Source organism: Plectrocnemia conspersa, unplaced genomic scaffold (assembly GCF_051122295.1).
Source record: "Plectrocnemia conspersa isolate PC_06_02 unplaced genomic scaffold, ASM5112229v1 ptg000004l, whole genome shotgun sequence".
Classification (NCBI taxonomy): Eukaryota; Metazoa; Arthropoda; class Insecta; order Trichoptera; family Polycentropodidae; genus Plectrocnemia; species Plectrocnemia conspersa.
Genome location: NW_028277168.1, coordinates 9,248,113 through 9,392,291, shown reverse-complemented (window position 1 = coordinate 9,392,291; position 144,179 = coordinate 9,248,113). Strand labels below are relative to the sequence as shown.

The window sequence follows — 144,179 nt, the reverse complement described above, 5'->3', positions numbered from 1 at the left end:
TTCAGACCTTATACATTTTGCCAATTCACTTAGGTACTTAAGTATATATTACACATATTGCGCACATTTACTCAGGCATCTTTTGAGCATCTATTAGATTATCATGATTCATATCAATATTATACTTTCTTATATTCAATGATAATTGTAATGCATGTAATAATTTTTGCATCTTTAATGCCGTGTATTTGCGTTAACTAGACAATTTATTATAGATTTGACTAATTTTTATTGCAGTGTTTACTAAAACCATATATTATTCAATAACAAACGCGTCGTGTACAAAAATCTACTAATATTGCAATTCATCAGTCGTTTTAGGGTTCTTATTGAAAATCGTGCAATATATACCGTAACCACGGCATAATAAGAACGAACTTGACAATAGAGTGTATAGAAAGGGATCGCACAAAAGCCCTCGATACGTCTAGAAAAAAAGGTTTAACATAAATAGCCCGTAATTACTCTCTGATGCATTAAAAGAATATTTTTTTGTTGCGAAACGGGTATGGAAATCAATATATCACCGGACGACAAAAAGCACCGTAATGCCACATTATTCCCGTTGCACCATTCGACCTTGCAAGGATGTTCAGCAAGCAAATGTCACTTTTTAGGTCGAAGAAACGAGAGCAACAATTGGCTGGATGGTCGCTGCATGGTTTTGATTCGTCAGCGACTTTGAAACCTTTGATACTTAAGGTTGGCCTCCAATGAAGAGAGATAAAAGACGATCATAACAGCAGAGAAGAACGAACCACCACTATAAGGACCATACAATAGACATCATCCCTCTTCCCGTTTCCCCACCACCGCCGGTGAGAGAATATCGATACTTGCCCACCATACTTTGTCGCATTATATGTAATATTATATAATTAATTATTACAAGTTTTCAATGGTGTCTTTCTGGCTGCGAAGTCACATCTCTTAGGGTAAGAAAACATTGAATTTTCATTAGTACATAACCACAAATATAAAGAAAATATATAAATACAACTATTTTAGTAATTTAAATATAATTTAAATTTACAGAAATTAAATAAAATAAAAATTTAGGAATATGCTATTTTTTATTTGACTAAAATACATTTGAGTGCAACTTACTAATTTATTCCTTTAGTGTTCTAAAATTGTCTTAACCGGTTTTAAAGGTTGATTCAGTATCGTTTTTGTTTGTAAAAGTATAAAATGATCTAATAGGCGATTGTTAAGATAACTAAACCAACTCGACTTCCGCTTTTGCGCCTATCCTGTATACATTACAAATTTACACACGCGCATATATTGTGTTAATGTTAATTTGTTTCAGATTCCGTAGGCCGTTGTTGCGTAGTATACATACTACGATTTGGCACACACAGTGAGTGCGTAGCTAAAGATAAATTAAACGACGCCGTAATTTGTATACACGCAACTTCGCTAAGGATTGAATTATCATTCGCACAACAATGGGCCGCCGGAAAACACACACCCATCTTTTATTTATTGTGCCGTTTCCGGTTTCCGGTTGATTTTCGTCAATGGGTTCGGGGATCGCTTTACAAGCGAGTAGCCGCCGAGTTCCGTTCGTTTTTCCTAGGCTTCTTTTCAACCGAAAGGTCTTAAGCCCAACGCAACGCAACATACCTAGACACTGTGTGTACGTGTGTGTGTTTTGGAAATAACAAGGGGCGTAAACTTCATATTTCAAAGCCGTGAAAGGGTTTTAAAGGGTTTCAACGCTGGGCTCGCCCCCAGAGGCACTCCGAGCCCGGTAATAAGTAACCATGCTTTGAAATTCATTTGCAATAAATCTTTTTAAGTGACGGCACGAGCACGGTGTGTTTCAACGCGTAATTATTATGAATCATGTCACGAGATTGCAATGTGAAAAAAATTAAAAAAAACTGCATAATGCGCCAGAAGCTCTCTCCGGCGCCGGAGCCAAAGACTGCACTTAATGCGTTGGACCGTGTGTATTAAATTAAAATCCGTTTATCTCATCCTCTGTGCTTGCTATGAAATATACGCTTGGATGTGATGTTCGTATATGCAATCTTGTACGCCCGGCAATATTATCTTGCTTGTGCAGTATGCCGGACAGATCATATTGTAGTCATATTTTAGTAAAAATTAAATTTACTGTTCTTAATTTATTTAATACCACAGTATACATATTTTGGTTCGGTGATTATTGCGGAAACGAAAATTGCGCACAGTTAAGATTTCAGACAACCAAAATTCTGATCATATATATTATCAATGTCATGTATATTTATCAAGTAAATATGTAAAAAAAATAATATCCATATATAACAAATATTATTATGATTTTTTTTTTAAATTTAATATTTAAAAATTAATTTTATTAGTAATTTACATTGATATGATACACCTACATTTCCTATATGTACAAAAAAAAATACTTAAGATAAAAAAAAATATATTTTAAAATCAAAAAATTCGCTGTGTGGAATTTTCGTGTACGCAATTTTATTTGGGCAATATTCGGGCCACCACTAATATTTATTTAATTCTTTATTATTTATTGTAAAGTTTCAAACAAAAAAAATATCTAGTTTTTATTTTTATTTTTTTCATTATCGTAAGTATTTTATTATTTTAAGGCCTCTGTGCCTGCTGCTCTATCTACTAAATGATTCACTAATTGCTTATTACCAGAAGTGGAAAGGTATATGAAGCAGAAAGCTCTCGATTTTGAACTTTTATTGATTTTCAACTATACAACACAGCATCCGCATTTAGAACATCCAAATATGCAGATAGTGTTTGCACCATACAATACAACAAGCATTATTTAGCTAACTTTAGATCAAAGCATAATTGTTCATTTTAAAGAAATTAAATGTATTGTGTATAAACTGAAAAATAATACATTAAAACTAGCGGACCTTTGAGAAATATATTCTATTTTTGGCTGTTTGAAACATGTTTTATCCGCTACCTCTAAAATAAGACCACAAAATGCTAAAAGGTAGTATGGCCTAGATGTATTATAGCCAAACTATCGAAGCATTGAAAATATCAGCAGCATTGTTAGATTTTGATTTCTTTAGCCTTAATGATATAGACGAACTAATTTCGGAAATATTAAATGTAATTCTTAAATAAAGAAAATAATTATCTATATTTACATATTAACGAAGATCCAGAAAACGATAAAGAAAGCGAAAGAAATTTCATTTCCCTTTACCGCACTTCAGTAGATTGAAAAATTATGTTATTTTTAATGGCATAAATTCTGAATGAGTCTAATAATTTGCAAGCCAAAAAATGTTGAGTCTGGCTATCAGAAGCTCCATAAAAAAATAAACATCGAATCGAAAAAATCATTACAAAGTGTGGGGATCCTATTATTGAAAAAATAATCATTCATCAATTAGGATAAGCTAGACAATAGTGCAAACACAGAAAGGCCCTTGTTTGTATGGGATCTTTTACTTGAAACTTGCGTTATTGACTGTAATTACCAATTAAAAGGTCCTCGTTATGACTTGAAAAAAGGGGTTTCCCATAAATAACATGCAAAGTCGCAAGAAACAATATATCACCGGAAGACAAAAAGCACCGTAAGCCACAATATACCCGCTGTACAATTTGACCTCGGAGATGTCAATCAAGCAAATGTCACTTTCTAAACCCGTACACATATTTCATCGTTTTAAGAAGCGAGTGAAAAGATTGGCTTGTGATTGGTTAGCAAGTCTCCAAAGAGACTCTGGCAGACACTCGAAGAGACTAGCAGATTTAACCCACCCGCGGACAACATACGGTCATGGACGCTCACATCCTGAGAGGGACTCCACCATACAAGCACCGCAGCAGAGAGGGGTCAACTGCCACACTAATCAGAACTCTGAGGATCTTTCACAAACATTATCCCTGCGCCAGTTTCTCCACCACCGCCGGAGAAGAACAACTCGCCCATTATAGTCTGTCGTCATATGTAATATAATCTAATAAAATAAGTAGTGAGCCGTGTCTTTTATCCGGTATCCTATCTATCGCATAAAAATAGTAAATTATAATCATATAAAATCTACTTAACGTTTTTAATTTTATAAAATTATTGCTCTTTAGTAGTTGAAATTATACATTTTTTCAAACTTTATTACAAAGAGTTTTAAACTCAAAGTCTTTGACCTTTTATATTGTCAATTAATTGCAGTAAAACAGAAATAGCACAGAATGCGACTTTGCACTATATTATTAATGTGTGAATTTTGTCAAGCAGTGCAGAATTATTTTCGCTGTCAGTTAGTTGCTTTTTGTATTGATGTTTGATTGTTAAGAAAATAATGTGATTCTTCTGTATATGTATTTAAGTTCAATGCATAATTCATAACAAAATATACTATTAGCAATACTGATATCTACACAGAAATTATTTATTTATTGATTGTGAATCTACCGATGGAAGAACTACTGCCAAGAGTCTATAAACCAGTGACATGAATTTTAATAATAAAAAACTATTATTGCAGCTTATAATTAATAAATGTTAGTTTGCTAATTGCCATATTTTTCTATAAAATTATATGTTACTAGATTTTATGGCGTCTATTTTGGGTACAAAGTCACACTCCTCCGCCCCCAAATTTCAAAAACCATTACTTTTATTTTGTATGTTTTTATATGAAAAAATATCAGCACTTATAAAACTCATAAAATAGCAAAAGTGTGGTCAAGATAGTCCAAAAAGTCGTTTGTGAAAATATTATTCAAACACGGATCATATGTTTACGACCACTACAAAATAAAATATTTTGAAAGGACTGAAAAAAAATTATAGCAAAAAAAAACCAATTGTTACACATCCAGCAATGTTCCAACTAGCTGTTAGTCACATAGTATGTATGCTTTTTAATCAAACTTTACATGCATATCCATTTGTTAACTGGAAAAGAGTTTCCAAAATTCTGCTTCCATAAACCAACTTTTATAATAATACGAAAATATATTTTATGATAAATCTATGTATACGTATATGAATATGCGTACACCTGAAGCTTTGTAATAAAATTTATCGTAAAATTTTGCGTTAAGGGATTCACGTTATTCCCTCCAGGGTTTCGGATGGATATTTAAGTTAGTTTACATTGTTTTGCGCATTCCGTGAAATCATTGTATAAATCGAAAAATAATAACGTTTCGCAAATTTTATTCGAAAATAAATTAAGTTGATTAAGCACCGCGATAGGCGTAATTCAAAAAGAGGCGTTTACCAATTAAAAAACTTTATACACAAAGGATTAAGCTAAACGGATTTTAATTTGACACTGTACACGGTTCAATGCACTAATATAGTTGGCGACTTTAAAAAATACGTGAAACGAATACAATCAATGCGTTGGAATTTAATATTGTGCTACAAAATTATTACTATAAATATAATATTTTAATAAATATTACATACTACATAGTTATACTTAAAATATAAATATAAAACAGTAAAGTTTTTTTGTAAAATTTTAAATTGTAGTATTGCAGTTAATTAAATAACATTAAAAAGTAAATTATACATGCATATGAAACACACTTAATACAAAATAGATTTATTGCTATGCCAATTGTATAATATTTGTCTAAGCATACAATAATAAAAGCGTCAAGTATTATTCATAAAATAATTTTCTTAGTGATTTATTTGATAAAGTTTCTATAATAACTTTGTAAATAAAATTTAAGGGTTTCTAAGATAACACTTTTTGCATTCAAAAGTGAGATAATTTTATTTATACAGACTGATATTGCTAAATTTGTATAAATAAAAACAATCTTATCAGCTATGACGATGTTTTTTTTAAATTAGTATAGTTATTGTTCCAAATATGCTAATTAAAAATACTCATAAATTCTTTAAGGTAACGCAATAATATTGATTATGAGTTACAACTGATTCTCTAAGATGTAGAGAATCTTTTGCTGTAATTTTTTTATAATGTAATATTTTATTAGGAGTATATCATACATTTTTTTCACGGTTATGAATCAGTCCTTTAAAGTAAGCCAATTTACCGCTGTCATTAGTTTTTATCGAGCGCTAGACCATTTTTTTTTTGTTTTAGACATTTTAATGAATAAGAAAAATATAGTGCTAAGACAAAATTGAATTATTCTAATATATATGTATGTATATTCACATATTAATACATATAAACATAAACATTATATTTTAAAATATTATAAAATAAATATAAGACAATCTAGATTTATTAAAATTAAAATTTAGGAAAATATTTTAAAGTATCTAAATCAGGGTTTCCCAAACTTTTTCAGCGACGGAACACTTGGCAAATCTGAAAATTTTGGCGGAACACTTAATTTATTTTTTAGGCTGGGTAATTCATAATAAAATAAAACATGTTATTAAAGAAATGTTATTAAATTTATTTAATAAACATAAAAATACAAATAAATAAAACTACTAATGACTGATGATTTTGGGTTCTTAAATAACATTTTTTTTTTATATCAGGCACAATTTTGGTTAGTTGTATTTTCATATCTGCCGTGGCGTGGAGTCTATTTCTGTATTTTGTTTTTGTTGCAATATACTTAAAAAATCCCACTTCGCATAAATACGTCGTGGAAAACGGAAGTAAACAAACCAGAACTTGTTTTGACACCTTGGGGAACTCTTCAGCCAGACTCGCCCAGAAATCATTTAATGGCTGATATTTTTGTTTCAAATCAGAGTCATTAACTAAATTCTCATAATCCCTTAAGCCCACTGGTTTTACTGTCACGGAAAATGGATTCCGAACCCAGGAATCGTCCTTACTAGTTTTCGGAAAATATTCCGAAAGAGTTATTTTCAAGTAATATAGGTGTACTAAAAAATACTTGTGAAACTTTTTTATCTACTTGAAAATTCAATTGATTTAAGCATTCATATCCAAGACAGGAAAACATTTAAAATTATTAGAGTCAACTGATAAAATCTGAAATTGTAATTTTTTATCAAAAGATTCAATTTTATCTCTCATATTAAAAATTGTAATACTTTTTTCTTGTAATAATAAGTTAACATCATTTCACTTTGTAAAAATATCCGCCAGATATGCAGATGTATCAACCAGGAAGGATTTGTTCAAAAATTTATAAAATGATGATGCAAATTATTTTGTACTTTCAAGAAGACTAATAATTCATTTCGAAGTTCATATAGTCTTAATAGTACTTTTCCTCTGGATAGCCATCTCACTTCAGTATGTAATAAAAGTGCTTTATGTTCACTGCCCATTTCATCGCACAAAATTTTAAATAATCTGGATTGAAGTGGTCTAGATTTTACATAGTTTATCATTTTCACGGCTACTTCATAACATTTTTTAAATTTGTGGAAATTTTTTTAGTCAACAGTGCATGCCTATCCAAAATACAGTGACTGCTAGTAGCATATCTAGTCACATAAATAAAATTCGTATAACAAGCACTAATATCATGTGATTGATTAACAAAAAAAATATTGTTTAAATACGATCAAATTTTAAAGTTAAAAAAAACAACACCGACTTATGAAACTTTTTCCTCCAGATTTTATAATCATCAATGTTAAATATTTAACATATATTTTCAAGCTTTTTTATCTGATTTATGAACAATTTTTATGTACTAGCAAGACTAACAATTTTTTTAATCTACTCTAAATTTTTGTGAAATATCTATTTAGGCTCCGCGGAACACCTATTTTGGATCCGCGGAACACCAGTGTTCCGCGGAACATAGTTTGGGAAACCATGATCTAAATGATATTTAAAGAAAACGTAAATATGTCAATCAAGGTCTCGTATATTTATGTATTGATGTAAATGCAATTTTATATATTTCTTTCTTATTAATTATTTAATGAAAAGGAATATTCGGTTTTAAATATAGTTAAGTTAAAACACATGAACAGAAAAGTGTTAAAATTGCTTTATGATTTATTTAGCTACAACTATTAATGACGCACAACTTTCAACCACCCTTTTTAAATAGCTCACGTTATATCCACAAACGTTTATAATTAATCATTGCACATTTTCTGCCCCCAGGTAATCATCGTATATATTCAACGTCGCATGCAAACCAAACGAAGCAAATAACGCAGGCTTTATTTCAGCAAACAAATTTCCATTCTTTAACTGGGTAATTTATGGTTAAGCTCGCATGCCTCCCATTGGGAAGATGTAAATTCAGAGATATTGTCGGTCTGGCCTGCCTTCGAGTATTTACATTTTGAGGTTTGCCATTTTCTAGCTTGCCTTTTTCCTTTTACTTTTTTTTTGAATATTCATCGATAGCTGTACTGAAAGTTGCGAAAGGACTAACGCAAATATTTTCATTGTTTTTACGAGAAATGGGTTCGCCAAAATTCAGCATTCAACGGCACCACGTAAAAGCTTCAATGATACGTGAATCGTTAATCAAATATAATAAAAAAATGTGTATTTACGCAAAAGCATAATGAAAAATACAAAAAACTCACGTAGCAGAGCAACGATTTGTTCTTTGTTCGATTTTATGTTTTATTTATTGACCGAAAAAACGGTATAAAATAAATAAACCTGCAGAAAGAATACATAATGCGCGTAAAAGAAAACTTTTGAAACGAACGCGAAAACCGATAAAAGGCTCTTAAACATTGAAAAAATTGGTACTTGAAGGGAAAAATGGAATTTGAATACGCCATCAGTTACTTTCATTAAAATTTTCGAGTGCTTGAAGGAGAATTTTGTTTTGAAATATTTTAAGAGCCAATATTCTCATTCAATTGGAAGTCCCCTTATAATATTTATGAGTTGTAAATTTAATAGAAATATTTCTCACGCACCCTCTTTAGATGCGAAATATACTTAATATAAACTCAATCTTTTAAATAAAAAAATATAATTAATTCATTACATTTATACCTAATTACATAAACGATAATCAGTTAATGTTAATTTTATAATTAAGTCATTTGACACTGCTAGGAATAAGAAAATGAATGTATTGCTTTCATATTTATTATATTGTGTTTCATTTATAATTCTGAAATGTTGAATCTACATGTCGAATATTTATTTTTTAATTGCTGCAATATTTATTTTTACAAAAAAATATGTAGCATAAAAATTTGAAGGACAACTAAACTATATTTAAGATAATGATTCATAATAATTCCTGATTTTTTTAATGGTAATTATTTATAGGGCGCATAATAAAGTAGCTTATAAAGTTTATTTAATATCTGCTATGTAAGTCATATTTAACATTTGGAGTAAATATTTTAAAAGGTACAAAAGATTAGGTAAATCAAAATATATGATTTTTTTTGTTTTGATTTAATATTCTAGGAAAAACTATATAAATCTAATATGAAAAAAGAAATCGGAATTGAAGTTTTAATATTATTATAATATAATGCTGATACAATTTTTACTCACAGGCAATGTCTTATATAATTGATCTACGTATATCGTTCTAGTAACTCAGGGTTTACAAATAGGGACAATCTCTTGGGGATAGATAGAGTACATTTTTAAAAAAGCTTTAAAACACATTTATGTATAGCCGGAAACCCGATTTTATCGCGTACTTGTATATGTCTCTTTAACTCAAGAAAAACACAAATAGTTTTTTATATTCTCATATAAACTAATTTATTATTCCCATATAAACTAGGTATTTAGAACATTTTTTTGTGCAACAATGTTACCGAATAAACTATACTATAGACTCAATTATAAGAGAAATACGATAATCTATTTTATAAAAGCAATATATTTTTTTTTGTATAAAACATATTGTGTTGCTTTTATCAAAAATAATTTTCTTGCATTTTTTAAAGAAATATATAGATATAAATAATATTATTCACCAGGAAAACTATAATAAGTATACCATTATATATAAAAAAAAGTGAGTTTATGTACTGAAAAAAATAAATTTTATAAAAATACTGTTTAACAGATTGACCATAAAATAATAAGCTTTAAATAATAATAGCGAATTAAAACAAATATTATAACCTTTCATAAGATTGATTAATCACATATAATGTAACGTTTACATTTATATTTTTTTCATTTCAGGATTTATAATTAAGTCTAATATCTAGACAACACCTAATTATTAATCTAGAGCATCTGGAGTGCAGATTTTCTAGAATCTAACTGTAGGTGATTTTACATTAGCAGTTGCAAACTAACCTTACTAAAAAATATATGATGGTTTTTTCTTTGCGATCTTTAATAATAAGAATGTTTTTATTTATAATTACCAATTTGTCAGGTTAGATTAGGAATTAATGACTTTGATAAGCATGAGCATTGCACTATCTTGATGGTTACTATTACTTTTAAAAGCGTTTAAATCTAAGGAGCGCCAAATAAATAAGGGCATAATTTTAACAAATTTTGGGACATGACAATAATAACAAAAAAATATTTATGGGGTCTTCGTATATTTTGCTCTATAAGCAAAACATGATTAAAGCATGAGTTTTTAATCCGTGGATAACGCCTAACCAGGCAAAGTCTTGTAAACTTGTAATATACTTTTTAATTGTGAATTGTTATAGCTGTGATAAAGTATCATAAGATGCTTTTTAATGTGCAAAAGCTCTTTATAACAATAACATGATACCCATTTAACTACAAATATATTTAGCCACGCATAATATGAGTCTTATTAATCATTAAAAAATATATAATTACTGCTATTCTATTTTATTAAATATCTAGTAAAATATAACGATCGTAAAAAGCCCTTTAGTAAAAAATCCCGAACGTGTTTAATAAATTGTAACCTAAAGTCAAGGTGTAACGTCAATTTATTTTTTGCTTAATTTGCATTAATTATTTTATTTACTAACGAGAGACAGTGGCGATACTTGTATATATTTTATATCGTTACTAAGAAAAGTGTAACACTAGAAAATTTAAAAAGTATTAAAAAAAGTTTACTTTCTTCTAATTAGATTTAATGTAAATAATATCGCCCACAAACATTTGTGCCCAATTTTATAGACTCGGTAAACCAGTGCGTCAATGCGCTATTTTTAGATTTTCTAATTAAGTGCCATATTACTATTATTAATATGTTTTGAGTAGGTGGGCTTTGCGATTCGATATTGTAGTAAATGTAAATTTATAAACCCCAAATCGTGCGATTTATTTATTAACTATTATACCCTGCTCGAATTTAGTGTTAAATTTCAGCTTTCGAATACATCCCGTTCCATATCTACGGTTCGCATCTAGGGTTTGTCAGTATTGTGAGCGCTAGTTCAAACAATAGTACATTATGAGAACGCTAACTAGCTCATTAAGAACAGCCATCTATCGCGGTCTATTTTTGTAGGTATACGCGTCGATTCGGGGCGCTTGATAATAAAACTTGTCAGGTGAAAGTAATTGGCCTCAAAGGGCACTTTACCTTCGGTAACGGCCCGCAATGGGGGAACATTACTTCTACTCTCTGAAACACATTTATTTGATCGGTCAGATTCAGAATCCAGATTACTCAGATTATATGCCCTTTCCCAATTTCGGCGCAAACTTTCCGAGTAATATTTCTTGTCGGCTTCCGTGCCCGGCCCCGGCGTAAGTAACCAACGACTTTTGTATGCCCTGACACTTGATTAAAATTTTACACAAGATTGTACGTGTATGGGTACATTAAAGGATCGTATAAGGATAAGTTAGTAAATTAAATTTAGAGCAAAAATTAAATTAAAAAAATATGATATAATATATCATTAGAGTTATAATACCTTGTAAGTTTGTTTAGTATTATATTAACCGTTTAATTTAGGTTTATTTATTTACTCGTAAATTAAAATATTTTTTAAAATACAAAAAAAAGTGCTTTGATGTAATATTAAATATCAACATTTTCAATATGAAAAGTATGTATTATATTTAGCAAAATCAATGCTTGTAGTAAGAATATACGTATGCGAAATTTCACAAACGCGGCACAAACCTGCCATGCTAAAATATTATATAACATGTAATACACAGTATAAATAAACGAGTTATACTTTAAAACAAATCTAGCATGTGTCGTAAACAGAACCATAAAACTTGGCTAACAAAGAAAATCGATTTTCAACATTTCAACAAATATACACGATTTTCGCATGAGAAGAGAAAAAATATTATTGCGTGCTCCCACCATGTGCAACACTGTCTAATGTTTGACAATAAAATTCAAAGACAGATATTAAAGCGTATTATAAACGATGTTAAGCTGAACTGTAAAACAACAATTGGAAACATTAAAAGCAAACCGTAAAATTATTACGCTCGCCTCCGTGCTTGGCGATAATATCGAGACTCGTTTGCATTTTGTTATAATTGAATAATTTATTCAGTGCTTATATTTGTTTGGGTATTTAAAGTAATTTATATATACATTTTATATTAATATAAATTGTAATGATTACAGACCGATCAAAACTGCCTTTTTTATTTTCGGACAAAACCATAAGTTTCGTCTAAAATACGAATTGTGTTTCGTAAAAATTTACAGAATAAAAATAAAAAAAAAACTTTAAAATTACCAAATTTTGAATCTTATACAGATTCAACGGTATTTTCATAACGTTAGCGTTATATGTATCTAAGCTTAATTTTTGTTATAAGACATTTTTTTTACGAGTAATTATTGTTCAATAAATTTATAATTAAAATAGAAAGTTCACTACCATAAATGAGATTTTTACTATTTCCATTCTGATAATTTTCAATTTATTTTCCCGTTTACGAAAATATTACCTAATTGATTGTGTAATAAATATATTTAAGGGCAGTATTTATATTTCATAAATTGTATATGCTATTGAAAAATGTTGCTACATTAAGCGTAAGTACTTTATGATTGATTTGTTGTAAGCAATATTAAAACTATATATATGTATATATCAAGGAAAATACTTTATTATAAATTTTATTTTCACAATGGTCTTAATAAATTTATAAAGTATAGCCTTAAAAGTATGTACGACCTTTAAGTTATTATATTTATTATGATTTTTTAATAAATAATAAATTTAAATTAAACTGAAGGATAAAATTTCTACTAAAATAATAAGTATTGTAAATGTATTTTTAAGTGTCAAGATAATATTTTTTTTAAACGCAATTAAATTTGGCATTTATATATAATATTTCTAGTTTTAAAATATGCACTTAAACCTTGATTAATAAAATAAACTTCTGTCTGTGTTTATCTCTTTCATAGCTTACTGGTTTGTTAAGTTTTGGATTTGTTGAGTTAATTAATTGAGCACGCCTAGTAAAACCCATATAAACCTCAATTGCTCGAATGAGTAATTCAGTGAAACGGATGGCTATCTATTTATTTATGTTTTACGAAAAAGCTTTTCTCTGATTTAACCTTCCTGACCACATTTTGATACATTTTATTTGCTCCTATCTTCATAACTATGAAAAACACAATATTCTATGAGTAGCTGATTATTTTAATTTTTATTATGTACGACCTAGCTCGATTTTAATAAATCATTACGCTATTTATCCTAAAATTAGGAAAATCTATATTAATAGTCTTTTGTGCTTTAATAACATAACTATTTATTGAATTAAGAAAAAATTAAATATAGTGTAAATTTTATTATTGTATAGGCTTTATTATATTTATAAGAGTAATTAGCGTTTAAGTAGTTTGAGCTCACTGCAATATAAATAAAAAGATCAATGTCATCTGCATACATCATTAACTATTTGCATGACTGTAAATGGTTATTTGTCTCAACACAAGTCTCAGACAGATTTAATTATTTTATTACATACATTTTTTTAGTTTTAACCCAATTTTACATTAAAATTTTGTAAAGCGTGACAATTTTCTAGATTAAAAATGAATTTTTCACGGATTTAAAATATAATATTTTCATCTCGAAACACGCGAGAGCAAAAAAATAGCACATCGCCACCGGTCGACAATTTTTCACATTTTTTATATTATATTTTTTCAACTGCTCATACAAATTATGATGCTTGATGAAATATATTTTTACACCCTCGTGCGTCTTGGTATTACGTTGTTAAATTTATTAATTATAGTCACCCCTTTGCTAATTAAATAACCGCCCCGCTAACGTGTCAGTAAAAAATAATAAACTCCAGTGCCTATACTAAAACGAGTATATTAAATCTCGTCGTAGCTCGAGCGTAAAAATCAAATGACTAAAAAACTAGCATATTTTATGTTTTTTATTTTTATCAGTGATTAAAATTAATTTAAGCCATCTAGACGTGAAACGTTATATCTCAAAATTAAATTGGAGTTATGGGTTTGTTGAAATTAAATAACATTAGAATGGCAATTGATTTGCATAATTCCTCGAGAATGTTTTAATTATTCAGGGAAGGGCTTCGAAGCAATTCTACTTATATGGAATATTAATACATTGGCAAATATCGATTCGATTAAAGGGTATGTGCGACCCTTCTTAGGAATTGTTCGCTTTGTCGCTACAATTACAAACCAATTGGGCGAATATGTTACGCGTGAAGCATTTCCAATATGTCTTTGTTTTGGAAAGTGAGAATGCGTTAAAGAGTCTTCCATATTTGTGGACTACTTGCTTTTTATTTTATTTTATAATTTACCAGAAAAAAGTTAAAATTTTAAATATAATATGATATAATTTATTGATTTACAATGTTTGAATATATATATATATATATATATATATATATATATATATATATATATATATATATATATATATATATATATATATATATATATATATATATATATATATATATAATATATCGTTACGTTTTTATGATTTATTTATTGCTGTTTACAAGTATAATTGCTAACTTTTCAATAGAAACAATATAATATTTTTAATAGAAAAACGATTTATATACATAATATATTTTAATATTATATATGTAAACTGTTATTTGTATTGATGTGTAGTATTTACTAGAGACAGTTTATTAGCCGTAATTATCAATCGGGTAATTTGTAATGCTAATTACATATAATTATCTATTTAGGGTAATTGATATAGGAAAAAGTGTTTGTGATAGTAATTTTATTGAGTTAAAAATAATACAGATAATTCTGTTTAATTATAGACATTGAAATTAGTCCCTATAGTAGTAATAAAAAAATATACAACATTTTAGTGCTGAATTTGTATATTATTATTTAAATACAATTGATAATAATTATATAATTATTTCTATGTACTACTGAATTGGGATATACATAGCAAGATAATTTACTTGTATTTCGATTTAATTACTTCACCTATTAGTCACATGATAAAGTTAAAGAATTGAACTCTGATGTATATATTTATATATCATATAAATAAATCTATAGATAGTTAATAATTTATTGAACTGAAACATTTGCTCTAAATCTATTATATTATTATATACGTATACACATCGTTGTTTCTTATTTAACTATGCATTTAATTTTACATACTCAAACACTCATAAAATGTCTCTAACACTCGTATAGTCTCTTAAACTTTAAGCAAGTAGATTATTTGGTAACTTCATTCTAAGCATATATTAGTAATATTATTACAATTTTACATAATTCCAATTCAATTAAAGTTTTTATTATTGTAAAAGGGTTTAAATGTTTTCACTCAGATGATTTTATATTTAGTGGGCGATATTAATGTATATTTTATATTAATTTCTATACTGTGAATTTGACATTGATTGTGACTAATCATAACTTGTAGTATACATATAATTTAATTATATATATAAATACTTCAGATGCTTTACTTATTTGTTAGTCTATCCAACATAATGATTATGTATATACATTATATTTTTTTCAAATATTTTTATGTCTTAACATATACAAATAATTAGCACGAGAGACTAGTGGTATAGTCGTTTAGAATTACCCTAAGAATGTGGGTTCTAATCCCATTATATGTTTGTCTGGGAGAACGGGATTAGTGATTATTATATAAATATAATTCTGATCGATCATCATAAATTAAGTTCTTATAGATTTTCCTGTTTTCACGAATGAACATCGTGATAATTAAAAAAAATCGAGCTAGGTAGTACATAATACGTAGAAAAATATTTTTATTATTGAGCTTTAGCTCATAGAAAATATCATACTCGTATTTCTAAAAATAAGATTTTTCTACTTTTTCTTAATTATTTATATTTAATAAAACCATACAGGTGCTTATGCTTATTTCGCGGACCCCAGTGGGTCCGCGTGTCATCTAATCAAAATATATAAATGTGGATGAAATGGTTAAAATAAATATTTATGTAAAGAATTTTTTTACAAATTGCAATCAATATTTATATATATATATATAAACAACTCGAAATAATTGTTAGAAAGCTTAACCATATGTTTCAGAGAACGTATGTTTATATTTTAGACAGAGCTGGGAAGTAGAAAAAGATTTTTAAAAATACAGGTTGCAATGGTAATCAAGTAGTCTAAGGCACTATTTTTTGCCAGTATGCGAATAAATTTTGCAGCAGAAAGTTTGTTATCAAGGATAAATAGTCACTTAAAATCAAAACATTTATTCATTACAAGCAAACCTATTGATTATATTAAATTGCTTATAATAATTTCTTAATAATAATCGTAAAATCATCATTATTTTATGTTATCAATTTATTTAGCCCAATAGCTAATAATGTCTATATAATTGCAAAAGATTTAATTAAACATTGTATGATGAATATGTGCACTTAGCTCTATGGATAATCTCATGTGCGAACACAATTAAAAAATTACATTATCTGGTAATACAATAATACAAAAAAATATTTGCCAGTTAATGTAACGGAGCAGTTTATAACCAAAATATATACATCACAATGGTTTACAATTCAAATGGATAAATCAATATTTTTATAAAATAATGCGATTTTGCTGGTGTATGTTAAATATGTCGATTATTCGGATAAAAATATCAAATATGTTATGCTCTTTGGATTTAAAGGATTATATCACTGTAAATGTATATGTAATGCTATGAATGTTAACGCGACTGAAAAGGGTTTAAAACAGAATCAAATTTTTACAAACAATTTGCCTTGAAAATGTTATACTATAAAATATATAACATTAAACTACGAAAAACAAATCATAAAATGACACTTATCGCGGGCATTTAAGATGTGAAAAGTTATCATTCTTTAAGAAGTCATTGCAACTATAGCAAAATATGATTTCACTAGCGGTGAGTAAAGCATCATAAGAAATTGGTTCAAAAAACCATTTAATAACACTGGGATTGCAGAGAAATGTTTTACGTAAAATATTGTTTGATAGCAATAAAAATATTATCGAAAATTAAGAAAATTAATCAACTTACTGATTTTCACCTTGATGTGTTAAGAGTAGTCTGTACCAATCAGGAACCTGAATTGTATAAAATAATATAAAAAATCACATTCATTTTTTAATAAACAAATAAATAAATATTATAATTTCAAATATTTTCAATATACTTTTTTATGTATTTTTATTTATATATTTTTATGTTTGTTGCCCATAAGCGATTAGGTGTGAAACTGTAGAGCTGAACAGGTATATGTATGTATGTATATACAATTTGCATGTGCATGTGCAAATGCAAAAATAAATTAAGATTTAATTTTACTTCATTATATTTATTATGCTGCGGCCCGTGAGACATTGCAAACGTCTGTATTTGGCCCAAAGAAAAAATAGTCAAATATTACTGTTTTACAGGATGCTTAGCAAGAATTAAGACCAAAATTCATGGTCGAAGAAGTTCTTGAAGCGAAGTAGTGGTCTAAGAATTGAGGTGTAGTAGAATCGAGTGAATTTAATCCAGTATTGGTACCGCTTTATATTAATTTAAATTAAATTAAGGCCATCATGACTGAATAAGTTAATTTAATGCATTATGATGGTTAAAAACAGTATATAATATTATTACAAAACACAAACATATATAATACAAATAATTAAAAAAAAAAAAAATACATAAAAAAAGAAGAAAATATCATGAAATATTAAAATTAAATGACACAAATCAGACCAGCTTCTCGTACTTGACATTAAACAGATCTTTTTGCAATGTCAGCGTTAAGTATTAAGGAGCTGAATAGCCATAGGCGAGTCGAACGTACTGGCTCTAACGGGCATCAAAGGAGGACGCGATTGTGCGACGCGTTCCATAATCAAAAAATGTAATTCTTTGCAAGTAATGACGCTAAAGTAAACATATCCTACAATATTTATTGTGTATTTTTTTCTCGGAAATTTTTAAAAAAAAATATGCCAAATTAAGTATTCTATTTTTCAGAATTTTTATCAAACCTAATCAGCCTTATCTTGGCTTTGGTAATTTAAGAACTACATTAATAATTAAATGTCTAATAACGACAAATTTTAATTTACTTATAAAAACAATTACTACTAGACTATTAATATGGCATTAAATACTTAAGTATAATAATTGTTTACTAAGAACAAATAATCTCAAAAACGCTTGTTTCCTCTGCCGCACAATTTACAATTATTTGAGGTATTATTTCCACAATCGATGGAAACTATGTTGGAGCACTTATTATTATTATTATTAAATTTAAATTAAGCGTGGTTGTTGTCATTATACGTTCAAATCAGATTCGGAACAAATATTTCTCCATAAATATTGAATATAATAGCCATATAGATGTGAACAGAGATGAGTTCCGCGTTGATAATTATGTTTTGTCCCTGATAGGGGTCGTCGCTTTCGAGGGCTGTATCGATCTGATAGGCTGGTGGTCGTCCTTTCGGTTCACTTGCCAACCATATACCGAAGCCTTTGCCCTGGGCCACCATTATCTGTGGTTAATCAAGCATGATGTTAACTGTTACCTAAAATTACGCCGGTCGTCTTCGTTTTAATCCGTGGCGTTGTTTTAAAACGAAACCATTTTCGTCGACGCCCCTAATCGATACACGCACGTACAGAGTGGTCTAGTAAGCAAATAAAACATAATTTAAACATGTAATTATTTGCTAGAATTAAATTATTATTATTGTTAATAATGATCTAAACACATAATGCTTAAAAATAAATTTTATTGAATAGGTACGCAATAACATGTGCAGCACACTTAACATCACGTAATTATTGTAATCACTTAAAATTTTTTTTTTGTCATTTAAAATAAAGCTATAAAAATATACAATACATTTTTTAACTTATCTCACAAAATGCATATAAATATAAATCATTAAATAACACTATCAATTTTGTAATAAAAAATAATATAAAAGTATATTGCTAAACCAAACATACCCACTAATAAAATGTATCAGTGACTACAACAAAAACAACATTAAATTTAAATACAAGTACAAAATGCCAGGGCACATATTATTTTATAAGCTAAAAGATAACATTTAACTGGTTTCAGATATTCAGTAAACTGTATTCATATTACACTTACTTTTTTTGCTAAGAATAAAAAAAGCTTTTTAGTTTTTTCTTCAAAATTTGAATCACCTACGTTTCATTTTATATTCATATTTTTCTATCAAATTATTGCTGAACAATGGGAATAATTTTAAACCAGTTACATGCATAGCATATAGAATTATTATGTTTGTAGAAGTAAATGTAATATTAAAGTAACAAAATACAGATTTTCACGTCTTAATTTATTCTAATAAATCATTTAATTATGAGCTAGTATGCAAAGAATGTGTTTATTGTTAATATATATTATATGAATTAAACGAGTGTCACCTTTTCGACACGTGTGTGTTTAGTTGATAGACAAACGATAATAGTATTTTATCACGAAAAGCTCGTAATAACGTCAACATTTAATAGTAATATAAATCAAATAAACATGTATTTAGATGTGTAATATATAAAAAACAATATTATACATATTTTTTTAATAAATTCTAAACTTTATAAGATCCGTCACGCATCACGACGAATCACTGCGTATATAATAAATGCGAAACGACAAAACTTCTTGTTTCGAGTTTGTGAAAGCCTGTGACCATTACTTCAACATGCAACTTAGGAATCAACGTCCGAAAGTCCTTCTATAAAAACGTTTACGCCTTGTTGCACAGTGGTCCGGATTTAGAGATTAGAGATACATTAAAATGTTATAAGAAACTAGTGTAATGTTTATTTTGGGTAATTTACATATAAATAATAAATGTATTTTATAAGATTTTTTGTACGAAAAACTTAAGCATTATTAAATATATTTAAGAAAATAAAATTGTATTGTTAAGCATGGTATATAACTTAGCTTTAATTGGAAAGATGATTATTTTATTTTAAATACAGAATAATTATGTCTTTTCAGCTCTAAAAATAAAACCATAAAATTAAAACTTAATTAATTAATAAATAATATTCTAGATTATTATAACAAGTAATTTTATTTTATTGTCTAAGTAATAAATACGTATCAAATAAAATGCCACATAGCAATTTCACATTATATGTATATCTTTTTTTTGTACAATATCAATTAATAACCATAAATTGTAAAAGGGCAATTTAACTTAAAAAAAGCGTTTTAAATAATGTATTGTTTATAATACGCTTTTTTGAATAAATGAAACATATAAAATATATATTATAATAATATATAAAAATAAAAATTATCTTAAAAAATTAAATTTCGATATCCATTTTGTATGCTCTTTGTCTGCCTTGATTGAACAGGCTAGAGCTCTGTGCTTTGTGTTTCTCCGTTTTACTGTCGATACCACATTATGGATCGTGAAGAAAAAAGAAAACACATCTTCAAGGTTTTAGATTTTTTTCCTAGTCGGTGTCGTGTGGCATGATAAATCATCTTGACGTCGAATAAAACATAAAAAAAAAAAAAAAACATCGCTAATTAGCGTCGAAACTTCGCCAAAGATCAATTAATCATCGACAAATTTGCTTGCGCGTCAATCAAACGGGGGAAAAAATGTAAATTGCCTTATGGGTGAATTCTAAACCTTTTGTGTCGTTCTTTGGTGAAATTTGCGGTGTTGCGTTTAAATTTTCAAAATTGATTCATCCCTTTGAGAGATGAAAGGAGAGATGCCACACAAGACAAAGACACGAGATTACCTTTATCTTATGTCGAACGGCCTTTGTGTAATATATGATTTTTTATACGTTACTCAAAACGGATATTTTCTCTGAAGGTTTTTGATCGTTTAACTTTGACATGTTTGTGTAATGACAAAATGTAAATGAAAATAAGATCGATAAAGCTATGACGTTTAAAAATATTTGTAATGGATTCTAACAATTATATGATACATACGAAGGTTGAAAATTTAGTCTTTCTGAATTCAAAAATTTAGATATGAAAATTACCACGGTAAAATGTTTTGTTATAAGTTGGATCGAATCCTTTTTTAATTTTATCCAAATTATTTTTATCTATCACCACGTAAAAATGTTTTACTGGTACCTATCATTGGAATCTTTTAAGCTAAAAAAACTGTTTTAATGCCAGAAAACCATACGAGTTTGAAATGCATTGTTTTTATCACTTTTTTTATGAAAGCAACAAGCATTGAGTGTTTGTGCTATGAGAATTCAATTAATTTTAGAAAATTTAAAAAGCAACTGGATTGATAATTATACTCATTTTTATTTTTAATATTTGTGAATTTCGTATTTTTATCATAAAAATATGTAATAATTGTTTAAGGGTTTGTCCTGCACGCTTTTGTCGGGTCACTGCTTCTACAACATAATAAAAATCATATAAACTCGAACAAAATAGTTATGGATCGACGACAAACGAAAAATATTAAGAGAGAAGCTGCTTCTTTCTTCACGTCAACCTGGTCCAGCTCAACGTCAGGAATTCAGAGTGTAATCCGCTGCGAAGATGACCGATTTCTTTAGATGCAAAGAAAAAAAGAGGAGTTTACCTATGTAAATGACAAATTATACAACTTTACGTTAACGTGCCTCTATTTTTTTCACAATATATACATTAAACTCATAGACCAGTACAAAATAATAGCAGCGTGTATTGATTTTTTAATGCCTTTCTTAGATTATAATGTTTTAAGTAAGACTTATTATTGCCTGTGACATAAAATTATTGCAGGGCTTGATTGTTGATTATACTAAACAACGCAGTGTCTTTTTTTTGTAGACCCTTGTCTCAACATTTTTGAGTAATCGTGAGCCATGGGTATTGAGTGATATTATATCAAAGTTTATAATATGTGTATGTATAGTAAAGTAATCATTTCAAAAGGATAAAAGTAGATATTTTATTTGTAACAATCTTTTGTATACATCCTAACAATATAAAGAATTTTATTCTATATTATAGCATAAAAATTTACATCCAAAGAATAGAGTTTCTTAGAAATGCAAGCTATGAAGCTGGAATCTTACATGGATGTCGTACAATTCATTTCCGTTATTCGTAATTTGTAAGAAACCTTTTACATATGAGTACAAAAGTGTATTGACTTGGCTTTACATTGAACTTTCTCCTATAAAAATGTTCTGAAAAATACGATTCTCCGTAATGCAATAATATAATATATATTGGGGCAATTAAATTTTATTGCACTATAAATGAAATATTTACAACCCGCGTCTGATCAATATTTATGAGAGCAGCACTAATTATAATTAATTTTCTATGTGCCTTACCAAGCACGAAAGGTGTGTATAAAATAGTAATAAATTCGAAGCCCATGCTTGTATTTTGTGTATATAGATAAATGTGTATTGCAATTTTTATCAAATTGCCAGCGAAGTAAAAATAAGGCACAATTTATGCGGGCATGAATATTGATGAGTCGATCCGATTTCGTTAATCGCGCGTACCCTTTTTTCAGATATTTTTGTAATTAAAAAAAGTGCTTTCGATCATATACATACGTACATGCGTAGGTATCCTTCGATTACGGCAGACCCTTTTAAGAGCGGATCGCTTTTTCGGTTTTTTGACCAATTTGCAAATTATGACCGCTATTAGCGATAACGTTCTGGACTGTTGAGTTTTAAATATTTTTTTATAATTTATTATTATTAAAAAACTCGAACAAGAATCGAAACTAACTAGATTGAACGATAATTTGGGTATCCAGGCCGCTAATCCACCAACGTGAATAAATTTCGTCAGAGAAGATCCTGGGGGAGATAAAAGTTCTGGGTACAATAAGAACGAGAGATCCTTGGGGTGATAGCTTAATACAAAATTTTGTATAAATAAAATTAATTATTGTACACAATAGAAAACGTACATGAGTTATAAAACCATTCTGGATACATCGATGGAAATTTCAGAACATGTTCACTATGCAGAACGATAAAGCATATTATATATTAAAGTTTACTTAGTCTTAATTGAAAATTAAACTATATGTATTTAATCAAGTGCTTTATATTGATATACTTTTTAATACATAATTTAGATAGCGGCTATTAGATAAATAAAGCGTGCGTTTTTATTTTTCTTGTGTACGCACTACACGCTTTGTAATTATTGTATATGATTCATTAGGTATATAGTAATAATGTATTTTTTATTTATTAGTGTTTGGGTGTTACATTACCAAAACATTTAGGTATTACACATTATTATTATATAACAAATAATATAAGTCAATATATATATATACTAGGATAGTTTTTATGCATCTTCAGCATTCCAACCGCCTCAATTAAGATCATTCGATTTTTCTTAGCCCGTCAATCTTATTTATAATTTTTTTTCATACCAGTCTATCCCCTTTCTTATATACGTTTTAAATAACGAGCCCACTTTAGTCGGAATATTTTTATATGTTGTACAACATTTAGGTTCCCAATTAATTTTTTTTTTAATGTCATTAGGTATATAATAGTATTCAATAAATATTGGATGATTTTAGTTTAATATATATATTTAAACAATCGTTTTAGTGTGATCTTAGGTTTCAGTTAAATATAAATATGTCAAGCAAATAAACACTAGAGAAAATATCCTATTTTATTACTAATTTTTTTAAGAAAAAGGTAAAAGAATAATTAAATAAAAATTCATAAGTGTTTTACAGTACATATGTAATGATCTTTATATATTATTAACATACGCACATATTAATATTATTAACATAAGCACAGACATAATTTTGTAGCCAGAATAGTTCAAATAAAAGGATTACACATTTACAGAATAAATCAAAGATTGATATTTCAGATAAAGATTATATGTTCAAATACAGGTGTCCCTAAAATAATCAATAAAACTTTAATTTTGTTTGGTAATTATATTCCGATTTGTAAACATTTGTAAGGAATTCTATGTGTAGTTATTTTCACAATTTATTTTGTTTTTAATGTAAATATTATTTATTATAATTGCATAATTATGAAAATTTACATAATCTTTTATTAAATATTACTTTAAATACAAATATTAAAACATTTGATCTTTTATCTTTCAATTATATATTTTAAGAATAATTATTATATATTATATAAAAAATAAGTAATGATTATGTTATACTTTGTATACATTGATTTTATAAAAACATCAATAAAAGCTTATCTTGAACCTTTTAAATTTATGAATAAAAACGCCAATTAAAATAAAATACTACATATTTGCTGATTGCCTTATAAACTGGCGTATTATATATTATTAAAAAAATAATTTTTAACCATTAATTAAACCTATTTTATTTATCTTTTATATAAATATTTGCCCCTTGTATAAATATATAACATATTTGTTAAAAAGAGCTTAAAGTTACGTTTATTTTGTAATAATAAAAACATCAGGCTTAGACTTAATATAAATATATTTAAACCTTATTTTACGTATAACTAAAAATAAGTCTTTGTTTCATATTTTTATTTTTTAGCATAAAGTATCTTAAAAGGAAACCATTTTTGTGGGTTTTTTTTTCTAACGGAATTTTTATCAATACTTTTAAGCATAAGAAAACAAACAACTCAAGATATATAACACATAAGAAATGTAGCAAATTATAGTTTATTGAAATGTTAAATTCATAATTATGTCTTAAAATGATTATCAGTATTTAAAAAAAATAGTGTCATTTAATTTATTTTTATTGATTTTTATTTGTACTTATTTTATTACTTATTTGATAGTAATTTAATCAGTAAAAAATATAAATATATTTATTTTTTATTAAAAGCATAGTTGTAACCATAGAGAGTTGTAAGAATATTTACCATTATTACCCCCAGTGAGAATTACACTCGTACCCATTTACCACTTTTAACATCTATAATAAAGTCGGTCCGTGTAAAGCGCTCTTGGCTTTTAAATACGCATACGTATAAAATTAAAGCTATAATTTTATTCACATATGTTAATTCACTCATCGCCCGCGATAAGATTTTCACGCTTTTCCGCGCACAGTTATGATTGAGTTATTATTGACGGTTCAGTTTATTTTTGGGCTGGATTTTTTTATTTTATTTCTCAGCTATTATATTTTTTTGCTCTATTTCTTTTCCGGAGAATTACAATAGTGGCGTTCGTTGAAAGCTGCGTGGCGTGCTTTCGGTTATTGTGAACTTATGATCGATGTGGGCGGTGTTTTGTTTGGCATCACGGCGGCCTTTGGTCGTTTTGTTGAAATTGTAATGCTCAAACCTTTAATTTGCCTAATGAAAATCAAAACAAGCCTTTGATTATTTAGTTTAGCTAACGATAAACACATTTTGTAATTTGAACAAATATTGCTGTGTACATAATACAATATTTGTACTTCAAAGAAAATACTACTAAATTACAAATATTTTAAGTGTATCGTTCTGCTTTGACTTTATTTATTAAGATATTTATCCATTCAAGATTTTATTTATTTATGAATATTTTGAGTGGTAATTATTTATTTTATTTATATAAAAACTAATATTTAACTTAAAACACATTATTTAACTTGATACAAATAATAAATAAATATAGCAATCACTAGTTAATTGCCTAAAATTAAAACTAATATAAGCCCTTAACTATAGTCGTGCTCTGGACCCTGGTCGTTTATAGCAAGCTGATAAAATCTCTATTTTAACTAATGGTGACCTAATTTTCTCAATAGCTATATAATTTTGATAAATATGTATTTATTTTCTGTTTATATATAATATTTTTTTGTAATAAAAATATCTATTCATTTTTAATCAAAAAGTGAATAAAGGCTCAAACAAACTATTTATTACGTTTTAAATTTTTTTTTGATTAAAAATAATATATGTATTTAAAAATGGATATAATGTATTTATAGAAAGTGGATATGAATATTTAAATATTACACTGACCTAATAATAAAGATATAAAAATATACAGCTATAAAAATAGTATATTGAATAATAAATAGCCTATTTTTATCCTCAGAAGCCCTAATTTTACGTAAATAGATTTTTATTATAGCATAAAAAACTTATCAAGCGCATTACGATGATATTTCGGTTAAAAAATAATGATATTTATAACCGAAATATCACTATTTTTAACCCAAAAATGATAATAATAATATTTATTTTTAATAAAATGCAAACTGTCTATTCAGACAATAAGTGAACTTATTACACTTGGTCAAATAGAAACATGTTAGAAGCCCCCCATTAAATGCTTCATTATAATAACTACCTTAAAATGTCTTATCTCTATTTTTTTATAATATCTTATTATAGGGTGGTTGGTAATATATTATTGCTTATGTAATTTAATCTAATTGTTATTGTAAACATATGTGAATGATTACGTGTACGTATAGTTATAACATTGTAAAGCAGACTACTTGCAGTATGTCACTTGTCTTTTTAATTGTTAATTCTTATAATCTCTGACACAGTTGCAGTAAATTAATATATACTTGGTAGGCACAAACCAAAAAGCACTGGTCAGCAACTTCAGGAATTTATTCTGGAATATCGTTAGTATGTTGATATTAGATATGGTGGTCACACCTTAAATTTAAGCTCCTAAGACCACGCTTTTTAATTATAGTGTTACATATAATCATTTTGTTTTCTAATGCTATGCCTGAATTTGGTCCTGTAAATCATTACAGTCTGCAAAGATAATTAAATAAACAAATAAACTTAATAATATTATGTACATGACTAAATAAACATTTTTAAATTTTTATAAATCGTGATTAGTATCAATTTATAAAAGTCTAAAGGTTTCTTTGACATTTTAAAAAAACTCTGTATTTTTACGTAAACGTGAGATTAATTTTTTCGTTCGGTTAAAATATATCTGAGGAACGCAGCGTCGAAAAGCTCTTTCGTCGCAAAAGCTCTTGCTCGGCTCAAAAGCTCGTGCATCTGGGCATAATTTGAATGCGTGAGCACGAAGATGAATACACGACGCGCAAACAAAGCGTGTCGTAATGGAAAACCACACGACTGAAAAATGATTTTCCTGTAGTTGGACACCAATACCCACTTACGGGATGTATTTGGTCAAAAATCACGAAAATTGGTCTTAAATTAAGGTGAAACACAATTTTTTTGTCAGAAGCGATAAGCTTTTCTGATTATAAATATAATAGTGACTAATTTGAGAATGCTGATATTATGTCAGTATTAAAAATCAAGTGCCAAGTAAGAGTGAAAAACAAACCTATATATAAATTGAAATATTCTAGACAGGATAATGCTCTATCGTGTTATCTGTTTAAAAAGCAACCAGAGCCGTCAAAGTAGACATACTGCAGCTTATATAACAAATCAATACAAAAATTTGAATATGCAGATGATATTGTTACAGTAGCAAGATGAAAATATGCATCTTATGCTTTATAAGTATATAAGTAAACAGCAAAAAATTAATAATTATTAAAAATTTTTTTTTTTAGTCACTAATTAAAATGCAGTTATCGATATTTTGCTATTGAATACCATATTCACAATAATGGCATTCAAAATTTATATTTTACATAGTGTGGACGTGCCATTATCATGCCATAATTGAAAACTTAATTTTACATCTCACATACATTTATTTTAAAAAGCATGTGGTTTTACAAAAAAATCGTTACATATCATACAGCACGAGCATTATTGTGAGATTATGAAAATCTATGTTAATCTAATCTGTGATGATCGATCGATGGATTGATCACATATTCCGATCTCCCAGACAAGATAAAAGAAACTGTATTTTAACTTAAGAAGTAGTCAGGAACTTCAATAGTGCTGGTTATTTTTAAAGTAGGGAATGCCACGCATAAAGTGCGTTAATTATTTGATGTAAATTATGTGGTGAATGTCCGATTGTAATTAATAATTTAAAGGTATATTTATACCTCAAGCTTATTATTAGAATTATTCAAAATTCAAGTTATTTTTATCTACCCTGTTTTCCCCAGTGAATACACGGAATTACATATTGGTGTACTCGGACATTGCCGTGAATTGTTGTGTCAAATGACCGACGGCCGTTAGCCGTCTGCGGGCAACAACGTCGAATATTTCACAGACAGGGCCCTAAAGGTCGAAGGGGGAGCTTTTTGAAAAATTTTCATCCAAATTAGAAAGACCGTAACGCGGCCGCATAATAAAAATATGAATATTACTGCTTGTACGAGAGAAAAAAGTACAGCGTTCAATTCTGGGCAGATGGTACTACGCACGTAGTACGTGTGAATTTTATAATATATTTTTTCTAGATGATTTTTTTTAAATTCATACAATATTTAGCTATATAAAAAATTCAACGATTTTATAAATTTTATAAAATGCATTGTGGGAAAAAACTAAAAAATTGCTTTTTTTTGTGGCATTGTGACGTGGACGTGAATCATATATTACATTTTTTGTTCTTGAATACTATATTAGCTCATAAAGATATTCTATATGAGCTAATATAGATAATTATAAGAGTATTAATAATACATATGAACGATCTTTAATTTTAATTATTCATTACTATATTACAACTATGAATTATGATTAAACATTAGTTTATTATCAGTATTAAACTAGTTATGGAACAGATTATGGAAGTAATATTTATATTGAATATGTCAATATTTTACTTTTTTTACATTTATAAAAATAAGCTTTACTTTACTTGCTAATTTGAACAATAATAGCTTACAAGTTGTCAATTATTATTTTTTATATATACGATTTAAATTACGGTATTTAATATATGTTTTATTAGCTTTGTACCATATTCTGCTTTTTAAATACTAAGCTTAAAATCCTTCAAAGTTTAATTATTAACAAGTAACTCTTATAAGTTAAAGTATACTATTAAATAAATTCAATAATTTAATATAATAAATTAAAATTTAAATACAATTTTAAGGTGAAAAATATTTAATATTGATTGTTCAATAAGTTAATATATACATAGAAGCTTTACTCGAATGTATCAATATATATAAACACAAATTAAATATAGTTTAAAAACAAATATTATTTATAACATACATATATAAACTATATATTTTTTTCAGCGTATTATCTCATGGCTAGAATACATTTCAGATTTATTTAAATACAAATTAACCCTGTACCAATAATCATTATAGACTTGTAATATTTATAAAAATATGATGTAGATGTAACTTATTAATAAAATGGTTACTGTTGTTTTTTTTTTAATATAATATGTAAAATATTGCGTCTTCATTTAAAAGAAATATTTTAAAGTAAAATGTTAGTTGAGCAAATAAATAAGAATATTGTTGAAAATAATTGTTATTATTATACTTTTTTAAAGCAGCTTATAAATTGCTATTCTTGTCATTTACCTAAAATAGTGCTTTTTATTTACACACTCTTTTCCCTCAATTTTATTTATAATATCGAGAACTCTTATTTTTAAGTACAGATTGAAAATATTATACTTTAAATTTAAATACGTTCTCAAGGTTTATATTATTAAATAAAGAGTAAAAATTGTAAATAATATACTAAGCCAATACAATATTGATTGTGATAATGTATCTAAAATTTGTTAAAATAGTATGTCATTCGTAACAGATTAATGGTTATTAATCTGTAACGTATGATCTTTAAATAAATTTAGTATATTTGTAGTATTTATTTTATATTTTGTGTTTTATTCTATACATGTTTGTTACAATAATCATTGTATTTACATATTAAAAAATATAGTCATACATACTTAAATATAACAGCTATATATTTACCAATTAAAATTTAAGGAATACAAATCTTAAGAAATAGTTGTTTTGAATGAATTCACATTGAATTTTATATTTACTAAAACAAGAAAAGGGTTTTACACTTAGTGAACAATAAATATTTTCTGATGTATACATAAATCACTGCAATAATGTTAACAATATTATTGCAGATATTTCAGCAAATAAAAAAATGCTTTATATTATTGTTATATATCTAAATTTATATTACAATGAGACTATATTTTAGAAAATAAATTTTTATAAACTTTTATATTTATATAGCTGATATAGTTACTTCTATACATATAAATAAACACATAGGTTCAAACGATTTTCGTTCACACAAAAAAATTATAAATAAAAATTATACTTTTATATATAAGCTGGCATAATCTTTTATAAATTAAAAAATAAAATAGGTAACGATTATTTAATACATTGTACATTAAATAAAAAAAAATCAGACTGCTAACGTGAGAATGCTATATAATATTACCCTAAAATTGATTGGCTAGTAAATATTAATTAAAATCAAATTTTAATACTAAAACACTATAAATTTATACTTAGTATTCTGAAATACATTAACATTTTATTGCCGCTACTGAAATATTTTGCTGTTAAGCAATTTCAAACATCACTCCAATTTACATACGTATATTATAAACTGGCAAATAGTTAGATTGTACATTTCTCGTACTAACGAATAAAATTACGTCAAAGTTTTAAATGCGAAAATTTAAATTTATGTTCATTGCGTCTCTCAAAATACATGTCTGGTTTTTTTATATAAGGTTAATTGCATATATTTTTTGATTTTAATTTACTATGAAAAAAATTGATGGTGCTTAAAAATTTCTTCTAAAACGTTTTAATATTATCTTAAATTACATTGTAAAGAAGAACACTCTGTGTTAATGTTTTTTTTTGTAGTTTTTATTTTATTTTATGTTTTGCATTTCATAATTTTTACGAACTTTTTATATTTTTATTATATATGTTGCATTTTAATAGTTTGTATAATTGATTCTAAAATAAGTGAATAAAGTTGTTAAATAAAATTTAGATCAAATGCGTTCATTATCATAGCAAAATATCTAAAGCCCTGAATGTTATAAAATTAGCTATAAATCAAATAAGCTCTCTTTGAAATTTATTAAAATAATGTAATATCCGTTTTGAAATCGAGTTGAGTCTGACGTAAAAATTCCCTGCCATGTGAAAACGTGGCCAGAGTACTGGTACGTGTCTATTGGCCAAAGGAGCAAGCGAAGAGGCGATAAGCTCACCTGGCGAAGCAAACGTATTTGGTTTTGCGAGCTGGGAGAATAAACCGTCCTATTCAATAGGAGCTTATCTGCGGCTGCCACTCTGCCGTAACTCAACCACTTTGAGGAGCTTTCTTTTCCGAGAGAAGCCGAAAGCCATCCGCAGTGAGTAGAGGTAGAAGAAGAAAAAAATGTGTCCTTGTCTTTATACATCTTTACGCTGGGCGTCGTACCAATAAATAAGCCGCGGAGGAAAACATCCAGTGGCCTTATCTGTCGCTAGCAGGTTATTCTGCGGAAAAGTATCATTTCAGCCAGTATAATATTACAATTATATATGTGTATATTATGCTCGTGATAAATAACAGCCTAACTTCAGATGATGAAATACGAGTGAAGATTTAAATTGCCAGAAGCGCATTTATCATGATAAAAAACATTTTGCAGGCGTCTCTAGTTACCATTTAGACTCTACCTTGCACTATTATCTACGGTCATTATTATTCATTAGATAAGGGACTAGTTTATAGATTGATTTTAATAACCAAATTTATTTATATATTCTTAGTGTCTAAATACCACTTTTTTTTTGTTTTTATATCGAATAATAATTTAAGATGTAAAGAAATACTAATACAAAGAAACCAAACCAGGACTATATGGTGGGTAAAGAGTTGTTTTTGATTCAAGCTCCTTTATTTTATTTTCAGTCATCTTTGAAATATGGGGTCAATCGGTATCCATAAGCCCTGCTTCACAATTTTGCCGATTTTTTTAGATATTCTTGCACGCTAGATTTTGAGAATTTAAGCTTGTCAGATATTTTTTTTAAAGTCAGTGTAGGATATGATTCGATTTCTATACACAATCATCAACTTTCACTACTTTTTAAAGATTGAAATCACTACTTTTGTAGTGTTTAAACTACATTTAACATTTCTAATTTGTTGCATTTTTAGTTGCAGTTGTATCATTATTGCGTATAAATCGTTTGTCAGGTACATATATAACTCACCATCTAAACCCATATTTAATTTTTTTTCCACTAAAATAACTTTTATAGATGATAACTGAAAAATAAAACAAAGACTGAAACACATTTTCACTTAGGGATTTTACACAAATATTTTTGCATTGTGAAATAAGATTTTTGGAATAGTTGTATACAAAATCACTAAGAAGTGTTCCCACTTTAAAATTATTTTTTGCTGCAATAAACATAGTTGTTTAATATTTAAAGACTTTCATTACAAACTTTAATTACTAGTACTTTAATAATGAGGATTATTCTGAAGCCAATATATTGCTTAATAATCTCTATATCGCTATATTAAATTATTATTTTTTATTTTTGCATTGGAGATCCGCAAAATATTTTTAGTGGTCCGCAGGTGTAAAAAAAGTTAACGAACACTGTTCTAGGGCATTCTAAAGTTTGCAGTTAAAAGTCGTCGGGCGTTGATTTTTAATTCTTTTAGCACTAAGAATATTTTTGTTATTGATTTGTTTCAGGTAAAAATGAAATTGGATCAAAATTGAAATTGTAAACATAAAGAATATTATTTATTATATAATTTAATCTTGTTTTTTTAAACATAATTTAATAAGAGCTAACAGATGGGGATGGAAAAGCATATGACTAAATTTTCTATAATTTTCCATGTTACATTTTTTCAGTATCCGGCACTGTCAACAACTTCCTATCGAAAAATTATAGCTTCGATTCTGACTTTGGCGTCATTTAATTCAAATTTAACATTCGCATTCGTTGTTTTCGAAAGCTCGCGGCTATTTTGTCAAAAGTGAAGGCGTCAGGGGTGGAACGGTCGGGGATCGAGATCGTTGGGGGGTGCTTTTCCACTGTTCGGGAGGTTGGAGGTTTCGAGGGTGAATTTGAGGGCGTCGCGACGCCAGCGCCAGTCTCCGGCCAACATTCGACGCGTAAAGTGTCGTCGCGAACGAACGTTGCTGTATTTTTTGGTTAACTTACAAAAACAGCAGTAAAAATAAATAGGTGGTAACAATTGGGATCGTGTGACAAACAACGAGTGATCGATAGGGATCTTTGAGTGATAAAAAATGGTTTTTAAACGTTTTATTGCTTACTTTTTCGATTATGATTAAACGTTGCGAGGACAGAGTTTACTATTATTTAAATAAAAGTGATATTTAATAAATTATATATCAAAATTAACGACTTGTTAATAGTATTGATCAGCGTACTTTTGCCAGTGTTTCTCTGAAGTTACTCTAAATAAGGTAAGTTTTTACAGTAAATAATTATTATTTCTTACGTGTAATCAATCAAAGTTTAGAGGGTGACACAAATGATTTTTTTAAATTTAATTTAATGGTGCACATGTAGTGTGATTTTTTTTTTTGCTTAGCTAATTTTTAATTAATATATATAATTCACTTCAAGAATACATATTATGTGAAATGGATCTTGATATTGTAAGTGACGTTTTCTATAGGCTAGCTTTTTTAAGTGCTCTTAATGAACAAGTGATCGAGAACAATACAAACCATTTTTTAAATGGTGCTATATCATAATCATTTATTGCTATTAAGATACCAAATATTAGGGCACAAATGTTTTTTTATTTTTGTGTCATATATGACACAAAAATAATATTTTGATATTTATTTAAATATAATCAAACGGATTTTTGTATAACTATAGCGAATTATTATCAAAGCATTTTATATTATATATGCTTTGCTAAATATTTCGTTTGAAGTTTTCTGGCTACCTGTACATTTTTTTTAGTTTAATGTGACAGAGTTCCAATTATTAATAACGTCACTTAAAATTATGTGTTAATATCAAATGAACAATAATTGAGCTCGTGATTTTTCTAACAATAATTTAATATAAATAAGTTGAAAAATATAATATTAAATTATATATTATAGAACTTCTTAATAATAAACGTTACTATTTATTTTATTTAAAGTTCATTCCACATATTTTTTAATACAGTATTTATTTTGGAAATTCTGTCCGCATGGCTATAAAATATTTTACAAATGTGATTGTCCCGTTTTACTTACAAATTTTAAACAAACATTCATTTGCAATTAAATAAATGTAATACTTATTTGTCAACACTAAATCCTTTTTTATTTTTTAAAACTAATCGCTATAAAATTTTGGGCATAATATGATTGTAATTATATCATATATGCGTCATATTTAACTACTTGGAACATGTCAGTAAAAAAAACTTTAACACTAGCTAGACTTTTTATATATTTTTGTTATTATTGCGACTATATAATTAAACGCATTTTTAAATTAGATAAGATCAAGATTTTGCCCTATATAAATAAGCTCTTAACATCGGAGTTCGGGAGAGAGATGTAGGAAAAGGCGTAACACTTAAACTCTTGTGTAGTATTATGCTGTATATGTATCATTTTACCTTTATATTTACATATTATATAAATTATACTTTACTTATCGGTATACTGAACTATGTAAGCATACTTTTGCATGTATCGAGTGAATCTAGAATGTGTATAGTATGCAGATAAATGCTATATAAATATGTCCAAGGATATTGGGTGTAATGGCTGTTTGTCCAGTTAATAGGGTTTCCTCGTGTTTACAGTTTACACCATAAATATTCTAGCGAGCAAGACACTAGGTTATCGATCAGGCTTCAATAATTTAGCAAAGTCCATTTGTTTTATCGGCGATTCCGAAGCAAACATTAAGGGTCCGGCCTCAGGTTGCGAACCCAATACTATAATACAAAGTTCGTTTATTGTGCCAGGAACACGGAGGCAACGTCATAAATATGTCTTTCATTATTTAGTATCTACAAAACCCGCCCTTGTACCGCGGCACTATATAATATACAATCACGCCATGATCTATTTACTTAGGATCTAGTTTCTCAGTGTGATATCGTAAAAATAAATTATCGACAGTACGTGCCGCCCGTACTTTACCCAGAAATGTTACTGTGTTATTAATCAATAAAATTAATAAAAATAAATTTTCGTAATGATTTAAAATTTTACTACTGTAAATAATGCAAATAAAAGAAAAAATACATACGATAAAATATGATAAATAGAATTCAATTTTTAATATATATTTACTAAGAAACTATTTTGCACACCACATTTAACTAATTATTAGTTATTTTCAACTTAAACAAGTTAAAATTCAAATGTGAAAAGTAAATTTTGGAATGAAAGGGAAACCTCGAATATAATAAAACATTTCATAGTTAAAACATTACATCATAAGTATTGTCGCAATGGCAATTAACTAAGCTAAATTCTAAGAAAATCAAGTAAATGCATCTTATTAATGAAACATATGTGGTCACTTTACTTCAAAAAATTTTGGTATACTTAATGGAAAATTGAGTAAAATCGATCAAAAAGCATTATTCAAAAATTGTAAGAAAAAAATAAAGGTCGTTACTAAAAAATATATGTATATTATCTCAGCACGATATATTAGGGGTAAAAGTCAGTAACTAATACCCGAAAGATCTAGATTTAAATCACGTATGCTCCCTAGTTTTTTAAATTTGTTACGTGTTTAGGAGATCAAAATTAGTGGTTATTATTTAATTATAATTTCGATCGATCATCAAAGATATGATTTATATATATTTTTCTAAAAATAAATATACATATCTGAGCTAGACTGTGCATCGTAACAATAATATATTTTAAACCGTAATAACAGTTAATAGCTACTTGAATATTTGTCAATGATTAAAGTCTATTGTTACAATTTTATTAGTAATTATTGATTGTGTTTACATCGTTGTACCACATTGTGTTAACGCTTGTCATATAGCAACGGAAGATTTACAATAAATTAATATTTTTTGTAGTTTGCTATTAAGAAATATGTATTTAAAGTTTATTAAATAAAGCTCTAATACAATTATTTTTAACCTTTACCGCACAGAACAATAAAACCAATAAACTAAGCCGGAACGAGGTACAACTTAACCCTAATGAGATATTCATATTAACAAAACATATTCGTCTAAATCAGGGTTTAGCAACTTACATTGAGCTGCTTTATTTTATCTGGCCATTAAGCTAAGAATGATTATTTTTAACTTTCTAAAATTTCTAAGTATGCACTATAATCGTCAAGTTGAGGAATTATCTTATTGATTCGCATTCCGCTGTGACGTTACGCAGTAATAATTTGACAGCGTCTTAAGTGACATGTGTAAAGCCTTTCGCGATATTGTATTACCCTTTAATAATAATCATGGCACTGTCAAAATCAGAAAATAAGAGAATAATGTTCTAAGAATGTCGTACTTGTAAATTATTTTGTTATAAAATTTATTAACAAAATTTATGTTTGTACTATTTTTTTTATTACAACGTATATTTTTTATGAAAAAAAGTTCTGAGCCTGTAAATAAAGTAAGTCTATTCTATTAACTAATAATTAAAATGATTGATAATTAATTAAATAAATCATTGTAACTAAATTTATGTGTCCTAGGAAAGTATATTCACTTCAATCTATCAGACAGTTATTAGAAGAGTTGAGCATATTGTGAGTAACATCAATAGACAATTAAATAACAGAGCAAATTACTATGTAGTTTTCTTTAGCCATACCCAGTGGTTCCTATTTTTTTCAATTAAATCAAGGTTGTATTATGTGCAGAGAAAATTAAGACTTCGTTAAGAAAATATATAAGGATTATGAAAATCTAAGCTGATTATTAATTGTATTATATACCAACAGGTACTTTGCAGGAAATGTCATAATTTATTATGTGTTATTAAACTAGTCGTGTCAAGGTAAACTTTATTCGCTTCTGTTGATTCAGATTCATGACTTTTTTTATTCAAAATATACGATGAATATTCTAACTTGTTTTACGATACAGCAGTTTGATGGTTCGATCATGTTATAGTTTTATAAAGAATTTTTAAACTCAGACAAGGGATCGATATTAATAACTACTGTATGACTTTAAAAATTAACATTTCTTGCAGATATCCACGAATTAAATCGAAAAAACAATGCTCTTATTAAAACAACTAAAAATAGCGGTAAAAATAATTCAACTACAAATGGCGTTAATTAAGTTACAATTTACATAAATTTTTTTTGTATTTTGAAATCGCCATTTTTACAAAAAAAATTTGCATATATTTTTTCCATGCTCGAATTGCAGTTCTAGCTGCGTTTTTGGGAGCTTGATGCAAATGCAAACTAAATTTTGATTTTAAAAATTCCATATGACTGGTAATTTATAAAGTGATGACGTATTAAAATGAAAATAAAAAAAAATAAATAAACAGTTTTTTTTTTTATTTGACTTTTAAGCATAACCCATAAAAATTCTATTATTTTTTATGTGTAACATGTGTTAGTTGCCACATTTTTTTAATTAAATAAAATAAAATTTTATCTTAGAAAAATTTTATTTATTAAAAATTAAAAAAAATATTTTGCTATGTGATATTAATTTAAGTTACTATGTAGAGTAAAAATATAAATTAACGGATAAAACCATTTTAAGATCAGGCGATTAGATGATTTTTAGATAGTTGGTAAATAAAATATTTCTCATAGATAATCCCTAATTGTTTCCAGGTCTTTCTTAATGCTATTGGATTATTTTATTTGACTTGTAATTATTGTAAGAATATTAAATTAGGGTTAGTTAATTAAGATTATATGTATGGGGATTAATATTTATTTTTAGTAGCAATATGTGAAAAGACGGGAATTATAAGATATACGTTCATCACGTGCCGTCTTTTGGTTATTAAATAAATATTTTCTGCATTTTATTAATTTTTGTATGTTTCACGTGCTGATGAACATTTTAAAAACAATCGATTAATTTAGTAATTGTAGTTAATAAAATATGTAGTAAATAAATTCCAGGTAAAAAATACAATTTTTACAAAAATATTTTTATAGTACTTTGTTATTATTCCCTTCATACTTTTTGTTAGTACCGTATTAATAATGGGTTGTGCTTTAATACAAAATTAAATGCGTTTAAAATATACATATAATGTATGCATTTCATTTCCCAAACTTATACATTTTACATATTTTGACCTATATAGTTGAACCCTGTACAAATGAATAACTTCGTTAGGCCTATGAGTCGCAACATTTGCTTGTTTGTGTATCAAAAGAGTAATATCAGTGATGCCGGAGGCTGTGTATGACATAATATAAAGACGCTACAACATCTCTGTAGACACGAGTTTTCGACAAGAGAGGAAAAAGCGATTGTCATCAGGAGACGAATGTAAAATACACTCTCTAGTCCTGACGAGTGACGAATAGATAAGGCGCGGAAGGGCACTTGGCAAATCTCTTCAGAAAACGTTTTCAAAGGGCCGAACAGCCGGGGGCGCTTTTATCCGCTTCAATGGGGGGCTACAAGGTAAATCTCGTGTACTTTCATTTTATTTCAGTTGACATTCTCTGCGAGGTGTGGGAGGAGACGAAAAAATGTAGCGAGTGGGTGGCATATCAAGGGCGGTTATATAATTTTTTATGGCCGGGCATGAATAAAGTAAATAGGGCAAAAAATTCCCTTAGGTTCCGCACTTCTTCCTTTTCGCATCGCTCCTCTTTGGTAATGTTTCCCGCGTCTTGTGCAAACACGAGAATGCGGCGAGTGCGGAAGAATGGATACATTTTCGTGTACTATTTTATTCTTCTTTTCTCAATCTTCTCTTATTCAGAAGGACAATTTTACCACTCGCCGTTACAAAGAGACTCAATGATCCGACTCACATTTAAATATTTATATTGTAATTTTGTAATAAAGCAATTACGTTTGCAATTCAGATTCCCTGCTTTCATATGAGCAGCAATTTTGAATGTCATATTTAATAACGATAATAAAGCAACGCTAAAACAAGTATTTAGAATTGCGGATAAATCTGTACATATTTCATAATACATAATAATAGATACAAAATGTTTTTTATTGCAAATTAACTATCTGAAATTAAAACTTAAAATTAAATCAATCAAAGTGTATTTTTTATGATTTAATATATATGTATTAATTTCATAAAATTATTTCAAGTTTATAAAATAATTTTCATCTTTAAGTAAAATATCTTAAAAGCGACTATATTATTGCTTCATTGATATGGGATTAGGTATAATTAGTATATTTTGAAACAATAGATTTTTTTTGATATTTTCTTTGTAGCAATTTTATACAATGGGCTTAAACGTAACGATCTCTTGAAAACGTATCATTTCAAGGAGAGCCTTTCCGGCAGATACTATTTTATTTACGTACGAATACCTAAAACTGTCAAGTTGTCAAAATAGATACGTGACATCACAAACGCTTCCAGCTGGCGCGAGAGTCCTGCGCGTGAAATGGGAAATTTCGAGCGCAGAAAGTGCCAAAAATAATTGACATTTTTCGCACACACACACATGGGGTATTACATTAATTTGTCGGAATTCGGCCGAAATGAACCGATATGCTGTATTGGGGGTGTGTTTGAAATTCCGACCGGCATTTTCCATAAGGGCACTCTAATTGATTTATCCCAAATCTCTGGGAGAGTACTTTTGCTTTGTTGATCGACAGACCTTATTGTGAACATGCTAGAGTCGGTGCCCTAATTGAGTTCGAAAGGGACGACCTTTTCAGCCTTACGCATCTCAATCGGGTCAATAAAACTACCAAAACGTATGTTCGTGACGCCAAAGGGCGAATGCGCTGCGAATATGTGGCGTAGGACGCGAAATGAAGAGTATACACATACTTTTCATGAATGTATCATTATGTAAGTAAATTCTTAATAATGACATTATTATACACAAAAAGAATGCAAATTTAAAACCTTTTAAATAAAATAAAAGAAAAATCTTCAAAATTTTTTTTATAATTATATTTTTATATATTTTTTTACTATATGCATCATTTTACTAAATCAGTGATATAATTTGATAAATATCATCCCAAAGACACAAACAAGCTTAATATTTTATATGTACTAGAAGCATTCAATTTCACATTCTTAGTTGTTTCTAATTTATTAGATGTAGAATAGTAAATATCTATCATATCTACTAAAGCTTTCAAATCTACACGTTTTTCAAATCATCATTGAAAAACGTGTTTTTCAACAATAAAAGCGAACTATGAAATCGCGTCTCAAAAACACCTTAAAATTCTCAAGGACATTTTTGTCGAAATATTGCTAAACTGTAAAGAACATGAACGCAAAAACAAAACCTAAATGTGATATAAATGTTTATAATATATATACATATATATATATATATATATATATATATATATATATATATATATATATATTTTAAATCTCGGGACTCACATACATACTCACGATTTTCACATACTTTCTTATTATATTTCGTGTGCAATTTTCCTGCCATAGTCACGAATTAAACGTAACTTACGGTACGTAAAATTTACGGATAATTCGTGACCATGGCTGGAAAATCATAGCCGAAATATAGAAAGAAAGTAAGCAAAAATCGCGATGCAAATAATCATCATCGTGATCATTGCCGGAAAATCACGGCTGAAATATAGAATACAGTAAGCAAAAATCGCTACGAATCCTGAGATTTCAAATATATATATATATATATATATATATATATATATATATATATATATATATATATATATATATATATATATATATATATATATATATATATATATATATATATATATATATATATATTTACACGACTCAAAAATTCAATAGGCGAATTCGGCAATGGCTTCGAAAGAGAAAAAAATCCGAAGCTGTTATACTATCTATTGTTCGTTTTATAGTATATCCGCCGGCGCCGGGTGTCGTTTAGAAAAATATTCAGCAGTTTTTGTCGTTTTTCGTTTATAATAATCTTTATGATATACAGTTTTAAAACCCCCACAAAAAATATTACTTTAAACAAAAAGGCTTACACTCTTTGTAACTTCGTAAAAAGCGTTTTATTGAAATAAACTTTTATTAAATGCACGTTTTTTTAAAATATTTAGATCATGTTTTTAAAAATAATATCTGATGTTTAAGAATATATTTATTATATTTAATTTACATATAAGGATATTTTTTTAAAAGTAAAATTAGGTAAGCGAGCGCAATCTCATAAGATAGCGTACTACGTAAAAGCTCTGATTGTAATTGCTATTGGTCCACATCATTTAACTATCTTAGTAAGCTTAACATAACTACTTGAGAATTTTTTGTTATGGGAAAAACAGATATAACGTTTTTTTCTCTCGTTCAAAAAATACTGTGTGGCATGAATGTATTTTAATAAAACTTTTATTATATTATAACTATATTATCGGTTATGGTTAATCATCTGTTAAATATTTAAGAGTTATTGTCGATTACAACTTTTTGTGTTTTTTACAATAATAGTAAATTTATCAATACTTCTAAATCTAATGTAACAATTCATCAAAGAATATAATATATAATATAGTATCGTCATTTCCTAAAAGTAAAGATTGAAACCACACATGCGATTTCCCATCCTATACATATACATCACAAGAATTGAAAGATAAACGTAGAAAGCTAACAAAACTCATCGTTATAAATGTAGCTGTTACATTTGGGAAAAAGCAATAAGTCAACAAAAGATATTTTCATTATTTGTATGTTTAATACAATTACTATTAAATGGCATTCCACACGCAAAATGTAAAGTATGTAATTTTATTATTTCTATTGTGTTATATTACTTTTTAAAATAATATTTATCATTTTAAACACACAGTTGTATAATTGTATATTACTCTACCTGCAATGCGTACATGTTTTTATTGCTATCCGCAAAGTATTCGTTTTTTATGGAATAATACGTCGCGAACAAAAAGTGAAAATTTCGAAATGAAAATTTTGACGAAGTGTATCGTCAAAAGTGGTTCAAAATTGTCGTTTTTGTGTTTTTTTCCCTAACCTAAAAAATCTTAAGTAGCTGTGTGTTCAACTTTTGCTAACTCGTAATTGAACTACCTTTTACTATGTATTTTATTGCTTTAATTAAGGACAAAGCTCGCCGGAGAGAGAAACTGGAAACATTTTCTTTTAGCGACAATTTCTGAACTTTGTTGATAAAGTGGGCGCAGGAAAGAACAATTACTTGCAGCTAAACAACGCGCAAACTCCTTTCATTTTTTTTGCTACAGTTAAGATAGATTGTAAATTTCAACTTTGCCAGAAAAAATATTATATTTCTGCTTCTACCCCACTTACTTATCAAACACTCAGTGCATTATAAAATCTGTACTAATTTGAGTTCATTTTTTTTCGATAAAAATTTTATTTTCTAACTTCAGTATGTCTTATCTTGCGTGTGTGTTAGCATTTACTAGTTATAAGCTATTCGAAATTGGAGGCACGAAGTAAAACCGAATCGTCACGCTACACTATAAAAAAGTTGGAAATTCTTTACCTGAAATAGTGAAAATTTGACTGAATCAAAGCAGAAAAACGAACATTGGCAATAATCAATAAAAAAGTTTTTACATGTATATATAGTTTTTTGATTGTAATATAAGTTTGTTTTGGAAAATTATTTTCAATAAAATTTCTAAACGATTGTTCAAATCATATATTATTTTATCAATTGCTTAAGAGCTCTATGCAAATTATTGATTTTTATTATTCCTTGCAAAATGAATTAATAATAACATATTTTATTGGCAAAACTAATATTTATAATTATTATACAATAGTTCAATTAAAATACATATTATATATTCATATCTAGATTTTTCTTTTCTGGTTAAGAGGTGTTTTTGTATTTCTAAACTTTTTTATTTAGCATTAAATTATACATAATAACCTTTTTGGATTTAAAACTTTTTTGCTTTTTGTATAATTGTTTTTATTTTTCTCATTATAGTAATACTAAAATTGCAAAAAAAATTATACAGCAGTAGTGTTTTGACAGTCCGATAATAATATTTTAAATGTAAGAATTATTTTTATGGTATTTTGTATAACTACTATTTATTTTTATATACTTTAAAACTCATCTATGGTTCAAACTTTTGCTTTAAGTCAATTAAAAATTAATTAGTATATTTTTAAGCGTTTTTTTTATTTAAAAAATAGCAAAATTTAAAATTGATTTCATTAATGAATATTTTACAAAGTACTTAAAAAAAATTTAAAATAATATAAATTAATAAACTAATAACGATATATTTAAAAAAAACTGTTAATAACAATTTTGTAAATAAACATTGAGACAGAGCAAAATACTTTTTTAAAATAAAAAATAAAATTATGCGAGATTAAGAAAAGGTGTTATTAATTACACATATTTTAAATTTTAAGGTACCCAAAAATAATGACGGTTTTAATGAAATGTACTTTTTGAAATAGTTAAATTTAAACTGTTAAAAATGCGCTTTTCTAAATTTTTATGTTGTTGTTTTTAGTTAATATTTGCCTAAAAAAATACATTGTTATCTGATCAAGGAAAGATAGAAAAATTTCTCGTCAAAATTAAATTCAACGAAGCTGCAAATCGTATAAATTTTATATAAAAATGCAACAGCTTTTAAGAAAAATATTTGTGCATATTATGGCGGTATATTTGACTCAGAAAATGCACGAAATAGGTTAAAAAAATTCTAGCGTTTGTTATTTTATGGATAAGCCTTGGACCACTTATCTTTAGAAGAAAATAGATGTACAATTAAAAATTAAATAATATCTAACAGTTAGCATCGAATAATTATGAAACAAGTAGCTTACTGTATTTTGTATGTTAAAAAAATATTGGCAAGAACTGAAAAGTGTGTTTTGGATTCTCCGTTAATGAATTTGAAGTGTAAAAACATGGTGAAACATTTATGTTAGAAGTGTATATAAACTTTAAACTCAATTGAGTATTACATTGGGTAAATAAAAACCATCAGTAAATAGGCAAAAAATATTCTTCAACATAACAATACACTGCTGAATTGACTCAGGATAAAATCTGCAACCTTGGTCGGGTAGTTTTATTGACCTGACATAACCCCTTCCAACTACTACTTAATAATATTTATAAGTTATCTCCCTTTGATTGTTTTTTTTAAATAGTAAAAAATGGCTAGTAATAATGCATTAAAAATTAAAAAGAATGTTATATAAAACGTTAAAAAAAATTATAATCGAGAATACTGAAAATATATCTGAATTTTAATTATAAAAGAGTCGTTATTTTTGGGTACTTCTTTATATTTGAAATATATTCTGGAATAATAAGAAAAAAATAGTATATGCAGAGTATATGCAGATAATATACATATTATTTTTGTATAGAACTGAATATATACTTTCTCATATAAATAATAACGTATTGGATTTTTTAACAAAAAAATTGACCTAAAATTGTCACCAAAATAACTACTATATGTTTAGAAATGCATACTTGAGTATTTAATATTCACTTTAATTATTTTATAATCATTTATAATACGCTAAAGACAGCCATATTAAATAGTTCTTCAATTACGAAGCCCGTCAATTTGACGGATTCATAATTTTTTTTTAAATTATATTTGTTATTTATTATTGATATAAAAACTATACTATAAATTACAATCCATTTTATTTTACTGCTTTATAATTTTTAAATATGTGTTAAAAACACATTATTTTTTACTTAAGCAGCTAACTGATTTAACAGTAACATTAAATAATAATTATTATAAAAATTTAATTGAGAGACTGTATGGGAATAACTAAAAGAAGGTATTGAGACATACTTTATTTGAAGTTAAATTAGGTTCCACTAGCTATGCTAAAATAAATATCATGATTAGTTATGTAAGAAGTACAATCGAGCTAATAAATGGTAAAGTTTTAATTAATTAAAATAAATCTTGCACTAAAATAGAGCCATTTAATGATTCCAAAAGAAATGCACGTCAATTTTCAAAACAATAGAAAGCCAGAACTTGAAAGCTTTATATTTATTGTCTAAGTTCTAAGAAATAGACATCCGCCCTCTTTGTAAGAACAATGTTATTGAACAGAAAATGAATGAAAATAGTAATATGGTAGTGCATAAATTTGGTAGAATAATAATATATTTATTTGATACAGTAATTAGTTTTGAATTAAAATTATAAAATTAATTAATGAATTTATAAACCGTTATGGTTACAACAGTAAATCGTTCCACAACATACCGCGTGGAAACATAATATACAATGTGTGTTACATAGGTACAAATACATAATTTTGTAACCTGTCAGAATTAAGATGTAAATATTACATAATTGAAACCAAAGGAATAGAAATTAAATATAACCACAGAGATAAATTACGCGCTTACTTAACAAACAGTTTGTTTTGGTGCTCTCGTTACATTATAAATTAACAATGAGAGACTCACGTGTTACGTGAGGTACCCAGCGATATTGTTTAATCCTGTTTAACCTTTTGAAACGTTACGTTTCGACCCACCCATTACGTAATAGTTAATTTTCACGTGACACGTCGCTTTGCCACAATACATTTTGTAACGTCGACGACAGATCGAGCCCTGCGGGTACTTTCATGGGACTTTACACACAAAGTTCCGCTGGATTTTAAAAATAAACCAAATTTAAAAATATACATTATATATAAAGCCGTTGTTTGATGAAACACGTCTGTAAATAATCCATTTTACACGATAAAAACAAGGGTAAATATATGCTTTTAAAACAGTCAAATTAAAAAATCTGACGACCATAATAGATGGGTATATTAAATATAAATTTATGAAAAAGCATTTAAAACTTTATAAAATATATAAAAAAAATATTAAATGAGTATGTTAAAATAATGTGAAAAAATGAAGTGTAGATACTTGATGTTTACATCGCCTTATTTTACATAATATAGTGCCTCCCTTAACGCGGGTTATTGCTTGAAATATAGTGTTTTCTTATACGCACATGTTTTATATTCTATTAGTGTGATAGTAAAAAAAAAACGCGACAAGATTTATTACTCCAGTAACGATCACTTTGCGGACGGCGCGTGAGGCTTTTTATAAAATTTTCCCTTTTGTGTCAAAAGATGATGATTCAGCCGGGGCGCGCGCAACATAAAACTGTCAGCGGATCAAAAGCACTGATAATGAACTTTTAATAAAAACGTATTTCGCACAACGTCCCCGGGTGCGATGGACCCTTATTTATGACCGGGCTGGGGCCTTTGTTGCTGTGCAGATGAATGATTGCTGGGTCAATGGATATCGCCTCGGCTAGTGCGCATGCAAAATTTTTAGTGAATAGCATGGTATAGATTAACCCTCATCGCGTGCACGAAGATCATGAAAAGATCTGTAGTGTTATGTATTTACCAAACATCTCATTGAAAAAGTGATTATACAAAAATATACTTTCAAGATACAGAAGGGTCTAAGATATTTGGTTTTAATGCGTACATCGTGAAACACACCAGCTAACGATTATATTGAAAACGTAATTCAGACTGTCGTTTATTTGCATAAAATACATAATCAAATCAGCGTACTAAAACAATCGAATTAAGTTCTATGAAACCAACTATCACAACTCTTTTTAGAGTCGTACTTTTTGCACGTATGCATTATAAAAAGGCATTCCTAAACGGTATGGATATTTATACATTTAGTTATTTACTTTAATCTGAAAATGTAGTTGCACATTGTCAAGATTAGAAAAAATATTAGAAAAAATCAGAACAAATCCAAAATAGAATTTAAAACGCACAAAGTTGAACGTCCACTCGCTAGCTGCGGTACCTCACGACAGTGTGGAACCGACAACTTTTAAATAAATGAATGGCGTCAGCTGGATGCAGTCAAAACGTATAAGTGCACTAGATCTTGGATTTAGAAGTGACTGCAATGATAGATTTATCGAGTGGCGGCTCAGTTAGGCACATCATAAGTAAACATATTGGCCGGTGGGAAATTACTTCGCTCAACAGCCGATCGTAATCTGGCCTTAGGGTTTGACTGGTTGATTTTTGGCTGATGCTTCCGACCTGCCTGCTTTATGGTTTCGTTATGATTGATGAAGAGCGCGAGCTATTAAATCCTATGTTTATATTTTTTTTCTATGCCTTATTAATATTTTAAATTGAGTCAATAATAGTAAATATTTATTTCACATAGTCATTAATCTGCCTTTAATTATCACCTTTATGTGTGTAATAAATAGGTTTATTAGAAGCAGTTTTTTGTACATATTTTGTATACGTTTTTTGTGTACATATGAATAAAATAAATATTAAAACATTAATTTTACACTGATTATTAATTGCCAGGACTATTCACATTAAAAGGTACACAAAACCAAATTAGGCACAAGGCAGAGAATTCAAACAAATGTCAAAGTTTTTCGGCTGTAGCTTACGACCGAGCATGTAATAAAGTGACACAATTAAAAGTTGTTTATTTCACTACATAGGATAATAAAATATATGTAATTGAATTAAAAATATTATCATTTTATGCTTTGGCAGAATACACATGATTTAAAATAAAATTAATTAAAATTATTATAAATATTCAAATATATTTTAATTACTGATCAGGGAGATTTTGATCATAATAGATGTTGTATATCAAATAGTAACTTGTAATACTTCGATACAAATCTGTCGGTGGATTTACACGTGAATCTCATATTATGGGAATATCTGGCTTTTGTTCCGCCGCCTTATAGAATACGTTGTATCTTGTCGAAGCTTAGGAAGCCCAGCGCAGAGCTCGAACTGGGACTCGTAAAAACATGAACCTGAGGGATTAGGGATCTGCGTAAATAACGATTCGTGAGATCTGGAACGTTGGAAATAGGAAAATGGGGATTAAGACGCAATTACATAGCAAATACCGCTGCTAAATAGAAACGTACCGGCGCTGTCCGAAATGAAGGTATTAACGGAACAAAATGGTTATTCTGGTCATTGGAGACGTAAGAAATATAAATAGAAACTATCCGAAGTATGAAAGTTGTTAACATAGATTAGATAGTCAAGCTTATGTTATCTAACCTAATTCAACACAAATTTTTGGGCAAATTATATAATGCCTTAATTTGCAAAAAATAGATTTTGTATAAATCTTTCATCGTTTTTATCATTTATACATTTAGGATCTTGGCGTGGTTAAACAAAAAATAAAGATAATAGATATATTTTTTAATATTAATATATACTTATCAAAATTTGGGCCGGCGGAAATTTATTACGTGTACCAACCGACCAAAATATGAATTCAAATCAATTGCTAAAAAACACTTAAATTATGATTCTAGTTTGGCTTGTTGATAATTACTGATTCTGGATTTGTATACATCTTTTGCATTGCGGCCCTTTAACTGTGAAGTTACAAGAGTAAAACTAGTTTATATAAATTGCAAGACACCCAAAATTAAGCTATTAAAAAAATATAATTAAAAAAAAATTATGATAGTCTGAAAATAACAAAAAAATAACTTTGCTCTTTTCATAGCAGAAAATACTATTTCACGCAACCACACTAATCCATTAATCTCATGTATCGGAGACTTTGATAAAAACAACCTTTAATCTAAATATAAGCACAAAATGCTAACACACATTGCTCAAGAAGCTCAAGAGAACACATTTCAACGGTGCCAGATATTTAGCTAAATATAATTAAATTATCATTTATTCTATTTTTTTTCCTAACGTTTTATTATATATTCTTATTTCTATTGTATCTAATATTAGGATTGTAAACTCATCAGTAAAATATATCGTATTTATTACTATGTTTGTTAAAATAATTATAGCTTTGAAAAAAACGTTTAATAAAAAATATATTGATTGCATTATTGTGCATGTTCATTTGCATAAAATTATCAAATAAAATTTATAAAATGCATAAATTAGATTTAAAAAAATAATTTGAGTAAATAAATTAGTTGAATTTTTAAAAGAACAATGCGTACAAAATATATACAGATGTATATGTATATACCGTTTGATTAAATTTTTATTATACAAAATAAATAGCATTGTTCATATATCACCAAATATAAAAAAAATATTTTTTTAAGTAGTCCCTTTGTTATGATAAATTTATTTTATACTTATAAAAAAATGGTTGTTTTTAAGCCTCTTTGCATATACTATACCAAATGCGGCTTTTGTGTATATATGTATTTGTTAAAAAAAAAGTTTTATATGATTTTTTTACTACACTTGTTCACTTTTATTAAATTTTCTACTTTGCTTTTTCCAAATAAATATGTTATGTAAAATTATTTTACGCTCTTATAAGTAACATATTACGCAATACATTTAAAATTATAATATTTAACGTATACAACATTGTAATCTAAATTTTAAAGTAACGTTGCGCGTAAAAGGGATCACTCACCTCGATATTGCTTAATATAATATTCATAAATGCACCCTAACGGGTTTGAATTTAAAACTTTCAGTCTAAAACTCTTTTAGTTGTTGATCGTAAATATAAAATAAATAACCTTAGTTATTTGTATTTGTTATTTCCGTGTAATGGGAATCGTTTTCCTTTGATTACTTTGATTAAACTAACGCAAACAACGAAATCTTATTATGGAACTGTATACTTGAACGCTCTAATTACAATCTGATAATATTCCAGTGATGCTTTTAACAGGGTCTCATCTTATACGTCTTATACATGACCTAGTTACCGCTGACGTTAAATTTTAACCAAACGCCGACAAAGCGTACTAATCGCAAAGTTTAATTATTGTTTTGATTTGATAATATACGCAATATAAGTTTAGGCGGAAACTGTGGAATAATTACATGTTTTATATATGTATGTATTAAAATTCGTACGGCTTTCGCTCCATACGCAAAATTAATTGTAAATATTGAATATTATCAGTGAATAGCTAAAACTAATTAAAAATAAATTAATTATATAAAAATTATGGTATATTAATTTAAGTGTTCAAGTATTACATAAAAAATATTCAACACATTTGGTTAGTTATATACAGCATAATTTGTGTTTAAAATAATATTATCATTAATTGCAAATGATATTTGATCTAGAAAATTATTTTTTAGGAATCTATTGAAAAAATTACCGAATAACATATTTCCCATTACCGTACAAATTATTACATTTGCAAACATTTAGACTTATTTCTTTGAAATACGAAATTCAATATTCAGAGTAAATTTGCCGACTTCATAACTTCTAAATATTGAGGTTATACCAAACATAGGATTCATCTATTAATAAATCGTTCGCAAGATGCAATTACTGTAAATAGTTATATACTTAATTAAAGTATGAGCTCTCACATTATCATGTAGCAATATCGCTTAAAGTCTGTTAACTAACATCAGATCTTTTATGGTTTAATTTTCCAGGCATGGTTTTAATTTCTTACAATAAAATTATTTCGTAATTGTTTTGCTCGATTTAAAATACACCCGATAAATTTCTAAGATCTCATTTTCTATCATGATTTTTTTTCGGGATTTTTCTATTCTAGGGCTTCCCTGCGTTTAACTATTGTCTTGATCGCAGATAACCAGAAGAGATCAAGACGATGGTTAGACAATGGCTTTCTATTGTTTTAAAAAAACAAAGAACAGACTTTTAAAAGCTGCTGTTTTTGCCTTTTGATCAATTTGTTCAGTATCTATTTGTCTATTTTTGTACTTATCCAATGGCATGCCAGGGGATGGTTCTAAGAGAAATCTATAAGTCTGCTGCAAGTGTATGAATATTGTTTATGGATATGTGTTAAAAGTGATGCTTACTTTCTTATCAACAGCAGTTGCTTTCACAGGGCTCATTTTAAAGATTAATATCGTCAGCGAAAAGTTACTATATAATTTCTCTGACTAACAGTACTCTCACTAAATCTAAAATTTTTATTTCGTATTGCTAGCTCTGCATTGTGTTTTATTTTAAAATAGTACAAACAAATTACTAATTAAAATTCTGTCAATATTAGTTTAATATTATTAAAATAGATTTTATTTAAAATATTTTAAGGCTCTAGTATACAAATGGTCTTCAAAAAATAGTACTGTAAAGTAACAATAAGAATTTGAATTTCTGTTGAAGAATTTAACAATTTTAACGCATTGAGCGATGGTTAAGCGTATCATTTTGTAAAGGTGCTGTTGCAAACTTACATTTGCTTACTTACTTAATATAATAAAAACATAGAAAACTTGATTTGGATCACTTTGTACAATAGATTGTCTAATGAATTTTATATTTACTTATCCCTAATACAAATATAACCAATATGTTTTTTTATGATAAACATGGTTTCTATTATATTTTGAAAGCGTGTTTCAGATTCCAATGCTCTAATTTTGTCCTGTATGTTGTGGTTTAGTCGTCGGAATGTCTAAACTTAGCAACACAAGCTTCTTTTAAGCAGACCTATAGATAAAAATCAGGACTTGTCAGATCTAGAAAATGAAATGTCAGCTTATGTTGCTATTCAAAAAAATTGACATGAAATGCAAATTGCTATGTGAGTTATCGCTTCGTTCTTATAGATTTTTGAAAATTTATAGCTTTGCTTCGTTCTGATTGATTTTTTAGATTTAGTTAAATTGCTGGTAGTCATACAACAATTTCGACCATAGACCGAAATTCCGAGTTCTCAACGTGATCTTCAAAAACAGCAAAGGATCACGACTGTAAATATCATCACACATTGGTTCTCAAAGTGATAATATCGCCCCCTATAAATGTAGTATTACTTAAAACCGTCCACGGTAGACAAATATCAGTGGGCAATGTTCTAAGGAAATTTTCTGATCGATGGAGGAGCCACGAAAGGCAACAGAGAAGTGGGCAAAAAGCGAAAAAAAGTATTTCATAATGCGTTTTTTATTTTTGTGAATTGCAAACGCTGTTTTTATATATAAATTCTTATTTTTATAAGTAAAAATACAGTGAAAATAAAATATAAATATTTTAATAGCAAAAAAAAATTTTTTTTATATTAGTCAATAATATTGGTGAAAATTTTATTTAAAAGTGTGCATTTTTTGTTTTAAATTATTTAATAATTTTAATTTTTAGTTATTTTATTTTCAAACCTATGTATTTAACCTATTTGAAATTTTAAAATTGCACATGCGACATTTTTATTTTTTTAATTAAAAAAATATTACTATTAAATTAGATTGAAATAGAGATTTTCTATAGTGACGTTTGTCAAAAAAAATTGTCGTTGAAAATAGGGCGACGAAAAATATTGTCGAAAAGTGAGCGATGAGGCAATCGAGTTTTAGAATTTATGTACTAGACCTTTTACTTAATTGGGGTGCAATTTTTCTTACTAAATTCCTCTAAGATTCTTTGGACCTTAAATTATGTAGCTTTATTTGTTAAGGAAGTAAATAAAATAAAAATATGCTTCAACTAACAATATCAATTTACGAACAAATTTAAATTCTACGCATCAGTGGCGTAGCTATAGGGAGGCGGAGGAGGCGAGCCGCCCCGGGCGGCACTTGCTTGGGGGCGGCATATTTGCGATGGGATCGTCTAATGTGGTTTTTATCCCTGAATGCATATAAATCTACAAATAACAAGAGATTTATAATAACCAATTTATTTTTTTAAAAATTCTAATTTTATGACCCTGCAAAAAATGTATGGGGGGAGGGCGAAAATTTTAAGGATTGCTCTGTGCGGCACATACCTTTGCTACGCATGCTAGTTTTTTTAATCTGATTGCATATAACAAGATATATTAGTAATTTTAAGACTTAAGATTTCCCCTATTGTTTTCTATATTAAAACAGGTGTATTGAATGAGTTGCTGTGCTTGGGTTCTGCAACGCAACACTCTGTCTAGCACGCTTATCTAATCTTTTTTTTCTAACCGAGCACAGCCTGCATGTTTGTAGAAGATCGGTTACTGAAATAAATTCCTTGAAACAATCAATCAAAAAATTGAATATGAATAATCCTGTACAATAAAAACACTACATGCTATTAATGATAATTAAAACCGCTTAGATATGAGATCGTAAGTATAAATAACAATCCGGTTGCTGTATATTTGTAGCAAAAATTGTTTAGTATTGTAATTATCATTTATTTTTAAATTAAACATGGCACCGTTTTCAGAGCGCTGACTCAAGGAGCGCAAACTCAACATTTTATCACACGCAATTTGAGTAACGATATGCAAATTTGCGAAAAATAAATAAAACTCAAACAAAAACGAGCGCTTCATATAACGCGTTATGCATACACACAGACCATAATGTAAATTATGTAATTTTTATGACAATGCAAATAATAAATGATAACGAGCGATGTTTACACAAAACTTCGGCGCAGCGGCAACATTAGATGCATAATTAATATCTCGCGTTTTACGCTCCTGGCGGGTGCCCCCCGGTTCGCGCGCGCCCCATTGTTATGCCGAAATCCACCCCTGTCGTAATGACCCGCCGGGGAGGCGGTAATTGCGCCCACCTATCACGGCATGGCGAGTGGCGAAATTGCAAAAAGCGATAATTCGCGATGGCGAAGCGTCCCCGTCAGCCGTCCATCTTTGTTAAACGATAAGGGCGTGTGTTATCATCGCAAATGATAACGGCTATTAACCGGACGCCAGGGGCATTAATATGTGCCACGCAAATGCACTACCGGTCATTAGTGACACTCGTGACCCTGTTTGTCACGCTCGGTTCTCCTTGTCAGCTGAAATCGTTACCAAAAAAATAATAATACGCCAGCGACGTTAGTCCATTATGCGGTTATTACAGTTATCTGTGAGAATCTGCCATAAGAGGCAAAAAGTGCGAAGATCGAGTAAACATACTATGAAAGCATAATTAAAACAAATATTGACGGCCCTAAGTGATACACTCAATAATTATCTATTTTACGGAAAAGATAAACTTTCTAGTGTATATGTCAGAGTGAATTTTTCAATAAAGGTATATATTTTCTAGTATTAACATAAATTTAATATTTAATTCAGTGAAATCATATTTAAATACATTTTTACTTTCAAATATATATATCTTTTAGCAAAAATATAATTTAACTAAGCGCTAGTATCTAAAATTATTAGAAGTTCACAATATTGTGTCAATTAAATTGTGTTGACAATGAAAAATTAAATTGCAATTTTAAAATTTAATATTATATTTTAAAAAGGCTTAGGGTTTATTGTGTTTTTTTACATACTTCATTTATAGAAACAAAAATAAGTTAAATCAATTACTTATAATATTAAACTGTTTGTCAGTTCCTCACTGTCGTTAGGTACCGTAGCTAAGAAGTGTGTGTAAATACCGGACCTTCAACTTTTTATATCTTAAAATTTATTTTTGATTCGTTCTAATCATTAATTATCTACAATTTTTATTACACAATTCGAAATAGTGCACTGAACGTACTGCTAAAGTGTTTATCGAGTTTTAAACAATACGTTATGCATATGTAATATATAAATAATGATAACTAAATAGTCATTCAAGTAATACAGTACTGTAAGAGATTTGCATACTTGTTTGATTGTTTAACAGAATATGTGTTGATAAAATCATAATTTATTGCTTTTGAAATTGTTAAAGTTCTCTTGAACAAACATAATTATAAAATATTTGTTTATGTTGATGCTGTTGCAAAAATTGTCTCAAACAAAATCTATATTTTATTTAAAGAAAAGGTATTTAAATATTTTATTTTATAATATAAATGGAAAATAATAATGAAAAATATATTTTGCCTTCATGTAGTATTTTTAAAAACATTAATGTTACGAAGACATACCATTTCTTATTTTTAATAAGTAAAATAAAAATATGATTGAATCCTTAAATATTAGCAGACGTTGAAATTAAATGCCGTTCGAGAATCTGCTTTGGACCATCTGTCAAATTGCGCGCACGTGCTTTCGTTTACGTTTGTACATTTTTTATAAAACATGTAATTTTATAATATTCCACTCCATACATATCTCCATTTAGGAGATTACACCTAAAACTATTTCATATACACATCACAATGGAATTTAACCGGTAAAGATAAAATAATAAATGCAAAAAGAAAAACAATTTCTGGATTGCATATCAATTATTATGAATACTGATTTTTCTGATCATCACTAGATATTTTATATATTAATATATAAATACTATAATTATTCTTTGAGATTACGGTCAAGTATTGAACAAACGCTTGTATTTTCTACTTATAAATGCAACATTTACATTAAGGGGCAAAATTGAATCACCACTTTAACAGATTTGTGTTTATGCATATATTATATGTACATTAGAATGTCCCTTATACAGGCTTAAAATATTTTTTCACGAAATCCGATACGCATAGTCCATTAATTTATGTTATTTGACCCTAATCATTAATTAGTGAAATGTCAGCTACCTTGGATATCGTTAACCCGTGCTGAATTGTCAAAAAAGTCAGTGCTTTGCACCTGTCCTTGGGCCTCCGCTTCCCTGGATCCCCGGGTGACATTTATTTACCGACTAAAGTATGAAACTGAGAAACATGAAACATGCATTTGGAAATTTATGATTAATAAATCATGTGTTTGTAATAATCGTGACGGATTCTCGTGTCGTTTTTAATTAATAAGGTTAAATGGTAAATTTCGTGTAATTTCAGAAAAACTAAACAATTATGTATTTAAATAATGAATCGATAAACATTTTATATTTAAACAAAGTAATTACTAAGGATATGTTCGAAAAAATTAAAGTAAAAAAATAAGGGACCCCTTAATGTACATACACATAAACTATTTAAAAAAAATTATCGCGAGTTATATATTTTATATCAATATTGTCACTCCTAACATAAAATTGGTTTCATTTCTACGTTCTTCCATTTATACATTGTCACTTACAAATTGAATTTAGTTTGATTTTGAATTAACTTAAAGCTCACTTTACTAATTTTAGTTGGTCAATGGTTTATTTAGATTTAGCATTTGTGTTTTTGGTCGTAACGTATGTTGTAAAAACTAATTACTCAATTTATCATATCATCTGGGGTAAGAAATTTTATAAGAAACCTACAAAGTTCACTTTAACTGTACGTACTAAATATGATCGTTCTCTAAGAAAAATGCTTGCATAAACAAAAAATGCTAAAAATCCTTAACGAAGATATGATATTTTGCTAGAATTAAGTTAATTATACCAATTAAAATGTATCGATGGACGATTCGAGTATTTAAGTTGTGATTTTTACAATAATCCAAATATGTATTTGTATTTGTTTTATTAATAATAAACTAAGTTTTTTTTAATGATCCTATAGAACAAAAATGAATAAAAACCGTTAACTCTTGGAATAAAACGACTGAAATGATATTTTTTGAAACTATATTGCTCTATTTTTCTTTAAACTATAGATGCGATTATTTTTATACATATGTATAATATTTTCTTTTTCTAGGGAGAATACGACATATAATAAGAAATTCAAATGTATATGTTTTAATTAACGTATGTAATGTTAGTAAGTATATTAACTGCTGTATAAAGCTATTACTATTTATAAATATTTTTTAGAAGCAATGATAATATTGATGTATTGCAATTTAAAAAACTCACTTTTTGTTCTCGAAGTCCGTCAACGGAACTGAAAATTTGAAGATTTTAATTCTAAGATTGTTTTATAAAATTGTTCATATAGTTTAATATTCGAATATTTACCCTTAGTGTGTATATATTTCAATATCATAGTTAAAAACGTAGCTCATAGCACACATGTAAAATTAACGAATATTACTCTTAATAACAACTGTCACGTCACTGCCAGCCATCTTGTTTTATATTTGAATGCTGATTTTTCATTGGTCGACCCACAAAGCCTCCAATAAAAAACAAAAGAACAATACAAATTTTATTTTGAATAATCATAATTAAATATACTTCCTTTGTTTACGTGTATAATAAAAACCGTTCATACAGTTCGATACGATTCACAGTGTAACAAATTAAAAGTAGTGTTAAAACAATTTTATATAGTATGTGTCATCTTGATCAAAGATCTTCTCCCATCTTTCTCGTTACCATGCAAGATCTTCTGAGACGTGTGAACAACAATCTGGTCCATAGTTGTTTTGGCAGAAGCTTACATCTGGTAAATTTACAATTTATATTTCACTATAGCTTTTATAGGTATTTAAACCACATGCATGTTATAATTTAGAGGGCATTTTAACGACCATTTATTATCAGAAATCAACACGTATCGAAATTAATGCCACACATAGTATTTTACACAATAATGAAAGTGATCTCGTGACCAAACATTTGCGTTAATGATTGAAAACATTGCACGGACCACCTAATAGCATATCAATTCTCAAACGTTAATCATATAAAATTATCACTAAAAATACTATTCTGTTATACCCTGCGCATAATACTATTGTTGTTGTACCCATTTGTTACCGATCGCCGGAGTGGCCATCTGAATCGTTTATTTTTTAAATCGTGAATAAATTTCGTATGTGTGTTTAAGAAGCGATGCAATTGGCTCGCAACCATCCTTATCTGCGATTCGATACAGCAATATAAAATATTACATACTTCACAACCGACAATATTACAACTCAATCGCTAGCGAACGGTTTATCATTTAATTTTATCGTCTGATAGCTGCATCTTTATTTCTCTATATATGTTTATAAAATAAACAGTTATAAGCTTTTCTGCAATGTTTTAATTTAGCCACTAAAAATTCTAAGCATTAAGCAGAAATTTGTTTAACTGAGTCCGTATCCCTCAATTACTAAGGCACCCAAGTAACGAATTTCTTAACCACCAGAAATTTGGTTATTCTTTTAAAAAAATCTCACGTGTCGGTAAATAATAGTTTTTCTTATATTCATATAGGCAGTTGAATATAACAGGAATTAACCTAACATATTAATGCATTTCTCATGAGCAAATTTCTACTGCAATGTGACAAGTGAATCATCTAGAATACAAAAAATAAATACACTTTTATTGATGCGATAAAAATATCGTATATAATTGGCCTAGGTATAAATTGACAAACTTCATTTTAAGGTAAACTATATACACATATATCACCTATAATTCTTAAACAAATATGGCTAAAAAAATGTAAATTCTAAATTGTTTAAAGAATATATGCAAAAACCCATAAAAGCAATAATTTATTTATGTAGGGTTTATAATTTAAAAGTAAAATCATTAAAAAGCCTTAAAATAATACACTAAGAAATTTAATTATACCACCCATTTAGTATTATTAGTATTATCCCACAAAATAAATCAAAATTTCCACAAAATAACCTTTTGCAATATTGGATTTATGATTGGTGGCAATAATTAATAACTGAAAATTAACGTGGGCAGTCAACGAAGTGAGGTAAAATTAACCGCAAACGACTTGGAATAATTGTGCTTCGATCGGATAATTTAATTTAGACCCAAACTTCGATTGTTTTTGATATTGATCTAAGTTGAGAGTAAAAAAAGGCAAACGTTTTGTGACTGCAAATGTGTTTTTGTATACAATATATGTTCAGTCTTCATGCAATTTAAAATTGTATGCAAACCTTCGTACATATGTCCATATATTATACCATCATAAATATAGTATGTATACTTATTGGTAGCACTGTTTCGTGTTGAAAATTACCATTTCAATACGCTTATTCGTTTTTGGAACGTTTTGCATGTGATATATCTCCGACTATGCATGTTTCAATTTTTTTTAATTCTGAATTTAGGGTTTTTTAAATTTGTTAATATACATGCAAAATTTAATATTATTATTTATCATACATAAAAATTGTAAATTTTTTTTAAAATAAAAATGAGTAATATTGTTTATTTCTTGTTCTACTCTGAATTGGTTGAAAATATATATATATATATATTTTTTGTATACTTAAAATTATAATATAAATGCTGTACTATGTTTTTACCAGTGCCCGTTTTTACAATAAATAATATGTATTTTGTAGAGATTAAGCATCATTATTTTCTCTACTGGGATTAAATATTTTTGACTAATCAGCATATTGTAAAAAAAGTTCAAGTATATAATTGCGGTGCTTCTGTCATTTAATAATAAAACAATCAGTAGTGGAGCAAGAATTGCCCCTTTCGTTACTCCAGAGTACATTTGGTACTCTCCTACGTATTGCAAATAATATCAAGTAATTAAAAAAAAATCGTTTGCTTATAGAAAAATATAATATTCGATCAACAAAAAAATTATACAATTTTGATTTTTTTATCGGTGTAACTTTATAATCAAAATGATAATACAAAATCTCAATGAAATTTAATGTTAAAACATAAATAAATGACCATATATTATATACAAAAATAATGAATTGTAAGCACAGGTTCTGGAAGTCGGAGACTCTTCGCTGGCGGGTCTAGTAGTATTATTGTCGGCTGTGATTTAAGTAGAGCGGCTGGAATTGTTGTAATGTGTTCTCGCGATGCTCTCTAGACGATCCGCTTATATGTATAATCAGTCTTAAATAATTAAAAAGCTTGGTTTTAATTTAATTAACTTGCTTAGACTTTGCGAACCAAATGATTAATATATTTAGTGTTTCTTTTATTGTTAATTTATGTAGTAATTATTCTTAAGACGTTTTCCCGTGATTAATTTTACTTATTATTTTATAACTTATTTAAAAATATGAGATTTTTCTTACATATGTTTGAAAGTAAAGTACGATTATTTAGAAAGGTATCAGCAAAACCATCGATACACTTAGCCTAATTATGAGCTGTTAAAAAAGTATAGCTATAAAAATATACACTATATATACATTATTATTTTCGCTATAACTTGTACGTTCTCTCATATGCATGCATGTATGCGTAATAAATTATATCAGCGCGTTTTATATACGCGTATAATGAATTCATAATTATATCTGCAGGCTAAATGTCACGTTTTCGTGTTAGTGCCATATAAGTTCATATGTGCAATAAAGAATTAGCATTTTATATTTTTAGGAACAAGAGTCAGCACTAAGCTGACCCAACCTTTTTTATGCGGTCATTTAGCGAAATGTTAAAGCGCCGCCACACATCCGGAAAGTGGCCAATACGGAACTTTCGGAAAAGCCTATTACAAACGTGCCACCCCCGGGGACACTTAAACTTTTCCTCCGGGAGGGGGTAGGTTTCTCTTTTTCTTCCCCAGGCAAGAAAAGAAACGAGACGGATGTGTGTGCGACAACTTTTTATATATTTTTTTTGACATTTTCGACACAAGCGACATTTGACTTGTGTGATTTATCAAGAACTTTTGCGCGTAATATTTTTTCCGATACTTATCCGTTTTGGTTATATTTATTTTGGGTTCGGTTGGGTATTCTTCATATGTGTCGCAGGGGAAAGTTTCATAACAGAATTTATCTATTTGTATGAACGGGAACACTTGGAAGCATTGACAAAACATAGTGTATAAAAAAGGAAATACAGTCATTGAGGTTACCAAAATATATTTTATACTGAAATACAAATGTGCACTTTTACATTATTAAACGAATGAGTTTTATTATAAATAACTATAAAATCAATTTTTAATTTTTATAGGCGAGAAGGTGTAGTTATTTATTTTATAAACCACCTTTAAAAATCGCATAAAATAGATAAATATTTTGCTAAAAAATTAACCTGCTCTATTTAATGTTATTATGCTTTATATGCAAGGTGCATGCATATATAAATTCCTTTTAAAAAAATATGGCTCGACAGCAAAAGCTTTCAATCAAAAAATTGAGCAAATAATAATAAAAGTAATTTAATTAACTTAATTTTCGATCCAAACTTACCATATTTTTACTTATTTAATATTCTCACATATCTTTTATTACACTATATATGTTTTTAATAAAAAAAAATATTAAAAAGGGTTTTATTTTTATTTCTTTAGTTCAATTTATTTGTTTAATTATTGTATGTCTTTCATATACTTATAAAACATTCTTTAGTTTTTTTTAATAACAATATTTGCATAAATTAGATTAAAATTTTTTTCTAAATGCCATTGGATTATATATTATTTGGCACAACAATCAGATAAAAATCTAATTAAAATAACAAGAACTTTAAAGACCGTGCTGTCATTATATATTTATATATAGGAATAATATATAATTTTATATCATCTAGGTGTTTCTAAACATATTTTTATATTTATAGCAATATATTGTATTTATAAATAAATAATAAAAAACAATATAATTACATTGCCTATATACTCAAGGTTGTATTTCTTAGAACGTTAATATAAAGTATTTATAAATATCTAAATGTAAAAGTTCAGCTACTTAGTACAAATACAAAGTATATTTGATGCCTTATTTATAATTCTAAAAATATATTTATGTTTTATAATAATGAAGGTAAAGTTACTGACCTGTAACTAAATAACTGACCCCTTTTTATTAAATTAATATTGAGATAGCTTGAATCGGGTTCAAGCATTTTCTGTGCAATAACATTCGTCGGATTCCTGGAAACACGACGCAAAATGGGAAAACGAGTTGGTCTTGCATTCCCGGAGATTTTTTGCCTTCGTTTTAACGACGCGTTGGCCGTAAACAAAATGGCGTTATAAAAGTAAGGAGAGATGCGCCGCGTTTAATGGAAAAACGCTGAAGCTGCTGCTTTGTTCGGATGAAAAATAAAACTAAAAAAAGAAAATGTACGTGTGAACTGCTACTCACTTTTTGTTTTAATTCAATTGATGGATAAAAGGTAGTGCTTTTATTCAAGATGAAAAATAAACTTACAGTCGACTTTCCTGGAATAACATTTTCTTCTAATAATATCAAAAATATGTTTTATAATATTTGCTATTCATACATATGTTTTATAAACATTTTAACTTGTATCAAAGCGTTTCTAGAATAATTTAAATCTTTGTTTTCAATAGTGTACTTATAATTTTGTAGTTAATATAATTATTTATGTATGTAAAATTACGTAAATGATACATAACATATTCATCGGTTTCGATATACCAAAATCTAACCACAGAGCTAAAACAACTCAATATAACCAAGTTGCTCCCTAACCGACAAAGTTTGTTTCAATTATGCTCTGTAGAGCTTTGCTGCTTTAATTAACAACATAAATGTATATTGAAGGTGCAATAAGCATATGTTTTTTAGGTTTTTTAATTTTAATGAAATAAATATACAGTAAAACTACATTATATTATACATGTTTATGGTTCCAAATTTTAATTTATATACAACATATTTACTAGAGATTTAAAATATAAATTTACTTTCGCTATAATGCCAACTTTTTTCATGTCAAAAATTAAAGTTAATGAATATTATTAAAAGCTAATAGCAGCCTTTCAAAATGTGAGATAATAATATTAGGATTTTTTTTGTGTATATACTTATTCTCATCCTATTATATTTTTTTATTAAATATTAATTTTTAAAATAATTAATAATTTTATTAATTTAATAATTTTTCTATTATATTTTTTTTTTGTATAATTATAATGTTCTTTAAAATTTTAATTCTATCTACAACAACTCTTTAATATTTTATATTATCAACTATTTGTATATTATCATTTAGCATATATTTATAATTATTAATATTACATTTAGCTCTATTCTCTTTTAAAGTATAATAATTTTTAAATATTTTTCTAAGATACTTATTTCGTTATTAAAGTTATCTACAACTTCTTTAACACTATCACGTATTCAATAAATTCAAGTTATCTGCAAACAGATGTATTTTATATTTTTCTCTATTATGTATTATATCAATTATTATTAAATAGATATTTTGATTTTATTCATTTTAATATATATTATAAAAAACAATGTTCCTAATTTAGAAATATCATTCGTTTTAGAATGAGCATAATTTATTTTACAATTTTCCGTTATGTCTTTCAAATATTTATCAAACCATATTAAAACTAGTTTATTTATATATATTAAATAATCTCAAATTTTTGTCTATGGTTTCGAAAGCTCTCTTAAAATCTAAGAAAAATGCATCTATGATTTTGTTCATATCCTTGGCCAACACACAATAATTTATTATTATTTGTATAGCAGTCTCTGTGAAACATGCTTCTATAAATCCCAAGTAATCTAATTTGTTTTTAAAATACACATTTTACTTTATTTGGGGTACTGGATTAAAAATAAGTGATATTGAAGTGTGCATTTCTAGAATAATGAATTCCTTATCCTCACATATCAATCAGTTTACTTTTCAACACTGCCTTTTATTTAAAAAAAAAATGAGCCACTACTAAAAATTTATATATTTTTAAGTAAAAACGTTAAAAAAAACACTAGCACTTTGTTAAAAAACACTGTACTCAAAAATAACAATCGAAAACTATCAAAAAACAGAAACGCATCCGTCACGACAAAAGAAAGAACGCATATTGGCTGAATCTATTGATTTCTCATTGACCTTCTTAAAATTAATTGCAAACACATGTGATTAAAACTATACTTATTCAATGAGGTTATTTTTCTGGCAGCAAAACGGTCTTGCGAAAACAGCAGCGCCCAAACCCCCACGGCAAATCTCCCTCTCCCAGTACAAAAGAAAATATTAATTTTTTTCTGTTTTATGTATGTTTATGTGTGCACCTAAGTCAGTCAATTATTTTTGTCTAATATAATATTGTATATATCCGTATTTTGATTTATTGAAGATTTTCACATCTCGAGAATAGAGAATCCTCGACTTCACTTCTCAGGAATTCTCGAGTAATTTTTATGAATGAAAAATTATATGTAATAGAGTAAAGTATTGCAAATACATTATTACATATTCTTCTTAAAATAATCCTTGTAAAAAAATATGTTTTTTTATGTTAAAAAAATTTTATCTGTGGAAAAATTCCTTTCGTTTTGTGTTGATGTTAGTTAAATCGACAATAAAGCACTAAATTATATGTTCTCTTGCCCGTCGATTTAAATATTTCAAATTCTTTCTTCATTGATTCGTAAGATGTTGGTTTTCTTACAATACTCTCTGTAAGTCTGAAAGATTTTTTCTTAATAGTATTTTAGTGATTGAATGGAGTCGCGAGGGTCTTTTGAATTCATCCCGAATATCAGAACACAAAAAATAAAGTGTAGGCATAAATACACCACCTTGTCGTACGTCAAATTTTGCAGTAACTTAAACAATCTTAATTAAGCTCCAAATCACTAACTAAGGTGTATTTGTTAGCTAGTCGGTGAATAATCTAGTTAATATTTTTTAACATTTGACGCTATTCCAAATTGATTTAAAATTATATTTTCTATGTAATAATTAAAATAACATAAGTGTAGATATTGCTTTCGGTGATCTCTGTTTCCATCACGTAAAATGCAAATATTTCGATGCCACACATAATTTTAAGCGTTTTAGTTAATCCTTTGTCGTTTGCGATGGTTAGCCGAAAACACATTTGACGTTAAACGCGCAGCTTTTGCCCTATACCCTATAACTTGTATATGTGTGTGTTTATGTCGTCGTTAATTGAACCGGGGCTTGAATAGAAGGCGAAATTCATTAGCGTATAATTACAAGCGCTTCGGGTCGGGCATTCCATAGAAACTGCGAAATTGTTGTTATCGCCCCAGTCCGAAATCAATAGGGGGACATTCGATAATGAAATGTTTTTTGCCGCCCCCTAACATCATTACGAGGAATCGGGGACGCTTCATAAATTTCATTAGTTTACACAACATTAGCTAATTGCAAACTTGGCAAACGAACCTGAGCTCCCATGGCGGAAGATCGAGGAATTAGCATAAATCCGTCCGGATAGAAGCCAAACAGAGAGACGGTCGAATGTTGGAGTGTGAGGCAGTTAAGGAATGAGAAGGAAAAAACTACGGGATTTCTTAATGGAGGACTCTCTACGTATACGGAGAGAATGCATAATGGCGGCTCTTTTCGTTACCGGCATTATTACCTTCCGTTATGTGCATCAAATTCATATAAAGAGTAGTTGTTTTCTTTGCAGCCATTATTTTTTGGTTTACTTCATATGTGTCAGTCTATAGTACAAAACCATTAACATACTCTGGAAGAAAACGTAATACGGCATGTTCTACGTTTACGGGTAAAAGCGAATATTTTTCAAACATCAAGCGCACGCGGTGAAACTACACGTATATGCCATCTTTTTTCGCTTATCCGCCGGCAAAACCGTATGTTTTGCGAGTATTAATGGGTCAATATCGGAAAGAACACCAAACGCGATGTTAAATGAATGCACAGTATGGCTGACGCAACGCTGCTAATCTGAAAGCTAATATTAATTATGAATGCTAATAAATTCCCATTGAAAGACTTACGCGTTAAGAAAATTCTGAGAATCGTGAAGCAGGTTTTCTTACTACCACTAAGTTTTGTTGATACAATTAATGCAAGTTCTTTTTTGTTGTTGAATTAAAATGATGTTAAGCAAGTCAAGTTAAATCGAGAAAAGTTCAACTATAGTAAATTATCCCTAATATGTTAAAAATGTTATTCCATAAGGAATTAAAGGCCACTAACGGACCATTTTAAACAGAGAAAAAGCTCTACGGGAAAATTATACATATCTATGTCATCCAAATTTTTCGAATAATTCCATTAAAGATTAAAGTAATAAAAATATTTATAAAATCTTACGTAATAATATAATAATTTTTAAGACATCAAAGGTTTTTTGTAAAATAACTTTTATGATACATATCGCGACTTGAATTTAAATATATTAGTACATACAATTTATATTATTAGGAAAGAGAGAGCGAAAAAATGTTTAACAAATTATTTAGTTTAATAAGCTTAGTAATTTTTTAATTTGGTATTCTTTTTATTTTAAAAGTAAGTTTAATATAAATTATTAAGCAGCCTGTTCAAATAATATTTTAATATTTTGCGACTTTTTTAACTTTGCAAAATATTTATTGAGTGTCTATTTTTAAGTCTGGTTGTTTATTTGAAGCATAATTATTATTTATGCTTATAAGTTTAATTTGTGAAATACCATAATGCATAAATGATATTAAAATGTTTTACTTAAAATGAACATGTCTTATAAAAATATAGTACAGAACGAACTTTTATTACAAGAATATTTTTCAAATTTATTTCTGACTCTTTATCTCTGAATAAATAATAAGTTTTGTCAAATGTAACATACATATCTTCTATCACTTTTATTTTATCAAGAAACGAGCTATTCACAATATATTATTATTATACATATTCTTAACATATATTTATTTAATATTTCACATTAAATGTGTATTTTTTTGTGAAGTTAAATTCTAACAATAATTTTTTAATTACAATGAAATCATATCCGAATATATTTCTACTAACAAAAATATAATTTGCACTGATAAATGAATTACAACCTGCTAAATAATGTTTAATAAATTCAATTGGACAGTTTCAAAAAAATTATTTGTTGTTCAAACCCAAACCTAACCTAAACGGACTAATCAAACCCAACTTGACTTTGTTTGTGTTAGAATCCAAACTATTATATATGATTGTTATTAACTATATTAAATTTTACATCGTCTAAAAAATGATTCGGCTTCATAGAGCATACATATAATATCGTTTACATATAAATTAAATAAGATCAAACCCTTAAATTTTTTTACATCACACTAGTTGCAAAAAGATTCAATATATCAAACCTTTTTAATATTGCAAGGAGTATTTCAGATTTTTAACTTTGTTTGAAATTTTACTTTAACCTAAATATATTATGTAAATATTATTTCATTTCAAGGTAATGTTTTCAAAGAAATGTTGATTAAATTACCAATTTCTTTAAAAAAACATGTATTTAATAATTTCCTATTAATAAAACACATGGAATTGTTTCATAATTAATTTTGTAGTTACAGTTGTAATACTTATGATAAAGAGATAAAATAATATTAGTTGTCACTATTTATACATTTATAATTTTAATAATTAACTTAGGATCTAAGAATTTTGCTTTTAAATCAATCTGTACAATGAAATGTTGTGTTTTTATTTAAATATATTTTTATAATTTTCTGTAGTGAAAAATAACAATAGTCTTCAAACGTTAGTACCTGTTGCTTATCAAATTTTTTTTTTGAAAATTTTTTAAAATGCTGTGACGTCATTCTTTTTTTAAAAAAAGTATTATTTTTAAATACAGTGTTACCGGTTTTATTTTACGCAATAATTTGTTGAAATAGGTATAAATAATTGTTTATTTTATTAAGGTTACGTGTATTTCATTTTAAATATCGGTCTAAGAGTCGCAATAGTGGCAAGTCTTTCAATGTTTTATTTAATTTAAGTAAAGTATATTAATAAGTATGTAGCGCTTGATATATATTGTATACTATTACCCTACTTACTCCGGAGTCGAAAATCTATTCTACTTTTTCTAAGTATGATAAATACTGTGTGATAAATATATTGTATATATTGGTAGTTCAGTTACAAATGCCCTGCTTGAGACCCTTGCGCTCCAGTTGCGTCACAAATGTGAAAGCTACTCTAGTTTAAGGTTAGGAGTGCCAACACGACACAGGTGAGCTTAATCGGCTTCCGATGAGCATGTTTATTGGTTTTATTTCTTGGGTGTACATAAACGTCCGTGCAGTGTTGAGCAGATGGCGTACCTGATGTTTACTCGCCCACCATCGGGTATTTGTCTAACACCTTAACAGTCCCACTCTGCGCTGTGGGGTGTCGGCAACCCCCCTCGTACGTATGTATGCGGTATGGTTGAATTTTGTTTGGACAACTGCCTAATGTGCTTTCAATAGAAACACATCTTGGCCGCGGCCGCATTGAATAAATTCCCGGGGAAACGTTCGGCGCCATGCGGCGGGATAACGAGCGAAACGGGATTACCCAAGTTTTACCGTAATTTAAATTACCGCCAACCGTGAATGACAAGATAAATGAAGCGAAAAACAGACAGAGCGTGGCTGCTTTGTTGCAAAAGCGTCTCCTTGTAACGGCTTTCGCACGTGAAAAATATACGTTGTCGTAAACATGTACGGCTGTGCGTAAGTGCCCATGTGAAAAATGTGCGGCTATATCTTCTATCGGTCTAGAGAAAATTTCGCGCTCACTTTGGGGAAAATTGCGTCGAAGGCGTATCGGTAATCTACCGCCGATTTATATTTATATATTTTTTTATTTTGCTCACGAGCGTCAGTCATTACATCGATGGTTTTGTATTATGTGTGATAGAAGCGATAGTTTTTTACGGTAGTTGCCATTTAAATCTTTGGACACGGTATGGCATAACGGTTTGATTTATAAACTATACAAATAAAAAAAAACCCGGCTATCTGAAATGCTTAATACTGTGATTTATTGGTTTCACTAAACAATGAACACTCGATACCGCGTGAAATTCTAGTTGGAGCTCATCAGGGAAGTTTGTTTGGGCCGTTTCTCTTTATCTAGTATTAAAACGATAGCTAAAATAAACGTGTTTATGATCATTACCAATTGGATAATGAAAATAAATTGAATTTAAACATAATCAATAATTTTGCTAGAACATAGGCACTCTGCTACCGCCTAATAAACAGAATAGTACCGTAAAATAAAAAACAAGCGTTAAACATATGGACTTACACCTTGAATTTAAACGTAAATTTATCAAACATTTTTAGAACTTCGCTTTAAAGGGCTTGCCACTATTTGCCCCTTTGACTGATATTTGCACTATTAATCAGACATATTTTAATATGTTCTTGCTCTGTGTGAAATAGAGCTAGAAATTTTTTTTTTTTTATAAATTACAAGTAATTCAAAATAAAGTTTTAAAAATATTATTTAATACACCTTTCCATATAAACGTTAAAAATGCCTTTAAATATCAACTATTTTTGTACTAAAAAATATTAAAAAAATATTTCGCTAAAATCACACTAACTAAATAATATTCTCTTATATCACTGACTTCAATAAAGGCAACCTTTAATTTATCACCTTCTTTTTTGTTTTATTTCTCTATACTTGTTTTTTACTCTCGCTTAAAATGTTTCACTACCAGACAAACTTATGTATCTTTTGATGTGGTCCGAATATTTTAACAAATTTTTCTAGACATATTATAAATGTAACAATGCATCAATTCAAGCCATTATTAAGTGGTTCTCAACATGTGGTTTGCCGAAAATAGAAATTATTTATTACATTTCCTTATTATTAGATTTTAAAATTGATTGATGAATTTAAAATTAAAAAAGCAAGTAATCTAGGAATTTAAATAAAAATAATTTAAATTGAGTTAACCAGCGGTTCTCAAACTTTTTCAAATTTCTAAAAACTTTTATCCAGCACACTTTTTTTTCGGACGGTGTAAAAAAAGAAAAAATATGATATTTTATACACAAACATATAAATATGTATATTTAAAAATAATTTATTGGGTAAATGGGTTTATTTAGAAATAAAGTCAAATTACATAAAATTAAAAAATACGATGTACATATATGAAAAGTACAAGACACTAAAAATTTATCATATCATTAACCATTAGATAGTATTGGATTACTGAGAATCTCAAGATTGTCAGATTAGTAAGATTCTATTGTATTTTTTTCTATCCTGTTATAAGGAAATTCCAACATATTTTTTGTGAGTAAATATTATCTCCCATCAGATAATACTGGCTTACTGGAAATACCGAATCTCAGTGACACATTATTTTAGAAAGTGGGAATTTTTTCGAGTTATTATTTTTGAATTATTAGCACGATACACATAAAAACTTATGGATAAGAATTAAGTTTAAGTTATACTATCGTGTGAAGTGCATCTGGTTTTCGTGTGCTCGAGTGAATATTCGAAAAATATTACGAACTGTTTATAAAACATAGTTTTTTAGTTTGATACGAGTGTAGAATCTACGTGAAAATAATTACAGTTTATGTTATTTAATATAGTGTTAAATATATATAGATATTCCAAGTGACAATGAAAATTATAGTGATAGTGATTCAGACTCCTCTGTTCATGAAAGAAATCGTCCACATGCTATGATGCTCATGAGCAATGAGGAAGATGAACAAGAAAAATATTTAGAAGACACTTTACAAAACACAAAACTTTATTGAAGATGACTTGTTTCCCGTTATTACAGAAAAAACGAATAGACACCATAATCAACACATCAACAAATACAAACTGCAAATAAAATCTAAAAAATGGGTGGATGTAACGGTACCAGAATTAAAAAAATGGTTTGAGTTGATATTGCTAATGGGCCTGGTAAAAAAAGGCTCATTACACCTGTATTAGACAATAAATCCACTAATAGGAACCTTGATATTTACAAAAACCATGAGTAGAAATAGGTTTTATCGTTACCTGCGTTTTTCCAAGCATAAAAATGTTCCTGATAATGTAGGATTACTGTTCAAAGTACAAAAAATAATTGATTATTTCTCCGAAAGATTAAAAAATATGTACAAAGCAAGCCAAAACATATCTCTGGATGAGGGTATGATCCCATGGTGTGGAAGATTAAATTTTCACGTATACAACCCCAGTAAGCTCACAAAGTACGGTATAGTGATAAGAATGGTATGTGAATTAGTGTCAGGATACATATCGAAATTTAAAATATATTCAGGACCTGGAATTTCGTTACAAGATTCAATATCACATCTAACATCAGACAATAAATACAAAAATAGAATCTGTGGTACCATAAGGAAGAATCGGGTTTTACCAGAATATCTGAAAAATTCAAAATTACGAATATTTGAAACCAAATATAAACGATATGGGGTAATATTGTTGCAATTGCGAAAAACAGTAAAAAATCGAAACACTTTAAACTTTTATTATATAACTAGTTATTGTGAAAAGTGATTTACACGTGAAAGACAATGTAAATTATCTGTGTATGTGCCTGGAAAATTTCACATTACGATGAAGTGAATTACAACGGTTAGTGAATATTTTATTGCAAATGAATTATATATCAGTAAACTCGTATTAGTAAAAATGTCACAATACAAAAGAAAAATTTGCTTGAAAAAAGTTTTTACAAATTTAAAAAAGTTTGAGAACCGCTGGGTAACTTAATTTAAATTATTTTTATTAAAATTTCTAGGTTATTCGTTTTTATAATTTTAAAATCAAGATAATCATTTTAAAAATCTAATAATAAGGAAAAGTAATAATTATTTTTTATTTCCGGTGAACTACATGTTGAGAACCATCTAATAATAACTTGAATTGATGCATTAATACATTTATAACATGTCTAGAAAAATTCAACGAAATATTCGGATAGTATCAAAAGATACATAAATTTAAATAAAAAAGGTAAAATTCGCGAAGTTTTGCGAAAAAGTGCCGGTATTTAGCGTAAGTCTGGTAGTGAAACTGCCGGTCGGTAAAGTGTTAAATATTATAGCTGTAAAAAAAATTTACAGGATAATTTTTATAAGAAATATATGTACACCATTTTTAATTGTTTTTTTGTATTTTTATTTCATTTATAATCGATAATTTAATTTAATTTATTGCCTTTTAAGTATTTAACAAAAATAACAAATATAACTGAAAATAAAAAGCGTTGTCTTAAAAATATAATATTTAATATTCTTAGTTATAATTATATATGTATTACTAGTTAAATAGTTAAATGTATTAATAGTATTTTAAATAATAGTCAATAGTATATAATATACAGTATTCTACTTGTAATATGATAATACATGCTCGCGTGTTTGCTTAATACAAAAGGTCATAGATAGGCTTTTAATAGAAATAATTGGGAGTGTATATATACTATAATCATATACTATACCTGATACATTGAATGATCATTGATACGGGAAAAGCATTATTAGTTCATTAGCGAACACAATGTAGTTAATAATGTAAATATATTTTAAACATATAAACTAATTCTAGTTCATAATAGAATTATTTATATATTTGAAAAATTAATCAGTTAGAATAATAGTGTTTAACTAATTTAGAATACTATAAAAATGCCGCCCATTTCGATTTAATTTTGTGGCTATAAATGATGAACCTTTCTCTCTATAATCTAAAATATTATAACCTGATTTTATTGTCTTATATATTTCTAACGCAATTAGCGTAAAGTTGTTTCGTTCTATGTAGCTAACATTTAACCAATGCATTTGGTTACCGGCTTACATGAATACTCAAAATACAAGTGTAGTGTAATAAAGTAGTTAAAAGAGATTTTTATCACAGCACTATAGTTAGTTTTTCTATTACATCACCGTAGTATCAACTTATACTATAGATTTAAAGAGTTGCAGTTGCAATAAAAATAGTTTAAAGGATGTTATTTTAATTTATGGTAAAAGCAAAAAAATGTGATGATAAACTAATACTTTACTGCTAAAATTTGTAATACAAATTACCTCTTCTAATTACATAATAAAATATATTTTATTACGTAGATATATTTAAAACATAATAATGGGTATTCAAATCCAATGTTGTGGTATGTAAGTTATTTTGATGTTTCATGTGTATAAACAAAAATGCTTGAATGACTGTTTTTAAAAAACATTATACTCTTTTATAAACTCACCCTTTTTTTTCTTTTATAATCCTGTTGGAAAATATCCGATAGCTGGTAAGTAAACATCAAGTACGCCATCTGCGCAACGTTGAGCGGACGTTAGCGTACAACCAAAGTATAAGCGTAACAAAACCAATAAACACACTCATCGAAAGCCGATTACACCCACCTTTGTTGTCATACTTCAAACCTGTGCTTGTCGTGAATCTCGGGAGATGTTCAAAGAGCTTATACGATGCGTTATAGATGGTGTTGTGTGAGCGCGATAAGGTAAAAATAGTCGGGCCCTTAATGTATTAAACGAGTCGATAAATCGCTTCCAAAGGGTAGATTAGGATCAAACACGGGGGTAAAGATATCCGAACGGCCCTTTGTTTACACGCAAGCTATATTTATTAGCGCTTATTATATCACGTTTATAAAATAACAACATAACAAAGCTTTTGCGTAATACATTTTAAATTAGTCGCAGGACCTTCGGCCGCCCTTATTAATGTGTTTTATGATATAAATATACGAATGTATGGAAAGCAAAACATTATCAATCAAAATCGGGTCAGTGATATAATCAAATAGTATGAAAGTATAAACGATTCCATTCAATAAATTAAATGAATTAGGTTCATGTGTAAAAGCAAAGCAAAATGTACGTAGGAGTGTATGCATATTTAACTAGAGTAGAAGCAAATAATTATTTTGTATTTGATAAAGTTTTGTAAATTATAAATTATTTATTTAATAATAGCTACCTAATATTACGTAATTTAATTAATTTTATTTTATTAAATGATTTAATTAAAGATCTCCTCCGAATAATTTTTTTAGTCGTAAATACAAAATCTGCGTTGAAGAGGAAGCAGACTTGACTGCGACCTTTTGATTCAAAATATTATTTAAGACAATATTAAATGAGTTTGCTTAAAATATAAATTAACACTTTTGCGTAGGTGTACTTATGATAAAACGGTAAATTCAATTTTAAAATAGGAATATTTCACATTATTTTTTATAATATACGAGAGAAGAAAATACGATTAAAAATTATATAATATTATCTTTTAAGTTTAATTTAAAATAGGGCGCGAATTAGTGGTCTCTGACCAATAAGTTGACCTGAATGATATATTTACAAAAAATAAATATTTTGTAGGTCAAATTTTAAAATTAGAATAAAAATAATAATGTGTTTATTTAATTATTATATTATTTAAGTTCTTTAATAGTTGTTTAGATCTTGGTGTCTAAGTAAAATGTATGTAAAATAAAAATAAATGTTATACAGTAACCAGTGGCAATTTATGGTTAGTTTTTATAAAATAATTTGTCAAAATTGTTATTGACCTTGAATAACAAATATTGTATCATAAAGCATTAAAGTTTCAAAAAACAAAACATAATCTTTTTAGAGATTGCTGTATTTGTTTAATATTATTTGTATAAAAAATACACGTATACCTTAATTAAAATTAGCACTCTCTTTAATGAATTTATTTTTCATGTACATTTATATCTATTAACGGAGATTTTTTGACAGACTTCGTATACAAAAAAATATGAAAAAACTTTTATAATTTCCCTTTTCGCAAATAGCTTACAAACGAAATGCTCCATTATATGATTACAACCAGAAATAATTTCAAAACTTCTCTTACAACACATTTTCATAACTCAAAAGAACTACGTTTATGCTTAACACAAATTTATTTTTTCGCATTATAAACTTTACGACTCTTACTTCTAATGGATTCTTTACTTCTCCCATAGTTTTGGCGATATACTGCCAGCCATTGAAGCGATATCAAAATAAAAATATTATATTTTTTTCTTGGCCGTTACAAAACGATAGCCATTTTCGTATTCATAAATCCATTCTGCGCTGGGATTGCTGAGTGGCATTTTTCCACTGATGTTTATTAATAATTCTACTAATAGCCGACCGGCACGAAGTGGTTGGGTGGTGGCACGAGTTTATTATTCGGGTTCGGAATTGGTTTACGCAGCAAAAGTTCGCTTTGAAACGATTGACCGATAAACGCGTATATTTAATAATTAATTTCCCTTCCGTGCAATAAACGACAAAAAAGAGTGACAATAAAACACTCAATAGATAATGAGTTTTTCATGAACCTTCTAATCTAATTTTTTAGGTTGCTCAAACCGACCTTAACTTTATCTGACGTGACTTTTACAATTTTAATCATATTAAATAATAAACCAGTTGTTTGCAGTAAAAATTTTGATCTTTTATTAAAATTTTAATTGGAAACAGCTATAATAAATTTTGAATAAGATTTATTTACTCAAAATATAAATTGCCTTTAGATTATATTTAAACCCTTTTTCAAATAAATGATATGTTTTAAATCTAATTATTATTAATAAATACGCAGTTAACGAAAAAATATTATACCTATGTTGTGTGGTTATAAAGATCTATTAAGATTTTATGTTTATATTTAAATATGTATTCGAAATTATTAGGGTAATTCATTTCGTGCAATATTTTTGTATTTTCGGGTATGGAAATACACCAGGCAAGCATATGTCAAAATACGTCTAATAATTTTTTATAGATTCAAATTTTATTTTTTATACTTGGCGTACTTTTCCTAATAAATATTGGTCTGAGGGCCGCAATTGCAGCCAACCCTTTAGAGTGAATTTTAAAATATTTGTATTGAATTTAAACTTAGAGTTCAGGTGTAAGTCCAGGTATTTAACGCTTGTTTTACATTTTATGTAACTACCCTAATAATTTTGCAAAGTTCGTCGACGTCTTGTAAAAATAATGACTTCGTTTTATTTTGACTGATTTGTAATTTTTCACTACCCAAAATATTCATTTTAGATTTTTAGAGATTTCTGTATTTTTTTGCGATTGGTTTAAGACCGTAAAAACTTGTTATAATAGCTGTATCGTTAGCATAAATAGATTAATGCGTATTTTTTATTGTTGTGATATCGTTCGAATACAAAACAAAAATAAACTGCACGAGATGAACCACATAAACTTGTTTGGTGATAAATTTTTGATAAATTGAAATGAATTGATAAAAAAAAGTTTGACAACATAATATAATATATAAAATTAAAAAAAAAATACTTATTAGCTGCGTAGATTGTAATATAAAAAATCGTTTATGGAAGTTGACTTAAAAATTTCGCTTATGAGTTTTTGAGGTTTGCGCCTGTTTGTTGTTAGATAAAAGTACCTATTTCCAGAAACAAATCCATATTACTAATATTATTGTTGACGTAGAGTTATTCAACATATCATGTAAAATACATAAATAGTGCTTTTAAATTTTAATGATTACTTGTTATTTTTAGGAAGTGATATTTTTATTGCATTTGTATTAAAATTGTATTAAATGGATACATATAAATACTGTGGATAATTTTAGCGAAAGATAGCTAGCCTCTCTGCCTCATATTATTGCTAAATTATTATATATTACAGATCAAATCCGTGCGTATTGAAAAATAACAATCATCTTATTTTTGTTACAGACACATGGCAGCAAGTGAAGACCATTCGCCCATAAAAATGGGAAAGGATAGTAGTTGCGCTTAGTGAATGGTGATATATGTACCCATCATGTTCGGGATTTGTCTGGGGTGAGGCACGTGGACAAAAGGGCGGCGCTATGTGGTGCAGAAGGGGTTGGCGTCACAGTTTCGCGTCCACGTGGATCGGCAAATGGACCCAGTGGATAGCCGTGGCCACGATCCTCAGCTTCGACCCAGGTAAGCTTTATTATCGGCCATTTGTTCCGGTAAATGTCTGCCTTGTGCAATAAAAAGGCCATTATCCTACTGGCTAACCATACGTATGGAAGTATATTTATGTGCTATGTGTGTGTTGTGGCATTTGATTTATGCGACAGTATATATCATTTTGCTAAAACAATACGTTACGTTTACCGTGTTATCAAAGAAATAAGACGTTTACGAAAATAATGCAGTGCTTAAGAAAATATATACGAAACACGCTATTTATAATCACTGCAATAATAAATAACTTTATACATAATTTAATTATTAGGTTGTTTTGAGCTATATGTGGCAATGCATGATTTATAATATGGATTATATTAAATCTATGACGTTTTAATTTATCTTACATGCTAGTAAATTATTATGTTGTTGAACATGATTATATATTAGTTATTATTAATAAACATACGTTTTAGTTACTTAATGAAAATTAATGGCTTATATGTAAAAGGAGATACGTAATTTAAAATTATGGTGTTTTTATTTAATATTTTTTTTAAGTGAGTACACTTACTTGAAAAAATGTTAAATAAATAACTGTATCGTTAATAATATATTTTGTATTTAAATACTACTCGATATCAAGCCGTGAATTGAAATAAATACCATTTTAATAATTCTAACTATAAAAGTATATCTTACAAAAATAGAATAAATATGTATTATTATTTCAAAGAATTGTATGGTAATAATTTAAATGTGTCATGACTAGTTCTTAATATATATATATGTATTAGTCATACAAATACATTCAAAACATATGTATATTCAAGTTTATACAATTTCAAGTTTTCGTATTAAGTTAGAAGTCTGTTATCAAAAGCAACCCTTACTAAATCCCGATTCGACTGTGAAATATATATTTTGATTTTCACCAGGTTGCGGTTACTTTAAAAGTTTCGAATAGCCAAATAAGCACAATTTTAAGTAACCGTGATTTCAATCTTAAATTTTCGATTTATATTACGAAAAAAATCGATTATATAAACTTTTGAAATTTTTTTAATTTCATTAGCATAAAATGTTAAAGGTTTTGATTCAAAATATTCTGCAAATATCCTTAACACATCGTCTACATTTTGATTTTTTTTATCTAGGAAGTTCTGGAGGATAGAGTGGATAATATATATTCTTTCAGTCAAATTCCATGATGTTATCAAGAGTCAATTTCACACATGCGATATCGTGGTGTAGAACTATTCTATTTATATTGTCAAATGTCAGCCTTTTTTACTTTCTTGTGCAAACAATCTGCTCTTAATATATGCTTTCTATCATTGCTTACCCACATATAAGAGTTATGTTATGCAAAATCCGTTAATAATCCCACCATACACACAAAATATTTTTTTTATAGTGAACCAAGCTTTGTGGTTTTGAATAAATACTGTCTTCTACGACGACTGTTATCGTACAAAACCCATTTCATCATATCTGGTTTTTAAATGATCAAAAAGCTCTGCGCTGACTTGTTTTATTTGCTCAAATCGTATGGAACTAATATTGTCTTCAAGCCTTTCCTTTCCAGTCCTCTATATGTGTCAATGGTTTAGTTAGATAGTTTGAGTAGGATTTTCTTATATATCTACAGTCTGGACATTATCGTTTATCTTTGCTGGTCTTCCTTTTATTAATGGATATCTAATGAATTACCTATCATTAAAAAAATATTTTTATTGGCGCTAGTTTTCAATTTTCTTAAGAAATTCACACAATATGGAATTTTATATAAAATGTATAAATTCTGCCATCGTAAATATTGATGCTATTTTTTTTTAATATCGATATATGAAGAATAGATACACCCACAAAAATTGCTTTATTAAAATATTTTTTTTATCTGGTCTAGTGATGATAAGGATCGCACCCTTACTAAATGTACTTGGTTGCAAAAAGAGATTTATGAGATTGCGCAGTAAAATTCAAGGACTATATTTTTACTTATTAACTTATAAGTAGCAAAAAATACATATTAAATAAACCTTTAAAAGCTTCAAGGATATAAACTAACGATTTTACTCCATTACCAAACAAATAATTTCTGTGTCTATTTGTAGTCTACACTGTGCGTAAAGGCAAATGGGGTAGTTAAGGGTGGTCATAAATTGCTGGCGTATTTTTGTTTTCCTGAATTGACCCCGTTATTGTTCCCGCTACCACTTTTGCCCCTTTTTCCGTATCCAACTTAAGCGTTTCCACTAAAAGTAAAGTTTCGTGGGAGATAAGATAGCAATAAGCGACTTTCTCCACGCTTAAATTACTTAAGTTAGCCAAGCATCCAGCGTTGGATTTCTTCTTCTTTTTTCAAGCTGTAGGATAGACAAGGGAATGCAACCGACTCCCGTCTAAGTTTTACTGCTGCGTTTCGAACGAGATAAATGAATACAGCTGTAGATAAGTTTGGAAAACAGCGGTGGAGTTCCAGCGAGTAAAAAATAATATAAAACCAAAACTTGAATTAATTTTAATAGAAGAGTAGATTGCAAGGTTTAAATGATTTGGCTTCCATGAAAAGTAATCGAATTACAAAAACTAATTAAGAATTATTTCTTGTGGGTGTGATAACTTAAACTTTATCGTACATAATATGTTATATATCTAATAAATACTTTATTATATATAATAAATTATATTCCCTATATACTATTATAAAAAAATTACTAGTATCTTACTTGTTTATTAAAGAGAGTAGACATTTTTATTTTAAATAACAGAGTACAATACAAATATGCCAAAAATATTACACCATTTTTTTATACATTGCTTTAATCAACTATATTTTTATTTCTGCTATCTAGCTACAAATAATCAAGCAATGTATATTTATATATTTTTCTTATATTTTTTATAAAAATATTTTTCATTATTTTGTCAAAATGTGTATCGTGTTATAAGTGCCATATAATTTAAAGGATAAATTTTTTTACTTAAATAACGCAACATGAGTAGGTATTTTATATATATATAACAGCTGTCGGTTTTTATAGAGCTATCACCTAGGTCTATTAGAGTTGAATTATGAAACAAGAAAGCAATCTCAAGTGTGCCAGACACTGTCTGAAACACTTTTCAGCCAAAACGCGACAGGAAAGTGGTGGGTGGTTGGGCGGTATGAGAATTTTGAAATGCTGACACCGCTGAATCGCAGTGAAACGATAAAGGGGAGTGAGTGAATGCTTACCGTCGCGAAATGTAAAAATGTCATCCCCGGTGGAAACGTTCTTTTCTCGCTGAAGGCTCTGTACGCAAGGAAAAAATGGAAAATATTTCATATGTGATGTGTTGAATAAATCAATCTTAACAGATGGCACTGTTCTTAATGCAATATGTATGAGCCAACGAATCGCTCGGGCGTCGCGCAATATTGTGGATGTGTTTGAACAAAGGGATGATTTATTTTAGATGTGTTTCTCACGTGGACTGTGTGGATAATGTGACAATAATACATTTTCGATTACTTATTGTGTGTTTTATGTGAAATAACCTTAATTTAATATAAACGCTGTTGAACCGTTTTGCAAATATAAAAGTTTTTAGAGATATATAATTTATTAGCTGACCAAGATATATTTGGAAGGCTTGGAAACAATGTGTATGTGTTGCACACAAGTTATAAGGATTTTATATATAAACTCAGATGGCTAAATTAAAATAAGAGCTATTTCTTTTTAAAAAAAGCCTCTATAAAAACATATTTGGTCTGGAAAACAATTAGATCGAAAATTGAAGTAGTGCATGTATTTATTTCTGTAATACTTCTTATTGTGAAAACATATTAAAATAATAAATTATTGCTCTCTCGAGAATATTCATAAATAACATAAATTATAATCTCCAGATATTTTTCTTTTAGTTGTTTTCAAATTACTAAAAGGTTGCTTAAAGTAATATTACCCTAAATAAAACTAGTTCTTACATCCCACATTTATAATCCTAAATATCGCTGTTACATTTTAATACAATATTTTATTAAATATTATTTAACATATATTTTAATTTTGTAGCCCTTAAAAAACTTAACTTTATTATTTTCCACATCACTTATTCAATTTATTTTTTGGGACATCTAATAAAGGTTTGATAAAAAAAGTACTTTGAAAAGGTATTATGTATAACTTTATCAGTGAAAATCGCAAATAAATTCTTGCGAAAGTACACATTTTACCTTTTTAAATTATACTTAAAATATAAGCATAATATACACGTGACTCAATAATAATGAGAACAAACGGTAAAATATATTAATATATATATATACACCAGAGACAGTTAAAAATATTAATGAAAAATATATTGTATATATATTATACTATATAAAGCAATACCGACATTAATGAAGCATTACCCAGTAAAATATTAGGACTGTTAATATAAAACTGTATTAAGACGCAAAGTACTGATTTAATAGATGGAACAGAATACGTTTTGTATGAAAAAATATAGAGATTAACCAAGTTTTAAAATTTGAGACTAAATTTGAGTGATTCTTAAACTTTTATTGTAATATTACAATCGAAAGTATATAAATCATACACCGCTTTTATTGACATGTATACTTAAACGAAAAATAAAACAGTTCTTCTACTTCAAACGTGAAACTAAAAGCAATCACAATTTTAAGCAAGCAAATGTCATATATAAGCAAAGGTTTTCGTATTTTATTGTTATTTAAAATTGGTTAGCCGTATATGTAATTTATGTACTGAAAAGTACTTGTTTAATAAAATAACAAATAATTTTATTTTAATATTTTATTAAGCCCAAGGCTGTTGGTAAGCTTTATATAAAAATAAGTAATTGATTCTTGAGCTATTTTAATCATTTGCTGTTGTCGAATATTTTTTTTATATTTCATGGTAATGTTATAAATAGATTTAAATCATAATATCGTATAGATTTTAGAAAAAATCTATCTTCATTAGATTTTATTGAAACAAATGGTTTACTGCCATTATTTCAACGATGTCTATGAATAACAAGTTAATAAATTCCGCAGCACTGTTAAATTTTTCACACACCTATCTTAATATGTCAGAAAAGTGTCCTATGTACAGCTACCGAAGTGACCCCATATAAATAAAAACAAATTGAGATCGGATAAACAACGGGGGATCGATCCGCACCCACTCTACGGTAATGTTGGAGAGGGTGGATAGAATTTTGGCTGCGACGATAAATTCCCCTTACGAGGGTAAAATTTACTCACGATCGACCGAGTGATATATCCTTGAGGACGCGGGTCTGTTCATTGATTATGCTCATATTGTGCAAAGGACCTGCCCTAGAGGCGGTAACGTATCTATCACGACGGCTGTATCTTGTTTAACGATTTGTCCTTTCCCTTTTGTATTTGTTTATTGTTGCAGCTAGTTTTGCTTATATATACAGTTTATGTGGAAAGAGAGTAAAATAAATATTTTTAATTACATGGTTAATAAACTAATTTGTTGCAATGTTTTTTTTATTCCAAATGAAGCTCCTACCTTAAAGTTTAGAAAGTAGTCGAAATCCCTCTTGCATTCAATTTAGTATTTAAAAAAAGGGTGCATCTTATATTATACATAATAAGATATTTTTAATTTTTATTAATTATATGTAGATTAATTTTTAATGTTTTTTTAATCTTTAATTCTCGATATTATATTTTTATTTGATTGGCAATTTTTAACAAACAAATTAATACAATTAAAACTTAATTTCATAAATGATATTTAAATACAAAAAAAAATTAAAATACTAAATATATATGCTCATAAAAGATAAAGTTAAATTCTCGTTTAATTATAAAACACTGCATTTATATTTTTATATATATTATATATCATATTAATAATAATTAAATACATAAATGTTTACATTTTAATCTTAAATGTAAATGTTTAAGCTTTAGTATATATGTAAAAAAGCCGTCTTGCCAACTTCATCAAGTTATTTTTTTAAAACATATAACATTCATATTAGAATACACATAATACTACTTTGTAACATAACAACATTAAACAATGTTACACAAATACACTGTGTGTATTATAAACGTATAAATTTATACGATTCGGTTCAAGCTTAGTGCTTGTGTGAAGTTGAACGTCGTAACATTATATTATAGACAATAATACTTTGTTGAAATAAGCAAATAATTCATATTAAAGTAAATGTATTATATAAATTGAACGATCCTTACCCTAATAATATTATACATATATTGCTGTTATCAATTGTGTACGACTGAATTCCACAAATCGTAGGGCTGCAACAATAAATATTTGTTGTGGCATATTTTTTCTCCGTTTTCGCCCCCATTAATTGTCAATATAACTTTGGGCATATTAAATCACAAAGTTGGAAAACTATCACGATTAGTCGCGTTTTCTGGGTAGAAGTGTAGAAACCAATTTCTTTCGGACACGCCACGGTTATATTCTACAAACAGCGCGGGCAGGCCCCGAGGAGTAATGCGATAAACGGGGTTTTATGAACTTGAAACTTCCATTTGCTAAATTACTTTATTTCTATTACAATTTCCATGAAATATTGCCTTTCGTTTCAATTTTATAGGCGCTACGTCACCGTCGCAAATATTTCGTAATAAATTACCTTCTTTTATTCGTCTTCTTTTGCCTGTGACGCAAGATTAAACGAATTCGCATGGAATTTTGACAAATGTATCGAAATACGTTTGTCACAATACATTCTATATAAAGACTGGCACTTATAATTTTTTACATAAAATATAAGGTAGAGTTGGAAATGCTAAGCGAAATTCTCGAAATCCCAAAAAAAATAATTTAATACATATTATGTATTTTAAATTAACGATAGTTTTAAATACATATTTTTTAAATTTAAAGTAATTGTTTCTACATTTTTTTTTCACAATTTTTAAAAAGGTTATCGAAGTTTCATTTTATAGCTTATCAATAATATACAAATACAAGTTTTATTAAATAAAATAAGATTAACGTCTAAAACTCTTATATAATCTATGAACTGCTCGATTTTCTTTGAAAACTGTTTACTTGTATCATTCTAAAGGACGACAGGCTGAAATTACTTTATAAGGTGTTCCTTCCATTAAACCCTCTGCCATATACTGCCTGTAATATAATCAGGAAAGGAATGTAAGTACTGCATGCATACATTGCTGTAACAATAATTATTAGATTACATTTACGTAATATGTTTATACAGATTAATATAAATATTTTGTTATACGTGTGATGACGTCACAAATTAGTTTATGCAACATTTTATTTAACTAGGTGTCGGTCTCTCACTATCGTGAGGTACCGCAGCTTTTTATTTGATTTTATATTATAAATATTTTCTTTACGACATTGTCCTTATCAATTACTTAAAAGTAATTAATATTATTTAATGATAAATACAAACGCTATTTATTTAAAAATTTTGCTCTTTTAATTTAATTTTTTATACACATTTTATTCTCACTAAAATGATTTATCACATTTCACAAATATATTATACTTGTAATTTTAAGCACGGGCAATCTTACAGAATTTGTAGCAAGTAAAAAAGTTAATTAATTTTGTGTTTTTTTTTATTAAAAAACCGTACAAATTTACAAAAAATATACAATTAAATATTTATTACTGTTAATAAAAGTAAATATTTGTACTTTTAAATAACAAATCCAAATGTTATTCAAATAAATAGAATTGTTTATCAAATTGAAAATAGAGAATGTGTTAATTAAATGTATGAATCAAGCATTTTTATAGATATTTATGTTTAACATAATATTTACCGTTCTAACAATAATATTAAACTAAAATCCAATTTATTACATATTAGGAACGTATTTCACATATAGTTTATTCCTTTTATTATTAATAAAGAAAATATGTAATTCAAAGTAAACACTAAATAAATTGTAGGCATAAGCTTATTTCCAGCAATTTAATTTGTTTCACAAAGCTTTTTAAATAAATTTACTTTTCATTATATCATAATGAATGGAAATTAATAACCAACATTTAAAGTTAAAACGTGTTCGCAATACAAATCCCATCAGGAATTAAATATATTTTTTTCATAGATTTCTGCTATCCTGTTTTACATAAATTTAAATAATACTATGTTACATTGAAGTAACAAAAATTTTAATTCACATTTTTTAATTAAAAAGTACATCGAATGCAGTAAGAAATTTTCAACTGCTGAATTATTATATTTAATAATACATATAATATAAACACAATGAAAAAGTATACATATTAATTATTTGAAATATATTAAAACCGCATATTATTTTTAATAATTTTATAAAATTTGACTCCACAAATTTATACGTTATTGTCTAGATAGCTATATTTATACCTGACACGACGTACGAATTAATGACATTCGTGGAATTGTTCCTTCTGGCTATCGTTTTTTCAGGTATATATTAAAGCTGCCAGAAAATCCAAGGAGTTACTGATGTTAACGTATGCATATCAGGAACTCTGACAGTGTTTAGTTGACTGAGTTAGAAGCAGCATCAACCTCAAACCCAGAATCGTCCATTAGCGTCGACATATCAACTTTCAGTCTCAGGAGTCTCACTTTAAAGACAGCTGTCTGATTGAGCAGAATTATGTTATATTTGATAAAGACCGAATTAGCTGATTTTGGGGTCGGTCTACAAGAAGATTTTCTCTCGTCAACAGGTCAGTTATGAATCTTTGTTTAAGTATCTATATCTGTGTCTCGCAGTCTATTTTTACAGTTTTTTACAACTATTTAGCCCAAAAAACAAGTGATTTTTCACATTAAATACGAACTCTAATACTATAGACATTCATCAATATTTTTGCCAAATTTCGTCTATTTTCTCCTGGTTTTGGTTTCTAAACAGATGTAAATTTTACGCTTATTTTTTTTAGTGCTTTCTCTATTTGGGCTTATCTTGATTAGCCAGAAAGATCAAGGTTCGAATCTTACATGGACTCTTTAATTTCTATAGTATTTGGAGATCAAAGTAAGTGATTATTGTAATATTATTTAATTATTTATAGTGATAATTAGTCATGATAAAAATAAGTTATTGATTTTTCTGTTTTTTTTTTATATATAATATCAAGGATCAATATTTAAACTAGGCCATACATCACTATGCATCTAATATTTATAAACATTAACTTTAGTTTTAAAGTAATAAGATAACTGTCACTGATTTACAGGCTGTGATTTCAGTCTGGTGTCCCACTACTTGGTAATTGATGATTGTGTTAGCACGCTTTAATGCATTGGGCTAAGGCCTGGCATGTTGTGTCGAAAAATTCACAATCAATAAATAAATAAAGCTGAAGGATTTTAAATCTCAAATTATGAATTTAATAACTCTCGACCAAATTCAAAGATCAAGACGCTTCTAGGCCATGCGCAATTTAGTAGGTGCGCACATAGACGAAAGGTCAATTTGCTATGGCAAAATGTCTTCCATATTATTTTCTTATATTAATATGATAATAAAAATAGACAAATTTTTAGAATCTTTTGTTAATCGAAAATTAACTTTTTATTATTTTGAGAAATGGTCCATTAAAATCTTTTTTTGTATGAAGCCTTTTTTCTATGTTGTATTGCACAATTTTTTAATTAAAAAAATATTGTAGCGGTGTGTGTTTTTTAATAAATACAGTTGCTGAATTTTATTTTTAAGCATATATTTTAAACTTTATATAAATACGTAGTTCTGTATTTCAATTATATTCCCAAATTCTTAATTATATTCCCAAACTAATACATAACATTTTACAGCGCCTTAAAGCTTGGCTGTTCATTTTTTTCTTACCCTTAACGCCGATTATCTTTACGGTCAAGCTTTTACTCTTAAAACAAACTATGCAGTAAGCTTTTTAGGAATATTACACCCATTTTAACATATATATTGCCGACATTAAAGTAGTTTGCACGACAAAGGGCCCGCAGGCTGTCTTAGGACAAAATCAGGTAAGCGGCGCAAGCAAAATGTGGCATAATATACAGATATATCGAGCAAATTGCCCTACTGCCGCCGACACTTATTTATCGTGTATGACTGAGTGGATAACTAAAATGTCTGCACTCGATTTACGACCGCGGTCGAAGAATTTACCCCGCAGTTACGACAGTTGCGAGAGATTTACTATCCGAGCGGAAAACATTTTTGGCATGCGTTGTGCGATATTTATGCGTTTCAATTCCACTGTGATGGTTGTGTATAAATATGTTTGCGTTTTTTTATATCTTTTTTTGCGTTTGTGTGTGTAGTGGGTAATTTATACATATGTTGTACTTCTATGTATGAAGTCTTATAAATTATTAATGATCAATTTTCCTTGTACTGAGATCAAAAGCACGCAACGCTTCAGCATTTTACTTGGTATGCATATAAGAATGTCTACCAAAAAATGAGATTTTTTCTCATCGTGTTTTTAGAAGCGAATATATGAATTTTTGTTTTATTTATAAGTAGGATTCCTATTTTCAATGTATGTATATTTCAAAAGCATTTTGACATAAATATTATTTTTAGTGTATACGTTATTCCGTAATATTTTTTCATATTCATGAAAGTTAATAAGGCAAACTATTATTGAAAATAGTTTTTTATTTGTACTGATAGAACTGTTATTAATTATTAATTGTATTGGCTTATAATATTTGTCTTTTAATATTATCACATATGCATAGGCAATAAACTACAAAAATTTGCATTTACATTTACAAATTAAATAAAAGTTTTGTATTAACAGTATCAAAAAATGTACTTAAATATGATACTTATATGTATTTATTTATTTATACTAAATTACATAAGAAAGTGTACCTTTACTAGTATCTGAATTCTAGTTGAAAGCTCAAAACAATATTATTAAGTTTTAACTATATTTAAATTAAATTACTTATTTATTTGTAACATTGATAGTTAAGTAATATAATTTTTATCTGCTCTTTATATTAAGTATATACAAAGTGATTCATAAAACTTACTCGTACATTATCGCAGTATTAACAAGATTGTTTGTTGATTTTTTATAAAAAAACTTGCAGACTTATATGGCAAAATTGTACATTATTAAACATTATCGTTGTCATATTAAACCACATTACACAAAGGGATTGAAATATACTTCTTTTAGTGTTTTATTTTTATCTCTAACAATAACGAATCACGATATTTACATGAGATTTATGTATTTATTTATAGTCATAAATCTATTGCTACGAAATATAATTCCTAATTATTTTTTTATTAAAAGTATGTTATATATAATATTATAGAAGCTTTAATAACAAAAACCAACATTTTTAATATTAATGTATATTTCATTCAAAAATAAATTTTAAGTTATGATCACAATTCCGGCGGTAACTATTTTAAGCATATATATTTTGCTTTTTTAATTTCCGGGTATATATTAAAAAAAAAACAATATAAAATAAATTAAAAGGCTTAGTTTATATGATTAATAAAATAATATTAATAAGTACAAGAATTGTTGAATGATCGATGTTAAAAAAATATATTAGAAGAAATTTAATATTTTACCAATACTTACTAAGCATTAGCAATAAATATTGTATTTTATAATTTAAGTGTACACCTCACTTGACTGTTAGGTTTGACCTATTGGAAATGATAAAACGCTAAAATTTGCGAGGGTTTGGTAAAATAGCCCAACAGAACAAAAAAATAATGCCCACGCAAAAAAAGCACAAGTAGAAAAATGGTTGTGGTTATTTTTATGTATATCTATTGAGCTTTATATAAAAACAACATATTTTATTTAGGTACAATAAAAAAAATATTAATAAAATATAAATGTGTTTATTTATAAATTCACTAAAATTATTATTAATATTAGATTTTTTTTCCTCTTTCCCGATGTTTCCCAATGAAAGATTTTTTAAAATGGCCGGAATTTTGTTATAAGCACTAAATAAAAAAATACTTTAGCGAAAAAATCGCAAGCCAAAATTTTTGATTTACTTGAACTAGATTAATAATTTATATATTAATAATAAATAATAAAATTTAAGGTGAATCATGTTTTATTTTATTATTAAGTTATGATAATATACCACCACGATCTCCAGTTTAAAAAAAACGTTAATCTAAGGAATTTTCTTGCATTAAATATCAAATTGAATTAACTACTTCAATACTTTTTATAAAATCAAATTCTCGAAGCTACTTTACTTTATCTGTCTATTGATGGTAAAATATCAACTTACAAATTGCTTATACTCTATTCTAAGAATATACTGCAGCTGATTAATTTATTGTGATAATTAAGATCAATGTTTCTAATAAATATGTACATTATGATCCTGATTATAGTTGAGCTGTTAAAAAGCTGTTAAAGTAAAGTAATATATACATATATACATTAGTAAATCATAATCTCATGGTTTTTGTTGTTTTTATGCAACGTTTATTTTAATACGATTTTTAATTTTGATACCTATTTGCATGATTACAAATTTGTTATTAGCTATAATATAATAAAATAAAAATTGAAATTTAAAATTTGTGGTTACAGTTTAATGAAAAATTACTACAAGACCTTTTACAATTTTTTTCTTTTGGTATCATATCCGATTTTAGAGGTTAGCAATCACTTTGTTAATAATATGTAAATATCTTTTCAGTATATTAGTTTATGGCTGCACGAAACACTTCCTTTAGCTTTCTTACCCATTCATTATATGTTTTGCAACCAGGACATTGTTTTTAATTCAATCTATTTTTTTACGATTATTGAGGTATGAAAAAGCTTATATTTCAAACCTCAAATTATGTGTCCGAGGCACTCCATCTATTTATTGGTAAAAATAAGTTTTTGATCGCATCTTATCATGAAAATAATTCGGTTATTGTTTTTCAGTAGAATCTCACACACGTGATAGCACTGATTAGACATAATACTTTACAAATTTTATTTTAATATAGCTTTATTATTTGAAGAACAGGATTTTTGCAATTTAGATTCGGACTTAAATTCCTTCGTCAGAGCTCATTTTGTCATTTCCCTAACTACTTTGCTTTACCATCTAAATTCTATATCCGTTTAATATTAGGCTTACTGAGCTTTAGTAGAGCTTTTGAATAACCATATATTTTGTTTTATCAACGTTGATTTTTATGCATTTTTACATTCTTTATTTATAAAACTATCCAGGGATATTTAATGTTCATAGTGAAAAGAACACATCTCTGTGTAATACTTGCCTATATTAGAATATTTTTGGTTTGATCCCCCTCAATGCTTATTACAGCAGATTTTTAAAAAGTTCTTTATTTCTCTCCCGTTTGATTTACATATATAAGATGTATGCACTAAATGATAGTCCAATTGCTAAATGGCGGCAATAACAATCTCTTAGATGCATTGGCATTATTATACCTACATATAATAATATATATTTTTTACGTATTGATCTATTTGGTATGCAGTGTACTTTATTTTAAATTTAATTAAGCCAAGCATTTCAGTTCGTCCTGTAGTTCATTCACAACATTCCCATTTTCTCAGCCGCACTTTCGTCCGAAAGTGGATTTGAGCTGCAATGGTGCGCGGTCACATTCCGGTCGTGGATTTCTTTGTGCACACTTTACGTTTAATGTATAAGGACTGGGATCGAATCCCGTCGCTAGAAATATCCGTCAGACATTGTCGGACGCATTTCATCCTTTTCAGTAAACATGGGACGTAGCGCGGTGGGACGTGCCCGCATTACTAGTTGTCCCGGGCATACTCGGGACACTGACACTGTCGGTCGCGTTTCATCTTGATAACTGGAAAAACTAGGGACGCTTTTTTGATGGCACCGAGAATGGAAGCGTGCATTATTCATCTAGGCTTAGCTGTCGGAAAATCTTGATTTGATGACTGGAAGTTTCGAAATACGTCGAGCAGATGCAAGAATTACTTTTGGCCCCGCTCGCTCTTTGTATTGTTCTACGAGGGGCGAAGGAAAAAAGTTCGACGCTTACCCGGAACACCGATTGCTTGGGAGTTGCCTTTGTTTTTGAAGCGAATGAAACTAACCAGACGTCTTGTTATCTCAATCTTTCATTTCCATTGTTACGCAAATAGAGGCCGTTGTGTTCAGACAAGTTTCCTGCTTTAAGAGAAGATTCATTTCTTGGATTTTTCCGAAATTTATTTTCAACCACCTTTTTTAATGTGCATACATAGTTACTATAATTCTCAAAGTTTGTCTGACTCCCTAAAATTTTTTTGTTGCGAATTTCTATGTAAAGAGATTCTTAATATTTTAATTATAACAGTATATGATATATTAAGTAGCAAACTTTTCAAACATTTTTTCCATTATGTGTGATAAAGTTTACGAAAACACGTTATTATAAGTTTAATAAGTTCATGAACAATATTAACATCTAAATGTAAACATTGCATTGTTGTATTAATACAAGGGTTATTGACTTGGCTTACTTGTTACGAAACACAACAGATATAATTTATTAAACACAATACGTACATGCGTAACCTTTGCGGTATGAGATATTTTATAAATGTATGACTTTACTAAAATATGAAGATGGATAAGTTAAATATCAAATATTGAAAGACATTGCTTTGATATTTAAATATCATATTAATGGCCTTAAGGGAAAATTTGCTAACTCCGAGCTGAAAGTAATCCATCATTCTAATTAATATGCAATGTAAACTTTATATCTTCAAAATAGAAATTATTCATACAAAAGCTACTCAAGAAATTGTATTATTAAAAAAAGCTCATTGTAAAATGTATAGAAGTACAATATTTTTGTAAAGGTAATCAGTATAAAATTAGCAAAATATACACTTAACGGCTTTAATTTAATTTTCATTTATTTGTCTTAAATATTTTTTTGTAATTAAAAAATATTTTTGAGTACCAACAAATAATGTCTATAAACAGTAAACGCAACTGCTTAATTGAGAAAATCATGCTAGTTGCAGAATATATACTGAACTTAATTACTAAATTAAATTAAGGCATAGGCTACTTGATATTTAGTAGAATTTTTAAATTAAATGTCTAAAAATAATCTACTGTTCTAATACATATGTCAGTCTGATATCTATAATATAATAGTTAATAATTTAAAAAAACTGTATTGTTATTATTAACAATACAAAAGCAAGGTTGTGAAATATCTAAAAGTATGTAAGGTTTCGGTCCTTATTGTTAAGTTAACTAGTATGAAATTAGCACAAAATACGCATAAAAGCTTTGATATAATTACCATTCTTTAAATTATGAAAACAGAGCAGTAAAACACATGTGATATGATCAGATTTTTTTTTATTGGGATATAAACTTTTATATTCTGTGACAATTTTTTCCAAGACACCACTGAATTCTTGTGATTTGTCCTTAATTTTTAATTTGACATATATTAGACATTAAGATGTTTTATTTAAATAATAAACTATCGTTCTATTGAAAAACACTATTTATATAACTAAAAAAAATGGCGAAAGATTTAAGCAACTTTAGAGCTATTAAAAACTTTAAATACTTGGGTATTAAATATTTATATACTCAAGTAAAGCAATCTTTGATTTCTGTAAGCTTTAAAACATGCACTTAGAATAAGCTGCATGTATTTAATACAATTAATGGATGTAAAAGTGATGTATTAGACAGGTACGTTATTAATTACGTTTATAATAAAAATTAATCATGATTTAAATAGTTATCGCAGATTTTTAAACATATTTAATTGATGTTAAAAATATTAGATAGTAAAAAAGAGGCTAAGATAACAGTCAGAGACAAAGCAGTATCAATAATAATAAAATAAAATAGCAGCATTTTTATAGGCTTATGATAAAGTGTTTGAAAATATTATTTAAACAAAAAAAATCTAATAGCTATTGTTTAAACTTGCTAAGTTTGAATTAATTAATCGTTGAACTAGTATGTGAGAAATTTGATTGTTTTTGGATACTTTTAAAGTAACAAGCAAACTCCAGTAGACCCTTCGAAAAAACTTAGAGAAATATAGACAATTTTATAGGAATAGTCCCATTGAACCTTTGATAAAAAAAATAAGTGATGGTAGTATCACATTGATTTTAATAAAAGCTAAGGCTAAATAAAATTCATGTGCAATTAATTTATTTTTAATGCTTAATTATGATTTGTGAAATTGAATGTTTACTATGTAATATTATTACAAGTAATATAAATAAATTTAGATTTACACACGCGCGGATTAAAAATTCGCTTTACAGTGCGTGTTCAGAATAGCTCGATATTTTATTTTATTTATAGTTATTTAGTCTGAATTAAGGGTCATAATGTTATGTAATTAAATTTTACTTGATTCATTATATATTATAGTAACGTTATATTTTTTTATAATAATTCAAGCGGAATGGGAAGCGTGATTGATATATCATTTTCGATCACGCATGCCAAAAAGCATATACACAAAAAAATAATATAAATAATAATTCGATCGGAATTCTCAGTCAAAGCGAAAATGTTAATTAGCAACATTAAGTTGAAAATTGGCCAAGATTCATTATTACATTAGATTTTTTCAGTTAATCCAAGCTTGAAAAGCTGTTTGGGGAAAAGGCGAGTGCGAAGCGTAAATTCGCTCCTAATTTTATATATATATACTTTATACATATACGTTACACTTTTTTTCTCTTTCTCTTACTTTGGTCGAAAAGAATGAAACGAAAAAACAATGTTTTTACGTAGTCGAAATAATCCTCGGGGGTATTGTTTCGTTTCTTTAGAACAAACGAAAATATTTTCATGATAAACGATCATTGCTAAAATATTTAATCCGTTCGTCACGTCAGTTTGCGCCCATGGCAAATTTATCTCTCTCTCTCTTTCTCTATGTGAGAAATAGTTTTTCCATTGAACAAAAGACCATTGTAAATATGAGCGAAAATAAAAATAAGTAATTGGGGCCAAGTTTTCCTGAATAGATGGGGGTGGATTTGAGTGCTAGCCACCCGCAGGGAATTTATTTCTCCGTGGTCTATATTATACCCTGTACGCTATTTTATATTACGTAAGTTTTATATCGGAATAATCTTGCGCGACACACGGGCAAGTTTTATTGTTTGGCTTTTAGAATGACGCAAAAGTATTAACTGAAAATTTTATTCTAGCACTTTTCTCAAAAAACCTAACACTCGCAAAGTTTTCAGCTCTGCGGAGAGCTTTTGAACCGAAATACGTATTACGTTGTATATAACGTCGGTTCAATAGAGCGAATTTATCATTCAATACAAAGTTTATTTAATCAATTTTTAGTTTATTACGTGACTCTGGCGAGAGTGTTCTATAAATAATCCGTGAAATCTCGCTTCGAATTTCAAATGTATTTTCAAGTCACGATCTTTGTTCTAAAACTTGCCATCTGAATGGTAATTGTAAGCAAATTTGAGACTTGTATAATTTTACCGTGACTTATACGACTAACTCGATTATTTTGGATTGGAATCAAAGCAAACGCTTGTTTAAATTAGACGTCAAATTTAACAGAAGTTATTTTTAACGTAAAATTGTAATACTCATTATTATATTAACATGAATTAATGAAGCATTAGTAAAAGCTATTTTTAACGTAAAATTGTAATACTCATTATTATATACATATGTAAATATAATCATGAAAAAACATATATAATGTTAATACACAAAACGTTTTTTACCTTTTACACCGTTAGTAGAATATGTGTGGGTAGCATTTATATATAAAATATTAACATTTTTTTAATATGAAGCTCTTGCACACACAATTGCATTTTTTTTAAATGAAATTGCTTATAAAGTATATACATTTTTCAATTAATTTTTGCAACCGTAGCTTGTCTCTTTGGTAACAACCAGACTTCTAATTTTATAGCTAATATTATTTAATTTTAGTTGTAGTAGTAAAACAAAAAAAAATAAAAATAATAGAACTAGTTTTATAGCTAATATAGTATTTCAACAATTATATTAGGTACTTCTTAAATTGATGTTTCAACAGTCAATTGTGCTTTAGTCGTTGCTACCTGAATACTTTTTTTGTTAATTCTGTGTTGTTGCACATATTGACTTCATATTCTTATATTAGTTTTAATATTTTAGTTCTATGATTTGCTACCAAGATAAAAATTTATACAATATTGCATGTTACATAAATTTATTTAAAAATATTGGAACTATGGCCCCCTAAAAACACTTGTAAGTGGTAGGCGATTCAATAAATATTTGTAAAGATAATTTAACACATTTTGAACGAGAAGTTACGATACCAAGAATAGTCTTATATATATCTTGGCAGCAGTCATGAAAACAAATCATACTTAAAATATCCATCAGCTAGCCGAAAAACTGAACTTGATTATAAGGTTTAATCTAATCCACAATATTATTCAGATCTTTTGGCACGGCAATGTAGACGATGTGAAAAGAGGGCTATCGAAATATTTTATAAAAAATGTAAGAAATAAAAAAATATTAGTAATGAGATTATAAATGGTAGAAGTAAAAAGAGTTATTATTAACTAATTTTTCACTTATACAAATTAATAAACATATTATATATAAAATATTTTTTGTGAAAACTTTATAGGAAAAATAAAAATTGTGTGGTTTAAATGTATTAAAATAAAGTAATAACTACATTGGACTAATATATTTTTTTATACTTCCTGTTAAATTTATTATTAATTGTTCGTATGCTTTTAACGATGTGTAAATATAAGTAGTCAATTATATAAATTTTGCGTTTTTATAAGTTGAAGTTAAGCCTTTGAAAAAAACTGCTTTTAATATTAGTGCTCTCCAATTTACACATAATGAACTATGATATTAAATATTAAAGTATGTTTTTTGCAAAATAATATAAAATCTCTTATCTCAAGAAAAAAATTTATGTACTTACGTATATGTTGTGTTTTATCAATTATTTTTCCTTTATCTACACTAGTATGTCTTTGTACTCTTTATACTATTATTTTATTACAAAAATGAGTCTCAAATAAAACTGCTTGCATCTAATTATAAAAGTCAAAGAATTGATAAACTTGATAAAAATGGATAAAAATAAAATGTTTTGACTTCAGACGCGTTATTACAATAGCAAATTTAATAAGGTGTTTGCGTCAAACTTTTCCGACGTCCTTATATTACAAAGCGAGAGAAAAATGCAAGAATTATTCTTTTTAGACAACGAACAGTGCAAGCAAGAGGGTCCGCTCTCTTCTATTATTTTTTTAAAATTATTTCTCGCTCGGATTTCGAGGACATAAAACTTTTCCAGGTCGGTGGGCTTGGTCCCCGGACGTTGGAGAGCGCCTACGCGGCGACTTTCAGGGGCTCTCACGTCGCCGGGATACGGGATTGCGGGATAAATGACCGGAAATATTTTCAGAATTTAATGTCGGCCCGGCCGTTGGATCCCAAAAGAGTTTCCCTTCACGAAAGGGGATATTTCGGGCGCCCCCTTTAAAACGGAGCTAAGTTCACGAGCGACACCTGTGGTATAGAAAAAAATAAACGTTGTGCTTTCACAACGTTAATCACAGCATTTTTACTTTACGTTAATGACAAGACCCCAAACTTAAAAGTCAAGAACTTGCTTTGACAAACGCCTGAATATAACGATCCATTGAAGGGCTTTAAATACCGGATGATATTTTTAATACTTTATAGATACCAGCAAGTAACATATTCACATTCACATTTTTAAATATTAACAGTTATTGCTTTATAAAGACACTTGTGATTTTTTTAAGATAGACAAACAACAATAAATAAGTTTAAAAACATTGCTGGAACTGAGAATGTATCTACAGTTAAAAAACAGCAGTAAGCAGACTTTGAATACCTTAAATTAATGTAACTGTGTTATTATTCTGTCCTACTTGGAAACGACTATAAAAACAGTATATTTTTTTTTTAATTTCTTGACAAATTTTTTTTGCTGTATATTTTTTTCATTTTACATAGACGTAGTTTTTACCATAGAAAACGTATTCTTGTTGTAATTTAAAACAATTCTAATGTATCATCCCTTATAATATATTACGTCGTATTAAGCAAGTTTGTCTGTAACATTTATATTTCATGAGATAGTATATGTTCTTATTACATACAGCTAGAGGGAATAATTTCGCATTTTAACGATAGTTTTGAAATTCAAAAGGCGCTTTATATTCGATAGCTTCAGTTAAGTGGCTGGATGTTCACGTACCCGGCTTAACGATTGTTTAACGTTTAAAGCTTATCTTTAGTGCGACTTCTAAACGTGCCTGAGTAATGATATATTTTTATTACTATGCATATGTTAAATTTTAGTAATGAGTTATTTTAAATGTATCAAAATAAAACATGTCGACTATAACTAAAATCATAAATGCGTGCAAATCATTCGGCCTTTCGTATATACCCGCGTCACATAAATCAAATCGCACATGTGACTTTTTCATAAACCTTTAAGAGGATATGGGGAATATATTCGTGCTTAAGTGGTCATTTAAATGCCAATAAAATGCGAACGAACTCTGCGTCACAAAGTGATCGCAAAATCAATAGAGAATATATATATATGTTTACTTTATATAATATAAAATCCCTTTCTTATATATAATAGGACTCGAAAGTAAGCCATGCATGGATATGAATTTCATACAAAAATTAATTATGTGTAGCAGTGACCTTATAATATGTGAAAAGGGTATTAATAATTATTAGGATATTCATTTTATTTAATACATTTATAATTATATTTATGAAAACTAATATTAAGCTAACTTTTAAATGACTTTACCTATATTTTGATTCACTTTATTTTTATAACATATCTAACCATCGTAACTTGACACGTATACCAAATGTGTCATAATGGCCATTATGAGTATATAAACAATAATTAGACAATTAAACATTCAAAAAAAAAAAAAAAAAAACACAAATGGTGCACACATAAAATATTTTTTTTCAACTCCTTGTTGCTATTGCCAAAAACTGACGTAAAGCAAATTTATACCAAAAAAACTTTTATTTGAAATTTAAAAAATATTTGTAAGAATTTATATGTTATTACCTAATACCATTCTCTAATAATGTGTAGTTCTAAGATTTTAATCTGACGTCGATGAGCGAAAGTTAAGTTTTAAAATGACAATAGTTTTGATCCATTTAGTAGAGACCGGATTAGCTGACTCTTGAGATCGGTCGACGAGAAGATTAATCTCTCGTTGACGTATAGGGTTTGATATATTTACTAGATCTAAAGTTAAGAGTAATTTATAACTTAAGAATTAAAGAAAATGTAACAGTTACAGTCCTGTATCAAGTCAACCTCATAGTTTACGAGCCGCAGAATAAGTAATTATACATGCAAAATCAAAATTTTTATATATTAAAGTTAAACTTGTAATATTAAGCAATACAATTCCTTTACTCATAAGTATGGCTCTCAAGCAAGTGTAACATTGCAAATTGTATACTGTTTTCACGATTTTGATTCCCTTGTGGGTGAAAGATTTTTACATCCTTATATTTATACTAAAATAATACGTGACTTTCCTTATTGCGTGAAAATCTCGGCTCAGGTTTTTTATTTACCTTGAAAGAAAGTACTTTTTAATTTGCAGTTTTTATAATAAAAGTTGAAAGCAGTATTTACATTTATTATAAAAATATAGTTTTCAGAACTTTCTTTATAATTTTTTTTTATACGAAAAGCTACATAAAAAATAAATTTACCCACAGTGTAAAATAATTTTTAGTATTCTTAAAATATTTTGAAATGTACGCTACAAAATAAGATTGCTGCTTTAGTAATCAAATAAAATATTAAATCAAAAGTGAAGTAATATGGACATATATAGACTACAAGGGTTATTTCTTTTCATGGCTTAATAAAATAGATCAATCCTATGACAGCATTTAACTCTATTGATATACGATATATACTTCGTATATTATTTAATTAATGATTATCTCATAATGATATTTTATTTGTTTATGCGTCACATTGATCGATTGGCATTTATTCAGAGACGCACAATATTATGCGTATATAAAAAGGTCATATTTTCCAATGTTACATTTCAATACGGATAAAATATTGTCTTGGAAATAAATTACGGACGGTACTGATCCTTCGGATAAGATGGCTTTTAGACGGACTCGGCAGAGAGGAGCCACGATATGAGGATTTGTGTGACTCGAATTTTTGTATCGATTCATTCACATACATACGCGTGTGTATACAAACATGTAGAAAAAAGGGTGGATCATTTCGCTCTCAGAGAGCCAATCAACCCCCGGGTGTTCATTGGTGTCGAAAATGGCACCGTGGGGAAAAGTGAGAACTCATACGAAAATTTATATATACGTGACATATTCATTCGGATTTTTGTCTCCCGACTTAGCATCGATTTTGTCTAATTGCAAACGAACATGAATAAAAGTTTATATAATATATAAAAAATTAGGATATGTTATATATCATGTTACACTAAAATATCTTGCTTTTTGAATAGAAAAATATTTGTATTTACAAAAACCAAATAAAAAAACATTGAAAATTCAAGCTTTACTCTTAACTTTCAAATTTACAACTTAAAGAATTTGCAAATATTTTTGGTAATTAAATAATATTTTTATAATTATGGATTAATAATTAGTTTATATGGATAAAACAATATTTAAATACATGTCATTCTGTGAAGTTAATAAAATATTTATATATGTACATATATTTAACTGAATGTAAATAGATTAAATTCCACTTTGTGGAAAATAGAATCATTTCGATTAAATAGAAAATATATACAACACATTTTTCATATACATAATTTCACTCCACTGGGGATTATTTATTGACACATGTCAAATGCATGTCAATATGCCGGCCCTCTATCACACTCAAATATTGATAATATTCAATATAATATAATATCTGCTATACATTATGCATACATACATAGAATATGCTTTTGGGCAAATATTAGGCACACGCTTCATATCAACTAACATTTTAGCAAACGGCATTGTATAAATATGTTATGTTTTTATACATACATAACATTTATTGTAAAAATAATATATATAGCTTAAAATATATTTTTATCAGTTTTTCATTATTCAAAAAAGATTAACATTTGCTGGAATTCTATAATGAAATTAGGTCTTACCACTTCTTCAACGTATTTGATTATAATCTGTATTTATATACTCATATTTAAAAAAAACATATTTCCTTAGTGTATTGCCTTTTTTGATTAGCAACGCAAACAATTTATACATAAAAATAAAGGTTTATAGTTTTTCCCTTTTTTTTAATAATTTATATAATAGTAATCTTAAGCTACAAAAATGGGTTCTAGTGTATTCATGAATTAAAATCGACATTTGTACTTATAACATTATATATAACAAAGTACACAAATATAAAAAAATGTGTGATCCTACGATTTGTGACCTGAGCCAAAGTAATGGCTTCAAATGATATTATAAATAATGTAAATATGTAATGGTGTGTTGCTTGATATGTATCATCTAAAAGTCTTTCATCTTGTAACAATATATGTAAAAGAACGGAGTTGAAAGTAATACTATTTTGTGAATTTTATATTTCTGCTATCTGAACCTTAATGAAAAAAAAATTTCATGGGTCAATGATATATTTTTTTGTTTTTAATTTATATTTTTGCAAAAATAATCACTTTTACGCAAAGTCCTATTATAAGTGTCCAAAGGTTACAGTTGTCCGCAAAGCGTTTAAAGTCTGGATTCTGGACCAAAGTTGATATGAAGAGGGAAGCGGCTGCTTTTTCGATCTCGTCTGTTTATTTTTCTCGAGTGGTCTGACTTTTATTTAATGCCACAAGTGATTAAAAACTATAATTTATTGTACTGTCATGCTACTTGATTGTTCGTTGCCAAATTAAGATATGCCACAATATTTCTAGATTAGCTCTAGTGTTTCACTCCTCCCTCCTTACTTCTACTCCCGCTCCATAATTTGTTTTATACACCTATTATCCATAGATAATTTATATACGCGTATAAAATATGTTTTTTGCCCGCCGCCTAAATAAAAGATGAAAGCGAGCCGAAAAACATCCAATTTAAACGCGTCGAATTTATTTTTTGCAATCATTCACAGGCCGATGCCAAAAAAATTTACGGCTAAACTAATTATTGAACAGAAGAAGAGCGGCGACGTTTCTTTTGTAGTCGCAAAAACAACCACCTTTGGGTATATATAAAGCGTAAGGGTCGGTCTTAGGAACGAGGCGCAATTTCGGAATACTTTCGACCATAATTAGACGGGGTCGAATCACGAACGAAAACAATGAAAATATAAGGGTTTTATCATGATTTTTATGCTGTCAGCGCCGAGGCTTATCTATTCAAACTAGGCCGACGTTTTCCGCTTTTCCGTTATTTGCCGCGACCCTTTTTTTCCACCTCGTGGCGTATTATCGCGCAAATGTTTTAAATTATCATTCAGTACGAAAGGCATTGTCTTTATTAGAGCGCCGAACACGCGAGACGTTAAAAAAATAAGCGGTTTATATTTGTATTATTATTTATGTTGCTTCAAACAAATAAAAACACATAAAGCATCAAAGTGTCGAATCGTTGAAAGCTGACGTTCAACTTAATTTATATAAACACTGTTTTTCTTAAAGCAATATATCTTGCTGTTGAAGTTACATCTAAGATCGACATAACGAAGACAGTTATTCTAGATATCGGTATAAGGATAATGTACTCGGGTACAGTGTATGAAAATACGTTGACATGCAATGCGATTTCAAAACCAATACTAAATAATGATCAAAAGCCTTTATAAAATAGTATTGCCTTTAAGGACACTTCAGTATCCAAAGAAGCTATGGCAACTAAAGCTTACTTGCTTCATTAGGCTATGCTTAAAAATATTCATAAGTGTTTTTTGATGTTTTTTATATTTAATGATTTATTAATATAATATAGAAGAATATCTAATGTGTAATATCAATAGAGCATCTGACAAAAAGCTCTGAAGAATACCGAATAATATTTGTTACAGCTTTGTATTTACAGTGTCACCATTTGAAGATGATTCGGTTATTAAAAATATGTTGCGTGGAAGCAGTCTTTTAATTTTAGTAGACCAGGGTGCCATACTTTTTCAAATGCTTGGGTTATATCTAAGAACACGGCTAAACAGTATTTTTTTATATTTGAAGTTTTCATTAATAAATTAACTTTATTATTTAGCGTTTATTTATATAGTCAAAAAATATTTTGGTAAGAAATTAAGTTTTCATATCACCGCTTTTATTTCTTTTGATAATATTTTTTTCATTGGGTTGGAAATATCTTAAAACTAAGATAAATTTTATTAATCGTTATAATTGAACTTATGACTTTTACGGTTTTCGTTTATTATGACAAATCCTGGTGTTTTCTTGGCATTTATATATATTTTTTTTTTATTGAGAATTTTTAAAATTGTTTTTCTATCTGAAGGTGTGCATTAAAAAACAATAATTTCATTGTCACTATTTTGATTATTTCACAAATGTTTTCCTTGGAAAATAATTTAAATTTATTAATTAGGCAATCGGCAAGAGCTTTAGCTTTTTGTTTATCGCGTTTGACCCATTTTCTGTTATTAAGTCTGATTGTGGGAGAGAAATTTTAAGGATTACTTATTTTCTTTGTTAGCTTCCAAAGAGAGTATTCTGTGGACACTAGCAGTAAGGCTTTAAGGATATTTTTAGATTGCCTTGAAACCTTCCCTTTTGATTTTGCTTTCAATATTTTTGAGCAGTTTAATTTATTGTGGTTTTCCATAACATAAGACTTTATGCTGAATCATGCTGTAATATATATTAAAATTTAAATAATAAAAATCAATTAAAGAAATCAAATTAAATTAATAAATAGCCATTATCTTGTTTTTATTTCAAGCTATTGTATAAAAATATTATTAAAAAATATATTTTGTGTTAAATATTTTAATTATATCACAATATATTTGTTTGTGTGAATTGTGATTTTTTATACCGAATTGTGAAATAGTATTTATAATTATAAATATGAAGGTTATGGAAAATATTATGAATTTATATTTCATAATTCTGTTTATAGCTTTTTGAATAATTTTTTAATTTAACTGCTTTATGAATTTGTAGTTTATTATATATTTATAAACCTTATTACATAAATATAAGTTATGCAATCATTTAAAGTATTAATGTTACCTAATAATATAAAACATCATAAAGAAATGCTACAAAAATGTAATGGTTATTTTATACGAATATTTGTTAATATTTTACAACAACATTTGCGAAAATATTCACGAATAAAATTTCATTTACCCCGTAAATTTATAAGAAAACGCCTTATAAATTTTATTACGTATTCAAAAACTTTTAAGAATTGCGGTGCACGTGCCAAAGTATCTAAATAAACTTGATCTTTTTTTGTTATATTCACAAAGTGTTTTTATCTGTTGTTTATTCAATACATTATTGTATTAAAATATATTTTGATACCTAACGAACGTTTGTTAATTAAAAACCATTCGACCATAATGGAATTTGTGCACGTTAACGAGGAATTTTGTGTTGATATAAACGACTAAAGTAAATAAAGATTTTGTTTTAATCGATAGATCTAATTAATGCCTCCTTCATTTGCTTGGTTAAACAATCATTTTTTGACCAAATGGCAAATAAATGATGATGAATTCACAGAATCATGCATATTATTGATTAACTCTGTTCAAATAATATTACTGACAATAATATGGCAAAAGTATTATTTTTATTACTTACCTAATGCTCAGTTGATCGTCATAATAAATTATTACTACGAAATTATCTCTTGGGAAATAAGCCGAGCTATTTGTTATTTGTCATTGTTAATATACCTCAAAGGAAAATTCGCACCATTAACGAACAGAAATAAAATATCTCTAAATATGACGTATTATTATATATTATTTTTATTTATAAGTTATGCTACTTCAAATATTGAGCGTAATTTTCTTGGCTTGGAATGTTTCCCTTGCTAGATTACTTTCCGCACACTACATTTAATGTATTTTAAGGTTTAATTTCGAAGTTAAAACAATTTGTTAGAATTTACAAGGTCAAACGAGTAACTTAGACTTCAAGAATTAATCCCAACAGACTATTACGAGCGTTTAATCTCGTTTTGTATCTCACACACAACAACTGTATTTCACTTTAAGTCGTTATAACTACAATGTACGTTTTTGCATTACTGCTGTTTTTATATAAATTAATTAGAAGAATGTTCACGAAACTCGTTAATGGTTTAATGATATTTCTTATAAAGTCTTATTCTCAGACTATATTGTATTGTAGTATTATAATATTTGTATAACGTGCTCCATTGTTATTTAAATTTGAGATAATGCGAGATTTTCAATCGCTGCTAAGGCAATATAATCAATTTCAACACTTTCTCCGAGCACGAAGCTTATTATTTTTTTCTTCGCTCGCATTAAACCGAAATGGTTTATCTTGGAGGCACGCGAGGCATACTTATGGGTGTTTGTTGTGTGGTAACTTAGGGGAAAAGCTTCGCCCACTGTTTCTTTTGTATATTTTGTATCGTTGTCAAAAATGAGCGGCGAAAGTTTGGCACTGGTCTGCTACACGTGAGATTGATAAAATGTGTGAGATTAAAAACATTTACAATAGCAATAGTTTTATTTCAATATAGTATTTAACTTACGATTTTTTATACTGTGCGATTATATAGCTTTTATTTAACTTCAAATTATAAATTATTTTACAACAATTTATTGAAAGAAACTTGTGCCAGTACTTAAATCCGAAAACGATTATTCAATCTTTACATCATTTATATTTTATCAAATTTATTCATCAATATGTTAATTATGAATAAGTAAAAAATTAGTTTGCAAAAATTAAACTAGAAGCATGTAATTATAGATGTGAATATTATTGTATCTTTTGCATGTACATGAACATATTTTTTTACTAATAATTGTTATGCCGTACTTAACTTAAAATTATTTTTTAATAAAAAAATATAAAGTATATAAAACTATAGCTTTTCTTAATTTACTTAAAAACGCATAAATAGTTAAATCGCTGTCTGTAAGAATAAAAAATATAGGTAAGGTTGCTTAATTATTTTGTATATGATTGATTCACTAATTAACTAAAAAATATTACAATATATGGAAATAAAAATAGTACAAAATACTAATGTACAAAACTCTGTATTATTATGATTTATTACAAAGAAGATTACTGAGATAAATTAATGACGTAGAAAATGTAAATATAACATTCACAATATATATTATTTTTATGTAAATTTTCTATGTATTTTTAACGCCCTAATAATAAAAATGGGTATATTTCTTATTTTCATTTGCCTTTTCCTTATTAAAAACATAGCAGGTTACCGTAGTCTAACTTTGCATACAAATATGCTAAGGCACGTTATCCGGCAGTTGTTGAAAATGATAATGAGCCTTAATTGAATCCGCCACCCCTCATATCCCCGACGCATTATTATAACCTCCGGAAATATGTAAAAGTTCTTTAAGTGGTTGCTACCCTTCGATGGTTGCGGCTCGGAAATGCGTCCACAATTTTCACTTATATTATATTATAGCAAGAGGGTAGATAAAAAAAAGCCAGAATGTATTTTTTTCATATTTCACTTATTATACAAACCCGACGGGATGATATACTCTGCTTTTATTACTTCACGTAAGTTAATCCTATTATTTTTCTTTTTTATATCTTGCCTGACTGGGAAATGAAAAATCCACATTATAACTGCAACGCGGCAATACGCTATCGGCGAATATTATTAATATAAAAATATAATTGGATTTTTTGAAATAATTTATTGTCAACATTTTGTATTATAACTTCGGAAAATACACTAAATAAACATTAACCAGACTTTTTTATTTAATGGGTTATCTTGGGAATGAGTTATATATTACCAACATGATTAATAATTATTTAGATAATAGTATATTAATATAATGAAGTCAGAATATCCTAGTCTTCAAAACTTAAATATATAATTTAGAAGCTAAGGGTTCGAGACCTCACAGTACTTTTTTTATATATAAAAATGTCAATAAAAATATATTTATTTATTATGTATTTAAATATTATTATAATTTAATAAAATAAGTATCATTATTTCTTAGACCTACAATATAATTGTTATTACTTGAAGTTGTTCTTAATCTTTGATTAAATTATGTATGTCTGATTGACAGAGCTAGTACTGATTAACCGCCTATCACACAAAAAAAAATATAAAAAAATTTAGAATGAATATTCTTTAAATTATTTAATAATCGTAAACAATTTATTGATTCATATTTAAAATGATATAGGTATATAGTATATACATATATCTTAGTACTCTTTTGAAAACTGCGAGTAGTACAACAAAATACAATTTAAATAAGCCTAGATTCTTTTCGTCTTTCTTAATTTTGTAAACAATAAAAAAATATCTAATATTTACAACGTGTTTTTCGCGATATTGCGTTTTTATTTTAATTTATTTATCTCACTAACACCAACATTAAATATAAATGTCATTATTCACACAACCCTCGCAAGTGTACAGGCTTCCTACCACTGCTGCTATCATATTACTCCAGATCATACCGCTTCCGCCACATTATTTTACTTTAAGTGCTACACAATTAGCCAAATATTTTTCTCTGACTCTTCGACGCACGTTTACTTTACCAGGGGTCCCTTAAACCAAAAAATATATTATTTAAAAAAATATTTCTTTAGAAATTTTGAAATAAATAAAGTCTTAATTTTTTTTATTTAACCAATATAGGTTAAAAATACCTTAAATTTGAATTCATTGGACCAAATATCCTTGACCGATAAATTTAAAAATTCGCTAATTCCAAATTTAAAACTTGTTAGTGATTTAAGTACAATTGATTTTTTTATAGATTTTGTAAAAATATATTTTTATTTAAATCAATATTGTATACATTAAATGTTAAAATTATAATGACTTAAGTTAAGTCATTATTTATTTACTCAGTTATATTTATACAAAATTTAAACTGAAACCATTAGTACCATTAAAATTTGTCTTAAAACACGTTGTAAAGACTAATTTCTAGCAATTAAGCGCTACATTTTCTAAAGACAAGCTATAATTAAGTGTTCGCCTATTTTAGGACCACATATATTGAGTTATTTTAGCTTACAACAAACATCAATATCTATTAATGTTTGTGTTTTAAGGCTCGTCTTTTTGTAATGTCGTTTCATAAATATTTTGAAAGCTTTCAATAGCGGTAATTTACCAGACCACGGCTGTCATTAGCAACAGCCCAGGTAAGAAGTCATCTACTTGTCAATTAAGGCAAAGCCTAGCTAGATAAGCATCGAAGCTTATATAACTATTGAAAAAACTCTGGCTGCCTTGGGCTCATTATTATTCTAGAATCATTAACACGCAACCTTAGAACGATCCCATTAAACTATTTTAAAGGACTTATTAATGCACTTAAAAAACCATTAAAATGAAGCGAAATTTTGTCATAGACCAGCAAATGTTTAATACAATAGAATTAAGGCAATAAGAAGTATAAAAATTAAAGTATTAAGGACTTCTAATAAAATATGATCGGACGGAAGAAAGTTTAGTAAATTTCAACAAATTAAATACAGTTAAAATAGATTTAGTTTGTAGATAAATTCATTTTTAATTTTCTTTAGTTGTATCTCTATCGCATTGTTAAATTTTCAATGTTGATAGTATTCGTGGTTTAAGTTAAGCACACTTAATGGTATTATTCATATCGTTCTTTGAGTGTATAACGACTTTTTTTAATTTTGTTTTCTACCAAATAATAAATAGTCTTTTACTCTTCTTTTATACATTTTGAGCCGTTACTTATTTTTAATTTAAATAAAATGATTCTTGCATTTGATGGAATATTAAATTATCATGGCTTTTTTAAGCACCTTTTTACCTTAATAAATAAAGTTCTTAAACTGTAAAATTTACTAATTTATTATTATTACTATGCTAAAATAACTGTGCTAGCAAAATTATCCCCATTTTGATATTATTATTCTGCACTATTATAAGCGTTTCGTTGTGACTTATGAAAACCACTTATCACAAACACAAGCACATAAACCCAAAACGTCAACATTGTCATGTTGAAAAACAGTGAGCATATTAAACTTGTACATAAAACTGTTCAACGCAAAGTTATTCGCTGACATGTTTCGCAAACTTTAAACAACAACAACAACACCAACAGTGCCGGACATTCGAGCGTTTTGAGTAACAATCTATCGGGGCAACGAGCTCATAGCTTTGAGCGTAAGCTCTCGGCGAGCTTTCGGAAAGCTCCGCTGCCGAATAAAAAAAAACTAATATACGTACTATAAATGGCGACCAGCCACAGCAATAAAAAGCACAAAGCGTGAATGGAAAAAGTCATACATGCGCGTTTGAACGGTCACAATACAGGCTAACTGCCCTTATCACCGCCGTTTCAGATTGTACTCGATTCGAGCACGTACATTCTCGCTAAACAGCACCTATATATTTTTACGACCGAACAAACAAGCGCCGCGGAAAAATTACACGACATTACGACGTTCAATACATAATATAATGTATGAGATTTTCCTGATATAATATTTGAAATAAATTAAATTAGTGACCTACTTTACAGTCTGTATATGTGGCTCAGTACATGACACCGCCGCAGTTTTGCCGACACCATATATTAATACTAGCTTTGTTGACAGTTCAACAATTAAAATTATGTTATTAGACATATTACTTTTAAGTTAAAGTTAGCTTAAATTAATCAGAAAACTATTTAATATTTTTGTTTATATTTTCTTTTACTTCTTTTATATTTTTGGCTTGACTTTTTCTAACATAACACCTACTACATTAAAGTATTTTATTAAAGGTCCTAAAAAATCTACAATTTGGATAAAGTTACTATCACATAATAACAATATTGATATCATCGATTGTTCCAAAACTCAAAATCCAGAGTTTATTAAATGTCATGCGCTATATACTTTCGGTGGTTTACTTTGTTTAAAAGTTCGTTTTTTTTTATATCTTTGTATTAATACAACAATGTTTAGAGCCCTAGGGCTACTAGTTTTAAAACTAAGACTTAACAATAATGGTTTAAAAGCAACTTTAAACTTTATCTAAATGTAATATTTAGTACGCGGCGCGGATTATAACTAGGTCCGACCTCCTACTTGAGCTCTTGCTAGTTCTAGTCACCGCAAATGCTAAATTAAATTTAACTTGAAATAATATTTTTTTTTAAGGTTTCAAGCCTATAATCATTAATAAAAATATATTAAAATTGTTCCTTATTAACAAATATTTGATTAACAACATTAATCATTATATTAATAGTATACGGTAGCTTTAACAGTATTTACAAAATATCAAAGTGAACGTATATCTATAAAAACTAAACTTCTTTTAGGCTTAAATAATATGAGTGAGACGTGGACATTGATTACCAGTGACAGAGCCTCAAGTTTCTTAACAAAAACGATTAAGAGCCGGACATCTTGCCTGCAAAGCGGTTAATTTTTAATACACCTACGGATATAAAGAGCTTAGGTAGTCTTCTATCATGTTTCTTTTTGTTACATACGTTTATTCCAATAATATAAATAGTTCTACAAAATTATATATAATATACATATTACTGGCTTATAACCATTTTAATGTTTATTTAATTAGTTATTAGTTTAATTTATTAAAAATTACAAATATAAGATAAAAGTTTGTGGTTATAATTCAAGGAACAAATTTAAAAAACTTTTACAATTTAGCAAAAAAAAAAAAATACAGTGAAGCAAAAAAATAAAATAAAATAAAATACAATAAGTTTAGTGATAGTAATTGAGGAACTAGAATTATTTATATGTTATCTTTAGCCTCTAAAGCAATATGTGCCTTGGCGTTTTGTGCTTATATTTAATGTTTTTTATCGTAGTAACAGCTACACGTGATCAGTGGGTTCGTGTGGTTTTGCGAAATATTTTTATAATATTTTCTGGTATGAATGAAATGACAGTGCTTTTTAATTATTTGCATTTAAAGGCCAATATGTATATTTTAAGATTAGCATAAAAATGTATTGTAATATATTATTTTTAAACCTGTTTTGAAAGACTGAATTTAGAAAAAAATTATATTACTGGTGTTACTCCACACCACATATTTATAATAAAATTGTTTATAAAATAAAAAAAATATTTTTATAGTAAGCTCGATCTTTATATTGAATATCGGCTCAAGAGCCGCAATGGCGGCAAGCCTTTTAAAGGGATGTTCCAAAATAAGTTTATTAAATTCAAGTTTGAAGTCTAGGTATTTGGCGCTTGTTTTCCATTTAAAGTTATTGCCCTGATCATTTAATAGAGGTAGTGGCAAAATTTGTCTACGTTTAGTTTAAATAATTGTTTCTGTTTTAATTCATTTAATTTTAATTTTCCACCACTCAGAATTATTTTGTAATTTATTCGCGATTGGTTTAAGACCGTAAGTACAAGTTATAAGTAAATTAAATGAGTCAAACAGCGTTTGTCAACTTATAATAAAATATTTATTAATGCATTTGGGAATAATTGCCAAACAGGTTATGAGGTTTTAGTGAAGTTATAATATTCTTACACGTAATTTTAACAACATTTTATAGATTTTTTTTCTGATCCTTTTTTTATATTAATTATACTGATACATTTTAATTTTTGCATTTTTTATACAATTAAAGAGAAATCAGAAAAAAATGTTGTTTTTATTTAAGAGTTCAACCAAATTGCTTGGCGTTCTTTTTTATTGTGTTACATGTACGTACAATACAATTCGTAACCTAGTTGCAAATTTAAAATAGTATATTTAATATTTTTTTATAGTTTCCTGCATTTCGTGAATTAATTCCATACGTGATGTCGCATCCAATCCAGTGTTATTAAAACCATATGGAAATATACGCCGAGACCGCAATTTGTTTCGCATAGCTCTCTATGTAAACGCATTGAATAAATTTCGATAGAAAAAAATGAGTTAATCAATAGCGAACGAATTTGTTAAATGGCTCGTTATATTTTGTGAAAATTGCGCTTAACTGTCGCTAATGTGCTATTTTGAAGCAATAAAAAAGGATTGATGGATCGAGCGGTTAATTTAGGTTTTTTTTTATAGAAACATCAAATCTTAAATTTTTCAAATAATTATATCAATTTATGTATTTAATAATATTATTAAAATACAGTCTATCTATTTGCACAATAAGCGATTCATTCAGTATGAATTTTCTCCTTTCTTCCAGCGACTAAACACTTGAGGAAAAAAATTATAATGACACGTTGAAAGTTTTAATATAAAAGTCCCAATAACTAAATGGTTTTCTGTTATCGGAGTTTAATTTCCATCTCATTGTTTAGCTGAAAAGCTTGATTTATCTAAATGTAGCTTTTACAAAATTGGATTTAAACAGTGGCTTATGTGCAATCGATTTCGTTAATATATTGTGTAATACCGCCCACGATTGACCGTCGAATGTGCAGATTAAATCGAACGGAAGAGCGAATTATAGTCATTACAAAGCCCAGATGTGACCCATTCGCATTTATGTCCCATAAGGTCTCCTAATGGATACAATAAATGCGAGATTGATGGTGACATTTACAAAGAGATGTTGCTTAAGATTTTACATAATATATTACAGTGTTAAGTGCAGCATTCTTGCAGTGCAGTCACTTACAATTTATTTTATTATTTTATCAAGCAATATTAGATGTTTTTTAAAAAAAAGTACACAAAAAGCTCTACAATTATTATTTTATTATAACTTTGAAACCAAAAATATTTAATACTTCGTTGCACCTCTAATTTTTTTTAAAATAAGTGATATACATCATATAAATAAGAAAAATAGGTTTCAATAATAAATTAAATAACTAAAAACTCATTGATTAAATTGGCTAGTAACATTCCGGACAAAAATAAACGTGAAAGAAAAGCAGCGTGAAACGTAAACATTTTCACATGTACGTGCCGTGAAAATCGTCTGAGAGATTATTGTTGTGCTTTCGCGAGCGACCTGGAAAACATTTTGCTGGTAAGTTTTTCTCAATTTACCCGCTAGATTACTCAAGTAATGACCGACGTTAATACGTCATTTTATTAATATTACAAAAGTAATAAGAGCAAAATATACTCGTTCATCCTAAAAGCTCAGGTCCATTCCTCTCGAGGATCACCATCATTCATCTTGTTCGCCGTATCTAATAACGGCCTCTGTACGTAACATACAAAATATATTTAGTATACTTACATGAGTATACATCGATCGATTCCTTGAGAGTTTTGTTTTAAGCTCTCAACGAAAAAATGTATAACTTAATATATTATTTCCAAACGGGCAGAAACGAAAAATTTAATTAAACAGACGATAATGCAAACATCGTCGTCGCGAAATAAATAATGTCAAAATTGAATTTCTCGCAAAAACACCGTAAAACGCTATGTAAAACAAGGGGAGATCTTTGAAGGTAGTCAAATTTTGTAAAATCTTATTAAGAAAACAAAGCAGAGAGCGATGATTTATTTTTAAGATATGTATGGGTGTGTTCAGAATGGGTCAAAAAAACTTATGTTTGTTTATTGTTAAACATTAGTTTTGAAAAATTATTAAAACCGTAATTATTAAAAATATATATATTAAATAAAAACATATTATTTAATTTATGTTTTTTAAAATAAATTTAGGATTTTTTATTATATGATCAAATGTTTGCTTTAAAACGTGTGCTTTATATTATTATTTGGTAAAACTCAGCATATTTGCAATTATGTTTGTTTAATGTTATGTTAAGCAAATGTAACATGTGTGGTTTAATGTGAAAATTATATGAATGCATTGATTGATGTTTTTGTATTCTCATTTACCATACATCTATTTATTTATTACCAATTCAAGGAACTATCGTATTCAATTCACACACACACTTATGTATGTATATATAAAAAATATCCGAATGAAAGATACAAAGCTTTGAAAAGCTCTGATATTGTCTGTCTAAGATAATTGTTAAAAAGGTTAATTTTAGACTTAATAGCCAGTTTGTTTTTTGTATTTTAAAACCAATTTTAATGGCCCTTAAAAAAATATATGTTTTATTAAATTATTTTTTTTACTGATCACTTATCATCATACTTGTTATTTCGACAATCTAAGATGAGTAATTGCCTCATCCAAGATTTTTCTTCATTTCTTCCGGTACTGCGCAAGGTTTTTCCAGTCGCCCCTTTTACGCCCTTTAAACTTCTATAAATTTTGTTTATCTAAATAATAAACACAAATATACCCTTATATTTTACTATTAAATAGAGTTTTATTTAATTATTATTTTTTTTATAAACCGATTTAATTAAAAAAAATATTGAGATATATTTTATTGCATAGCAGAGCAGCACAAATTTATGATATATTCAGCTTACAAAGTTGGTTATGATAAACTGTTGTTAATGTATGTTATTTTTTAGGTTTAAAAATATGGTTTTATAAAACATTTCTGTTCTTTGAAACCGTATTAATATAAAAGTCATTGCATTTATGACTAATATGATTCATTATATATTGATTTACAAAGTAGGATATTTGTTTTTGTATTTTACAGCAAACATTTTTTTTAATATGGAAGAAAGAAATAGTAAAGAAGCTAATGGATAACATATTTAAACTAGTGCATAACATATTTTAAATATTTATATATTTTATAGCAAACATATAATTGCAGTGTAAATTACTAAATTAAAGTATATAGGATCACAAATAACTATTTGAAAGTTAAATTAATAATAACATGAGGTGTCGTGACGAAAAAGCTTTCAATTATTTCGCTAATTATATAGAAGGGTTAGACTGACGCGCCTGTCCACGTCGCGCCTGTGACACACGACCGACGTCACGTGACGACACGTGACAGCTGGAATAATTGCGAGTACACATACATTAATCGAACGGCATTTAATAGTTAAATAATACCGACGTCATAATTCAGCCTAACTATCAAACTAATTACGTATGCAAAACTCGCATTGTGTGTATGTGTACCTGCTAACTGCCGTTTTAACCGAGTTCCAATGGCGTGGTTACTGTTTCGAGGCACTTGCGGTTGACATCAGCAAATCCAAAAAATATATGTCAATATATTTTGATGTACTTATTAATATTTATAATATATATGAACAAAAAAACAGATTTTTATTTATGCATAATTAAATTTCTACTAAGTTAAAAAATCATTTTAACGAAGAAGAAAAGTAGTGATTATTGATTGTTTGAAGGTCAGTTAAATTGTGATTTAAAAATTTACTAATTCAACTATAGAATTATATGCTCATTTATTATATTTACTAAAATTCTTTTATAGCCTCAATAAAAAATTGTTAAATATACAGTCTTACCATGTGAAAAATATTTTTTTTAAAGAATTTAATGTTTCTAAACAATTTACAATTAGCTGACATTTTTGAGACGCTTTCGATTATAAAACGCACCCCTGAATTCAGAGTGCACAAAACATAAAAAAAACATGCGTTTTAAAATCGATGGAATGCGGTATTATTTTTAATTAAAATATTTTAATTTAATTCAATAGCACTTTATATACTTATTTTTATAACACCCCTTTTTCGTTGTACCCTACGGTTATTTCTTAATTAAAGAGCCTTTTTTCTAACTACGCCACTGCCGAGTTCTCTTCGTGTTCGTATCCGCATCATCCCGCCGTATATGGCTTCCGTAACATTGCACAATTTTAAATGGTTTTCTTTGTTTCTTACTGGGCGGGTAAAATGCGCGTTTTCCATGAAGGTCACGGAAATAATGCGCTGGAAATGGAAATGGCCGATAAGCGGGAGACATTAACTGGCGAGTCTTGGTAATGTACCTACGATGGTCGTGCGCGTTCATATTATTACGTTTTTAAGTGTACTAAGAAAGAATTTTATATTACGTCGTTTCAGGTAAAAAAAATATATGCCCCACTAAGTTAATATACGATAAATACTAACAGTCATGTCAAATGATGTTAGCAATTTCATTATTATTTAACACGTATTAGTTTCAATGTTTAGTTGAGTTAATACATCCATTTAAAGTGCAGCTCTTATTGATTATGATTATAATGAATCTACATTTATATAGTGAAAGTGGTTTTATGTTATGATAGTTTGTTTTTATATTTATATTTATGTTTGTAAAAAAAAATAAAAACGTATGAGCTAATAATCTGGTTCACTAAGGCGCGGAAAATCAAAAGGCCGAGCAGGCCTAACCACCATATGTGTAGTATAATTTTTACATTTAAACGAACCTCAATTTGTTGTATATATATATTATATTTAATAAAATGAAAATATTTTAATGCTAAAAATTTTTAATAATAATTTATATCAATAAAATATGGTTTTTAATATTATTTATAGTGTTTAGTTTATATAATATTAAAAATAGATTTAGGATATTTATTTATATACACATAAATATTAAACATTAGTTAATTTAAGCTTAAAAAATTCTAGATTTGACATTTATCTTTTAGGTTCAAAATAAAATGTATTATCTACAAAAAATTTAATCAAACATAATTACAGAGCAAAATTCAACCGTGTATTAAAAATATTTTTAACAAATAAATTTGTTTTTGAAATTTTATCCAAACTGTATATACTTATTAGAAAAAATTTTATTAAATTGCCTAAATATTTATTATGTTAAATATTTATAATTCATCAAGCATAATCCACTTGATGCTTAAAATGTTAAACAAATATTCAAAAAAACTGAAAGTTTCTTATACTCTTCATCTTTAAGGATGTACATAATTATATCATTAACTATGTCTCTACAACCAGTTTTATATTTTTCATCAACTAAAAACTTTAAATCTGTAAATTGTTCCAATATTTTGTTTAAATACTTTTCATCATTATTTTTATTTAAATGCACATAGTTTTTCTTAATGTTTTTCTTAGCTTTCTATTTACATGTCTTGTTCGGGAAAACTTTTAATTAAGTCATAGCATAGCAATTTAATAAATTAAAGAATTCTAGAAGTGTCTATATTATTATTAGAATTTACAGTATGCTTAACCTCTACACTACCTTATCTTAATAATGTGATTTTCTCTAAATCATTTTTTACTTTTCTAATTTTAAGCGTCAAATCGCTCTTTAGTATTTTTTTGAATAAAATTAGTAATTCTCCAAATACATTGTGTAATATCATACATACCACTTAAAATTGCGAATTTTCTAGATACTTCAAGAAATATTTATATATAAGATCATTTAATTATTAAGGTTTTTATTTACATTATTTTATTAAAATAACATAATTTCTTTTTAGAGAGTTTTATTCAGAGAGCCTAGGTAACCTTAATAATATAACGTCAATATCTAAAATTTCAGAAAATTCTTTAGGTGTTTCAGTTCATACAGATGACTTGCTGAACATTGTTTATATTGTCCGTGAAAGTGTTTCTATTTCTTTAATTATAGACACCCGCTCTATTCCTAATTTTTTGAGATATACAGTGCTGTTTACAATATAATATTACAAAAACTCTGTTAGAAGTAAACATAATATTTTTTGTAAATTGATGTAATTTTAATATATATTTTATTTATTTGACTAACTATTGTATACATAGAGTAAAGAATGTATAAATATTCAATGTTTCAATAACCATGAAGCAATGAAATACAGATGGTTTTTATTTCATCAAAACAAATTCAAAGGCATAATTTTTACTACGCCAAAAATTAGATATATTATTATATTATTTTCCATAGGATCATGTAAACTACTAATATTTATTTTGAATATTTTAAACCCATTTAAATAATTTAAATAAAATAAAAGATTAAATTTTCAATAAAAAAAATATGTGGAATTAAAGTATTATTAAGATTAGTCCCAAAGTATAAAAAAAAAAAATTTCATCATAATTTTAAATTTTTGTGTGTAATTCAATACAAAACATAGCTAGTTAAATCGTTAAATTGTTTTTTAAATATATTTTTAATAGACTGAATTTTAATAAAATTACTAAAATAATTTTAATTATGTCTCAAATAAAGCGAACAATTAATTAACTATAAATACATATTAATTTCACACCCAACTAATATTTGAAAAACAACTAATAAAACAAGCACAAAAATTATTATAATGTTTTAGAAATGGAGTATATAAGGTACAAAATTTTAGTCTTTGTGGGCCTAATAGTAGGTAATATGCTTTAAAATACAATTAAGATCGCGCTTAAAAAATTTAAACTTAGAATAAATAGTCACCTATTTTAAACTATAAATATTGAAAAATCAAAAAAAAGGCTTAACTTTTTTTTGATAATTTTATGACAATCACTCATCATTAGCTAATTGTCTATATACCAAATATTTGAATTTGAGAAGCTTAAAATCCCTGAAGAAAAACATTCACATATAAATTTCGTTCCTTTTTTTAATTTAAAGCGATAGCAAAAAAAAGCTCATAAAAAGTAGGCAAATAACTTTTAGCCGGCAAAAAATATTATTAATATTACTTTTTGTATGAACGTAACAGTATCAAATTATATTTTTTAGTTATTAAATTATTAAGCCCAATACATCGCATTTGTATAATTGTGAATAAAACCCTGATTCAATACTTCTTATAAATTTTATTGAAAATATGTATAATATTTTGATATGATATTAATGTATAACTTATATATATTTTTAAAGTATGCGTTAATTTATATTAAATAAGAACTCATTTTTCAATTTATTTATATTATTTTTTTAAGATAAAGTAAAAAATTTAAAACATACATATGTATGTCAAACATATTTTAAAAAAATATTAACGTAAAATAAGAAATAATAAATTCGAATGCCAAATTATTAAAAAAACAATATTTTTGCTTAATTGACTTAAGATATTGACAATGTAAAAATGTTGAGTATTTCAATTTTTAGATGAAGTCCAAACGGAACTAAGCTTAACAGGACATAAAAAATAAGCTTTTATATGGTAATAGAATAATCATCAATATTCGACTGTGATAAGTTGATGACCGAACTTATCGTGGTTTCATCATACATTTTTTTATTTTAAAATATATTTAAATGGTAAATTTTAAAAAATTTATCTTGATTGAAGGAGTGAGATCACTGCGCGGCCGCGCACGCGCGCAGCTTAGAGGAAACATTGATAAGTGCCATGATAAGGAAAAAATACTTTGGGCACTGATAAAGAGTTGGATGGATGCGGTATATTCGCAAGATTAATTCAGATAGCAACATAACAAATACTAGAATAGCATATACTATAATATATAACCATCCTCAACAAATAATGGTTTCAGCTCACACCCAAGAAACGATTGATGAACCAACATTCGAGAATGTGCTGAGAGCCGTAAAAAGGCTAAAGAATAATATTATGCATAACCAGAAAGTGATGGTATACCAGAAGAATATTTTAATTACAGCGAAACACAAATATGGAAAAAGGAAGAAATCCGTGAAAAATAAAATAAAAGGATCATATGTCTTGTTCCAAAAAAAGGAGGCTCACTCCTGTGCGAGAACTAGTTACCGTAAAAAATACTGTCATATATAATTTTTGAGAGACTCCTACCTCACGACTTCTTAATTGTGGAAAAATATGAATGCGGGTTTTTACAAGGCCGCTTCACAATCGACCAGATTCACTCACTACGACACATAGTAAAATATATAAAGGTCTAAACTGATCATATAAATACAATAGCTTACAATTTATAAAAAAATAAACTTAGATTTTTAGTGCTATTACAATGCTCACTTGTATGTGTTATGTGTTGCCCCATTAACACGTATTGTGCTTACGCTGAAAAATATATAAATAAATATATATACATTTTAATTATGTCATGTCCCTCTTCGTCCTATCTCATGTCTCAACAATAACCCAGCGAGGTGCAAAGATCTTCCTATAACCTTTCTCTCGAATCTGTCAAGACGCTGCTTATCCCTCACCGACATTTCAATGCTCGCCCAACTTATAACTATATAATATTATACATAAATAACGATATTTCTGTATGAAGAGTTAATGGTATCATTACAATGTAAAATTATTTTAAAACTTATAATAAGACCTCTGTAGTATTTTTATATTATTTGATTTCAGTTATAAGCTTTAATATTTGCTGTTAAGACTTGTATTCAAACATACAAAAAATATATATGTGATAGGCGTATATAATCTTTCCAGCAAGTATAACATAATTTATTATGTACCAACACTAAATCTAAAATACACATAGTATATAAATACATATAAAAAGTACATTAAAGCTAACGAGGGTGTAAAGTACTCCCGTGCGTTAGATAAGATAAGATATTTTCGTATATCTCGCAACATATCCTCATATAGTATTTTTTATAACACACTACTAACTTCCTCTCAATTTTTGTTAAGAATTTAAACTAAAGCATTTATTTTATTTTAGCATATTTAGTTAATCATATAATTATTTTAACGATAATGTGCACACAGCAAATTAAATAGCCCGATTAATATTACGTCATATGGATTTTATATTAAATTTCCAAACGGCAAATACACACGATTTTTTCTTATCGTGATTTTGAAGTTTTACTTAAAAATCGTGGCCAGTGATGTAATTATTACAGCACTGATTATTTTAAACGTTTGACTTGACAGTAAAATTATGGCTTTTTGAGTGAATATATTAGTTTAAAGAAGGAAAAGGAAACCTTTTATGCATTTATAAAATTAAATTGATTGATTTGCCGCAATATTACCAAGTAATATACAAAACAACTTATAAAAATTCTAGTATAAATTTCAATATCACTTATATTATAATTTTTAATATCTTTATGGCTATATTTGCTGCTTTGGCAATTAAATGTTATATATAAATATTCAATTAAATTTGTAAAAATATTTTTTTTTAATCACACATAATGCTTAATAAAATAAAATATTCTTAACACGTTAAGGTTTTATGATTTATAACAAGGTTTATTGTTATTTATATATGTATATATATATAAAATAAATAATAAGAAGATAAAAAATATCAAAAATCATGTATCAACATAAATTTATCATATCGTGTGAGTTTTTTAACTCAAAGAAACATCTAAATGACCTTAATAATTAATATATTTTTGATTTTTTACAAATTTTTAACCAGTTTTTAATAACATGCACCTAAACTTTTGGCTTATAATTTGGTTTTATACTTAAAACAACCCAAAATGAAATTAAAAATATGTTTCTTTCTGATTTTTTACAAGCATAATCTGTTTAAAAATTAATAAATGTAGTTTTTTTATTATATATAAATTAAAAATACAAAAAAAATATAGTAGTTTACTATAAAAAGGTAAAATTCAAAATTTTGCTTCAAAATAGAACAGTTAAAGACATCAAAGTTCAATATAAAAATTCAGACTTTTTTAATTGCCCGAAATTACTTCTAGTACCTGTTCTAGAGTTTTCGTGCGATTTGAATCTTTTTCTCACACATATGCAAACATGTTATAAGTTGGCTTAATGTATATTTTACTAATTTTTAGCAAGCCAAACGACTATTTGTCACGTGATGTAAAATAAATAGAAATAGATCGCAAGAAGACGAGTGTCGGTCCCTAGAGCAAAAAAATTATAAGGCATTATTTGCCCTTGTTCCTTTTGAAAATCATCAGCCGACACCACTCACATAGATAATGCTTAAAATCTCTGGAGAGTCGTATAACGCAGACGGGAAAGCAGCGAAGCTCATCGATCGTTGCAAAAGAAGCTTTAATATACAAGAAAAATGAAAGCTCGCGCGAGTGCAGAAAAATCTACAACAAAAATATTTCGAAACATTTTTTCATTATATAAAATAAAAGCTCATTAGATTTACTGTTGGAATGTTTTAGATGCATAAATATAAATATTAAAAGCAATAAATGTGAAAGTATTATTCGTGTGTTCTTGTGTGATGTTTTCTTATTGTTTATATAAAATACGGTTATAATTAATCGCGATTATGAAAGCAATCGCACGCGATACAAGTCTTAAGTTAACGTTTCACGTTAATAAAGCGGACCCAATGCTAAATTGCTTTTCGCAAAGCATCAATCATGAGTTATAAAACTAGATTATAATATGTATATTGTATTAATAAAATATACATTATATAATAAAAACGAAATTACTTTATTATACTATATTATATTTATAATTTGCATTATAATTGCTATTTAATACATTTTTAAATGTGGAGCATAGTACACTATACATTTCTTATATAAGAGTTAAAATGCATTTCAGTGGTTAAAAATATTTTAGTCCCTAATCGCTAAGAAAATATTTTTTATCCTTTGAGAATTTCTATAAAATAAAGTACTTTATGTAGAAAACGCTTTCGGTCAATTTAAAGTTTTAAAACAAGCATTGTCGCAATGACCACAGTTAGAGCAAGTTAAACATTTTGGGAGTGAAAGTCCACTACTTTTTTATACATCTAGCTTTTGCCTTTTATCTTTTATATAATTTATATTTGAATATATATTTTATCAATGCATAGTTTTATAATAATGAATAAATAAAAGCATTTTGAAATTTTATTTAATCAAATTATTTATTGAAATTAAAAAAAAAAATAACATTTTTAAATTTTATTGATTTGCTGATAGCTAAGATATATAAAAGGACAATGAAATTTAAATATTATTATAAATCATTATATATTAAATATTTTTTTACTGATAGATTAGTATTATTAAAATTTTAATCCTGAAAGGTGCAACTTTTAATATGTATGATTAAAATGAACTTATTTATTAATATAAAAGAAGTAAAGTAATATTTTTTATTATTATACATATTTTATTATATAAAATATATTTTATTTTTTAAAATATACATCTAATAGTAATCCATCAAAGTGACATTTTGTTGACAGTCGTTTTAAGAACTGATTCGTCCAATGGGAATTTAATTCGTACATTTTGATTTTGGTTAATAACTTTATGGCACCTTTATTTGAACATAAAATGTATATTTTGATGTGTCTATTATATTAATTCTTATTAAACATTATATTATTTTATAAATTACCTTACCAAAAATTTATTAAACTTACTAATGTAATAACAATATTGTATGTATTTATATATGTATTTATTATTATAATAAATATAGTATTATCCTATTAAAAGTAGTGTTAATTTTAACAAAATGTTAGTTCAGCTTAATCGAACAAAACCCAGATTAAGTTCGAAGCTCTTCATATGGTTAAAGTTTAAAATTGTACAATGTAGAGGGTTCAAGAGCGTTGTTTTCAGTTTTGTTTTAGTGTTGCTAAATTACACCCGCGTGTATAGCTTTTAGTAAAAGTGCAAATTTTCTAGAATACGAAAATTACGAAATTGAGGTAGTGTATTCTACAGGCTCGACATTTTTTCTTTCGTCCTATCGGCGATACGTCAAAAATTTCAGAGGCTTCGATAAATTTTCAACGAACGATAACGAGTCGAATTCCGCGATGAGACGCGAACTTTCGACGTGTAAAATGTATATTATATGAATAATTCATGAAGGCAAAATGGTGAATTCCGCGTGTTAATCGAAGCAACTCGAAAAATGCATTTCAATTCGTTTAAACGCCATATATAAAATTTATAAACCTGTTCAAATTAAGCACAATCAATTACTGTTTTAAAAATCAGATGTCACTAAATGCAATAAATTTAAAAAAACTTAATACATATTCATATCAGGCTATTTAAAGTTATGTTGACATTATATATAATTATTACAAAAAAGACGATAAAATAATAAATACAGACTATATCAATTTTTTTTAGCCAAATATGGTACATGTTTACGATACATCATTATTTGTTACATTAAATAACTTACAAGTAAAAAATTAAAATACAAACTAAAGATTATTGGAATTGATTTAGATTCTGAATACTGTTAAATAGTATTGGGTTTTGAGAGAAAAAGTGTGTGACTTTGCAGGTATATAGACGCCGTAAAAGCTAGTAACAATTTATTTTTTTGAACATATGTAAATTACCACATATAAATGTGAATGCCGCTATCAGGCGATGGATTTGAAAAAGTCTTTGCTGGCATGTCGAGTTGTATTATTATCGGCTGTGTATCGAGTTGTATTTCGTAGAATAGATAAGATATGTTTTAGTGATGACATATGTAATCGTGTATTTATTTATTATAAACATCTCTAAAACTCATTTAGAATTAAATAATAATAATATCTAAACGTGTTAAATACATTAATTAAGGACTTTCATATATAAATTATTATTGTAAAAAAATAGTTTAACCAATGTTAATAAAACTATAACTCAAGTCTATGTTTTCACTACGTTTACACTTGAGCGATTCTATACCAATAAATATCTAGAGGTCATCTATTCCACAGTAAAATTCATGACAAAAAATGCTTTTATTACCGCAATTAAAATCTGAGTATCATTTATTGATGCGATTTTCGACACAGTTGATTTATAAGGCGCATTAAAAAAATCATGGAGCTAGATGGCTCATTAACATCGTTTAAAGGCAAGCAGAGCGTGAAGGAGATAGACCTTAGATAAGGCTGAAATTGTAAAAAATGGGTCCGCTAATTCAGAAAACATTTTGGATAACGGTGCGAGCGATAATATTATTTCGCAACCACCGGACGTTCGTTGACCCACGCCCTCTTTAATTTATCGTTTGTGCGAAAATTAAATTCGCGTAAGAGTTGGCACGGGGCCTTTATCGAAAATTGAAATATGAAGTGTAAGATAAGCGCGAGATGGGAGTTTTTTTTTAATATTCGTTTATTTATATTTATTCTCCGTTTCCTTCCGGCACTTATTCGGCCCCGGCCACCTCAGTTTTCCTCAGTTCTCCTCAGGGAAATTCGGAGCATGAGCGTTATCGCGGCGTATTAATTATGGCCTAAAGCGTGCTTATTACGGCCGCATACATATTTTATGAGATTTGTATGATTATTTTATGTATCAGTGATGAGTATACTCCGGATCGGCTTTCGCGAAAATTCTATTCCGTCACTTTAAATATTGAATAATTTCATTTCCATTTAGAGTGAGAGTTGAAAATGCGAGTGATCAATGAAGTACTTGTATTTCAGTGTTAAAAAATTACCATAGTGATGAAATTTTAGAATAATTTTCTATATTATATTGATAAAATGATAATTTACAAATATCTTTTGAAAAATAAATAAAGGTCCCATTTTAAATATGGTGCCTTTTTGAGATCAGACAATACGAAAAAAAATAATATGATTGTTATAGAAAAATATTAGTTCTTTATCTTTTATAAAAAAGCGACTCATTTCATAAAACACAATAGCCTAATATTTAAAACCGCTATAAATACAATAGTTTATACAAGTATTGCTGTAGTATTGAGATTAATATAGACATAAGTTATTTAATGATTGCTAAACACGGTAAAGGAAAATTAAGTATGCATTTAAATAATAAATAGATTACCTTATTTTATTACCATAAGTGCAGATTAGTGTTCTGTTCTCCAACGAACATTAACTAACAGTATATTTACTGCATAATAAACTTGTTTACAATTTATACTTAGTTGCCTTTTAGAAAAGCAATAGTGAGGTGCAACACTATCATGTATATAAGTTATAAATAAGTTTGAATACTGTTTCAAAGTAAATACAATAAAAAAGTTATGCAAAACGAAAACTAATAAATATAGAACATATTACAAAATAAGTCCTTTGAATTTACATTTCATTATGTAAATTTTCAATGTTTAACATAATTCTAGTACAAACGAAATACCGAAAAACATACATATAACAATGTGCGGGTAAATCGAAAATTTTGTGCAATAAAATTTAATGAAAAGTATATAAAATGAACATCATGTTTCGTGATATTGACGTTATTATAATTTCCATACTCACTCATATACATATATTATTACAATATGTCTATATATAGAATATATTATACGTGTAAGGTTATACGACACCCATAAAAATTTCGGTCTCCATAATAAACTTTGCTATATTCATATGTATTATAACGAAATCAAAGCGGGAAACGCGCGCGAAATGAATTATACATTAGAAATTTTAGAAAGAGACGAAATAAAGGCAAAAAAATATACACACGAAATCGAATCGCAAACAATGTACGAATTTTAATGTATGTATGATTGCAAATTGCGAACGAACTGGAAGTGAATTATACTGGAAAATTCTTTCAGTTCCAATAATAAGCTCTTTGAGACAATATAAATTTAATTCTACGTCTATATGTTTAACCTCATAAATCAGACTTCGAACTTGAAAAGCCCCTCTACTATGATATTTCGACAAGCACCTGAATATATTTTTTCTCAAACATTTCATTTTAAATTATGTACTACAGGGAACAAAAGTAAAGAAAATAAGAGCAAGAGTAAAAAATTTTCAACAAAATATACTGTTTATTTCTAATTTGTATCTTTTTTATATTTGGATCAAGGATAAAATAGCGTAGTCCGTAACATCTTAGACGAGTAACTCTGAGGTTACGTGTTTAAGCCCCGGCAGCGGAACTCAAATTTTAATTTATGAAAAATACGCTATTATTAAAAAACTGGCCCTAGCTGCAGTGACATCCTTTGATTATAAATTATATTACACATAATAATTTATAATTAATAATATAGATGTCATTGATTCCCAGAATTTTAAGCTCGTGGTTAATACTTAATTGTTATTATATATGATTAACTTACTCAGTTGGTACAGATTTTCTCCGTTGTAACGCATTGGGCTTACGCTTGTCAGGTTAAAACAGAAGATTTAATAAAAATAAAAATAAATAAAAAAAATCATTACATATGTTGTAGACATAAGCAATCTGGACCATGCTTTTTTTAAGACGAAAACTAATTTTAGATGATGCAATAGGTTCGTAAACATCTTTATCTGCGACTCGTCAGAGCTGTCTCAAATGATCAATATGAAAAAAATCATTTCGGGATATTGCGGCAGATACTTGATCGGAAATGGGCTGGGCTACAGAACGACAGAAGTATATCGACACGAAATTTATCAACCAGCTAGTTAATTAGAACTAAGCCGATTTCACGGATAAATATAGTATATAAATAGTACCAAAAAATTTACAAAAAAGCTAAATTCAGCTCATAGATAATAATGATATTTGTAAAAAGAGAAACGAAATAAAAAATAAAGTGACCTTTCGGATCTGGTTAAACTTTTAATATGTGTTATATATTAATTAAAATTTTATAATTATGGTTATATGTGTATTGATATTTAGGTTTTATGTTTTGCACATACATTTACAAAATAAATAAATAAAAGAAAATATATATTGTATAGTAAATATTGGTTTACCCTACTCAGTCAAATTGTCATCGCATTGTTAACTGAATAACCCAATAAGATTGTCATAGCGCTTATATAACATTCCACAGTCCCATACATCAAATCGCATCGATACATTTCCTATTTATCCGTAGCCTATTACCAAATGTATAATTCATGAGAGCGGATTTTACGTTTCTATGAACGAGTGCTAGATCAGGTCTCCAAAGGCATGTTTTTCATTAGAGGCGGCGCATAAATACAATATATCAAATGCCAGTAATCCGCTTTATCGCATTTTCATTGTGATTTACGGTTCCAGTTAAATTTTGCTACACAAACCGACGGGGATTACTTTAAAATATTCCGATACACACTTGAGACCGCAAACTTGCGCTTCAAAAACCCCCGTAGCTAGCTTTATTACTATTGTAAATTTTCTCGCGGATCAACCACACACTACAAGGATTAAGAACATATATAGACGTCTATAAACTAGGGATATTCGAATAGTTATCATATAATTTTATCTCAAAACAATATATTGTTTTGAGATACAATGATTGACTTGTATGTAGTAGCTTCAGAGCACATCTTTAGTGAGCCTGAGACCAAATTATGTTTCGGGATTAATCCCCAGTAATGTAATTCATGCAGATAGTCAATCGTAAGAAATGCTAATCACAGTTGATTGTACAAAAAAATACGATTTGTAGAAAATGAAGATGTCAGTATCGTTAGTTCGAGATTCTTTGTTTGTGAATGTCAATTGGTGGTCTAGACGCTGTTGTGTAAGAATAGATGTTGTTCGTCTTGTGCTTGGCGAGGGTTTGCCAAATATTGGTGTTATCACCGAGTGTCACATATTTTATTTTGATCATTCAAGGAATATGACACTAATTGCGAGCCAATCACGTTAGGGTCTGACCAAACCTCTAAGAATCACTATATTTAAAGTCCAACGTTAAGCGACCGTCCGACGAATACAAAAAATACGCATAACTAATATATGATGCATGATTAATAGCATCATTGCTTAAACCTCACAGAAGCCTAGCATCAGCACCTTTTTGACATAGTTTATCATAGAAAAATAGTTCTAGATATTTATTTACAGGAATTTGTAAAAAAGTAAATTAATATTCATAAATGTAACTTTTTCTTGCTATAACAATTTTGCGAGATTTTACTTTTTCTCATTATCAATTATTTTGCCCAAAATAAATTTACCTGTATTTACAGACCTTGCACTTATTAAAATAAGATATTCCAACGACTATATTAAACATAATGTAACTGCGACTGTCATGCGGATTCTATCAGAAACATCATTGTTGTCAACCAAATAAAAAAAATTAAATTTTTATTAACCTTGGTCTCGACTTGCTGAATATTTCTCGTTCTTTTGTGTGGACCCTTATAGAACATAAATATGCTTTAATAATAGAGCTTCATTAATTTGTTTTGATTGCTGCTTCTTTGAAGTAATTCTATATAAGTAACTGATTAATATAAATATTCTAAGATCTGAATGCGATAAATTTAAATATTACTAGATTCTCATTTAAGACTTTATTTATATAAATAATATAGCTGGATAATAAAATCATAAAATTTTAAAATATATTCTTTGTACTAATTGTGCTTTGGAAACTAAAATTTGTTAAATAGTAGTAAACATTAAGGTATAATAATATTGTATTTGTTTTAAATAATACAATTATTTTATCAATTAAATGTAATACCTTATGAATCATCTATTGCTTTATATGTAGATAATATTAAAATATTTACTAATTTATTACATACAATTTAATTTTATTAAAATAAACCATTTGCTTTAAACAATTAAATGTGAGTCTTACATTTTCTGATTAAAATCAAATTGTAGCGCTGCTCTCAAGATTTAAACACGAAAAAAGTGTATGCGAAAGCCTTGCCTTCCTCTCTCTTCGCTTCGCAAAATTTTCTCTAAACTAATCTAGAAATTGTTTTAATTAATCCAGCCGAATACAAGCAAAACAAATTCTTTTTGTACTCCTCGCTCGAGTGTTTCTTGTACGTACAGACAATATTATCAAACGGTAACTCTACTTTACTGAAGTTAATTTTTCAAACTTGATTACCCCAAAACGATTAAATAATAATTAAATAGTTTGACTTTTTTTATTACTTAGTGAATTATTTTAGCTAATGGTTAAATATACTGAACGTATAAAAAAGAAATAAAATGATGGTACTACTATTTTTTTATGTATCATATATTTTCATAATATTCGTGTTTCTTTTTATTATTATTTGGAATAACAATATAGGTAATACCGATATAGATCAAAAATCGACATTCGATACTATTGGTATTACAAAATGAAATACCGGTGGTACCGGTTAATTTATTTATTTTTATAATACTTGACTTACTGAAAAATAAAGCATGTATAATAATCATTAATATTAAAAAAAATAATTTGTAAATATTTCATTATCTTGTTTTAAAACATATTTTGTAAAAAAAAAACAACAAATGACGCACCGGTGAGTCGCTGGCGTTTAAGTGGTAATGATTAAGATAAGTAGAAATAAATAAATATACAATAAAAAAATATAATTGCAACTTTAAAATAAAATATATAAATAAATTTATTTTGTGTTTTTATTTAATACAAACATTGTTTAGTACAATCATTTCTGGTTTAATTAATTTCGAGAAAAATCCCAATTCTCGCGTTAGTATATATTTAATAGCGTGTAGCTAATGTATGTATTTTCATCTCTTTTTTCAGGAAGCATCTCGGTTTCCGCCGGTGTTTACAACAAAGGGGGCGGTAGCCATAATAACATGCTCTCAGGGCCTGGATATTCAACCCATTCCCCGCCGAGTCTGAACCAGCCCTACTTTGATGCGGTGCCTAGAAACATAACCGCATTAGTGGGCAAATCAGCTTACCTTTCGTGTAAAGTCAGAAATCTTGGCAACAAAAGCGTGAGTACTTTCGGAATCGCGTTAGCTCCTTCGTCCTTTCAACCGCCGGATCTCACTGCGGTTATGTGTTTGACTGTGATTTTAACACCGCAGGTATCGTGGATAAGGCACCGGGATCTTCACATCTTGACGGCTGGTACTTACACCTATACGTCGGATCAGAGATTTCAAACGACACATCACAAGGAGAGCGTCGATGTCGGAGAGTGGACGCTTCAGATAAAATGGGCGCAGCTCAGAGACGCCGGCATGTACGAATGTCAAGTGTCCACTCAGCCTGTCAAGAGCTATTTTGTAAATCTCAACGTCGTAGGTGCGTGTATTTTGTATTAAAAAACTTTGGGAAAATAATAACTCTTGTATGGAGTCGAGGAGTGGTAAATTGTGCTTATATAGCTAATGTCAATAAAAAAAAATACATTATCACCAAATTAATAAATTATAATGTTTAACCTCAAATAATAATGTCTATAAATAACAATAACGATAGATTTTAAGCGATACCGTTTATCGATCCGGCTTAAAAGCTACATCATTTATCTATGAACTACTTTGAAAATAGTATCTATACGAAAATGCGTTATCCTGATTAAACAGCACAACTTTTGTTGGCTCAGGTCGCTTTAGTTTTATTTGCTTACGAAGTTCGTATAACAAATTAAAGTAGTATTATCCTGTTATGGTTTGACCCTTAAAAAGGTTTTCAACAAGAAATATTCCCTTCGTGGATACGAATTGGTGGATACCAATGCAGATGTCAGTATATTGCTTCTATAATATAAGGTGAAGAAGCGCTTTCATTATTTAATTTTTCTATTTTTCTATTTTTTTATTTCGTAAAAGTAAGTCACAAACTATTTTTAGAAAATATTTATGAAAAATTTTATTAATATATTTCTTTAAAAATATTTTTTTGTGCTCGTTCAAAAAGTATATAATATTTTTTTAATATTATAGTGTTATATAACTTTATATGATATTTTGATTAATAAAAAAAAATCTATAGAATTTTTAATCTACAATATATTTTTTCTTAAAAATTAATTTTAACTGTATTAAATATATATTATCAATTCTCCGAATAAGTAATTGCCTATTAAGCAGGTCGGAGACAACTAAAAGTATTTTAAATTGAATTTCTTCATAAATTAAAAATTCGCAAAATATAATAAAAATATTATTTAGTATTTGAAACAAATATTAGATTAAATTGATGGATTAATATTCACTTCCTCTGAAATCTATGCTACGTCAAAAAATATATTTATATAATAATATATACAAATTAATAAAATACCTATTTATGATTAATATAAAGAAAAACAAATAATTTACTTTTTTAATCACTTAAAACCACTCAATGGTTGCGCTACCAACACATACAAGAGTTATTAATCATCAAGAGAGCAAAGTGGTCGATTAAAATTTCCATTATGATATTCATGAAAAATTACAATTTTTAAAAGCAAACACACTTGCTTCTTTCCAATGTTTCCATAATAAGATCGAAGGCATCACAAACACAGCTTGTCTCGACACCATCAATCACAACGTTCAAACACAATATGACGTATAACGTAGAAACTTACATATTATATTGCGTATCTATGTAATATAATAATAACACATATACTATATCATTTGCAACAGTTCCTACTGCAACAATATTGGGTGGCCCAGATCTGCACGTTGATATGGGGAGCACAATAAACCTAACTTGCAGCATTCGATACAGTCCAGAGCCACCGACGTACATATTCTGGTACCACCAAGACGAGGTAAATCCTTTATTATAGCTTACAATAGTTTATATTTGTATCATAGTGTTAAACTTGTACATAATTTTTTTATTATTTATTATTATTTATTATATTTATATGTAATTTAAAAGACACAAATATCGTATATTCAATCGGTATTCAAATTTAGTTTACACTATTAAGCCTTCATTTTATTTGTGATTATTGTGTAAAAGTAACGTATAGGTGTTGCTATTGTTTTTATATATGTTTCTACGATAGATATAAAAAATCTTGTTTTTATTAAAAAATACAAATCAGACAACAAACAAGCCTTTAAAATATGTATGTTAATTTGATTGGATGTAGCTCTAAAAGTATATTTTATCACATTGATCTAAAATAAGCTTTGTTCAAAGAGAAATTTGATATAAAAAGAGCAAAGTAAAACATATATTCATTTTTCTAACTCTTGGTTAACAGCCATGTTATATGGCGTATCTTTATTGACATTTCTTAGAGACTCATACTTTATAAGATAAATAAAATTAACGTAAAATAAAAATGGCAAAAGGTGCGGTTTAGACAGAATATTTAATTGTTTATTATTTCACTAAGTACTAAGGTAGATTAATTTTGATAATGGGATATATTAAATTTCAAATGTCGGCAAAAATATCATATGGCAGAGTATTAAAATGTCACATATTTATCTGTACAAATATATTTGTATATAAATCTGTACTAAGTAGGTAGTAATAACCTACAATTTCAGCGATTTATACACCAGGTATAAAGCAAAAATTAAAGATTTTGGGGGCCTCAACCAACTGAACTATATAGGTCATTCAAACAAGAATTTCTGAATAAAGAAAAGAGAAATCAACACGTCTTGATAGTAAGACCATGCATAGTATTTCACACAACAATAGAAAAGAGATCTCGTGTTCATATAAATATTTCACGAACTACTTAATAGTATATCTGTCTGATAAGTAACACTGAAAAATACTATTCTTTGTTTGGAAAGGACGCGCGCTAGAAAAAAAATACATTATACTCTAGGCATAATAATATTGTTAATCTACTCTTTGGTTACCAATCGCCGAAGTGGCTATCTAGTCCGTTTAATAGCTGTCTCAAACCAGTATTATAAAGGATATGGCACATAGATAAAAACGCTATGGAGTCACAACAGCAAGGACAATCAGAGATGAGCGAAGAGACCGCATTGACATAAAAGAAAAAGTGGATCATCTTAAGAACATCGCTAGATGACTACCATTTCAACTAAACCATATAATATTTCTTTATACATATATATGAAAATTTATACGTTAAATAATGACTGCTACTTCACAACCCTTCCGCCCTAAAACCCGCCAATCAATCGCCGAGATAAGTTAAAGAATCAAAATCAATTAAAATTGCTTTACAATGATACAGAAAAAATATCAATAAAAGTAAATATTATTAGGAGTAATAATTATAGTTCAAGACGATAGTGCCTCTAAGTTAAAATAAAAATAATATGTAATCAGACTGATTCACTACCTTACACATCGATTACATAATTAGTTGACAAAGTAGCTCATAAAAACCTTTACATATTAATAAATTATTTTGTGACATATAGGTTATCAGTATTGACTCGTCTCGCGGTGGAATATCAGTGATTACCGAAAAGGGTGACGTCACAACGTCTAGATTGCTGGTGCAGCACGCTGATCTACCTGACTCTGGCAAGTACTCTTGTAGCCCTTCCAACGCTGAAGTGGCCAGCGTCAGAGTGCACGTACTAAACGGTAATTGATTGATTATTACAGCGCTAACGATAATTAATTTGTTTTATATTATTAACGAACTTTTGGTGCATATAAAGGAGAACGCCCTGCTGCCATGCAGACAGGATCCGCCGGATTGTCTAGCAGCGCGAGACACATATTTCCCCTTTTGCTTCTTCCTGTTCTGTACGCAAGGATGAGGCAGCTAGACCGGTGACACAATAACGTGATACAATAGTATTGTTAAGAAATATATACATTATCAAATTTTATAAGTGTGGTAATATTATTACGGTGAACGAACGAACAGTCACGGTGAATGTGTAATTTTTTATTGGGTACCGGAAAGTAATCATACTATTTTAATGAAAATATATATATATGTAACTGTTTTTTTTATTTTAAATATACTTACTTCAATTGTCTGTTTGTCAGTATTTTATCTGTGCATTTTTGTTTAAAATAAGTTTTGTATCTAAAGGACAGTTAAAATATGATTAGGCAATACTTTACATAAAACCATCAAAATTAGACATCGTCATAGCGTCAAAATATATGATTTTTTTATGTATCAATGTAAATGTATGTATTATACATAAGATAAATTACGGTAAAATTACTACTTTTATATAATTTGAGTTATTAACAATAATTCACAAGCTAACTAATACTTAAAAGGGTGTGATTACTTTTCGGTTTCATAATGAAATATGAACGGCGTTTATTAATCACTGTGATAGCTAAATAAAAATATTTTATATCTTTAAAAACTATTTTCATTTAATGTTATATTTTATTTTACATTTTTTTAAATAATCCTTACAAAGTAGACCGTTACTAAATATCCACGTTTTCCACGTGCTGCAGGCGGCTGTGGTGTTACTATATTTTTCGTTTAAGTCGAACGTGAAATGTTAAATACGCCTAGATTGGATTAGTCGAATGATGAGCTTATATATAAAATTCTAAAATTATTTTTGTTTATTACAATGTATTATACATGTGTATATCGGATGTAGTATTTTTGAATAACGATAGCAATTTTTGTATGATACAATAATTATTTATGTTTATTATATTATATGACGTGAACACAAAGAGAATAATGTGACGGTCTGAAAATGTTGTACATAGTTAAATAAATATTTATAAAATATACTATTTGTGCACACTGTGCTTTGGTGCATAATAAAAAAAGGATGTAAATGTATATATATTAAAAAAATCATACTATATTAACGAATATATGTAATGTTCGATTGATAAGAATTTTATTCCATTGTTAATTTTTCACTGTAGATTTTATGTATAAATATAACAATAATGACATTGTAATATTTAGGCGATATTCGACCAACGTATTATTATATAAAAATGTATTTATGTCATATTAAGTGCGTTTTATGTAGGTATTTATATGTACAATGTGTGATAAAAATTCCATATTTTTTATGCACCCTGTACATATCGTACGTGCATGCATACGTATGTATGACAAAAATAAACGAAAACGAAAGAGAATTAAATTATTCAAAACAATATTTATTTTTCATTTCGGCGTTGTTTGCGTAAATTTTCACCATAAAAGTACTACACACATCCGCATCAAGTGTTGTTCTATATACTTGAGTGCTATATTTGTTCGAGTTGTATGAAATTTCCGCCTTATTTATTTACGAATTTAATTAACCACACGGCTTATGAATTAGTAATAGCAACAAACAACACTGTTCGCTCAAGATTTGAATCTAACCTTGAAACCGCAATGTTTAAACTTTGAGTTGTTAAAATTTACGCACAGTTAACTTGTTGGCCATCTAATGCGTCAGATGAATTATTCACGCGAAGTTTGCTCATAACATTACACTTTATGTCTTAAGGGTCATATATAGTACCTACTTGAGCTTTGAGAAAGTTCTTCGATAATGCGGTGAGGACGTGAAAACACGCATCGTTCATAATAAAAAAAGTAAATATATTTTCGTCTTGAAGAAGAAAATCATTATATAAATTTAGGTACATATAAGTGGTGTGTTATGCATGCAAGATATATTGAAAATTTACCAATATAAGGTCAAAATTACCATAAACTGTAAACAAGCTGACATTAAGGTCATAAAGCAAAAAAATACAGTTGAGAACAACGGGGTTAAGAGAGTGTACGTTCTGAAAACTACACTTGGTAAGGTAATGGTTTAAATGGGTCACACAAGGAGACTCGTAAAATCCAGCGGCGCTCAAAACTTAGAGGCGAATTTCATAGCTCGACGTAACACGGTTTATATTATAATTTTAAGTGCAGATAAAACCTTAATTTCAGACTTTTTATTTAATCTCTCTTACAAATGTATTACAGTGGAGTACTGATATTTATTCTTGCTTTATGTTAATTTATTTCTGTAGTGGCTTTTGATAAGTCTGAAATTATTAAAACAATATAAGTACTTTTGAAAGTAATTTTATTATTAATTTTTATAAATAAAGATTAAATCCAAAAAAACATGTAGTTGGTTCAAATTTTTTTTGTTTCCTTTACATACATATGCACATACATTGGTACTTTAAAAATAGTATAATATAAACCTACTAAACAAAAACCAGTGATTCAATAATAAAACATAAATATACCCTTTGGTAAATATAATCTTTAAAGACATAAACATTTTAATTATTTATATAAAAATATATCTTTATTTAAGAATAAAAATAAATACTTTAATGAAAAGTGTAGCAGTTTTTTATAATAAGTAAAGAGAAAAAATAAATACTAATTTGGTCCTAAAACATAATAACTGTGTTTTACATATAATTTGTTTATACTGGGAAGGGAGTGTTTAAGAAATCTAAGGTATGTGTTAAGGTATTTCTTCATTAAATTCAATTGAAAACATATTTATTTTTCTGTTTAAAATGTGACCATTACCATTTAAATAAGTGTTCTAATACGTCATAACGAAACATTAAAAAAATATATAAAACACATATAAAATAGATAAGCACTATCCTACATATTTTTTCCAGCTCCTCAAACCTATCGCTGATAACATCTTCTGTTTGGCAAGCTCGCTATGAAGCTGGATGCCTCGTAGCGTTTTCAAATGCTATCGTCCTGACTGTAGCGGCAAAAAAGGGATGAAATCACGACTCTCTGGGGCAGTGATGAGCAAATCATGGATGCAGACCTCCTTCAAGGGTTAAGAAAAACTTTTTGGAATTAAATATATACAACTTTTATTCAACAATAATCAAATACTAGTAAATTAGCCAAATTTATTTTTAATATTGTGACGATAGCAGAGGCCCTAATAGCCGCCAGATGAAGGGCCAAGCAACGCGACGCAGATTGCGTACTCTCTCTTAGCGACAACTAACACGTAATAAGAATGCCCGAGAATGGCAAAAATTACTAATTCTTTACATAGTCATACTTCACACCTAATTTAAATAATCAACGTTTTATAAAACTATTTTTCATGAAAAAGTCTCGCATTTTACTTCATTTTGATAAATAAAAAATGTATATACATGGGTCGCGACAAAATTGTAAAGCAAATAGGGGTCGAAAATAAAAATAGTTGGCGCATCACTGAAGTAGGGCACTCTAAATATTGCAGTATTGCCGTATTGTATACACCGCCACTTCATTGAGTAAACACTGATACGAGAATACAATTTTAAATTAGCGCTCCTAGCAAAGAGACACTAGAATACAAATACAGATAAGTCTTAAGATTTTATTTTAATAATGAGGAGTATTTGGCTTAGCTTAGTTTCCAGACAATAAAATAATAATAAAGGACGCTGCGAACCATCATATCGTACAGAATGCAAATCGATCATAAATTATTGAGGTGTCACGCGCTCTGCATAACAAAGCCAAGGATATTCAATGATCATAAACTAGGTTAATGTAATAAAAAATCACCATCTCTACTCGAAAGCCACTTTCAAGTCATCGACGGAAGTATTTTTGTCAAAAACCTCTACTTTAATAGTGAAAGAATTCCCACGGGCAAGGGGACCTGAATATACAAATAACATTTCTATTGAAGGGTAAGGGTAAGATATTTGTGGAGAATATATTCTACTCAAGGCTTTAAAGTTCAATTAAGAAAGCTTTTAAACTGATGAATTCAAAAATAATACAATAATAATAAATAAATCAGAAAAATGGGTTTAAGTTCTTAAGGTGAAGTAAAATGGTGCATATGTTCAATGCAAAGTTCTAAAGAATTTGGAGCAGTTTTAACATTTACTGCGTTAATAATTAAAAATTGAAATGTCACGGTTATGACTACTTACCTAACAAAAAATAAATCAACCCCATTAAAGACCACAAATCACACAACTCTGTGCCATAAGAGATCAACATCAGCATAGGAAAATGAGCACAGATATGACACTATTTCACAATCATTTTAATGAAGCTAACCACCAATTATCTCCGCAAATAAAATTACCCTTACAAGAAAACGTGAGCTAGAGACAATACGTTTAACCACGTCTTTATTATCATTGTTTCTTGATTCCTCGTTAACGATTGCTACAATCTGAATCGTATTTTCTCTTAAGGCGTATAAATATTTTGAAGATGTGTTAAAGAAGCAATGCGATTGGTTCATAAGCATCGCAAATATCAAATGTATCCGAGAGATTGATCTCAATATGCATTTCATTCGTAGTTTTCCAGTAAAATTACATTCTTAGACATACTGAAGATTCAGAACACGGTTTATTTGTATTATTTAACCAATGTGTTTTTTCGCATAGCATTATTATGTAAAGCTATAATATATATAATAATATTATTTTTAATTTATTAACTTGTTTAAAGTCGCTGTGCATCTGCTATAAGTAATTTGTGCTCAGTTTCCACGAACGTATCTGTTGTCAGGATGCTAAATAATGCAACCAGCTTTCTCATGTCACAGAAAGCGCAAGAGAGATTTATTTTATATTTGTATATGAAGAAATACAATAAATACATATTCTTATTTTCCAGGTAATTCCTGTAAGGCATGCTAGGACACGATTTTCTAGAATCGCATCGTGTATCTGAGAAAGCGTTTTTTCAAGCTATTAGTAGAAATTTTACTGAATACCTGCTTAAAGATAAATTTGTTTTTTATGTACTTTTTTCACCGAAATTTTAGCGCGAGCATTCCCAATGTGTTTGCATTTCTAGTTTATTTTACAAAAAAACTACGAAAAAGTAGTTCTATGACAATTATAAAATGATGTACATACATAAATCATATTACGACAAAAAAATCAATACAATGCCGGTAAAAATCCAAATCAAAATTTCTACGAAAAAAATAAAAATCAAAATTGTAAAGTTTTATGTAAATGTATAAGTACAGTCGATGCTATCTCAAGCTTGATTTGATTATTTAACGGTAGTATTTTGTTGTTTTAATACTATTTACATTTACTAGTGATATTACTTATACTTGTATATGTAAATAGTATTAAAACAAAAATATCTTGATATTTTTAATAAAGGTTTTAAGTGTGGTAAATCCTACTTTGTTAATTTTATTGTAATACTATTCATTAAAAAAATCCTATGACACACTTTGAAATGTATATTTGTATATTTACTGAGCTTCACACAATAATTAAGTAAACCAAGCGCAAATGTACACTGTGTGGAATAACACAACGATGAAGCATCTCGGCGTCTGTCGAGAGGGCTTTTGCCATCATCTTAAGATATGCAAAGTGTTTACCCTGAATGGCACCATGTTACAGTTTACGTTCAGTAATCCCTTATTGTTTGCCCACACTAACGGGGCATGTGCATGTGCCACAAACATGCTTGTGTGTAACGGCTGTGCAAACAGCCAGTTTGTCCATCAATCGTGGCTTGAAGGATCGATCTTCTTACGGATAATTGCACATCCAGCCACGGCGACGCGATGTCAGATACAGGCGTGCTATGCTTTCCCTTTCTGGGTTCTTGTTTTAGAAAAAAATATGTGTTTAACGTAGCGTTATCGATAATGCAATCGAACTATTTTGGTAACATATTATATATATTTTGGTCTTAGCTATTATAAAGCAATTGAGGATCAACTCTATTGAAGCAATTTACTATTTTATTAATAATTAGTAAAAAAAAATTCTATGTAAATTAAAAGTCATAAACTCATATATTTAAATAAATTTAATATTCGTTTTTTATTTAAAATAATTTATAAAAAAAGTTTTCAAAACCAAAGTTATTCCATTATCATAAAGATAAATTGAATCTTAATAATTGTTTCTCACAAATATTTTTATCAAGGTTGATCTATCTTAAGGTAATATAAGCGCATTAAACTTGTAGGAAAAAGTTTTAAAATATGCGTCAAATGCTGTGTCGTTTGCGATGAAAATTTTTCAGGTGTACGAAGGAAGATCCCAGTTTAACGATAGAGTTACTGCTCTTTGAGAAAAAGTTTTGTTGCATTTGACCTAATGCCTTTGATATTGTATATTTCTCAGATTTTTTATATTTATTACTAATATTTTAGTCCTTAAAAACAATATTTTCTTAAGGCAATATATGACAAACCATGAAACAATTTTATTTTAATATTTAAAGTACATATCCTTATTGTGAATTTCGGTGCTGTGTATGAATTGATTATTTTAAAAATTAAAAACCTAAAATGCGTATAAATCAAAATATCATTATTTGTGTTAAAGTATATGTGGTTTTGTATTTATATAATAAATAATATCCTATTTACAATCGAGAATAATAAATCAGTTAATAAAAAAAACATGGTTTATTGATTCATTTTAAAAAGAAATATTTGAAGCTTGAAATACAAAGTTTTTAACTTATTAAATATTGATCTTGACGTTTTTATAAATAGGTATATTAAAGGAAATAAGATCATTTAAATACATAACTAAAATAAGTATAGCATAATACACCAAGTATCAGTGGTTTGTTTCGAACCTATAATTTTATCTAGACAGTTTACCTATCAAAAAGTATGATAAAAGGGACATTACTAACCCAAATTCACATTTTATTTGATTAAAAACAACATTTGGGTCCCATGGTCCCACATCGCTCCGTTGAGGTTCACGAAAATCTTAAATTGTACCTCAGCATCGACTCTTTCGGCACAAAAAGAACTATCTTGGAATTCCTTATTCTTATGGCGCTTCACAAAACCAGGTATACGAATATATTAACATACATTTTACGCCCCTTTGTCATATTCCGCTTGTACTTTCACTCTGCACGGAACTCCTTTCAGCCGATGCTACTTTGTAAAACAACGAAAACTTTTCTTTGAACCATCGAAAATCTTTTTATGCCACTTATTCTGGCCGTGGCACGGGATATTTCCACATTATTCACGATAATCTTTTCGTAAAAAATATTTACTTACTTCCCCATATCCTGAAGTTGTAAATTTTGCGCATTCCTCGTGACGTTTTTATTTTTATCGCCCATATAGTATGCTCGTATTTCGACCGTTGACTTTAGCGCCGTGATACACATACACACATAAATACGTTTTAATGTATGTGCCATAAAATAAAAATAAACACAACTCTACAATGGCTTTGGTAACGGCTCAATATATTATTTTTAACGTGGATGTAATGATTTTGTTCTGTTTACATCTATAATCTATGTTTGGATTTTTCTAATAATTTACCACATCCTACAATAATATTAATAAATTTTAATTGAACATATTTTAGCATAAAAAAATATTTTCTCGTTTATAACAAAAAATAATTTGTATTCAAAAAAGTCCCTAACATAACATTTAAATATCTTGCTTCCGAGGCTCTTCTTAATAATTCAATATTTTGTTACGTGAAGCAAATATTTTATTTATACGTTAAAACCAGCTACGGTCGTATTTTGTACTTTTTTATTCACAGCACCGAATTTTATCTATCGAAAACCTGGATTAAATCTGGTGTTGGCAAACTCCCCATTAGTACATCACCGCAAGTCTCGACATATGTCACAATTGTGTTGAAAATATTTTTTAATTACTCCCATCTTCTAAATTAAAAAAAACCTATTAAATCGCAGCGCAAAAATTAGCCTATAAATAATTTTATTGTATTTTTTAATCGCAAAGCTCCAAAAATAATTGAATTGAAAAGTATATATGTACATGTATCATAAAAGTGTTGTCTTTACCCAATCATCTTTGACTATATAAAACATCTGATGATTAAATCAAATTAATCTTGTTTATATTACCTTTTCTGCTTCAAATATGTGAATAAACTTGCCTTTCAGTCATTTCTAATGTAATATTTTTAATAATGTACTAATTTAATTATTTTGCTTATTATTATGAGTTAATACACAACTCAAGATTGGCATAGAAGATAAAATTGAGTAGAAGTGAAAGATAGGCGATAATAAGATACTTTTTCATTTTCGATTTTAGATATTAATTAAAAATATAAAAAGTTCAGTCGATTCGTTAACCAAAAATGTCAAAATTTTAACCGTGCGGTTATCCATCCCGCCACTTGAGGTCGAGGTTATCGACGGTGGTGAAAACTTATTAATTTAATATTGTACAATTACCCTTTTGATGAATATTCATCCCGCCCTTGGACGGCTACAACCCCGAGCTGCAATAATAGATGTGACTTCGTAGCAGCTCCAGATTCCCCTCCAGTGCCGAAACCTCGGCGTAATACCATGAATATGCAAATAAGGAATCTTAATGAATCACTCGGTTTGTGCACAATATCACATCCGCGGCAAGGAAAATGCGCGTGAATGCAATATATATTCATGTTAATCGCCATCCGCCATTTTATGAAAGATGCGCGACGGTCACGTGAAAAAATTAATCTTACATTTTAATTTTAGTACATAATAAGTTTAGTACATATTTAAAGCTATTCATTTAGACCATCGTCCATACAAGAAAAAGGTTATCCTGCGTCTGATGAATATATCAAGAATGAATATTTTTAACGCTTAGCATATATCCAAGAAAAATATGACTAAAGGTAACAACACCTAAACAAAAAGATAGTCGTTATGAACATATAAAAATAATTATTTTGGAAAAATATTGTCAAACAATATTTAATACATTTTTATATTTAAGATCGATACATTTTAGTGACATGTGCTGCTAAAGCTCTATTGCGCTTTTTCATGCAAGGGCTTGACACAATTATATGTAAAGAATAAGTGGGTTATTTTTTTTTATTAACACGTCTTTCTTACTAGCGTTAAAACATCAACATCATAGCATGGTGACGGACAGATACTTTATAAAAAATAGGTTACGTGAAGCCACTTAAGTAAAAAAATCCAATATCCGCCCACCATTTTAGCTCGAATAAACGTGGTTAAATAAATATAAAAAATAAATATTTTTTTTTTCACTTTATTTTTTTTTAATTATACTATCACAGTTTGTAATATTTTATTGTCTTTTTTATTCAGTGAATATTGCGCAGAGCAAAAATTTTAAACAACATAAAATCTGATTTTAGATTATCAATATAGACACAAAAATACGTTCATATAAATATATTAAAAATCACGTCTGTATATATTATATTATACAACATATGATTTTAATTCAGAAATATAAAATTTTAAGAGTATTTTTTAATTATATATACATTGGTATGATATACTTCCGTTTTCTATAATCACACAAATTTTCACGTGAAAATAAATAAAAATATTTAGCAGCTTAAATTAAAAGCATATTCAGAATTTTGGTGTGCGCAATATTCGGGCCACCCACAAAAATATAAGTAGTTTAAAGTTATAAGCTATCAGATGTTAATCGCGAGTAAGCGTGATTGTCACATAAAAACGTTAACGTGATCCGCGGAAGAGGAGTCTAAGTGGAAGGGATCGACGACCTAATGGATGGAAGTTTCACGGGACGCTAATGCACCGTTTATACACGGGCCGCTTCGCTCTAGCTGGCTTTGTACAAAGGGAAATTGTGTCAAAGTGTTCCAGATCGGATTTATAACTTTAATACTTGACTGGAAATAAATTTACAAGTGTTAAGTAGTCTTGGGGTGTGATCGTGCAATTTTACCCTGCGACACACAAAGCATTATATTATTGTAAAACATTGCCCTTTTTAAGGGTAGCTAAAAGTTTGCTGATTAAATAAGAATAAAATTTATTATTTAGGTAAATTCATTTAAAAAAGGTTAATATTTATTTTTAACAATATCGCAGATGAAAGAACGTAAAATAAAAGAGAGCTGTAAGAATATTTAAAAACCGTTTTTCCGTCGTATAATCACATTAATTATTTATACTAGGTTGAAAGTAAATGAAAGCCGTATCGTAACTAGATTTTATTTGCCACGTGCCATGTTTTATTTTAGGGCCTTTTAGATTACAATTTTAAAGCACTATATTAATATTTCTTGTATACACAATAAATATACTAATAATATATTTTATCATGTATAAAATATTTATTTTCAATGCACTTTTCTGTTTTTTATTTCCACAATATATATTGAACTAAAATTATCAATATTTTGTCTGATATTGATCGTAAATATATCCAAAAGTCAATTAATTTAATTAAAAATTCTTTGGAAAAATTTATTCAAATAAATAAGATTTTTTACAGACTTCACATATGCTTTAAACGTTAAGTTATCTGGTCTTTTTTATAATAATAACCATGTACATGATATTCTAATTTGTCATTGTGTGTTGAACGTTTTAATTTTATCTGCAAAATGTATTAAATTACTTAATGAATGCATGGAGAATTAATAAAATAATTTAAGAAAATATAATACTTGTTATTAAAATTATTTAATTCATTGAGAATAATTGTTTTATATAGGGCAACACAATTAAATAAATATATAGCTTGTTATTTTTTCAAGCTCCATTCATGCTTGCAAACAGATCGATCACACAAAATACGAAGATACTGTTTACAAACTATTACTCAAATTCGATGACAGATTTAATGAGTTTCTGTCAAAATAAACTATCTCAGATTAAAAACAAATTGAAATGATTGATTTTTAAGCCATTTTTAATTTTAAATAAGTACATCAACAAAATGTGATCACATAAAATACTACGAAATCGTTCATCAAAAAATTTTAAAACAACCGAATATTTTATAAAAAAAAACTACAAATTCTAATTAATAATAATTATAAATAAATCTACTAAGAATATTATATAAATATAGTAAAATAACCATTATCAAAACAGGTTTACGGAAAAATATATTTATTTTATAGAAGGTGTTAAATAATACAAAAGTAAAAATATAACAATGTGAATATAGAAAAAAAAATATTAATTGAAAAGTACAATAAATCATGAAATTGCACGATACAAATTAAATAAAATATTTAATTGTAAAATGTGACTAAATTTATTTATAT

At 27.8% G+C, this 144,179-nt stretch overlaps 1 protein-coding gene across 1 annotated transcript; it reads left to right on the top strand.

Moving 5' to 3' along the window:
* Positions 1-33,318: 33,318 nt before the first annotated feature.
* On the top strand, positions 33,319-133,555 carry LOC148235846 (zwei Ig domain protein zig-8-like). The gene is made up of 7 exons (XM_088184092.1): positions 33,319-33,659; positions 76,492-76,728; positions 129,063-129,262; positions 129,356-129,575; positions 130,913-131,040; positions 132,638-132,806; positions 132,884-133,555. The coding sequence occupies exons 2-7, from the start codon at positions 76,569-76,571 to the stop codon at positions 133,000-133,002; spliced, it is 996 nt and encodes a 331-aa protein (XP_088040218.1). The 5' UTR covers positions 33,319-33,659; positions 76,492-76,568; the 3' UTR covers positions 133,003-133,555.
* Positions 133,556-144,179: the final 10,624 nt, after the last annotated feature.

Excerpts from the sequence above, each read along its gene's own strand:
- LOC148235846 (XM_088184092.1), top strand. The coding sequence starts at position 76,569 with ATGTACCCATCATGTTCGGGATTTGTCTGGGGTGAGGCACGTGGACAA. Across the intron at positions 129,263-129,355 it reads GAAATCTTGGCAACAAAAGC|GTATCGTGGATAAGGCACCG; the intron begins GTGAGTACTTTC and ends TTAACACCGCAG. Across the intron at positions 132,807-132,883 it reads CAGAGTGCACGTACTAAACG|GAGAACGCCCTGCTGCCATG; the intron begins GTAATTGATTGA and ends GTGCATATAAAG.